Source organism: Conger conger, chromosome 2 (genome assembly GCF_963514075.1).
Source record: "Conger conger chromosome 2, fConCon1.1, whole genome shotgun sequence".
Classification (NCBI taxonomy): Eukaryota; Metazoa; Chordata; class Actinopteri; order Anguilliformes; family Congridae; genus Conger; species Conger conger.
The window spans coordinates 46407432-46529851 of NC_083761.1; the positions used below are offsets into that span (position 1 = coordinate 46407432).

The 122420-nt window shown below is 42.8% G+C and overlaps 3 protein-coding genes across 3 annotated transcripts; 1 reads left to right on the forward strand and 2 right to left on the reverse strand.

Moving 5' to 3' along the window:
* Positions 1 to 26452: 26452 nt before the first annotated feature.
* On the reverse strand, positions 26453 to 60279 carry LOC133121235 (uncharacterized). Its single transcript, XM_061230440.1, has 22 exons — positions 60194 to 60279; positions 59611 to 59697; positions 58927 to 59062; positions 58308 to 58361; positions 55849 to 55923; positions 54931 to 55019; positions 54743 to 54779; positions 53841 to 53980; positions 50621 to 53617; positions 50452 to 50525; positions 44795 to 44945; positions 44577 to 44634; positions 43786 to 43940; positions 41232 to 41446; positions 40930 to 41017; positions 38661 to 38738; positions 36474 to 36514; positions 36152 to 36235; positions 33531 to 33588; positions 28833 to 28906; positions 27746 to 27806; positions 26453 to 26811 (listed from the first exon to the last, which is right to left on the reverse strand). Exons 3-22 carry the CDS (start codon positions 58998 to 59000, stop codon positions 26684 to 26686), a joined length of 4731 nt encoding a protein of 1576 aa, XP_061086424.1. The 5' UTR covers positions 59001 to 59062; positions 59611 to 59697; positions 60194 to 60279; the 3' UTR covers positions 26453 to 26683.
* Positions 60280 to 61695: 1416 nt separating this feature from the next.
* On the forward strand, positions 61696 to 69280 carry becn1 (beclin 1, autophagy related). The gene is made up of 12 exons (XM_061231093.1): positions 61696 to 61866; positions 62303 to 62436; positions 62840 to 62904; positions 63198 to 63256; positions 63874 to 63964; positions 64052 to 64188; positions 64448 to 64642; positions 64953 to 65099; positions 65774 to 65923; positions 66298 to 66358; positions 66868 to 67010; positions 67943 to 69280. The coding sequence occupies exons 2-12, from the start codon at positions 62310 to 62312 to the stop codon at positions 68109 to 68111; spliced, it is 1344 nt and encodes a 447-aa protein (XP_061087077.1). The 5' UTR covers positions 61696 to 61866; positions 62303 to 62309; the 3' UTR covers positions 68112 to 69280.
* A 5165-nt stretch (positions 69281 to 74445) lies between these two features.
* LOC133122501 (C-type mannose receptor 2-like) lies at positions 74446 to 110064 on the reverse strand. Its single transcript, XM_061232495.1, has 29 exons — positions 109817 to 110064; positions 100447 to 100848; positions 99112 to 99285; positions 98429 to 98593; positions 97989 to 98102; positions 96726 to 96869; positions 96192 to 96383; positions 94621 to 94775; positions 93152 to 93253; positions 89377 to 89492; positions 88758 to 88906; positions 88409 to 88623; positions 87818 to 87960; positions 87261 to 87357; positions 86239 to 86374; positions 86110 to 86142; positions 85823 to 85989; positions 84849 to 85017; positions 84339 to 84481; positions 81226 to 81340; positions 79610 to 79770; positions 78770 to 78878; positions 78035 to 78270; positions 77625 to 77790; positions 77391 to 77528; positions 76906 to 77019; positions 76331 to 76507; positions 76055 to 76081; positions 74446 to 75746 (listed from the first exon to the last, which is right to left on the reverse strand). Exons 1-29 carry the CDS (start codon positions 109929 to 109931, stop codon positions 75526 to 75528), a joined length of 4395 nt encoding a protein of 1464 aa, XP_061088479.1. The 5' UTR covers positions 109932 to 110064; the 3' UTR covers positions 74446 to 75525.
* Positions 110065 to 122420: the final 12356 nt, after the last annotated feature.

Consider the following 122420-nt stretch of genomic DNA (forward strand, 5'->3'; position numbering starts at 1 on the left):
GGACAAAAAGTCCAGCTGATGAAACCTTTGAAACCTTCTCTCTCTGAGCAGTGCCATGGTTCACACATCATAGAGTGGGTTACAGTGCTCCACACAGGTGCTTCAAATAGATATTGCAATTCGCAGGTCCAGTATATTGTGTCAACAGGCTACCACAGCCGTGTGTCAAACTTATTGAGAAGAACAGTGTGACTAGACACCTGACATCGCACCGTATAACCTGAGGAAGAACAGAGGATCCTAGGATTTTGCAAAACGCCTGTAGGAACAATATGACACGCCGCCGTCTGCGTTCAGGTGACAAATTAACATCTTTACCGCGGTGCGGCGTAAGATGGAATGCTTGCGCGGGGAATTGTGATTTTTTATCGCTCTCCGCAGCACTGTCTGCGAGAATGAATCCTGACAACTTTCCCGGAATACAGAGATCTAATCACGTCGCCACAGGAACGCAGACCAAGGTGTGTTGCCGGGCTGCATAGTTACACAAGGCTGGGTTACTTATGCTAGGTGCAGTCTGTCACTCCTAAAGTTACCGTATGCACAAAAAACATATTACGAAATGTATTTAGAGTGAAAGTTTTAGACAATATAACTGAAACAACTAGGCCTACAGCCAGAATACAGCACATATAAAATATACACATTGATAAATAATTAACCGCTAATCTGTTAGAAGGACTTTAAACAGTGAAAGTCCTCAGTTGTCCATAGATAAAGTAGAATTATCTCACGTGTAGCTCCTGTAAACTCATCTTCCAGATGCTCCTGTTTAGCATTCCTGTTGCTCGTCCTCCTCATTTCTTTTTTTCGCTTCGCTGCCCCCAATAGCATTGTATCATTGTTGTTGTGCATCTATAATGTTGGGACAAGCATGGCATTAATGAGACTAGCATGGCACGGTATTACGATAGGTCATACAATGCGCTCCAGAATTATCGGTACCCTTAATAAAAATGGAGAAAAAATATATAGCTATATATAATAAACAACATTTATAATGATCTATATTTTATGTTCAAGCAAATAGGAAAACTATATGCTTTTTAATTTAGTAATCTCACAGGTGTCAAAATTATTGTTTCACCAAAGGGGTTTCAATAATTGTGAAACCAGTTTATTTGAAAAATGTAAAACTTTGGTTGATTTTATTGAATCATTAAAGTGCACTAAATAAAGGTTATGTCAATAATTGCATTATATTTTTTGTGCATATTTATCAAGTGTGCCAATAATTCTTGAGCCAACCGTATGTTTTAGATTGGATGAAACCATTACCATGAAAGTAATATTATCAAACTATGTAGTATCTGTGCCATTGTTTTATTAGTCAAATGTTCTGTTTTCTATTTGGATGTAATCATATGCATTTCATTGTAGACAATATTTTTTATTTTTCTCCACACATGCTCACTCTTGGTGTCCCCACTGTTTGGGCCTAAGGCCTATTTCTGCCATAATCTAGAGGCACTTGCTGACTGAGTTCACTCAAGGGATCCAAATTGTGGAAATTCACGCCTGTGTGCAGTTCCCTTTTTTTCTGGAGAAACCTTAACCACAAGCACGCTTCAGTTGCTCCACCTCGACCGACGTAATGAGAGAAAGAGACCATGAAGACCTGAAAACGAAGTTGTGTGCTCACTGAAACCACGCGTGCCCCCGCCCATTGAAACCGCTAAATATTTTAACATTGTTCCCCGCTTTTATTTTTACGCTGCATAGCAAAAGTAAGAATCATCTTGACAGGCTGCTCTTTTCTGCCATTATTCTCTTTTCCGTGCAAACTCCTGTCACTCAGACAGGCGGGACTGCTTCTCACAGGTGCTCCTCGCTAGAAACAGAGGTCAAAGGGCAGCGGGAAGCTTTACTCTCAGTGCCACATGGGTCAATGGCTTTCCAAGATGTACCATTCCACCCCCCGACCAGGGGGTCATTCCGGGTCACCATGATAACAACCGATGGAAGAGGTGCTGGCACTCGAGTCTAAGAAGGGAAGGGAGGTCAAAGTTCAATGCGTCGTTCGTACATCCGATTCTCCTCCAAGGTGTAATGGGGTTGAAACCGTGACAGTCTTGCATACTAACCACTGAGGTGATGAAGGATTCATAAAAGAATGGTTCGGCTCACATTCGTACCTGAACAGAGACCTGGGTAGTTAAATATTTGCATTTGAAAATGCAATGATATGTTCAATTTACCTGAATTAATTTCAAATACACCGACCCAAACAAATACATTATGTGGTTGTAAAATAATTGCAAAATATTTTCTTTGATACATCAAAAACTTTAATGTGATGTATGATTACATATTCTCAACAGAGCAACATGTACTTCCACATACAATTTCAAATATGAAGTCTAACAATGTAAGCCAGTGGAAACCCATCTAAAAGATCACAGATGAATAATAAATAATTGATCAGACTTAAGATGCAAACTATCTTGCTTTAATATACAAGATACAATAAACGGAACAAATGTTCACTTATTTCCAAATGACCTAACTTCATTATTAATTGGGGTGGGACCTGTAGTGGTTTTATTGTGATTTTTAACCTCCTGGTACAATTTTAACATACACAAACAGCTATTGTTCTTAAAAAACAAACTAACGTATTCATTTATAATTAAGGACATTTGCTTATACAACTTTTAATGGAATATGAAAAATAAGGAAAGTACTGAATTTTAATTTGAGACAAATGCATGCAGCAGAACTACTGAGAATCAGGTTCCACGGTTTTGTGCTCAAGTTATGGCGAGGTGTACAAATGGGACAGCCTGTTGACCTGCAGTAAACACTCATCCAGGGGTCCAGCCATCAAAGAAAAAAAGTACAACACATCCCTGATATTCTTTATGAGCTTCAGACCATCAATGGAGCAAAACTGATTGATCCCACAAGGATAAAGTCAGGAGAAACAGCACATTTATCAGCATTAGCAATTCAAATTACTCTCCGGGAAGACTCACTTGTAAAAAATGAGGGTAATTTAAACATCGCTCCAAACAAATGAATAGCAGAAAATCACCAAGATATACAGTACATGTAGATGTTTGAGATTGTCATAATAAATGTGCATACTTGCTAAAGGCAGGGCGGCTAATAATCTATGGGAAGATATTTGATTTATAAATGTTCTTTGGGTGCTGAGGCAGGAATATAATTTTAGAAATGAACGAAGAGCCAGTTCCAAGATGGTTTTAGATGCAAGGAAAAATGTAGAAGCAACTCTTGAGTTAGTTAACAACAAATATGAATCTAGCTGGTATCAGCTGGGCATATCATCAAGCACTGACCAATTAAATAATATGGTAGGCATTTCCTTTATGTTTGCAGTTATGATGATTTTAAAGACTATACATGGATTACCTTTTTCATCTTATGTATTTTTGAATCATGAAACCCATTTTTGATTGAATTATGAAACATGTATTATTTAAATAGCCAAGTGCATCTCATGTGACCGGTCAGTTTATATTGAGTGATATTTGCAAACTCCCAACAAAATGTCAACCCAGACTTATGTTGCATCACAGATTCAACTGGGGGCAGTTATGTTCAATTACTCAACAGGTAGTTCCTCTCACATTGTGATCGGCAGAGAAACATTATCTCACAATAAGTCACACCAACTTAGCAAAAGCTAACCACTATGTTTACGTCATTGTATCAAAGATATCATAAACTCGTAAGTTTTTATTTATAAATGTGTTCGTAAAACTGTTGTTTATTGCAAAAATATACTCAAAGTCATGACATACCCTGAGATACTGTCACTGCTGTGCCATCTACAGCACAGCAGTGACAATATCTCATCGTAAGTCACTCCGTCTGGTGTATTATTGCATAAATAACTTTACAACTCTTTACTGCAGGGGTAAACAACCCTGTTCCTGGAGATCTACCATCATGTAGGTTTTCATTCCCACTCTAACAAAGCACACCTCATTCAACAGCCAGAGATCCTGGTGAGCTGCTAATTAGTAGAATCAGGTGAGCAAAATTGTCAAAAACTGGGACAGAGGATCCACAAGCAGAGTCAGAATAAGGTAAAAACAAATGGCAGGCTTTAATAAAGAATGAACAAAGGGCAGGCAGAGGTCAATACATAACACATAAGCCAGGCAGAGACAGGACAGACAGGGAATCCAAAACAGAGCAAAAACCAAACAGAATATCACACAGGTAAAGGAACGGGGAAGCGGAGGCCAGAACCGGGGGGAAGGAAACAGGTACAGATACGGGATATGACAAACTAGCAACAAGAACAGAAAAGGACGTGCTTGATTGCAAAACTAACAAGCACACAACGAGCAACAGGTGAAACGAATGCCAAGAGACAACAAGGAGTGGAGGGTGGAGACACAGGTGAAAAGAATGAAGCGGCAGAACAGAATAGACTACGGAAGGAGAACAGGGACATAAGACACAAAATGTAAAGGAAACAGAAAAATACACAGATAACACAATGTCAAAAGGGCACGAACGTGACAAATTAAGGTTTCAATGAAAACCTACAGAATAGTAGATGTCCAGAGACAGGCTCGGTGACCACTGCTTTCTTTACTTCTCGGTTGTTTGCAGATGAATGTGTCCTTTTGGCGACATTGTACCGTGACCTCCGATGCGCATTAGGATGGTTTGCAGCAGAATGAGATGCAGTTAAAATAAGGATCAGCACCTCCAAGCCTGAGGCCATGGTCCTCTCCTGGGAAAATATAGCTTGAGGGGTGAATAACTCCCCCATGTGGGGGAGCTTGAGTATCTTGTGGTCTCATTCACAAGCAAGGGTAAAAGGGACTGGGAGATTGATCGCCGTTTAGGTGCAGCTAGTTTATTCTTACTCTCACCTATGGGTAATAACCAAACGAGTGAGATCACGAATACAAGCACCCAAAATGGGGTTTCTCTGTAGGGTGGTGGGGCTAAAGCCTAATTCATGCTCGATCCGGCAGCCTCAATACGTAGGGGCCGAACGGTACTGCCCAGAGACTCTGTACGGTGGTTGCATTCATAGTTCCAGCTGTTTCCGTCAGTCTCTGGAATGACCGTATTGCCCCTCCGTACGGAGGCTGCTGGATGAAGCGTGAATGCCGTTCCCTCTTTTACTCTCCTCGACAGGGTGAGGAGCGCAGCCATCCGGGAAGACCTCAGTTTAGAGTCACTGCTCCTCTGCATTGAGGAGCCAGTTGAAGTGGTCTGGTCATCTGAGGAGGCCCCCTGGGCCGCTCCCTTTGGCGGTGTACCAGACAGGTCAAGCAGGGAGGACAACCAGGGGCAGACCCAGGATATGGTGGAGGGACTACATCTCCCAGCTGGCTTGGGAATTGCCTTGGGATCCCCTGGGAAGAATTGGAGGACTGGGGAGAGGGATGTCTGGGCTGTTCTGATTGCCCTGTTGCCAACAAAATATGATATATTTCACTATTAGAGGGTTTTGTTTAATGTCAAAAATATGAACAAAGGCAGAACGTGTGAGGGAGAATTTTTGTTGGTCTGGGTTGGGGGAGTGGTACTTTACTAGAATCCTTTTCTGGATGCTTCCATTATTCATTACTGCGAATAGATTGTACGGTTACTTCCCTGATGCACACCCACTTAAAAAAACACACATGAATAATACATTTACAAACATGCCATAAACAAATAGCACAAATGCATATGAAGTATGGGACAACATCAGTGCAGTTCAATGCCAGCACTGTGCCGTTTATGATATCCAGCAAATCATTTTAACAGAGAGTAGATGTATTCCCCTGTCGGATGTCCATGCACTAAAAGAGGTCCCTCCTGGGTTATGTTTCCAGCTAATGGGTCAGTCCTTGGGGAAGTGACCTGCCTCATTATATAGAGTTTACTCTTGACCATGCCATTGCCGACTGTGACCAGGAGTCCCGTGGGGCCCAATTGACCTTGAGGGGCCCGTCCCTATACCCGGAAGTATGGGGGGGACGAGGATTGGAGGAAAGGAGGATACAATTTTGTTTATATTGGGACGCACCCCAAGTCTACTGAAGGAAGGAGAGCTTCACGGTTTCCCCATTGTGCAAAATCACAATCAATAGCTTGCAGCCTGCCTGTGCCAACTCCAAAATAAGGTTTTGAGAACAATGGCAGTGTATCCCAGTTGACTGATTATGAACCAGAGTGAAAGGTTCAGGCTGGAGGGCAGGGGGGTCAAATATGTAATTGTTTTTTTATTCAAATACTTTTCTGTGCTCAATTGATCTTACATTTTACATTTTAGTCATTTGGCAGACGCTTTTAATCCAAAGCGACTTACAAGTGCATAGGTTCTACCACAAGTCAAAGCATCACATCCCGAACTAGAAAAATACACCTGGACTGCTGTTCTAAACATATAGTCGTCATCATAAGTGCAATTTTTTTTTTTTTTTGGGGGCGGGGGGGGGGGGGGGGGGGTTAGGCAGGGATAGGGGTATCAGAAGGGGGGGGCGGGGTAAATCAGGAGGGGGGACTAAGGTAGAGTTTGAAGAGGTGTGTTTTGAGTCTGCGTTGAAATAGGGGGAGGGATTCTGCTGTCCTGACAGTGGTAGGCAAGTCATTCCACCACTGAGGAACCAGAACGGAAAACAGGCGTGAACGTGCAGCTCGACCGCCAGGTGCCCGTAGAGAGGGAATCGTAAGGCGACCAGAGCTGGCAGACCGGAGTGGTCTAGCTGGGGAGTAGGGAGTGATCAGGGATTGTATGTAATGTGGGGCAGTCCCCTTAGCAGCAGATCTTGCCTGGTGCAATTGAGCCAAGGTTATAGGTTACTAGGTTATAATACACCAGACAAGCTCAGTAAAGCTCAGAAAAATATTTGAATCCAAAACAATTACATATTTATTTGACCTACGTTAGTCTGCACTCTCCAAAAAGAAAAATATTCTGTGGTGATGGGGCAGGCTTCCAGATACAAACCTGAACTAAAAATTCATTATGAGAGAAATACGTTACACTGTAAGATTCATTTACTGTCTGTTAATTGAAAAAATAGCTTCCTTATTCAAATGTTAATCAATGTTCTTTTACTTTTCTTTTAAAAGTATGTGCATTAAAACTTTTATATTATTTTAATGAAAAGGAGAGAAAATGTAGGCTATATAAAGACACGATTACCATTCTCTCTCCCTGCTGTGCTTTGCCATTACCCATTCCCAATCATTAATACAGCTTTTGAAGAACTCAAAATAAATCACAAAGACTGACGGCTTATCCAGAAACATTTCCCCTGTGACGTTTGAAAATCAGCATCATCCTCTCTGCGATGCCCTAACAAACCACACATTTACACATTCGCTACCTTCACAGGCCTGTTGTATCTGCGGAAACACGACACCCCGCCGCCTATAGCCCCAGCCCTCCGTGAAGGAGAGTAACCTGCCCTTCAATCCTCCAGCTGCACCCCTCCCGCCCTGCTGAGACTCGGCTCCTCCGGGACCTTCCAGCGAGCTCCACACCTTCTTAAATATTAATCAGGAGTGAGCGAAGCCATTACCCTTCTTTTATGGGAGGTAATAAAACAATTCGCTGTGGATTAGCCTTTCAGCGGGGCAGAGTGCGCTGATGTATTCTCCTCGGCCACAGACTCAATTAAAAGGAGACAGAGCCGGTTGGCGTGGCGTTGGCGAGCCCGGTTCACGAGGAGCATTCAGATGCCGTTGCTCTAATGGCGCGGCGGAATTACCGCCCAACCGTCAGCGTGGAGGAAATAAAGGCGCTTTATAGCCACGAAGCCGGATATAAGACGGGTAACAAACCGGAATGGTCCCTCTGCTGCGGCTTTGCCATCTTGCCCCTGAATGCCCCTGCTGTGGAGCCAGGGCAGGGGGGCAGAAGAAGTCTGAGTAAGGTTATCACATTGAGCAGGGGAGTGCATTGTTTTTCTGCTGCTGTCATTGCTCTTGGTCAGCAACACTCAACTCCGGTGGGCCGCAGCGTCTGCAGGTATTTGCTCCCACCTGCTTTCATCAATTGGCTCATTATCCGAACCAAGAAAGTAAAATAATAAGCAAAATCAGATGGAGGAGCGCACAGTTGAAGCAAATGGTGCAGTGATCAGACCTGGGTCAAATTCACAATTGTGGATTGAAATACATTTCTGTGCTCGATTGATCTTGCCTGGTGCAATTGAACCAACCGAGAGGACCAGAATTTGCCATTTTTGAGAGTATGTCCTAGGTTCCAACATACCTGACAAGCCATATAAAATGTAGAAGAGTATTTGAATGCAAAACAATTACATAGCCTATTTGACCCAGGACTGGCAGTGATTACTTATCAATATCAGATAAAGTGATCCCAGCAAATCCAGTTTCAGTCGTTCCTCAGATGCACAGGATTAAGTCTGTCATCCTAATGCAGTGAAAGGACTCCTCAGGCCAGGACGGTTTGGGTTCTCCCACCTATGACCTTGATTTCCCTGTTGAAATTGAGACAACCAATGACCCGGTAGGGGCGACGTTAGCTCAGGAAGCGGTCGTCTGGCAGTCGGAGGGTTGCCGGTTTGATCCACCGCCCTGGGCATGTCGAATTGTCTCTGAACCTGACACCTAACCCCTAATTGCTCCTGACAAGCAGATTAGTACCTTGCATTGCAGTTTATCGTTGATGCTGTGTGTGTGTGTGTGTGTGTGTGTGTGTGTGTGTGTGTGTGTGTGTGTGTGCATGGACGAATGAGAAGCATCAACTGTCAAGCGTTAATGCCCATTTACAATTCACCATGACTCAAGACCAGGATATCCAAAGCTGTGCACAAATATAATATCAAGCAGCATCAGATGTTTTTATACACGGTCAAACTCAACCCGTATTACCCGATAGTGCTGCATTTAGCAGCAGCCTTCAGCCATCGATTTTCTGAGGAAAAGGTGCGATTCTGATAAACGAGTGAAGTCAAGGTCCTGCGGGGCAAAAGAGGCAGCGAGCAGAGGGAGTGAGTGAGAGATAAAGCACCCGCCTTGATTCATGCCGTTCCTTCTTTTAATTAAGATAACATCGCTCTCGCTGGTGCCATTCGCTGAACAGACAACAGGCAGGACGGGATGGGGCCAGACCTCAAAGACAAACGAAGCTCCCACTAGCCAAAGCGGTCGGTGTTTTCTCTAAAACACTAACTCATTATACGATGTTACCTGATGCATCTGACACCATGGGACATTACTCCGGAAAGTTCTCACTCAAATCCTATTGAGACAAAACATTTCCATCCAACCTCCCGTGTACTGTACCTAATGCACTGAAAAGCTTTTCTACATTAGCGTAGTGGTTAAGGTGCGTGACTGGGACCCGCAAGGTTGGTGGTTCGATCCCCGGTGCATCACGATAAGATCCGCACAGCCGTTGGGCCCTTGAGCAAGGCCGTTAACCCCACATTGCTCCAGGGGAGGATTGTCTCCTGCTGTGTCTAATCAACTGTAAGTCGCTTTGGATAAAAGCATCATAACGTAACGTAATATGATAATGTAAAGCATGAAAAAGAAACCCACTGCCAAACACATCAAGAAGGCATTGGCACCATTCACAGGTTTTTATATTTTGATTTAGAGTATACCTCAGAGTATTCTTTTATAAGGTTACAATAACATGCAATAACTTTTTTGAGTCGGATATAAGCTTCACCGAGCACTCGGGGAAGCAGGCTCTATGGCCAAGCACACGGAACACTCATGGGAACACAGTCGGGAAAACGTAGTACCAACTGGGCACCAGCACTTGCCAGCATCTCTTTTCATTTCCAATATTGCAGAAAAATATTATGATGTGTGACTCATAATGCAACCAACCTGTAGTGAGGATTAATTACCAAGTGTTCCAACAATAGATGTACCAAAGAAGACAGGAATGCCTGGCTTTACTACACTGCACTGAAATATGTCTGGGAGGAACAAAATAAATACTTTGGAAGGCAGTGACAAACAAATGAAAATAAAAAGCATTTTCATTTTGCAAAAAAAAAAAGTTTTGTTCTTACTCACCCTCATATAAACAGCAGATGTAGTGGTAACGGCAGGGAACACAATGAGTAGAATAGACTGAGACTTATTATAATTTTAAAACCCTTATGCAACAATGGTTGGTTCATAGTTGACTGCCTAACCATAAGCCTTGCAAGTTTACAGTTGCTTCAAAGGAGTCAGACAGTTCACAGCTACATCCCTTTATCTTTGGAGAGTGAATGTTCTACCTTTTCCACCATGATGTTTATTCAGACAGCCTTCAAGCTGTGCCCTACTGTTTGCTAATTGGCTCAGTGGTGAGAGGCTTTCTTAGGTGGCAGAAATGGGGAAAATGTCCATGGTTGACCGCCTACTCCTATAACAATAACGAAAACAAAAAAACTATGACCCTTAGCTGAGAAGCTTTACTGCGCTACGTCATGGGGCATACAACTGTTGATGGCGTCGTTTTAATGCCAGCACATCAGCAGGGTGGACATTTATAAAAGTAACAGAAAAACAGCCCAACTACAGAGTGCAACCACCGTGAAGCTCTCACACGAAGAGAAAGCACTGAAGCATCTTTCAAGCCACTGAGGTCAAGTGGAGGACTCCAGGCAATATGTTTGTCGGAACCTGAGCTAGTCAATGTAGCAAGGGCAGCAGGAAGTAAACATGGTGCACCCCACCTGCAACAAGTCTAGATGTTGGTTTTGTGAATACTATGATAAATGAAAGACGTGATCAAAATCTGGGGTCCAATGAGGTTTATACTGGGGTTTCATTGCAATTTCCAGTCAGAAAAATGAATGGAAACAACTAGAACATGCAACAGTGCTGTAGTTTCACACTTTGTCCTTCAAATCATCAGTTCGACATTCATTTTCTTGTTTAAGAAAGAACGAATTGGATCATATGGAAACTGAGTTTTATTCAACACAAAGCATAATAATTACAGCAGTAGCAACAGAGCTCTGTAATTATGTTGCAATTTTGAGATACTACTTAAACAGGGATTTACTGCATTGGATAATAAGTCATTTTCCAGAAAGGTTAATTTGGATTTGAATGTAGGCTCTCTTACCCTGCCATACACACAGTCTCTGGGCAAAACTAGGCTGTAGCTAGTTTAAATACAGGACCATTCTTCTTTTTTGACAGAAGTAAATGGTTTAGTGTATACTGGATGAGTTGTATGGCAGCTTTGGAATATGATTAGAGCAGGATGCTCGTTTCCTGAAAAATGCATCCAAATACAAATTTTCTAATGCAATTTCACAAAATGGATGACATAACATTAAGTGAATTGGTCATTTTTAAATTATTTAGCTTATATTTGGATTGTGACATTTTGCTTATTTTTTATATCTGCTTGCATACAATGTGCAAGTAATCCAATTTAATGAGCTGGATATAAATAAACCAGCTGTAGAAAGTAGAGAGAATACAAATGTTTTCTTTTGAAGCAGAGTTTCTGTATTTCAAAAATACTCATTCTAGGTGAATGTGCAGGTAGAAAAAAAGACACAGCTATCAGGGAATGTCAACTGACACTTATGAAGAATTGATACTGACAATGAAATTAGCATATGCAGTTCTGCTCATTCCTAAAATCAGGTAGGAGCCATATTTTCAGGGCTACTGACGTGCGTAATATGTGAACCAGTCAGAGATACAAAGTCCAAGGTTCAGAAAGTAAAAGTCATGCCATGTATTTTATTCTGCCCATGAATTCACTAATTACTTCTACCTCCTGGCTGAAGAACTGTAATAATTTGTAAATCCAGGTGACTGGAACAAAATACTTTTTTTCTGAAGCCAATAGACAAGACTGCCCTGGTAACAGGAGTACAGATAACAGCATGCATTTCTGAAGGGCTTCTTTGCGATACTGTATTACTTATCAGCAGTGAGGCGAGAAAGGCAGAACACCGACCCGCATGCGAAAATGCAAATCGTCACCACCAAAAGAAGCAGGCGATTTGAAACCAAACAAACCCATTTGCGCGCACCGCCAGCCAAGCCTATATCCAGCCTCCGGGGGCGGTCGCCTCCTCGCGGTTCAGCCTCCCTGCGCTTGCGGCAAAACAAACAAGCGCCCGCGATTCGGAACGAGGGCTGTTCCCCCACGGCGGCTAACACCGAGCTGGCCTACCGGGGGGACGCCGTCGGCCTGAGCTCCGGTCACGCGACGGAACAGCAGGTGCGTGGCGACAGCGACGCTGGCCCGATTCCCTGGCTCTGGCCCCTCTGCTTAACGCAGCTCAGCCAATCGGAGGCCCGGTCTCTGCACCCGACACGCTGGGAGAGCAGCGGCAGGCCTGATTCGCTGAGCGCCTGTTGAGCCGCAATATGCCCGCCGGTCGTGGGCCCCGCGTTCAGAGCCACCCCGCGTTCGTCGACTCTGCGCTCACTCAGACGGCTTGCACGCTGTGCCGCTCACGCTAAGAACAGCACGACTAACGATTCCTTCTGAAAAGCTTTGTGCGACCAACCACAATATTCCACAATAATTTTACACAAAGGCTTGGCATGACACGATACAACAAACAAATCACCACTGCATCTGCAAAAACCACAACTCTATATAAAGCCAGAGGTATTATTGTCGCACAATCATTGCCAAAGACTAACCGTCAGACAGCAGACAGAAAGAGAAAACAAAATGATCTCATAAACAGTGCTGCAATCGGCAGATGCCGAAACATCAATAGTAGCTCTCTTTTAGAAAGTCATAAGTGAGAAAGTGAAGGCATTTTAAAACTTGTTATTTGGGTTACAGTTAAACGGTCAAAGAGCCACAGAATTAAGTCTTAATTAAATCTCCAAGCAGCCCATTCTGCCAGGGTCGCCATGGCAACTTGATCAGATCATGTTAAAAGTGGCTGTAAGTACTCATAGCAAGTTTTATGTAAATTGACTAAAAATTGGGTCTAACTGAAGATTGGACTAAATATATTGGTGTTGAAATGTTTTAAACATTTTGATCAAGTCCAATATGGAAGCTACATCAATTAAGTTGAGATAACAGGTTGTCATGTCCCTTTTGATAACATATGCCAGATAACTTGTGCCAGAGTCGGTGACATTTTTTTAAACCTTTCAATAAAATCCAATTTGGCCACATCAATTAGGTTGACATCAAAAGTTGCCTTGGGACCTCTCACAGGATCACCAGACATGAGAATTATTTTTTTTATTAGCCAAAACACATTTTTGCTTATGGCCAAATTATGGAAAATGCTTTGGGTTTCCTCAAAATGGGGTCCCGAGTCCATGTACCAAGTTTGGTGTTCATACATCAAAGCGCTGCTGAGGTATGACCTGACTTCCTGTTTCATGACTTCACCTCTGATTTTGATTGGCTGCGACGGACGAATCCATCAGATGACTAAAGGAGCTTAGTTTGAACATCATCCGTGCCAAATTTGGTGAACATTGGACAAAGTCCTGGCGAAAAGAATCATGGGACTGTCACCAATCAGTGTGGCAAATTTCTAAACTTTTTTACAATACTGTTCTCAGGGCTGCCATAGACACTCTAGCCAGAAGAAAAAGATGATGATGAATAATAATAATAAGAAGAAAAGGTAGAAACACAGTGTGCCTACGCAGATTTGATGCTTGGCACCCAATTATGGGCACACTTCAAATGATTGCTGACAATTCCCTTCTATTTTATTCAATTATATTCAAATGTCAAACCAAATGGAACAGGACTGAAGGTGTTACTTGATTGCAGTTATTTGTTTTTAAACAACTTTTTGGATACAAATACATTTCTGTGCTCAATTGATCATGCCTGGTGCTAATGAGCCAACTAAAGGACCAGAAGGCGATGTCAGTACTTTTTAAAATTTTTTTAAATAGGTACACCAGATGAGCTCAGTAAAGCATAGAAAATTATTTGAACCGAAACAATTACGTATTTGACCCAGGTCTGGTGTCAACACAGTACTTCCGGTGTACTTCATTTTTTACTATTCAACTATTCAGTAAGATGAGTACAATTGGGCCACCAACAATCGACTCAATTGCAATATCACTGGTTTGGTTCACATATAACATGGGATCATTCCAACTACATCAAAGAACACGAAAGTTGGTCAGGAATGTCCAGGCTCTTTCCTCACCATGCATGATTATTATATCCATAAAATTCCAACCAAGTGTCAAAGCGCTAAGCAAATGTGCCGGTAATGCATCTCGATTGTACTTCAGCCACAGTCCGCTGCAAAGCACATAACGTACAGTAATAAAATAATAAAGTCATTCTAACTGTGCGCATTCTGAAATGCTCGTTGCACTGTGATCCAGGTCATGTCAGTCACAACATTTAAATATTTACTCTTCTGCCTGGACTGCCTTGCACCTCTCCATCATCGTTCATCAATATTTGGCTAAAATTCTCATGTTACACTTCAGCAACCTAAATATGAATCTACCGCAGCATACGTCGTCTAACTGAAGGAACAGATCTACAATGTAACGGATGGAGCAATACTCCAGAGTGATCAGTATAATTAACAAACATTATGGATTGGCTTTTAATACAAAAAAAATAAAAAATTCTGAAAGAAATTAGGGAAACATATCCAAGCAAATAGCAGTTTAATAACCAATTAATGTGCAAGTCATGATAATGAATGCATTTATTATGATCTATGTCCATATTGTGATCTAAAATAGTTCACTACTACAAGGCAAGATTTATGGCACTATACAGTATACTTGATATCTTAGTTATCCTGTCAAAAAAAAATTTAGTTGAAAACCAAAAATGGAAGAAACCGTGTAAATGACAGCACTATAAAAATGAATTCCACTTATCCTTTAATTAAATGTAATGTTGGATATATTATACTGTAAAATACATATTGTGAAATTATACCTATATTTCATACCATACATAACGAAGTACAGTATATACACTCACTGAGCACTTTATTAGGTACACCTACTTATTCATGCGATTATCTAATCAGCCAATTGTGTGGCAGCAGTGCAATGAATACAATCATGCAGATACGGGTCAGGAGCTTCAGTATCTTCATCAACCATCAGAATGGGGAACAAATGTCATCTAAGTGACTTTGACCATGGAATGACTGTGGGTGCCAGACAGGGTGGTTTGAGTATCTCAGAAACTGCTGATTTCCTGGGATTTTCACGCACAACAGTCTCTCGAGTGTGCAAAACCAAACCTCTAAGCAAATATTCTTCAGCAGCAGAAGACTTAATAAGTCTAATAAATACCTAATAAAGTGCTCAGAGTGTAATTGTCGGCGATTGTCATAATAAACATGCATACTTGCTCAAGGCAGGGAGGCTGATAATCTATTGGACAGTATTTGATTTGTAAATGTTCCTTGGGCGCTGAAGCAGGATAATAATAGTTTTCCAATTATCAAAAAATTATGAATTATTATGTTTTGTGAAGTCAAAAAATAATTAAAAGGGAATAAATAGTACATTTAGTCTGAATGAGACAATCTAATCGAAAGGAGGTTCCTTCTATTTCATTGAAACTGAAAAAGAAAAAAACGCAAATGCTTCAAATTCACATCAAGGTACGTGTTGAAAATTATTCACATTTTAATTTGATTCGTGCCAATGTCCTTGGAGTTTGTAGTTTCTAAATTAAATAGTCTATTATAGTTACAATAAAAAATAATAAGTAAATCAAAACAGCCACAAAATGCTAATTTGCCAGCACTAATCTGAAATAACACGGAAAACCCTGGTGTAAGAATCACTTCAAAATGTAACAAAACTCAAGGATACCATCATCTTGGAACCTATTCAGCCTCATCTGAAGTCAAGCATCTCCACAGCTGTTTACGTTCTAATCTGCAGGTGTTGCCTTTTTTAATTTGCTAGAGTATCACCTTATGGGAAGAGTAGCAGATAAAAATAAAGCAATGTTCATTTATCTAGGATGCTAAAATGCCCATCTGTTGTTTGGAAAGCCCTTGGAGCCAATGTGATGACGTTAATGTTTTGTGTAGTCATTTTTCTCTTTTTTCCCCCCCCTCCCAGGCTGACTCATCGCTTCATTTTCTTACCAAAGAGAAATGGCAACATGAGTAACAAGCTGCTGCTACATGGATTCGGCCAGCAGACTGCCGCTCCTATTCTCGTTTATATGCACACATAAAATAATACAAAACAAATTGATACACGCGAATGATTTTACATTTCCTATTAAGCATATTTAAGCAATTATGCTGAAGAAAGGGGATGTGTGTAGATTGATTAATAGAGGAGGGAGGCAATATGGCAGGGTTAACAGGTGAAAGAAACGATAGGTATTATCAGTGCTGGTTTGTAGCATACTTTAAAGACTATAAGAATTAAGGGGCTTATGAGGTCATTTGTTCTGTGTAGGACATGGAAAATAAGGAACAGGTCATTAAAGTGATTTTGTGTGATTTACAAGGCAAAATGCTACCTAATCCAAGTAAGTGTTACATTTCTGGAGTTTAATTTATTTTAGTGTATATTTTTTGATTGACCTAGACAATTTTCAAATGCAATTTTTTGTACGTGTGAGTTTCTAACAAGCTGTGGGCTTTAGAATGGCTGGCATAGGGGCAATCATGAGTTTGTGCTTTAAAGCAAGTAAGGCAAGGTTTTTTTACATTGAAGGTGCTGGGGCATTGGTGTGGCCAGGTGAGGGTGGTAAAAAATTCTGAACTGACGGGGTGCGGTAGAATTGCTAAAAGAGAGGGGGTGGCTGGGTTAGCTCTTTCCAATCTACTTTCACATATTTCCACAGAGAATAGGCTACACACTGTGTAGGAACCCATCCCAAAACAATATGCTATTCACTGAAATCATTGCACAAGCAAGCATAAAAATAAACAGTTTGGCAACGTCAAGGCAGGCGCATCAAAGGTGCGAAAACGAAATGGCTATTCTCCACCACATCACACGTTTGTTTCTTCTATGAATCGACAAAATACAGTCCATGTAAAACTGCAGTAGAGGTTGCCATTGAGACAAGAAGCAATGAATTGCAAATTATAGTTAGACTGGTAGTATTTTCTTGTTCAGGAAAGTCATTACTTTCTCTGTTCTCCAGTTTCCCCAAGCACTGTTTTTTTCAGATAGGGGTGCTGCCTTTAGGTTCAGGGTTCTCCACAAAATAATGTAAACAGTAAATTGTCTGCATTTATAAAGTGCCTTTATCCAAAGTGCTGTACAAGTGATGCTTCTCATTCACCCATTCACATACACATTCACACAACAACAGCGATTGGCTGCCATGCAAGGCACCAACCGGTTGGTCAGGAGCAATTGGGGGTTAGGTGTACAATATAACAGTGGCGGTGCGCCACTCTGTTTCCTCACACACAACTGTGTAAACAGAAATAGCCTGTCTCACCTGCATACAGTTGCTGCTGTGCCTGAACCTCTCAATAAGAGAAGACCCCTGGCTTCTGTGAAATCAGGTATGAGTAATGCGTGTCTAATCACAAGAATATCATAGCTTACTGAATTATCTTTCTTTCAATACCTGACCTTCGGTTCAGCATGCACTGCAAAGTGAACAATTAGTTTTGCTTTAATGCAGTCAGATTCAGTGTAGAACTTCAATTCAAAACTCCAAGTTCACCCTGAATATTTAGTGATAATGTGGCTAATTTTGTTCAGAACGAATTATGGGCAGTTAATCTAATTTACATTTTCATAATGAACCAAAAACATATATTATATTTAACTTTTTTTTCTGCCATACCAAAAATTTTACAGAACCGAGATGTCAAAATGGACGTATGCACCGAAACAAGATTATTGTGTAGGCTACCATTACAGCCCAACTGGTTTTCACATATTTCATAATACCTGTATGTCTTCAAATCGTTTTTTTAAAGTTCAGGAATTAAGTAAAAGAATTTGAAGGGAACAATTAATCTTTCACTTTCACTTTTAATATTTATTTTCTTTTGGAGTTCTTTCATGAATATTCTCTTTTGTAGTCCTCTTATTTGGCTAACTGTTCAGAGCAAATACAATTTACAATCCCTCTTATTACAGGCCTAAATCATTTCTGGTTCTTATGGTCTAAAGGCGTTTTTGTGGGTGGTTTTAATGCCTCAAAATGCAGGAAATGAAGTTTGAGGTGCAAAAGCTCCTTCGCCCTCCACCCCCCACCCGCGTCAAAGACACAAGGACCACCCCAGAACCACACTGTTAAAAATTTCAGGGGGGAGAGCCCTGAGGTTACTCTAATTCAGAGGCTTTACATATAAAACATGAGCACATAATTAATTTTAAAGCATATGCTCAGAATTAAAAACATACTTGTTATATTGTGCCTCTAATTATTTTGAGCGCAGCCTGAGGATGGAAATGAAAAATTTAGGAAATTAAAAATTTCATCCAAATTAAAATAAGGTTACATTTTTTTCCCTAATAATAATAATAATAATAATAATAATAATAATAATAATAACAACAATAATATACAGAAACAACCTCTGGATATAAAGTTACAGTAAAAGCTGCTTTGGAGATACCTGAAATCTAATTTCTTGCTTTAAACCACAAGCTTACAAGCACCCCAATACCAGCAATTACAAAGCCTGCAGGTCATCAGACATTTCTGCAGAACATGCTAGAAGGTGAAGTTGAAGCAGTGAACTGTCTCTTTAAAGTAAGCAGTCAGTGGATGAGCCAGGCTATTACTGTCTTTCCAATTAATGTTGGTAAAATGCGAATGAATATTATATTCTCATTTTGATTATTTGTAAGGTTCATGTACACCTATTAAATTATAGCAGTGACATCGTCAAGGAGACTGAAGAAAGGGAAGCCAGGTCAACCATTTTGAATATTAACAGATTTCTAAAACTGTTTTTCAAGTGAGAAGGGCTGAGGGATCTTTGTTGTTATCAGATTTACAGAGTACAATTATTTGTGAATTCTAATTCCAATTGTTCAATCACACCTTTTTTGAGAGTGCTTAGCATAAAATTCAAATCACAACTTTTGTATTGCAGGTCATAGAGAATTCATAATTTACTCCCTTCCAGCAGAAGAGACCTACACTAAACACTATTTTGTTCTCCCATTTCTCTACGGATAATGAGAGTGTCTAATCATGAAAGGATAACAGATTGCACAGTTTGGAGCTTTTTTTGAAGTGTGAAAACCAGAGGGTAATTCATCAAGGAGAGGCAAGGGATTAGGTATGATCGTTTCAACTGATGTTGTTTTAAAGCACTGCATTCCACTGGAAGTCCGGGAAGAGGGAGGGGTTTTGGATATAAAATTTGACTTTCATAAAGTCAAAACTTTGCATTATATTGATATAAAGATGCAGTGCAGATGAGTGATGCCTTTAATTTGCCCAGGATGTGGATGTAAATGTTTTAGTATTCATAAAAATGTCAGGGTTAGCCACCGGGCAGCTATGTTTTAGGGCCTTGGAAAAGATTTGGCAGACCTGTACCCACTAATGTAATGATCCAAGCTATACTGTAACTCTTGGTTAGAGTTCAGTAGCACATTACATATTACATCACAATCGCTTATTGCAGCAGGCACTCTGATACAGAGTGACGTACAGAAGTGGAGAACATCGGTGTGCCTCTCAGGAATACAAAGATGGGGCAGAAGGACCACGAAGGCAGAGGGGCAACAAGTTTGAATCGTAACTGGAGACAGTCCCATGCGATAAGTACGGTGACTATAACCTTATTCAAAGGGAAATCCAAAGAAATGTACCTAAAGGGGGTCAGGAGGAGCCATGGTTAAATCTGAAGCGGTGTCTGAGTTTCTGTGGTCCTGACTGCAGTGGGCAGCTCATTCCACTACTACTAGGATTTGTTGTATTGGGGGGGCAGATGGTAAATAGTAAATGGTTGGCATTTATATAGCGCTTCTATCCAAAGTACCATAGAATTGATGCTTCTCCTTCACCCATTCATACACACACTCACACACCAATGTTTGGCTGCCATGCAAGGCATCAAACAGCTCGCCAGGAGCATTTGGGGGTTAGGTGTCTTGCTTGGGGACACTTCAACACACCCAGGGCGGGATCGAACCAGCAATCCGCCGACTGCCAGACAACTGCTCTTATTGCCTGAACCAATGTCGCCCCCAATTGCAGATGTTTAAAGGTAGCAGAATGGAGGGTGTGCAGGATCTTCTGAAGGTGCAATAGAGCCGTCTCTCCCTTAGCTGTCCGATAGGCGAGCACGAGGGTTTGAATCTGACACTGATATAGGAGGCCAGCGAGAGGGGGACTGACATGAAGCCCTGGGGAGGCTGTAGATCAGACGAGCAGCAGCATTCTGGATGAGCTGCAGAGGTCACTCCCAAGGAGAGACTCTCAGTTTCCACTAGGAAGGAAATGAGGAAACGTTCGGCGCCTGAACCGAGAGCTAAGAGTGCAATAGATTCTGCACGCCCGACAAACTGCCATAGTGTTCTCGGTTAGGGACAATTTGTTGTGGAGCACCACTCTGAGATTTCCGGGCAGATGAAGAGGACGACACTGTGGTGCCATCTAGGGTGAAGGATAGGTCCAGCAGGAGGGGGCTTCGCTGAGAAGTAGAGAAAACAGATGAGTCCTACTGCCTCCACAGGCGTGGGCGCTCTACTGCCACCTATCAGATTGAGTACGGAATTTCGCTGGATCCAAAGCACAACATTAGCGTGACATAATGCTAGCTTGCTGGCATTTGTCAGATTACATAAACAGATGGAAAAAAAAAAAAGTCAACTGAATGGAGTTTACTACATAGAATTGTGTAGTACTAAGAAAAGTAATGCTTATTAGTCAGCTGTCAAACTCCAGGCAAAGGGGGGGAAATGGTTTTTGTTTTTGGATTGTATATTCAATGCATGTTTTCGGGTTGTATACCATTCATGAGCCCAATATTAATAGCATCCGATCGTGTTCTCCTCGCTTACAGTTTTAATATCCGCACAGAGAAAACATAAAGGCTTACGAGTGGGATAGAGGGAGCGGTCTTTGTTTGAGAGTGAGTGTTGTAAGCGGTTTTCATATGCGAAGGCATTGGGTTGTGGAGATACTGTCAATCATTTATATGCATAATAGCAATACATGGGACTGAAAAAGATAAAACGCAGCCGGATACCAAACTCAAACATCCTCTGTTCATATACAAACCCAATTATGCTTTTTGCCCTCTTCTTACAAATTTGTATGCATGGACACTGTGTGTGCTTATGCGAGTATGGATGCATCTCCGTGTGTGTGTGTGTGTCCGTAGCTTAGACTGTGTGTCTTTAGCTTAGGCCAGCATGCAGTTGCTTAATGGGGAAAAACCTCCAATTTGGCCTCCGCTGGAGATAAGAGATCAGAGGCTCTTAGCGTTGCCAATCAATACAACTGCAAGGTATTTCCACTTGAAGGAACGCACTTGTGCTTTCAATTACCTTTAATCCAAGCAGTGCTTCGGGTAGGACAGCTTCTGTCCAACTTGAATGCCAGAGAGGACAGAGCGAGTGGTATTAGGCCCATCCTCCATGGTGGGACAGCCAGGGAAAAAGCAAAAACGACGGCTGTCGTCTTTGAGCACCTCTTCAATCTGCGTGCCTGCTCCCACCGACGGCAGTCGGTGTAAAAACGACAGTTCACAGACACCATTTCAAACATCCATTTTGATTTTTAAAGCCTGAAAGTGCTTTCTTGCGCTTGAGGAACATGTCCCTGGAAGACCCTGAACAACTGGAGCTGTTGAATGCACCACTGATCTCAGAGCGGATCAAGGTGTGTTCTCTAGTTTTTATTCCCGGTCCTAGAGGTATCCACAGCATGTTTTCGGAGTGCTATTAAATCTCACTCATGTTGCCCACTGTGGTTTCTGCTGACTGTGCCAAGACTGCCTGCGTAAGCACATCCTTCTGCTCACTTTTAGACGGGAACCTGCCATAAATTCCAAGTTACACTATAACAAAGCCAGCACACACGTAATACATTGCCCGTGCTCTCAGGGAAGAGTGCCCTTCAAAATTTGAGGAGAAAGCAGCGAGCTGGCAAGGCTGGGTTCATGTCGTCGTCCTGCTTGCTATAGGCGGACAATTAAAATACATTATTTACCTTTAGTTCCACATTTTCCGTTGGCTTTTTGGTAATGACTGCCGGCTCCTGCACTACGTTCTTCAATCTTCTGAGGAATTCATCCTCGGTGATACACGTTTCAAACATCACGCCTGTGTGACAAGTGACACTTTCAGATGCCAGAATATTTAAATTTGCCTCTCGCTACCACAGTTCTGTGTTTGCTACTGATTGGATACTGAGCCAGTGTTGGGCGGGGCTTCTGTCCTTTCTAGGGTGGCCTTCTAGTGACGACCCGGTTTTGGCCGCTTGGTGTGGACTCACAGCAGGGCTTTAATATGGACGGCTCTCGATTACCACACCAATCCCAGCATGCACCCTCTACGGGCCAGCGGCAGCAGGGCTGCCGTTAGCTCCCGCCTCAGGCGTGGGAGTGAGCGGGTGCACAAATATCGCACACCTGTTTCGTTTTGCCCCAGTGTTTCATAAGGTGTTGTGGGTGAAGGAACTTCTGCTCATGGACCGATTTCACAGCCAGGTCATAGTCGCCCCATTTCAGGTTCCTTGTTGAACTTCATCGCTTGAGGGGAAAAAGCCATTGGCGAATCTGAACTCCACCTGCTGTCTTTGCGGACCTTCTCCGTCATGCTCTGAGGTCCTGCTGCGTGTCATGACACTGTAGAGCTACGAACACACTTAACTGCCCCACAGGAAAGAAGGACATACTAAAAACCAAGACCACAAAATCAGGACTGAAGATTCAAGGCCACAAGTAAAGTGGTAGATCACTCAAAATATAAATTATGGCGTGTTTGTACTTACTCAGAGTAGTATCTGTCCATCCACAGTTTCGCGGAAATGTTTTTTGCACTTTCTAAATATTTGCTGTAGTTCACTCAGGTAAAGCAGTTCATCCTGTGGCTTCGAAGTGGCTAAATAAAAATATATATAGAACTACTTTATTTCAATCAAAGTACACCAACTGTGTAGTAGGTAATGCACGTCCTGAAATGTGATGTTCTGTAGTTTCAATATAAAAACTTGTTTGCAGCTTACCTTATTAAAGGTACGATAGGTAAGATTTTTGTTACATTGTTACAAGGCCATTGTAAATCCCTTCTTATCATTGAAAAAGGCTCACTGACATGATGACTCACCCTCTGCCAATGTTTATAGTCCATAAATTTGGGTTTCACAATATAGTTGACGGCCCGACACTGTACCAAAACATTGTATAACTGTACAATAAGTCAAGCTCATTGGTTGAAAATTTGTTCCAATGGCGTTTCAACGTCAGCACGCTTACAGGGTGGGGGGAGGGATAAACATTGTTATGGTATGAAGGTGTTTGATGCTGCTATTCCTCTCTTGACCGTTAGAAGTCAGAAATGACCTATTGCACATTTAAAGCACATAGAAGCTTAAAAATGTATGGTTGGGATATTAACGGGTGTAATTAGTAGAATTTCTTTTGAAAATGCAACACATTTTTGTAAAACTATCTGGATGGACAGATACTACTCTGGGTAAGAGGAAATGTACATTAATCTCATTTTTATGTGAGCTGCCCCTTTAAGGTAATTCTGAAGTGGCTGGACAGATTAGGTGGCCAAAAATTCCAAGAATTTCATAGAAAAAAAAACATTTAAAAATGTAATTTTAATAGACCTATTTTTGGGGATCAGTCTAGAGTGAAAGTTGATACAGAAAGTCTATAAAAATATCTTAATTGTGACTCTGGGAACAAAGTATCTAAGTCTGAAAGAAGACAGCACACAACTCCATTCGTTTGGATCTCCCAGATGATATTCCATTCATTTCTCTAAAATTGTCCCCACGGGACTAAAATAAACGGATAACTGGTATTAGGCGATTTGACAGACAACTTTTCAAACTACAGTACTTTCAAGACTTTTCCAGCTCGACGTCTGAACTGCACAAAGGGCAAAGCTGCCAGCGTGAAGACGCCCCCATGTCGGAGTTCTGGAACTTTCTGACAGTGATCTGTGGTGACAAGGCAGCGCTCAAAAAGCTTGCGTCTGAAGCCGGCCGGCGCTGAAAGGGCTTCGCGGACAGCCTGGGCCTCAGGACGCTCCGCTCTGCTGAAATACGGCTCTTTACCCGGTCTCTCAGCCACCGCACGCACAGCCTCTTCAATAATGCATCGGAGCGCTTGCTCTTAACAGCAAACACTTCTGCGTTCCCCGCTGTTTTTCCGTCCGCCTGTCATGAGCGCCGCTGTCTACCAAATAAAAGATGAAAGCCTTGTTGGTGGATCGGGCAGCGAGCGCGAACGGGGGGGGGCGATCCGGAACGACCGTCGGTGAGCCGGTCGGCGGTGAGGCTCGACCGCAAACCTCCGAGGTCGCGCCCTTACGTGTCCGCACACCGTTGAAGCGGATGCTTCTGATGGCGGCCAGTCCGGTCAGCATTAGATCTGGGAGAAACTATGGCAGATTAACCTTCGTTTTATTCAAGTTTCTCCGCAGAGAAAGGCACTTGGCTCTTGACTGAGCGGGAAGTCAGCAATGTCTCCGTATGACAGCACTAGCCCCCCCCTCCTATAGTTTTACTTACAAAGTCTCAGCGTCTCGCTCCCAACAGCTGCACAATTAAGGCTTAAGCATTCAATGAAGCGGCCGAGATTGACGGCCTGTGACAGTCAAAACAAATCAATGCGTCACATAAGCCAAGCCGGCGAGCAATCTTTCCGAGCAGGCCCGGCTTATTTGAATCACTTACCAATAACGAGGTGCGAAATATATAGCTGAAAATCATTTCCGGATTGTCAGCGGCAGAGTTAATTGGATATCCATTTCAAACGGACTCGGCTCATATCTGGCACAAAGAATGAAAACATTTACCCCCCCCCCCCAAAGTCTGCATTGTCAATTGGAAGAGTCTGCTCCCGGTAACAAAGGTTGAGCCATTTTGGCATTCTGAGGGGCCGCCGTTCCCAAGCAGACCTTTTAACCGCGCCGAGGGACCGGTTCATAAAGGAGGGGAACGTTCGCGGAAAGACACATTTTGCAGAGCGGCATCATAAAGAGCCAGAAAACAAAGGCTTCACATTTAACTGCGGGTTATGAGGCCATTTATACTCTGAATCCAAATCAAAATCGCCTTTCGAAAGCAAAAATCTTGAGTGAATTTTATCACTCGTTACAGTACAGATTCCATGCTTTTTGTTTTTTAAATGTGCCAATATTTTCATGCCCTGTCTAGTACAGCTCCAAAATGCAGAAATGGGATGTAAGGTTGAATAATAAAAAATTAATCAATAAATAAAATAAAAAAAACTTTCCATGCATTTTTCTCTTGAATACAGCCAATTTACCACACGATATGACCCAAGCAATCTTTTAGTTTGATTAGTTTGCTGAATGGACACTGTACAGGTGGAATCAAAGCCCTTTCATATTGGCCAGGTTCAACATGTGGGGAGGGGAGAAAAAAAAAACCAAAAAAAAAAAACCTTATTCAGCAGTTTTTGGAAAAACTTGTGTGCAGCAGGAGAAAAGGAGAGGGAACGATCACAGGCAGGGAAAGGATCGGCTGAGGCAAAGGGCCCTGCAACAAATGGCTCCCAAAAGAATTCGGCAACAATTCATTTTTCATGCGCACAAGCCAGAAGCTGGCTCTACAATCTGCCAGGTTACCAACTTACTGTACACTCGACATCCAGAATTCATTCAATGTAAACTGGGCTAGGGCCACAGAACGGCATTCGTTCCATCTCACATTTCCGGCACGGGGAAGAGAGAGCGAGAGCAGGAGGAAGCAGGAAGAAGGGAGGAATGAAGGGAGAGGCAGATGTGAAAGAGAGCGGCTGCAGATGAAGAGACCTCAGAACACCATCCCTGAAGGGCAGAGGGAAAACAAGCCTTTCATTATTGATGGAGGTGTCAGCTTCACAAACCTGTGGCAGGCTGGCAGGCACATGCAAATGGGCGGTAGGGAGAGCCAAGGCCATCTCTCCTCTGGCCAGTGCTGATATCGGTGTTTTCTGTTGATGGGGAGGGGGTGGGGGGCGGTCGGTTAAAATATTATTTTCTTCCGTTTTTTTTTGTCACCGCCCACTCTAGGCACTTTTTCGTACCCACGTGTCGCACGTTTTCAGAGGCTTGCAAACAGAGCGCATTATTATCGATATGAAAATAAATTGTTGCGTGTGCAAAATATGCCATAACCGAGACAAAAAAAGGCAAGCTGCGGTTTCCATGGAAACATCCAATGAAGTGGAAGAAACAACACTTTGGGATATTATTCATTTTCTTGCATTCTGAACATTCGGAGATGCGCTTTGAAAGGCTGAATGGTTTGTCTGGGAAATATAGACCGCAGACTATATTTACTAGATATTCGAAAGTTCTCTGACACTGCGTACCTGCAGTTATTGACTGATAAAAGTGACTTTGTATGGACAAAAGGATTTGATTGATGACAGAATTTTTTTTTGTAATGTTTAATGTGCTGTTTGAGAAAGAGAAGGAAGGGAGTATGTACACTTGGCCAAAGCTTACATGACTATAAAGAAAGAAGATAAAATTTCTTTACAGAGATAAAATACAAGCCATTTGACATATAAAAGGGCTCACACAACAACACAAAACTGGGGACGGAGAAGAAGGGTAGGAGTAAAGTGTAGAGGATCCGGTTTTAGGAATGAAATGATCACAGAATGTTTCCAAACTTTCAGGAGTGAGGAAAGGTGGGGACGGGGGCGCAGCCCAGCCTGTACTCGTTGGCGTTCTGGAGGGTGTAGGTCGCGACCGAATCCAGCAGCCAGCCCCGCGAAACCACCGCTGCCCTCTTCTGGAGAGCTGGAGAAACAATGAAACCGTACGGACAAATGAGCAGAGCAGAACAGCGCTCCACGTGTGACGAGACACGTTCCGTTCACTTTTATTGGCTGCTGAAGAGATTGGTTGAGGTTGGCTCCTGTTGAGGTTGACAATGTGAAAATACACTTTGAGACTAGCGGGTCAAACATTTGGACGACCTGCCTGTATACAAGTAAAGGTAACAAAAGCTTTCCACGGGATTGTACAGCACAGGCTTCTACAAAGGACCCCAGAACTCATATAACAGCTAGCTTTATTGAGTGCTTACGAGGGCTGTTGGCTTGAGCAGAGTTGCATACTAATGCAATAATGTGATCTCAAAAGTTAGCGTTAAAGTTACATTTAACGCTAAAGTAACATCTAAAGCTTCAGGAGGACCACGGACAAAAATAATTCAGAAATCTGGCATCAACCCGCATCAGAGAGCTAAACTGAAAGAATGTGAAACATCTCACAAACAAGAAAGCTGGCGGGCCCTGAAAGCGACGTGCTGGAGCTCAGATGTGAGGCTGAATGAGTCTGAATGATCAGAACGATCGGAACGGATTCATCCCCGAGAGATAAACACCGCGGGAGCGTCTCCGCCTCATTGCCTTAGCGGTGCGGACGGGGCTGGGAAGGAAAGGGCGCATTAAATATGCAGCAGGGGAAATGGAGGCCTGCATCTGAGCAGGGAAGCGTTTGGATTCGCCTGCTTTCCTCACCCTGAGACGCAACAGGTCCAGAGCCCTGTCTTTGGGAGATTGTGCTTGCATGAATAATGCTGCCCCGGCCCCACACCCCCCCCCAACCTGCTAATGATGGAAACTCAGTAAACTGAGTGGGGCGCCACCCGCATTACCCACCCTCTCCCCCGGGGGGCACTGTGACCACTCCCTACAGAAGGCCCCCGCCCACCCACCCCGCTTCTCACCTCTGTAACCGGCCTGGGACTCTTCAGAATCAGGCTGCACCACTACCAGCTGAGTCGATTTCTGTGGACAGGAAGCACGAGTGAGCCCCCATTCAAAATCAACAATATCCAGCAAGTATTAAGGCACAATGTGAGCTGAATGCAGCAGAGAACATTATGAGCTTTGTTAAGAATTTCCTTTCACGGCTGAAGGTACAAAAGCTTTCAATGCGAGCCTTGTTATGGACGCAAGTAAGAGTACTATCACCAGCTTGGACTAAAGACAATTTTCCCGTGCAGTTCAGCAGCGGAAACATGTTGTGATGTCTTGCAGATCTTTGGCCTTTACAAAAGACGTCTTATCAACCAAGGCAGTGAGGTTATCTTTGCCATTAGGCGCATTATCCCCTATTCTCTCTGGAGAGAATCCAGCACAACTTGAAGTCAGTTCTTGTGACTTGTCCAATTTCAACATTAAGAAACCCCAGTAAGATAGAAATGACCACCCACCCACATACGTATTACTTGGAAAAATTTGAATGTACAAAAAAACAAAAAAAAATAAACAACCATTCATTTCTTGACTTGTTTTAATTTAAATCTATTTGAACATCTAAATGCAAATGTGTCCGGTCACTGATGAATGCCAGGCAAATTTGTTTCAGTGTAATGAATTAAAATAGTAATGTAAACAAACAAACAAACCCGCCAGGGAACAAAAAAACAACAGCGAAAATAAAAATTGTTTCCTCAGCGATCAACTGGGCTGCCGGTTTTGCCGGAACGCGGATGATGATTGCGGAGTGGAGGTTCGCGGTGGGTAGTTCCAGAAAATTTCGCCCAAACGGAACCAGGCGGGTCAGGGCAGAACAGTGTCTGACGGAAAAACGAGCGGCCGACGAGCACTCGGCAGCGTTTATCTTCCACTCTGACAAACATACATTAGCTCAAAGAGCACCGTTCCTGAGTGAAAGAGGCCAGACGGAGACATGCGGCGTAAAGGGGCAGGAGGGGTCAGGAGGAGGCGGGTAGAGGCGCGGGGGTCAGGAGGGATGTGAGGCAGGCAGGGGGATGAAACAGGGAGTTGGCGGAGAAGTGTTCATCTCACCTGCTTGCCGCTGAACAGGAGCGGGTCCTTCACCACCCTCCCCCCGCACAGCTCCACCATCCACTCCATCTGACCTGCGAGGAAGCAAAGACCAACAACCGACACTCAGACGCTCAGACGCTCAAACTTTAAACAGCCTGTGCGCTGCCCAAAGCCTCAGGCATCCCTGGCGGGGACCTAACACCCACTCTCACACGTGTGTGACTACTGCATAACCCTCCCCCGATTCTGGACACGGATGCACAGGCGCTAGGTCGGTGCTGTCAGAGCGCTGCCAAGGGAACCGACTCTGTGGCGGATCCGAGCTTAGCGATGACGAGCTGGAAGGTTCTTCATAAAATGGATCCCTCTCATGCCTGTAATCTTCCAGTAAGCCCCGGATTCTCCACGGTGAGATAATTGGCAGGCCCTCATCTTCGTCTTAGCCACAGGCCGGTCGGCCACAGACGGGTGATCTCGGCACCTGTGCATGTGCTCGGCTCAAAGCTAGCGGAGGGATGGCTAGCGTCACCGAGGGCATTGGCGGTGTTTTTCTTAGAGTATTGCTGGTGGACCAGAATTGCAATCCCAGAATTTTAGCAAGGTGTTCATTTTTCATAATTAGATGCTATACGTGGTTTGAGGAAGTATTAACGCTTGTAAGCTGCATTGTCAGAAATATCCATGAAGAGTAAAAGTCATGTTTACATTGTGCATTACTGTGCCATGTTGCAAATTAATATAAGAGGAAAATTTTTTTAGCTTATCAACTGATGTGAATCAATAGGCTCATGATTTGAGGAAGTCTAGACACCAGGCCACCAGAACTAACCATTAGATAACAGGAAAATTCAAAGACAAAGTACACAATGACAAGCCAAACCAGCAATATGTTTAATGAAAAAAATATGAAAGAACAAATGTGTTCAGCAAACTTAGCTGAGCAGCACTAAGTAAAAAGGCCTAACAAAAACCAGCATACACAAAGGAGTCCTCAGGACCAAGCTTGAGAACCGCTGCTCAATGGTATTAGGCAGGAAAGCACTGCACTCCATTAAGGGCACAGGAAATCTCCAAACCAAGAGCTTTTCTTGTCATGTAGATCAAAGTATATTTTTAAACTTAAAGTGCCCTTCACCACTAAAATGATCCACCTGGTACAAAACGCTAGGAAACAGACTGGTCATGCTTGTCGTCTGGAAAAGGCACTCGATCCACGATACGCGCACTGCCCACATCCTTTTTACGATATCCTTGCCCATGACACACAGCAGGATGAACAGGCGGATGAATAATGAATGAGCTTCCTGTGGAGAAGGCCGTTGCGGAAGAGGATAGCTCCTGACCGCATCCGCTCTCCGAGACGAGCCGTGTTCCATTAAGATGTCCTCATCGATCCCCGGGACTAAAGTTCACAAGACGAGTATCGGAGCGTCTCCAAAATAACTTGGAACTGCATATTAGACGAGGCCTCCCCAAAGAATCGCAGTGTGTCGAGAAGCCCGATAAATTAATTATTAACCCCTAAAATGTACACACTTGGTACATTAGCGAATGCGCCCAGCTCAAGTGCCCTGAAGGCCCATCCACACCAAGACAGATAACTGTAACAATAACGATGTGAGCACCCACACCCGTGAACGATAACGTTCGGTAAATGGTCTCCACCATCGATTTAGAACGATTTTTAAAACAACACATTCAATTGCTATATTTATCGTTTGTGGTGCGGATGGGCCTTTACTCTGGAAGGAAGTGTACTCTGATGCAAGGTCCTAGGACCAGATACTGTGCGGGAGATGCCCACCAGCAGCTGCACACGCATCTACATCAGGCCTCTGGTGGTAGGAGATCGGGGCTACAGGAACGACAACGGACCAAAAAATGGGCATCAGCAAGGCGCCTCCATTACATCCTTGGTAACGAGATCACAGATGACCTCTGCTCCGTTCACACGGAGAGCCTCAGAGCCGTCCAGGTGATGAAACGGAAACACAAGGTCAATATTAATATCATTAAAGTCCATAAAAGCGTGGTTGAGCCCAAATTTATGGGCTTTGCAGACTCCAGTATACTTAGCCTCAAGGGCGATCGCCGCTTCGGGAGGGAGATTTATTTGATCTCGCCAAGTCGGCTCGAGGAGCCTCATTTGCCTTTCGCCGGGCTACGCTCTCCCGTTGTTGCCCTGGATACCGTTTAAAAAAAAAGGGATGGCGGTAAAGAGACTGACAACAGGTTAATGTACTGTGTCACAAGGTTTCTCCCCTCCGCTGCCCCGGCTCTCCATTCTTCTCCTCCCCGCCGTTTTTCCAGGAGAATTTTTCACATCGACAAATCAATATCGGCAGCCCGCGGGACACGCTCTCCAGGAGAATGGCGGGCGGGAGGGATTTTAAATTATTTTTCCGAGGGATATTCATTCGAAGCACCTTGCCAAACGGAGGACCAGAGTAGCTTTCCATAAATTAACATCACCTTTGTTCCCCGCCCAAGCCCGACGGCGCACTCTTAGAAAACTATGCTAATTAAAATGCATAATCTCTCCACAGGCGTGGACATTTGTATAGTTCATTATACAGGTGTTAACATCCAGTCCCGTTCAGATGCTATACCCGCTGCATGCAAATAGCCAAAGGGCTAATCGTGCAGGAGCTATGAACGACGAGTAACCGTGAAAGAGCGCCTAACAAAACCAGTGAGCTGCTGAACCAAAATGGCATCCTCTGCTGCTCTGTCCAGGCAGCGGCCCATCAGCAGTCAATATCACTTTCTGAAACGGGTTCCTGGGGAACGCTGACTACGCTGTGCAACTGCTGATGTGAGGAAACGGAGAGGAAGGCTACATTTTACAGGAGTGCTCCATCAAAAAGGAAAAAAGGGATTTATATTGGGAATTTAAAACCCCACTTTTTCATCCTTGTAAGTTGCCTACCACCACAAAGTGTATTAAATTAGGGTAAATACCGGCTATTGTTTGATCCTAAAACAACCTTCAAACAACAGTACCTAGGGTGATTAATTTAGTCGCGTACGCACCACGTCTTAAATCGCCCATTAAGAACTTCTAATCCTGACACTGCACGCTTCTGAAACTTCTGTTTGAGTTTGAGGCATGGTGATCAATACACACTGAGAGCCAGAACACCCAGGGAAGAGAGGAAATGGTGTTTCAGTGGGTAGGAACATGTAGCTTTGTTAGCTCAGCATGTACGTGATGGCTTTGTAAACTCTATCCAGCTTTCATTTTCTTATTTATTTTTCATCTGCAGTTCCTTAAGAGGCGATTCCCAGCTCCCGGGACGGGTTCCAGAACGGCGTTTCCCTCGGCCCTTAACCTCAAGGATCCCACTCCAGTTTAAGTAGCTCCATCAAAAGCTTAGAGAGCAATCTTCACAGCTGTACCGAACAGCCTGTTCACATGGCTGCGTTTGCTTGAGCCAAAGCGCCGAAATATAAATTACGCCCCAACTGGAAAACAAACAAAAACTCCCACGCCTCCTTTCGGCGCTGTCTCGCGTCTTTTCGGTTCTGAGGGACACGGCCTACACGTTCTTCATTCTTCCTTCCATCTCCGTCCAAGGAGGGGGGGGGGGGGGGGGGGTTCCGTCAATTCTCAAATTAAGAGTGCTCTAATCTCAGAGCGTTCCCTTTTATCATGTGTTCTGCCGAGGCCATTTGTTTATTTTGTTTTATTAGCTTAGCCACCGGCGGTAAGAGAAGAGCCTAATTAAAGTATTCATTTTCCCCGAGCCTCCAACGCAGCAGTCTACCTGCGGCCTGCCCCGTCCTCCAGCAGGAAGCCCTGAGGTCACTTTCCGGTACTTTCCATTCAGCGCTCCCTCAGCGTCTCCGGGCTGGACAGCCAGGCCGGGGAGAGGCTCCTGAAGGCCCACCCACTCTGCTGCGCAGACAAGATAACGCTGGCCTCCCCTCTGCCGGAGAATTCCCCTCCATGAAAAGAGATCAGAGGTCCGGTTCCTTGTGTGTGCACGCGCCTGCGTGCTCGTATGCGTCGGTGTACGTGTCCGTCTGTGTGTTTGCATTTGTGTGTGTGCGCGCCTGCGTGCTCGTATGCGTCTGTATGCCTGTGTGTAAGTCTGTCTGTGTGCGTGTGTGTATGTGTTTGCATGTGTGTGTGCGGGTGAGTGAAAGACAACACTCTGTGTTCGCTGTGAGAAACATCTGATCGCATTCCTCCCAGCTCAGGTTAAGCTCAATTAGGTCCAGGTACAGCAGTCCTCGCAGAATTACAAAAAGCAAATCGCAACCTCATCCCACCGCTTTGAGAAGGAAACTAATCAAGTCTTTTATTACGAAACCTGGTTTTTAAAAGTTCTAATCTGCGGCTTGTTGGGCTAACTTTACTCTGATTGATCATAAATGAGCCTTCCTTGCCTTCCTGGTGATATGGTAATTCTGTATTCCTGAGAGTAACGCTCATGTTCTCCTCCTGGGTAAATTGCTGTGGATAAGAGCATCTGCTAAGTGATCTACAGGATAACAGATGAATTATGTTTCTAAATATACAATTCAAGGAAACGAACGTCATTACTCATAAATGAGGGAACCTGGAATCGCCTAATTTATAAATGAATGGGGAAAACAATGGCAACGGGGAAACTAAATGATTCGCACTGCTCTTTAATGGCTTCTCATCTTGAAAAGTTGTGGCGAGTTTATAACTGTGTGAGTGTGAGAGGTATAATGTGTGGGCAGTACCTGTGGTCATATCTGTGAAGGAGCCCTGCAGGCAGACCTCATAGCCACTCATCAGCAGCTGCAGGGGGGTGAGGGGGAGGGAGAGAGAGAGAGAGAGAGAGAGAGAGAGAGGGGGGGGGTGGGGTAGAGGGAGAGATAGAAAGAGGGTAAGAAAGAGAGAGAAAGGGAGAAAGACTGTTATCATTAAGACTGTTCATTTAACTGAAGTACAACCCGTGCAGCACTGCCAATGCCCAGCGCCACTCCTCAGACCAATGGGAAACAGTTGTGGTCTGGATGCTTTTATTCCGCCCCTTTTCTCAAACACACTGCGGGTGTGCTCTCTGAAGCCTCCTATTAAGACTGCTTTTGATCTGCACACTCCTTCCTTTGGTTTATGTCCAAATGGAGATTTGGCCAAACAAATAAAGCCACAGAGATGATCCACAGCTGCTCCACTGCCTCGGGAGCCCGAGGAAGGCCTGGTACATGATGCTGCACACTTATCGATGCAGCTGTAGCCTCGTGGCTAAGGGCAGCCTGTAGCCTCATGGCTAAGGGCAGCCTGTAGCCTCATGGCTAAGGGCAGCCTGTAGCCTCATGGCTAAGGGCAGCTGTAGCCTTGTGGCTAAGGTAAGGACTGGGACCCAGAAGATCCGCATAGCTCATGGGCCCTTGAGCGAGGCCCTTAACTCTGCATTGCTCCAGGGGAGATTGTCCCCTGCTTAGTCTAATCAACTGTAAGTCGCTTTGGATAAAAGTGTCAGCTAAATTAATTAAACGGCTACTTTCAGCAGCTGGCGAAGCAGACTGTTCAACTGTAGAGGAACCAGAAACTCCCCTCCCTCCAACCAGCGCTGTCCTCCATCGACCTCATCGACCCCCGATTTGAGCAACACCCAATAGCTCAGACGGGTGTCTTCCTCCTAGTGACGAATATTAGCTCGAGGTCTCCGTCTGAATGGAAAAAAATAAAAAATCTCAATAACAGATTTCCAATTTAGATACTTCCTTGTGTCTTCAGGTAATATTAAAAGGAGGTCATTAGAAACCTTTGCTGCAGCTCACTCCAATTATCGCTCTCTTTGTGCAAAACGCAGGCAACACCAATTGATTAAAACGTCCTAACGTTTCTCAGCCTTTCTCCCAACGTGGGGAAATTGACAAGGAGATACACCAGGCAGTCTGAATGCTACCAGGTGGAAAAACACTGATTAAGCTCCTAATAGGCCTGAAATTACAGGATAATTCAATTAGCGCTTCAAAGGAAGCAATTACACAAACATTTCAAAGGGCCGGTGGAACATCCATACTTTACGTGCCCTTCGATACTTTGAGCCGGCGCCTTCCTCGGGCAAACCTCCAAAAGGGCGGCGCGAAGAAGAGGCTAAACAGGTTTTAATTTTATACATTACTCGTGCTTTCATCCCGTAATCCTCCCCTCCCACCCCGCCCCGGTTGTACAGGGATACAGGGACAGGCACCGTAGCAGAGACGGGATGAAGAAATTATCGCACCTTATGTCTTTTCACGAGACTAACCGACCCTGCTCCGGAACGTTCCGGCTGCGCTGCAATTTCGCTCAGCAGCTGGTGTTGTCCTCATGGCTACGGTGGCAAGGGCATTTTTGGTGGGGGGGCGTGAAGGGACGTGTAAAGGCTCGGTTAAGGACGTTCCTCTTACTCGTTGTTAATTAATCACGGGCTGGCCCTCATTACAAAGCTTTTTTGTGAGGAGTGGAAGATCTCTCTGCCACCATTTTATCTCCCCACCTGCTTCCTCTCAAAGATGCGCGTGTCTGCCGGGTGGAATTGAAGGCGGAAATTCGAAAGTCCAATACGGCGTATCAAGCCCAAGCCACGCCGGCACTGACTGTTCTTTTCTGGCTCACCTCAGTCACGTGACCTGCCCTGGTGCCCGAAGACTATCTGCTCGTCACAACAATCTACCCAGGGGGCCTTGTATATCTCTGTTGAGTGGTGACGTATCATGCCATGTTGCATTTTGATTGCTGTAGAACCTCTAAAGCACACACACGCTTTCCTAAAAGAGTTTGTGAAAATATAATGTCATTGGTTTGCTCGTCTGAGGTAAGGTCTTTGCAGTATACCCACCGCGTATAGGCAACGATTTCGCCATAACGGAACATGAACTGAATACTTCAGGTGGTTATGTAGTCATCCTCCACAGGAAGGCACTTTCTACAGCAAGCAAGATGCGACAAGTCACGATACGTCACCACAAGAGAGATGTGCAAGGACCTCTGAGCAGATCATTGACGCCAGCAGATGAAAGGGTGCCCACCCCCTTCCATCCCAAATTTAGCAGAAAGAGGACAAATCTGATAGAGAGGGGTTATAGAGGGCCATCTATAATTTCCTCTATATCTGCCCTCGTATTGCTATTCTTGGAACTCAGATGGCAGGTTTTGAGAGATTTGATTATCTGACCCGGGACACGCACTACTTCCACTTCCCTGCGTCTCTCAGGTTACGCCCAAAACACCGCCTTCACCACATACATGCGACTGGGCTACAACCCAGAGCGGGCGGGTTTATCATCCTGAATCGCACAGCTTTTGGCTGGCTTGTAGAGGGGAGGTGTTAGCTGGGAAGAGGAGGCTAAGCGTACTCCCCACTCACCTCCTGATCCCCAGTGGTGCGGGCCTTCATGGGTCCCTGGTGACGCTGCCCGTTCACCACGTCTCCACGCACCTCAAACGCAGCCTGAAGCACCAAAAAACACAGCGTGTCAGGCAGCACCAGGTCCCGCCCAAGTCAGGCTGACTGAGGCTCGTAGCGTTTCAAATGTACGCGTGTCATAACAAAATCGACCCAGTTGAGACCAAAATAGTGACTTAAAAAATAAGAAATCAATAAATAACATTCACTTCGTGTTTTTAGAGGAGTTTATGTGACCAAGGATGGCCTGGAAATGGGAGAAGGGGAGAAGGGGACAACTCACTTCATTCAGGACCTTGCCGTGATTGAAGCACTCCACAATCCCTGCAGACACAAAGCCCAACGTCAACACAAATGACACATGCATGAAATAGTGGGCACTGAGTGCATTTTAGTTGAATGTCACAAAAAAAAATGTTGGGATGGTGAAACAACCAGAGGTCGGTAAAGTACTCAAAAACTATACTCAAGTATAAGTGCTATTACTTAAATGAGAACACACTCAAAATGACATGAGTAAGAGGGAGAAAAGCCCTGGGTCAAATAAACTGAAATACTAGTCTCACCATTAATCGCACAAGCACCAAACCCTTACGTCTCCGCAGCAAGCTATCGATAGAGAGTAACGTGCAATAGAACTGCAGCTCATGAAGTTGGCAATTTATACCAGTGTTTCTCAACTCCAGTCCTCAGGACCCACTTGCCAGAAGGTTTCTGTTGTAATCAGGAACTCACACACCCGATTTAACAAATCAAAGGTTGTTTGATTGGTTCAAATTCAATACAGGCTTGGACATTGGACATTCAGTTCCCAGTTACAACAAAAACCTTCTGGCAAGTGGATCCTGACGACTAGAGCTGAGAAACACTGATTTTTACCATAGATAATTTTATTGGCACCAATCTCTGCGGAAATGTAGTGGGGGGGGGGACCCCCAACAGATTAAAAAAATGATTTCCTTCAATTTTCTTAATTGTTGTTTATTAAAATAGGAAATCTCATTTCCTTAAATTTTCTTAATTGTTGTTTATCATAATTGTGCAAGAAAAATGCAGAACTGGCAGCATTTAAAAAACAAAGACACACCATTTAATAGTAAGTCTGAAATGAAGGCCATTGTGAGTTTCTCTCTAAATGAGTTACTTTTATTCATCAAGGCCTCTTGCTTTGACACTGCATTTCAAACACGAACGCAGGACTGAACGAGATGTTCACAGGCGGCACTTTTACGTCCCTGCCTCTTCATTTATTAGTTACTAAAAGCACTGCAGTCACATGCAAAATGCTGCAATTACAGGCCACTACACTCTTTGAAACCTGAGGCGATTTCGATGTTTTTCACTACCCTCAGGTTTTTACAGATTAAACATGATTATGTAATAGATGCAGCCCCTAATTTTGTTCACAAGCCTCATCTCCATCAGGAAATAGGTTTAGGTCTGGATATATTTCTCGGTTGATGGGCCAAAGTATGAGGGAAGAAATATTTCCGCTTACTTAAAAAATGTGTTCACTTGAATATATCAGCAAAACGAAAAGTGTCTGCTCAGGTTTTTCATCTTACATTACAGCAATATGTTTTATGGAGTAATCATTTCATAAAGCAATGTCAATAGGACATACAATTGCTTTATAATGTATAAAAGTATTGGAGGAGTCCCCAGTGCAAATATGAGAACTGAAATGGTAAAATTATTTATTTTATTTTGATGACACTGCAGCCAATTCAAACAATAGCAAACTGTTCATAAATTATACAATAAAAATATTGATACATGTGAAATGATGAAACAAATATGATAAAACAAAAAAACCTTTCTAAATAACAATTCGCTTAGCTACAAATTTGTTATTTACCAAAAAACTGAATGAATAGACAAGAATGGTAGAATATATTAATAAAAAGTAACATTTGTAATTTATTACACAAACAGTAAAAACAACACATAGCCTATTTGCATCTAGTACATGGAAATACAATTCTTTAATACTTCAGTTTTCAGCAAGTACCATGGGTGAAATTCAGCTAAATATATGACTGGTTTCGAATGCAACTCCGGTTTTACTGTCGGTCAGTTCGATTTATTTGAGAGTCACAAGTCTCTGCTGCATAACAAAAATGCAGAAAATGACCCTACATTCAGAAATAAGAGTAATTCAATGGAGATTAAAGGGAGTGCTTTATGGTGCCAATGGCATGACTGCTCTATGGAGGACCGGAGGTAGTCACTGTAAATCCAATCTCTTAAAAAATGTACTTGAGTGTGTAAAAAAAAAAAAAAAAAAGCATTGTCTGTAGAAAATGCTCCCAAAAATACAAATCCCTCCAAAATCTATTTAAGCATGTGTAATGGAGTACTTTTAACATTACTACCCTACCACTAGAAACAAAGGATGAAAAAAGATTAAAGACGATTCAAAGACTTGAAGCGATCCCAACCCAGCTGTCAGGGGCTGTGGTATACTCACACTGGAAACTCACCACCCACTTCCGCGCTGCAATTCCCATGAAGTACTTCAGAGTCCGCTCACACACCAGGTTCTCATCTACGGTATGCAGAAACACACACACACACACACACACACACACACACACACACACACAAAGACACACAGACAGAAACACACACAGACGCACACACAGACGCACACACAGACGCACACACAGATGTACACACGCACAGACAGACAGACAGACAGACACACACACGCACACACACACACACACACACACATCAATGCAAACCGCATGAAAGCCACCTAACAAAGCAGCTCAATACATGGCCACAGGGTGTCTGTCTGTATGCCAATGACATTTTCCAACTGTGGGAATGATAAATAATGCATTGCAATGATAAAGCAAACATACGTGTGCACATTCACACACAGGCACACACACACACACACTGCGAGGGAGACCCAGGTATGAGCACTGAAAAATACTGTTTGCACCAAGGGACTGCTGGTGACCAATTGGTCTTTTTCCCCTTCTAATTGATTACATACAGGTACCATTCCAATTCTCGACGCGGCCCGAGGTCGCCAATTTTCTTTTACCTTACCTGGACCCAATAAACTTATTTTGCCTCCCCCCCGCCACATCTGTCTAGACGCTATAAAACTCCCACCACGTCTGAGCAATTAAAACTCAGCCCGGATTCCCAGCAGTCTCTTTAAACGTTCCCCAATCCCGGCCCCTTCGGGTACTTTGCATTTTCGCCTGATCGGTGCCATGCCGGCGGGTCCTGGGGCGGGTGGGGGGGGGAGGTGATGTCGCTCTGTGACGGCTCGGTGGCACGGAACAGCCGTCCTGTACCGCCTGCTTCTATTCATAGACCCAGCCGGCTGCGTGCAGGGCAACACGACCTGAGCCAGCCGCCGATTCAGGCAGGGCTGAGTCAGAGACGACGCGGATGCGCGCCCGATTCCGGAAGAATCCGCTAATTGCACTCTGAACTCGCGAACAACACTTGTGGCGGTGCCGCCTGCACAGATACGCGCCTCTCTCGCTCAGACGCACGGGCGATTACGCTCGCATTAAAAAGTCATTAGCGCTGCGGCACCGGCGATCGCTCGTGATGTTGAGCCCAGCCCACGCTCTCTCACAAACGGGAAAACATCTCAATATACCTTCCAAAGCTAGATGGGAGGACGGCTAATCCATCTCATCGATTGTGAGTTACGAGCCTGGCGTAAGGCTACACCAGCACCTCCCTTGTTAGTAAAAAATTTGGGCTGCAGAGCGAATTCCCGAGTTTAAACACGGCTACGAGAGGTTTCCTGTCATCCCCCTGACCCTTCTTCACCTCACCCCACCTCCTGAACGAACCTGGAATTCCATTTTCTAGTTGCCAGGGAAACGGTGGCATTAAGAGTCTTAGCTAATGTGATGCTTTGAAGGAATTAAAAATGAGGAGAAAAGAAAGAGAAGCGTGGGCTGGTTAAGTCAGTAGGTCTGTCTTTGGTGCGTTGAAAAACAAGGATTCTGGCCCACTGGAAAGTACCCCTGGGCTGTCGTTAGCCTTGAATGAGGACATCCTTTCTTCAACTCAAACTACTCCACTCAGACTCCACACCTGCCCTTAACTAGAAGCGTACAGTTCTTACTGGCTAAGAAGATCAGACAACCTTCCAGGATTTATTCCATATGATATACAGTACTGTGCAGAAGTCTTAGGCACCCTAGACTTTATTATATATATGTTTATTTTTTGTGTGTGTTAGTATAAAAGAACACATTTGAGATTTCCAAATATTTATTGTCCAGATTTAATTTCACAGAGACATTTTTGTATTTAATTTTTAAAAAGTAACATATTACTGTAAGCAAGTGACTACATTTACATAAAAACTTGATCAAGGCTGTCTGAGATCAGAAGCAAGGAGCCACCAAAAGTCTGCAGAACTGTGGCTAGTTCTCCAGCATGCACCCTGCTGATTGTCTTATAGAACTGCAGGGCAGCGTTGGCTATCTCAGAGAAGTGATGCTGATTTAACGACGAATGCTGGCCACAAAAAATACTGATTTGATTAAACTATTCTGCCAAATTACTAAAATGTAATGTAAAATGTATAGCATGTTTATTTAGGACCTTATCTGTACAGAATGTTATACAGGTGCCGAAGACTTTTGCAGAGTACTGTACTTTCAGACTGATTGGGGGCCTATCCAGGTTGTATTCATGGATGACGGATGCTTCCGGACCAGGGTGCACCACAGAGGACATGGCAGACTCACCCGTCCTGATGACCACGTGGGTGGTCTCCAGGGTCACCTGGGCAGACAGGCTGCAGCCCGTCTGCTTTGAAAACTTCTTCACCACAGACTAGACAGGGAAATAAACATCAGCGCCAGTCACTTTATTTATACATTCCATGCAATAAAGCTGCCTTTCGGGAACATTGCCCAACACAAAAGTCAGAGCTAAAGCAAAGTACGTTTCTGTAAATGTCACTCAATAAAATAAGCGATGGTTTGAGAAGGTACCGGAAACAGGATGAGACGGGGGAGAGGGGGGAGAGAGGAATGAGATCGCTCACCAGCTCAGGCCCACTCAGTCCTGACGCCACCAGCACCGTTTTGCCCCGGGTGGTTGTCCTGGGAGATTGTCTGGCGGCCATGACGGAAGACTGGACAGGACCTGGTGGAGGGAGTCCCCTGTCCTCGCACGTTTGAACCGCGTCACGCTGCATGGCCGCGTTTCCTCCAGTCACTCCACTGCTCCTCAGACTCCTGCTCCTCCTGCTACGCAGCTCTGCTGGACCACAGGTACATACATGAAGGACTGACAGGGTACGTCTGAGGCTAATAACAGCAAGTCTGCTAAGCCTCTAAATAACAGCCCGCAGGCATTCTCTTAGGAATCAGTTAGTCTAGCCAGCGGCGTACTCCACTGTTAATGCCAAGTTCGGGTTTAGGGCAGGGATCATCAAATCACGGTCTTCAAGGGCTGAGAATTGCTGGTTTTCCACCCTCCCTTTACCTGGAAGTACATTGTCGTGAAGATAGTGTGGCCAATTAGTGGCATTAATTGTTCAGTTAATTACCTAACAGGGCCATATTTGATGATGATGATTGATGCATAGGGTGAGTGGTCGATGCAATATTGAATACGTTTTAGCAGGCTAGCATCCCACTAGACATTGTTGTTTCCAAGCAAAATATTTTCAAAAGCAATCATACCGCTACCTCTTACAGCTTGAGAATCTAATACCTTATCAGATGAAGTCCTGAGGCAAACTGAATTTCCTAGACTGGGGCGGCTGGGGTAAATGTGGTTTCAGGCTGATTAAGACTCGACACACATGACTTTCTAATTGGTCTTGTGTGCCTCACATAGGCGACAACTGCGCATAACAGAGAATTCAGACTCTCTTAATTGTGGGGAACAGTCTTGCTTATTGACCCCCTACCGTCATTTGCTCAACCAATACAGGTGAACGAGGCTTCACTTAATTGTGAGAAACTGCTAACACGTCCGTCATAGCAGTAACACCAGATTTTTGTAGGGACACCGGCAGCATCAAATATGACTTTATATTCTGTTTCAAGTACATATAGGAGTACATCTGACATGCAAAATAAGGTTCTCTGCCATATTCATAAGCATTACCAGTGCATCATGAACATTTGTTTGGAGCCATTTTGAATCGAATATGGACAGACGCAAACAGTCGGGTGATAAAATATGCACAAAAGCAGAGGTGGCTGTTTCAAATAGCCACAAGGTACATGTGCTCACGCAACGAATCACCTGCTGCCTTTCAGATGCTATCCCCTTCGATTTATAAAGCCTGATAGTACGTGGCCCAGATTGTCAGTCTTTACCTTCAAATATAATGCAGTCACCTCAAGCTTATAAAAAATCTATAGTATGGGCAATTCATTATGGTCCATCAGAGGCCTCCTACAGCAACCACCTTGAGAAGAACCTTCTAGAAATACTGCCATAATGCCATATTTCTCCGCACTTCACAACAAAAAAGTTCTAGATTGATACACCACCACACAACTTAAAAATCATCTGCATCTTCAAATAATCCTTCTGTGGAAAGGTATGGAACGGTCTGGAAATGTATGATGTACAACATGGCTTTGACATGGAGTGAGAAACGGTCATCTTTTCCTGCCAGCAGCAGTGTGCGCTCGGCTTTTTTTACTGTTGCCTCAAAGAAAAAAGAAAAGGTAGGTGTAAATAAATCTGTACGTCTTTTTTAATAAATGTTGTTAGGATTTTGTCGTGAAGCGTGGCGGGAGAGAGGTACGGAGGCATGTCGGGTGTCGAAGCGCGGCGATAAATCAAGGGCTGCCGCAAAGAGCGGGGTGCCCTTCGCTCTCCCCCGTGAAATGTTCAAATCCACCTCCTGTTCGGCCCTTCGCCGCCCCGCGTTAAAGGGGAGCAGAAGTAAATTGAATTAAGATAAGCCGTCGCCTTGCCGTCCTGAGAAATGAGTCCACTTCCACGCTGATGTGATACGCTTATTTTAACACCGCCGCCCTGAATAATTCCCCAGGGGCCACTGAAGCGCTGAGTCAGCAGCCTCCTTGTGTGCCGGCGGCTCGAAGCTCCGATTACGGCTGCCGAGCGCCCGGTGACAGGGAGGTGGTGGCCGCGGGCGTCGGGAAGGTGCCCATCAAAGGCAGGGATACACAGAGGGACATGCGAGACAGCTTTACAAACCTCGCCTTCAGTCGCAAAACGCTGAGCAGGGGGCAAGAGAACAACACCCCCCCCCCCCCCCCCCAGTTAAAAACAACGGTAAACCCTGAATAAATGCTTTCCATTACGCTGTCGCTGGCTTTTCTGCCTGCATCCAATTTTGGTGTCTCCAACTCGTCTTTGCCCCTTCTCCAAGCGGTCCTTTCCTTTTCTTGGTCTCCAACCCTGGTCCTGCAGAGCTCCAGGGCCTGCTGGTTTTCGTTGTTACTCTGCACTTCATTAATCAATTAGAGCAGTAGATTAACACAGCTAACTCATCTCACCTGGTTACCTGGGTCTCAACAGGGCGCTAATTTTAAGGTGAAAAGTATAACCATCACACCCAGTAGCTCTCCAGCACCAGGGTTGGAGGCCATTGATATAGCCAGCCTCACCTGTCTCGATGCTCCCTTCTTCCTGGTTGGGGGTTGCGGGGGCGGGTGTCGCTCTGGGGGCAGGCAGCGGTGAGATGAAGCCCCTCCCGCTCCGGAGGGTCCTTCCCCCGGGACAGGAGACCTGAGACAGCGTGGACGGGGGCAAGGACTCCCGCCTGCGGCAGTGGTGGGGGAAGGGGGGTAGGGAAGAGGAACAGAAAAATACCCATGACCACTAATCCCACCTTGACCCATCTGGATTTCAAAAGCAGCTTTTGGTAGAAAGAGAAGCAAAAGAGAGCGGAAAGAGAGGGAGACGGCTCAAAGACGGAGTTCTGCTACCGGTCAGGGGCGCGCAGCATGTCTGACCACTGAGCTCGTACTTCTCACTCAGAAGAAGACACAGAAAGGCTGTAAAAGCTGTATCTCGCCGCTACGCTGGATCTTTCTGCCTCTGCTCCTTTCCCAGCGGGCCACACTTACAGCGAGAGGAGCAGCCAAGCAGGAGAGATAAATTACGGTGGCACGAAACTTTCCCTTTAAGTGCCCTAAATGACAAATACGATGCAGCCGCTAATGACTTTTTTATTCTCCCCAGCATGAGCGGGCTCCACCTTCATTAGGAAGATTATCCGCCTGTCTTCAAAGATGCATGGCGTACCGAACGCGCGGAACTTTGCCCGCCGCTCCTAGAAAGACCAGCCAGAAATCGGCCTTGCCGATTGGCCAGCAACCGCCTGCCCGGAGGCCACCTCTTTTCTTATTGGCCTGTGTAAAGCCGTGCCGGTCAGGGCTTTAACGGGTGCGCCTACCTTGTGGGTGCCTCTCCAGTTCGGTCACACCACGGGGGGCTCTGGGGGTGGTCTTGAGCTAGCAAAAAAGCAGAAGGACGTGATTAACGGAGGGCAGAAAAACTGGGCTGGGAGCAAAAAAAGGGGTAACCTCTCCCTGTAAACCCTGAAGGCCCATCAAACTGCAGCTGACAGACAGGGCGAGTTCTGCTGTTGTCGTCTCCGCCCTCTGGTCCTACCTCTCTGCGCCGCTGAGCCGGGGTTCTGCAGGGACCCCTGGGACGTCTTGACTTGGAGCTGGGAGCCGTCCGCCTTCTTGTGCAGGGCCTCGGACACGAGCGCCATCATCTCCTCCAGCCGGCGCAGCTCTGCCTGCATGGCCACCTTCTGCTGTTTGGGGCGAAGAGACGGGGAGCGATGTTTACTCCGCCTGCTCCCCTGCACGCCGCCGGGGGCTGGACGTAGCAGTGAGGGCGACGGAGCGACACGGCAACTGCCAGGTTTACTTGGCATGTGCGTGCAGTTTGTCTAGGCTCCCCTTTGATCACCACAAATTTGGACCAGGGAGTGCTTCTACTCTGACACTCCTTTAGACCAGCCTGGTGTGTCTGAATCTCCAAACACACCAGGAGAAGCCAATCAAAACGGGAAAAGTGCGTTTCACTGGCAGTCCCCGTCCCCTGCAGCCCCACGCCTGGCCACCCAACCATGGCACTCCTGGAGGCCGCGGCCGATATGGATCGACACCAACCCAGGGCTTCGGCCAGACTTCATTACCGCAGCTCACAGCACATTCACTGAGAAATTCACTGCCCAAGAAAACTTCAAAAGAACCAGGAAAAGATGTACACAGCTGTCTATTCTCTTTATAGATACAATCTTGACTCTGCTTCCAAGGAAACCAAAGTATGCTCATTTCTGCAGAGGAAAACAAGTCCTCACCCACTGCCAGCCAAAGTCATGAATAGAAACGCAAACACACATAAGAGATGCACAAAGATAGATGGCGTTGTGAGCAAATATCATCTCCCCAGCTGCATTTCCTTGCCTGTAATGAAATGCAATTTACAAAGTTGCTGAGGGGTACATCTTTAACCAGCAGGGTAGTCCGTCTTCAAGCGCATGACAACTCCGGAGAAGAGGGTGAAGAGCCTGCCACCTGGTGGACATAGCTAGCATATCACATATCTTGTGAATGAATAATATGAAGCTGTACCTGGTCTCAGTGGAATTTCCGTGGCTGATGTACGGCAAAGCCCATGTGTGCACGGGCATCACGGTGGCAACAGAGACAGTAATGTGGTTGCTACGGCAACAACCAAAAAAATCCCAATTTTTGCTTTTAGGTTATGTCAATTGCTTCCGTAGAAATGCCAGCCATTACTTTGCAGCCAAACTAGCCTTAGACAGAAAGATTTGACCAGATCAATATCCCGCAGATGTCTTGTTGGATGATCCCTAAAATCTTGGTCACACAAGAAGTGTGGTAGTGCTTACTGCTATTAGTTTCATCATTAGTTCCATTAGTCGCTTAATACATCACACATTCATGGTGTAGAATTTGAATTGAAACAGAAAATGAGAGAACAATCAACAGAAAATGGCTACTCTTAGTCAACTAACCTATATGTCATTAAAATGGACAGAACATCAATTTAGTTCTGACTAATTGAATTGATACTGAGCCAGCTATCAGAGCCATCAGAGCTTCATTCCTTCCCACCAAGAGAGATTTTTCATGCCACTGTTAGAGTGCAGCTTCTTCCCACTGGGATTTTGTTGGCTGTTTTTTAGAGGTTCAGACACCATATTTCCTAGTTTTCTTATTCCCAGTTTTTCTATAAAGTGTCTTTGAGACAGTTTCTCTGTAAAAATCACTATACAAGCACAATTAAATTCCACAAGCAAGCGTACAGAAATGACTGCCTACTTTCAAAATATAAAATGCTTGTTTCACAGCACTGCAAAAAAGCATATATTATGTCCAAATAGCTATTGAGTGCAGTCAAAATACACACACAAAACTGAAAAATATCCAATATTCTAAATATTTTAGCAAAACAGTCACAAGGCATTCCGTTCCCAATTTTTCCACAGCAAGACTACACACCAAAATGTGGACTGGATTGCGGTCATTAAATGACCTATTTCTGATTGACTTGCAAATTAAAACATTAACAAGAAAGATTTTCTTAAATGGTCTCTGATTTCCATGCGACTTGGGATGACTGCAGTTGAAATAATCCCATGTACTTTTCATACAACACAAACCACACAGACCTAGAAAAAAAGAAATGTTTTTCCACTTCCATAGTTGTGCAGTGTGGCAGCGCAACTGCTAGAATTTTACATATTTTTTTTAAAGCTATACTTAGAGGCAAATGGGCCCATTAGCTCAGAAACAAACAAGCAAAGCTGTCTTATATTATCCTGCAAAACATTTTCTCCTCAACATTACTATCAGCAGAACATTAATCTAATTTTGCCATAATTCTTCATATTCAGGAATGCAACTTGCATAAGTGGTTGCGCGCATTTACATTTAAGTCCAGTTGTAATACGTAGCACAGGGTCGGGCTAGGCGGGCTGTATTGGTTTCTGGACTTCTGCCCTTAATTATGAATGGAAGAAAACCAACACCTGAGACTTAAGCAGTATCCCTTTAAGTATCACCCCTTTTCTTGACAAAAGTTTGAAAATAACATAAGGAAAATTTATACTATTCTTGAACCCTTGACTACAGGAATAATCCTGGTCTCTTTGGTAAGGTAACCCCTTGGGGTTTGTTGAGAATTACTCCAAATATTACTAAAGCAAAGTTAAAGCCCAAACACAGTGAAAGAGGAAGTGTTTATTCTCACTGAAAAGATTTTGTTTTTGAATGGACAGCTTATTGTGGCTATGGCTGATGCTATTAGAAACACAATGGAGCCACAGCCACAACACTGACCAAGCCCCCATTTGATGACAATATCACCATTCTGCATTGTTTTTTTCATAATTTTTTCTCAGGTATGCCTAGGCAGTTATCCAAAAAGGATATTTGGAGACTCCAAAAGGAAACATGGAGGTTTTTTTAATTTGCTTAATAAATAAAGTTTTTATCCTTCCCCCTGCCTGTCACCCTCGCCCTACATCTCGGTCTCAACCTCCCTCTCCATGCGCTCTCCTTAGACAGCAACAGGTCTAGAAGTACAAAAATGACAATAATAACATTTTAATACATTCATTGAGGTCCACTGATTAAAGTTGTGAAATACCCAACCCCCATCAACAAGCAAAACACATTCCACAATTTCAAATGCATAATTTAAAAGCAGGCTGGCTCCTTATTTATAAGATGACTGAATAATTAAATATTTTGAGAATGTATTTAGATGCTCACCCTATATAAAATGGGGTCATGTCACTGAAAATCCCCTCTATTGTGGAGTCAAAGTACACCTGAGAAATATTCTCTGAAGAAATATTCACACAGACGAGAGATTCCCTGGCCGTCTGAGAGAAGCTGTCTATTTAGACACAGGCATCACAAAATATATTTTTTGTTGTAAAACGTCAACCGTTTATCACATAGAATTTCAAGAACCGTTTCTGCCACGGTGCAACAGTCTCTGTGTGCGTATTGGTTATGCAGGCCAAAATTGTGTTGTTTTATGCAAGCCTAAACTATACACCGTTGGAAACTAAATGTCATTAACTAAAATTCTTCATTTCAATAACATGCACGTAGTCGGTTCTTTGCTGTACAGACGTTATACTGTAGTCGACTGCACGGATGGGGAGAACGCCTATTCTTAGCAACTCCATTACGGTTACAAGTTCCAGAGCACCTATACAAAATGAAGATAATAGCATTACTATGTACAAGTACTCTTGTAGAAGTAGGCAACAGCAAAATAGACAACAATGATGATTTCTCCAGATAAATTCTCAGTGAACAATGGACATTCTATCAATGTATCTCCGAGTTAGTACGTTCTGATAAGAAACTATTATACATTTGGTTTACTGGACCCTTGCCATGAAAAGGACACTGACATTACCATATTTCTTGTAGTATGTGGATTTCCATAGGCAAGGACCCCCCCCACGCTTGTTTTGCTACCCACATGTTACAAAGTAAGGTACTGTTGTCAGTAAAGCAATGGCATCTAAAAATAGGTTACACAGATGGAACACTTTCAAAAGGTACATCCTGTTACCATAGCGATTCAAATTGCACTGTGAAAAAAGGAATGAATGCAAGAAAACCCACACCTGAGACTTAAGCAGTTAACCCAATCATTTACAAGATGTGTCATTTATAGCTAGATTCCATGATATAAACAGCAGCTGATCAATGTGCTTGTTGTGTTGCATTTTTCTTGTGGTCTAATTTACGAGTGAATCGGTCATGGTGCACCTGGCTAATTAGCTGATTGAGCCAGGGTAGCTTGTGGCAGCAAAATCCTGCATACACACCGGCCCTCCAGGCCTGGAGTTGCCCATAACTGACATAGCGTCTTCCAGGGGACCTTATGGGAGTCTCTTCCGGTGTTGTTCGCTAACCCAAGTCATCTTCAGTAAACACATACCAGTGATGGATGACTGGCTTACAGACCTATTTCATGTTTGCAAACAGAGGATACACGCAACCCTGGGGCAAGAAGTGGCAAATGTGGGGGGAATTGGAGAACGCTGGGGATGTTAGGAGGTGTGAAAAATCTGTTCCAAGAATCAGCTGTATGCACATGCGTATGCAGAATTGCACTGTAAACCAGAGAACCGTTGCAAAAAATCTGAAGGGAAAAACTGAATGATTCATTACTTTTTGCTAATCTATTATTCTGTTATTATTCTATTATTGCGGTCTCAAGATTTGAATTTGCAAAGCAACACTTAAGTATGATATACTACATTATATTCATTATAATATGTTCTATAAAAAGACAAGAAAATGCCAAGACTTTATGATTCATAAATAGCATTCAGCATCCCAGGACAAAACTACAGTGGTAGATATGTTTTGTGTTCAATTCTTTCAGAAATGTGAAAATGGTTTTGTAGACTTCAGTGATGGATTTGTACCTTTAATATGAAATTGCCTTTAAAAGCTTCAAGTGGCAGGTCCTGAAATGACAGCAATCCCAGAATGAAGGGAGTGACAGGACTGTAATGAGAATTCTGAACTGAGGAATTTGAATTGACTGGAATGCAATGACACAATTGAAGATAATAACCAGATGCATACCCAAGAGGCCAATATAATAGTCAAACTTTCTGTGACACATCACAGACATACCTGTATTACTCTACGGCTGACAGATATGGCTATTGCAAATCAGCAACTTTGTGGTCAAATAAATATTTCTTTTATTGAGGTATGCTTGGGATGACTATCTTGCAGAATATATTGTGTATGCATATACACTTAATGAGCAATTTATTAGGCAGACCTGTATACCACCTCGTAAATGCAAATATTTAATCAGCCAATTATGGGGCAGCCACTAAATGCATAAAAGCATGCAAAGTGAATAAAAAAAATAAAAGTGATTTAGGTGACTTTGACCATGGAATGATTGTTGGTGCCAGACAGAGTGGTTTGAGTATCTCAGAAACTGTTGATCGGCTGTGATTATCACGCACAACAGTCTCTACAGTTTGCAGACAATGGTGCGAAAAAAAAAATATATCCAGTAGCAGTTCTGCAGGCAAAAACACGCTGTTAATGAGAGGTCAGAGGAGAATGGCCAGACTGGTCGAAGCTGACAGGAAGGTGACAGTAACGCAAATAACCACACATTACAACAGTGGCATGCAGAAGAGCAGTTCTGAACACACAACACATGAAACCACTAAGTGGATAGGCTACACTAGCAGACAACCATTCTGTGAAGAGAAAACATCTCACCTGAGTGCCAATGATTTCATTCGAAAACTGTGTGGATTCAACGGAGTGACCTCTATCATCTGGCAATCCCTCACCTGAAAATGACACAGATGGGGTAGGTGGAGTAAAATCTGAGATTTGAACACCTGAAAACACCTAAAACTGTATATATTAGTTAAATTACACTTACATTGCTCTGGTGTGTCAAAAAGGTCCACAGATCCTTGACTGGCTTGGACCCACTCTGGACTCGGGGCACGTTTGAGAGAGTGTTCTGTACTGGTCTGACCATTACAAGGAGGGAGGTCTCCAATCACTGGGATTGTTTTTTCTTCAACTGGTTGTTTGGACTTGTCTTGTCCGAACAGCTGAGCCAAGGAGGGAAGCTGAACTTCCTCATCACTGCCCTCAGACCCAGAGGACTCCAGCCTCTGGGGTCTCTTCCTCTTCCTCAGTCTGGGGTCACCTTCACTGCTCCACTGGGCGGTGTCTTCCACATTCCCAGCCCTCTGACTTGGGCCTGCACTGACCGTGCATTCAGTTGTGGTGCTGAGCACAACAATCGGGGGTAAGAGGTCATCTGGGGTCATTGATGACTGCAGAACTTTGTCAGTCTCCGAGTTTTGCAGCATTATTGCCTGATGCCTGTCATGGAATCCATGCGGGTCGGCTGTGGAGTCTATGAAGACAACTCCTTCATGGCACGCAGACCCTATCATCCTTTTTTTGAAGACTCCACTGTTCTCAGAGTCCTCAGAGGTGCTATTCAAAGGTTTCTGACTTTCCACTTCCCCCAAAGGCATATTATCGATGGCACTGGCAGATTCTTTAGGCACCTCCTCAGAGGCAACGAGGGCTGGGAAAAGTAGCTCAGAGTCCATGATTTGAGAACTGACAGAAAGTCTGGAGCTTGTCTCAGAGTTTTTTCTTTTCCTACCTGTAGGTGGGGCTCCATTACCAGAGTTCCCTGTGGGTCTGGCCTCAGGACCCTTCCCAGTGTTTGAGCTCTCCTCAAATAACTCATTGGAATTCTCTCCTGTCAGAATATAGCTTTTCTTCAGAAGTAGAGAATTATGCAAGCTATGGTTTGATCCATTTGTGGGTGGTACGAGGTCACTGCACAATGAGTTCTCAACTTCATTTTTTTTGGAAATGGATGGACTGGGCATTCCAACAGACTCCTGGTTCTGCTGCACCTCCGCTTCTTTCACAGTCTCCATCAGGCAACATGGCTCCAGATCCCTGTTGGGATTAAGTTCCTCGTTTATGAAGACAACCTCTGGTGCTGCTTCTTCATTTTCCTTGTCACAGAATGTTGAAGCCCTGTCTGATGAAATAGGTTTAGGAACACCCAGCTGAAATGATCTTCTCTTAGTGGCCTTGAAGGTTTTTAGCAGTTGTTCTGTGTCCTGCTCACTGTCATTCTTCTCATCTTCTTCCCCGTGAACTTGAATGACCTTGCACACAGAGTTCTCCACAGAACTATGAATTTCCAGCACGTCCTCTTGCGAGTGGTCCTGAGAAGCTTGGGAGGCAGGCTGGACACCTTTGAGAGCAGAGTACTGAATGTTAACATCAGAAGAACTTTCTGCATTTGTAATTGCAGACAGTGAACCACTTTTTTTAGTAGGGCTTTCTTTCCATTCATTCTGAACATCTACAGCTTTGCTGATGCTTGACTCAATTTTTTCAATGTTTGCCAAATCCCCGTCGACAATGCAACCAATTCTCATCATGCTGTTTTCCATCATCTTTGTTTTGGGGCTTTGAACTCTTACAACAATCTCCTCAAAGGCTGCTTTTTCCCCGGCATATGCTTTGTCGAAGTGAGGGACAGCACTCTTTGTGGATCCCACAGATCTGGTATTCCTCTTGGTCCCCTGAACCTCCTTGGTGAACACCTGCAGCCTCTTGCTCTGTCTAGTTATCCTGGCAGCCGGGCTCCCTAGGCCTTCACTACTTGGATAACTCTCAATCTGAACCTCCGTCTTCACAATCAACTGCCCATTTTGAAGCCTAACCGTAGGGTCATATGTGTCCACACCATTGCTGACGAGATCCAAGGGCTTTGCGACTTTAGCTGACCGCATCTGGGTCAACCAGTTTTCCTTCTTCCTACATTCACTCTTCCGTTTACCTTGCTTGACATTCCCCGTTTCTCCGTTCCCATCCTGACGCAAGTTGTCCACTTCTTTCCACGTACTCCCCACATTAGATCTCGCTCTCTTTGAGGTTCTTCGGAGAGACACCTCAAAAACAGGACTGTCCTCCGCTACATCTTCCCCCTCTGGCAATTGCACTTGCTCAATATTCTTTTTGTATGAGTCAGAACAGAGTTCAAGCAGGTCAACTTCCTCGTTTGGTCTGTCCTCAGATGTCTGGCCCTTGATGGGCTCTACATTTGATTCATTGCACACTGACTGGCTCACAACATGCACTTCCCCCTCTTCCTCCTCAGTATGGGGCATTTTGTCTGCAGGTGCCAATCCACTCGATGTCCCCCTGTTAGAAGCTATTTTCTGGATCTGGATTCCATCTGAAGGATGACAAGCTGACAGAGCAGTGACTCCTCTGCTTTCTGACAGCAAGGTTCTGTTGAGCCGGTTTCCCATGGATTTCCGGTCACGCCTGTAGACGACTCCAAACACTTGCTCCTCTAAGCTCTTATTATGGTCATCTTTTCTGATGGTCAAGGGTGGCTCCTTGTCTTTCTCTTCTTTGATAGTGGAGGATGAACTTCCACCATCCGACAAACAGCTATCACCGTCTTCCTCCACATCCGTTGGCGAGATCTTTAATAGCCACTCTGAAACCTTCTGAAGACTTCTTCTGCACCTTCTATCAACTATTTTTTCAGGGTCTGCATCTACCATTTTTGTTGTTGCCCTATGAGGTCGTCTACCGGTTTTCTTAGGAACCTCTTCAGGACTCTCTCTTTGTTCATGTGAAACATTATGAGATTTATCTTTCTTTGTTCTCAGCTTAATCATTTCAGCTCCTAAGGGAATAGTTACTTCCACACTGGAACCTGGAAGCTCTAAGTTGGTGGTGCTGGCCGTGCATTTATCATCCGTCAGCATTTCTGAGGCCTGGGGCATATCAGAAAGACCACTATCAAATCCTTCCTTATCCAAAGTGATCGCGCAAGAATCTTCAAGATCCATCAGTTTTGCATAGCCTTGCTGGGCTAAATGGAAAGAACGGTAAAAATAAAACTAAAATCAATACATCAATTTTAAAAAGAAACATTAGATTCATTACAAGCATCTGGATCTTGACTGCTGCATATGGCACACAGTCGGTCTTGCTGCATTTTCTTGTATCTATCCACTGCAGCTTTTTGACAGACTGACAGAAAAAGATTTGCTCACCCACTCCCTGTCATATACCCCAGGGAAAGAATCTCTCACCTTCCGCGGATGAGAAGGAAATTCTTGCTTCCTCAGGGCCTGGGGATCGGCTGCTGTCAGCCGAGTCAACACCTTGACTGTCACAAGACAAGGTTTTACCCCCATCGTACTGCATTTCCCTGGGGCCCCCCTCCTGACACCTGGATGACAAAAGAGATAACATGCTTTAAGGACAATGTGGCATGACCAGACTCAATTCCCGGGGGATGCAAGACAAATGCAACGCTTGAATGAAGGATAACAGTATTTCACACAAAACAATAGAAATAAATCCTTCTTAATATATTTTGTGCCTTTATCTGAGCTCCTTCAAGGGCATATTGTTTTAGGAATGAAACCAAGGGAAATATCAATCCCACAGAGTTGACAGCACAGGCAGTCAACTATTAATAAATGCTTTGCAAAGTACACCAACATGTCAGAAAGAGGAAGAGCACATTACCAAACTAAACTTAAAAAATAGCTACTTCTCAACTCTAAAAACTGCACATAAGGTTAAATTCATCAGCAAAAACTGATTGCTTGCACTGACACCGATGCTAGGCTTCTGTAGCTGAGAAAAATCAAACCATAAAATCGCACTGAATAGAGGCAACACCCCGAGGCTAATCAAGCCATGAGGACACACAGGAACAATCAAGAAAATTCGGATTTTGCCTGGCGGTGATCGATTGGCGTAAAACAATTTTACTGGAAATTGTGCCCTGAAAGGACATGAAATCAAAGAAGGAATAGCTTCAGGAATGACAGCTGCTTTCATGTGGACAAAGAATTACAGCAGAACATTCTACGATCTTCATTTATTCCCCATCTGACAGGATCGTATGGCGTTTTTTTTATACATCATACAATTTGTGCAGAACCATTAAATCTTTTTTTTTGGTACAATCTACACTCCTTACCGCAGGTGTTCCAGCCCTTGGGACGCTCCAGTGAAATCTAAAAAATAAAAAAGATTTTTTATTTATTTTTAAAAGAAGAAAGAAAGAAGAGAGAAGTGCGAACATAAGTGTTCATGAAATGGCAGAGTAGCTGAATTATAGACCATCTCCTGAGTGACGGAATGGTGTAGCCGTCAGAGTAGACTCACAGTCTGTGCTTGTGTCCTCCTCGTAAGCCTGGACCATGTGCTGCAATCCCTCCACAAGCCTCTGGAACCCAGGGCTCTCTTGCAGGCTTCTGCGGATCGAGGACGAGAGGGGGAGAGAGACTCAAACACTTTGGGGTGTTCAAGTCCCGCATGCAACTGAGGCCCTTTTTCATACTGCTGTGTTGTATCCTCACAGAATTAATTGATCCTGTGCCAAGTCTGAATGGAAGTCCAGCAGGGCACCATTGACCATGGGGTCACCCAGGAAGGGTGGGTTTCACTGAGCAAGCCATCACATGCCTTACTCCTCATTAATATCTCCCTCGTTTAATCAGACTCTTGCAATCTGTTGGCAGCGCTGGCACCAGATGACCTATGAAGGTCAACTGGTGGTGACTGGCAGAGTAAAAGGAAGATTGGGGTTTTTTCTTTATTGTATTTAATTTTTTAATTTTTAATTTTTTAAAGATGATGTCAGAATTAATATGGTGGACTGCATCAGTCCCTGGCAACAGTACTTGAATTGTATAAATAATGATTAAATCCACATTCCATTTCATTTCGGCCAATGTGTGCATCTTGAATTAAAAGTGAATCAAGGAGAATTTTAAGGTGAACAGATAACAATGATGCAGATTAAAACCTTCAACAAGGCACCCTTATCTAAATGAGCACACAAGAAATGCAAAGAGAACACACTCAGTCTTGTACTGAGATTTTAATAACTCAAAAAGTGGAGTAGCAAACAGAAATGAATGATGTATTGCTGTCACATGAAGCTAACAGATCATAAAAAATAGCAAGCACTATACACAGAAATACCTGGAATCTCCCTCAGGCTGAGGATGAGTGCTCCACTAAAGGTATTTGCTGAACTGTTCGTTTCATGAATTAAAATCACAGAGCATTAGGTCTCACCTTTTTGTGACCTTGGATTTGCAGACCGGACAGTTGGCCTCCTTCTTCCTGTCCAGAAGCTTCATCATACAGAATCTTACAAACAAAAGGAGAAAAGCACAAAGGCAAATGAAAGCCAATGAGGCAGGCATTCAATTAATATCTATCATATTATAACCTTTATTCAGTAAATGAATGCCATTTTTCACAATAAAATAACTGCATGAAATGTTTACTCAGACAATTAATGCAATTAATTTGACTTTAAAGGTTTACGCTATCATAACAAGCAATGTTTCATGCAATTACTTATGTTCTTTAAGCCCTTATGAGGATTTTTTTGCATTCATTACAATTTTCAATCACTATGGCAACAGGATATACCGTTTGAAAGCGTAAAAATTGATGGTTCTACCGGTAGAACCTATTTTAAGATGCCATTGCTTTAGTGAAACCAGTTCCTTATTTTGTAACATGTAGGTGGTAAAACAAGTGTGTGGGGGACCTCACATTATCTGCATTTTGGAAATCAACATCCTACAAGAAATAAGGTAATGTCAGTGTCCTTTTCACAGCAAGGGTCCAGTGAAACAAATACATAATAGTTTCCCATTCTAAAAATGTGCCAACTCGGTGAAACTTTGACAGAATTTCCATTGCTTACTTAAAATTTCTCTGGAAGAATTGTCATTGCCTGTTTTGCTGTTGCATGCTTCTACAAGAGTACTTGGTCATCTTGCCATTATCTACCTTTTGTATAGGCTTTCTTGAACACGGTGAGCCCAAGTATGAGCGTCTCAGACAGGTATTGGTAATATCGTTGCAGAGAAAATGCTTTACCCCCATCCGTGTGCAGGAAAATTCAGTTTAACTTCAGCTCATCAGAGAACTGACAAAGAGCATGTTATAAAAGTGATGACTAAAAACTCTTTTAGCTAATGACATTACATTTCCAATAGTGTATATCGCCGGCAAAACAAAACTGTAGCATTTTCAATACACATGCTGAGACTGTTGCACTTCCTCTGGCGGGGTTCCAAGGAATCTCTCTCTGAGTCAATATTTCTGAGGAACAGTGAAAACACCTTTGACTCAACAATAGAGGGCTTTTTCAGTGATGTGACCTAATTTTATATCGGTGAGCTAAATGCATTCTCAAAATATTGTATTATTATTCAGTATGCTTATGAATACGGAGCCAGCCTGCTTTTGAATAACAATTAGCATGAAAAATTGTGGAATGTGTCTGACAAAAACCTCAATCAATGAGCCTCAATTAATATATTATACAAGATGTTATTATTGTCATTTTTGTACTTATTTTTTTATGATCTTCTCGATCTGTTGCTGTCTGAGGATGGCTGCAAGAAGGTTAAGACAGATAAGTAGGGAAAGGATGACAGGCAGGGGGTAAGGGAAAACACTTTTTTTCAGGATAAAGTGTTGTATAGTTTAGTTATCAAAATACAGTATTTTACACCTCATAAGACCCCCAATATCATTTAGATTTGGAGTCTCCAAATGTCCTTTTTGGAAAACTGCCTAGACATACAGTCGTATGCAAAAATTTGAGCACCCTAGTCAAAAAGCCTTTAACAATTAATATCTTGGTGAACAGAAGCAAACATGAACAGAGTTACCTTTATATAAATTTGAAAGCAAGACGCTTTTCAATTTTACGGTTTACAAATGATGAAAAGGGCCCTGGGCAAAAGACTGGGAACCCTTTTGGATTATTCTTTGTTGCTTTTTAAAAAGATGATTACTAAGGCCCAGACCCAGGTGATTTACTCGTTAGGGCTTCAATGAGTCAGGTGAGTATAATTCCAGGGCTGAACTTTTTATTCTGAAGTAACTCCATGCCTTCTAAAGTATCCAAGTATTGTCTGGTGTTAACAACCATGGGTTCCTCTGAACAGTTCCTTTAACATTCCTTACTTATCTGCATCCACAGCCACATTCATGCAAACCGTACAGCCAACTCAAGAGAGTAGAGAAGAATCTGTGGCTCACCTCCACCAAAACATGGTGTCACTACTACTTCTGGTCACACCGCAGACTACAGCTAAGCCGGCACACAGTGGAGTAGGAGGAAGACCTGTCATTTGTGGCTTTGACATGCAGTCTACGCCAGACCAGTGGGGGCCGCATAATACATTGAGGAGAGAAACAAAGGACCCCAAGCCAACTGAACTCACTCATATCCTAGGCAAGCACCAATTGCACATCGCCTTATGAAGCTCCCAGAGTCCTGGTAGGCACCGGATTTGACCCGAAGTTAAGACTCAGCCATGCACCCCAGCATAGCCCCTTCACCCGAAACTTGTGAATGATGTTGTGCATGGACGTGAATGTTATTTTTACTTTCCCGTTCCTGAAGTAACCAAACACCAACAAAAATGAAACAATAGAACACTGCCTAAAGCAAACAGGCTTTAAATCTGTAAAACTGCATGGAGTACAACACAACAGCAACTGACCTGCAGAACTGGTGGTCACACTTGGTGGAGATGGGCATGCTCAACAAATCCAAACTGCAAAAATGAACAAAAACAAATTCTTACCGTATGAAAGTGAAAGACATGATCAGATAAAGCACAAAGGCGGTGACAGACCTCTTGGACCTTGGGGGGCGCTGTTAAAGTCTGTGGCTCATTTTTAATAATGGGTTAAACATTGCCATGTTTAGGGTGAAATTCGTCTGGATACATGGTCCATTGGTTCATTCTACTGTTGTTATCATATCTAAAGACATGCAGGTTAGTTACTACAGATGAAAATGAGCTCATTAGCTAACTCTGGCACATTTACATTGATGTGGAAACTGAAAATGTTGATTAATGTGCACTGTTCCTGGTGTATATATATATATATATAATTTTTAAATGTACATTAATAAACACCAATGTTTCCTTGGATTACAACCAGGGATTTAGCCTTGGCTCATAAACAGATTTGTTCATTTATTACAAATATGTTTCCGACGTCAAAGAGCAAAATTTATTACTGACGTTTGAGGATAAAGTAATCAAAGTAAATTAGCTAGCTCCCATACATTTCAACAAAAGGTGATGAGTTACAGATAAAATAATCGCTTACCATATTGGACACTGCAGGTTCTCCCGAATTACGGAGATGCCCCGTTTAACATCTGTTGCCTTTGGCGCTTTCATTATCTTCTTTCACAGCATACAGTGCAAACAGCAAGGGTGCTGTCACATACGATTGACCATCGCTGCAAGTTGAGAAAATGTTCAAGTATAAAAAATAATAATAATGAAAAAAAACAAAAAAACATCTACGTGTGGGGTCAGTGATTTTAGCATGACAAGTAACATCACAAATAATACCGGTCAGACAGCTAACCGGGCACCGTTCTGAAGGGTCAATGACGCCGGGTGACAAGCAAGGCTGGATAACACAAGTTTTTAAATAAATGGACAATTGATTAAGTTGAGAACACAACAACAGTGTGGTGTCATGTACTACGAGCATTTTCAGACATTTACCAGGATCACTTCTCAGCATCAGACGAACAACACATCGAACTGTAATCTACAGCAAGTGCATTTTTATACAATACATAGTAATAAATGTTTTATTTCCTGAGCAGTTCATACTTGAATATTTACTCAACTTGAAGATTTACTGGTTACAAGGTGGTAATTAAAATTAATTTTGAAAATGAATCTCCCCTGTGACATTAGAGACTGATGTCATAATTCTAAATTAAAGTAGATACATTTGCTGAAAATACAGTTTTTAGAATCCCTTCCCACTTACCCATAAATAGTCAACTAACAGAGACAGGGAGTTATAGCCAAAGTCTGGTGCACTCTCTTAAACGAGTCATTCAGCGAGGCCCAGCACCTAGTTAGGAAATTGACGTAAATTATCAGATAGCTAGGGCTTATATTTCATTTTTAACGTTAGCCAGTTAGTTAGACTACCTACCAGGAACACGATTATATGTTCGCAAATTAGCCAACGTTAGTATTATGCGGCTACAAACCCGCAACATACAGATGAGTTTTGTTTACACTACCGTTACGTCAACGTTATATGTGCTAGGCAGGGCTAGCTATGTTTTGTAAACCAGAGCGCTGCTTAAATCAACGTTGACTCAAAGTTAATTAGAAAAAAGTCTATTTTTCCATCAACACTCGTTTGGGCTATTGTTTACAGTAGATTGCTAATACAGAAAACTAACTCAACTGATGTAGCTAACACCGTTAGCTACGGAACCGGATGACTGGCTAAGATTTGCAATTCGTAAAACTGACAAATTGTTTTGTCAGTAGATTAAGTAAGGCAATACAATGTGCGTATTCCACTACACACCAAACACGATTGACCGAATACTTACGCTTTTTTTTTTCTTTCTTTTTTTTTTTACTTCGCAAACTATCTTAGCTAGCTTTATTAGCCGCTTTACGTTGCTTTAAGTTTTCCCGCATCTGGGGTGTCACGTGAACAAGAGACCGCCTATCCAGCATCGCTTCCTGCTTTGCTCAGCTTCCAAATCCAATCCCCTAGGACACCTGCCAGAATATCACCTTCCCCCTTTCTAATGCGTCACTAGTGCAGTGTTTCTGCACTTGAACTGTCTTTGTGAAGCAGTACATACGGTAGTCACCAGAAATGGGATTTGTCCATAACACTGGACAGATTTGATGGCAATATCACCAAAAATGAGCATTCTGCATTGTTTTTTTTCTTTCTATGCTGTCTAGGCAGTTTTCCAAAAAGGACATTTGGAGACTGCAAAAGGATTCATTTTTCTTACTAGTGCTTTTGCAACACTTTTTATCCTGTAAAAAAGTGTTTTCACTTCCCCGGCCTGTCACCCTCTCTCTACCTCTTTGCCTCAACCTCCCTCTCCTTCCAATCTCCTCAGACAGCAACAGGTCGAGATGATCATAAAAAATAAGTACAAAAATAACAATAATAACATTTTGTATACTAATATATTCATTGAGGTCGAATGATTGAAGTTTTTGGCTAATACCCAACCCCCATCAACAAGTCAAACACATTCCATAATTTCACATGCTATTTATTATTCAAAAGCAGGCTTGCTCCTTATTTATAAGCTTACTGAATAATAATCAAATGCTTTGAGAATGTATTTAGATGTTCACCCTATATAAAATGGGGTCACGTCACTGAAAATGCGCTCTATTGTGGAGGGCAAAGGTGCTTTCACTGTTCATTCACTGTTGAAAAATTCACTCACAAAACAGTACAGTTTCATTACACAGGTTAAAAAATGCTGTGTTGTTTTATGCAAGCTTAACAAATTATAGACAGTTGGAAATGTATTGTCATTAGCCAAAATGCTTTTCAGTCATTACTTCAATAACATGCGCATAGTCAGTTCTTTGCTGGACAGAATATGTGATATACCCAACAACCAAAATAACCATTTGTACCCAGAGTTTAGATCACAATTTTTTTGACCAAACTGGGGGGATTAAAACTCAATGCATTTAAAAGTGATTCAACAACTGTTTTCAAGTTTCTCTGATCAAGTGATATTTTTTTAAAACAATGTAAAAAGTTATAAAGAAAAAAAGAAGAATCATAAATAATTGTAGTGATTTTTACATTACGTTGACTTTGTTTTTCACAAAATTAAATGCATTTAAAATGTACTTAATCTGAAGATTTTTGTAAACATATAATTCATGTGCAATACGATATTCAGGTCCAACGTTATATTTCATTCGCTAAAAAGTAACTTGGATCTTTTCATCACAGCGTCCATCTATTCTAGCCCAGCGAGATGATCTTGCCTCTGATCAAGCCCCAGCCTGAACTTGCACGTGCTCCGTTTAATGTCGTCATTTCCTTGAAAAACACGGCAAAACCGGAAGTTTTCATTTAGGGAAAGTTCTGAGATGTCTGTTGTATTTCAGATTGCATAATTTTATAATATTCCGACAACATATTCTAAGGTTTATTGCTGATGCTGAATGAGTCGTATCAACAGATACTGAAGATTCATACCCCATACGGAGAACACTCGGATCGAGAGTGGTAAGATTATTCCCAAAAGAAACACTTCGGCTACGATGATAGCTAGCGAACTATTGTTTCCTTTGTAGCTAGCTCCAATGTTAGCCAGGGTTGCGTTTTAAAAACTGTATACAAATAACGTTAGCTAGCTACGTTAATCGGTGCACTGCAATATATCCAACATAGCTGGGTAAAACACTTTTTATGCGTTTTTCTGTCGTTATATGATAAACTATTTTCTGAACGCTTTGTCATAATATTATCAGGTATATCGTTTATGTCATTCGTCACTTAGTTAGCTAACAGAATGTTACCATCAGTTATAACTATCGTTGCTGTTTCTCATTTAGTTAAGGTGCGGTTCTTTAGACTGCATTTAGTTCGATCAGTTATTTTGTTTTCCACCTGCGTACTTCCATGTACACGTAAAATAATCTTGTTATAATAATCTTCACAGATACATAATGGAGGGTTCAAAATCCTCCAGCACCACCATGCAGGTGAGCTTCGTCTGTCAACGCTGCAGCCAGCCCCTCAAACTGGACACCTCCTTTAACGTGCTGGACCGCGTCACAATCCAGGAACTCATTGGTAAAGAATCGGCGCCGTGCTTGGCTCTCTCAAACACTGGACACTGTAAAGAATCGGCGCCGTGCTTGGCTCTGTCTAACACTGGACACTCTAACCTAAAATCCTTACCTAGAATTCGATGCAGGGGGAAATGTATTATGACTAAGTGAAAAAATACAATAATTGTTGAATAATGTTGATTATTGTCATAATCATTGTTTTTAGATAAATGTAATTATTATAATACTTGCTGCCTGGCAGTGCACTTGTAGAATATGTGAATACTTACTTTAGAGCCAAATTATCGTAATGTTGTGGGCAGTTTTCTGATAGCACACAGTCTAATGCATGCTACCATGGTGGCAGACTTTAGCAGGCTTGTGAAATGACCCTTGTTGAGTGACTGTTCCTCTCCTTCCATCAGCTCCACTAGTGACGGTGACACCAAGCAAACAGACAGAGAGCAACGAGGGCGAGAACGCTCCTGAGGTAACTGTGGGGGCGGCACGCAGAGAATGGAAGTCCTCGTGTTTCGTTTCTTATCAAACCCTGACATTCTACCGTCACACATTGAAATCCACACACCAACACCACCTATCAACCTCTCACATTCTGTTGTCGCTTATCGCGGTTATAGAATGAAGGATCTCTGCCCAGCGCTCTCTGTCTGAGAAGAGCAGAGTCAGACAGGCTGGAGCCTCTCGGCGCAGGGAGGAGAATCTGATAAGATGCATCATGAAGGCAGTATCTGACTTATATGACACACTTTTCTGTTCTTCAAGGAAACCTTTGTGGAAAACAAGCAAGATGGCGTGGCAAGAAAGTACATCCCACCAGCGCGGTGAGTTAGGTCTTAGTTTCCATCCGCACACCTTCTTGGTCTCCAATGCAGAGACAGATATTAATTTTGGTTCAATGATAAATGGATTGCAAATTCTTCTGGACAGTTTTTTCTATTCACTGAGCGCATTATATCTGCTGAATTAATGAAATACAGCAAAGCTGTACTAATCCCTTTTTTGAATTAACTGATCATCAAAACAAAATGGTATACATTACATAAAATTTTATAATTTTAGAAAATCTGACCTTGTGTCTTATGATGAGCTGCATTTTTGATGAATCGCAAGGTCATTTGGACTGTATTGTTTCAAATAACTGAATGGGGTGTGATGGGGCAGAAGTCCTGATTGAACCACTCCTGAAAAGAAAGTGGCTCTGCTAACTGTGTTGGCTGTAGTATAGTACATGACTAGGACCCGGAAGGTTGGTTGTTCAAGCCCTGATGCGATCTGCACAGCTGTTGGGCCCTTGAGTTAACCCCACGTCCCCTGCTTAGTCTTAATCCACTGTACGTCGCTCTGGATAAGAGCGTCAGTTAAATGACTGTAATGTAATGCCTGCACCCTCCCGCACGCCCGACATCCGTTCGAACCGGCCTCGTTCTCCGCCCTGCAGAATGATGTCCACAGAGAGCGCCAACAGCTTCACTCTAATTGGGGAGGCGTCGGACGGGGGCACCATGGAGAACCTCAGCCGCAGGCTGAAGGTGAGGGCACCTCCCGTTGTTTTTTGGGTTAATTTCACCCAGTCTGGAAACCCATCAGCCGTGCTCATCTCCTTCCTCCCGCCCCAGGTGACCAGCGACCTGTTCGACATTATGTCGGGGCAGACGGACGTGGACCACCCCCTGTGTGAGGAGTGCACAGACACCCTCCTGGACCACCTGGACACGCAGCTCAACATCACAGAGAATGAGTGCCTCAACTACAAGTGAGTGTCTCCATCAGCATGCCTCTTAACACTTTCAGTCCCAAGCCTGATATGTGTGGCTCCACCCAAATCCCGAGGGGTTTCGGCTTTGGTTGAGAAAACATGTCAATCTCTGCGTAGCCATGATAAGATCCGTGTAGCTGGATCTTGTGCAAGGCCCTTAACCCGACATTGCTCCAGGGGTGGATTGGCCCCTGCTTAGCCTAATCAGCCATTGTTTTGGATGAAGGCTACAGTCTAATAGCTGTAATGTCTGCAGGAACTGCCTGGAGCTGCTGTCCCACCTGCAGGAGGAGGAGGAGGACACCCTGCTGGCGGAGCTGCAGCAGCTGAAAGAGGAGGAGGAGTCGCTCATCCAGGAGCTGGAGGCCATTGAGGGCCAGCGGGAAGCCGTCGCCAACGACTTGGCGCAGGGCCGCAGCCACACCCAGCAGCTGGACACCGAGGAGCTACAGTGAGTGGGGAGTGGAGAGTGGGGAATCAGTGAAGGTGCAGTGAGTGGGGAGTGGGGTGTTTGGGGAGCTTCAGTGAGTGTACACTCGCTGAACACTTTATTAGGTAGACCTGTACACCGTTAATGCAAATATTTAATCAGCCAATCATGTGGCAGCAACTAAATGCACAAAAGCATGCAGCTGAAAAAAAAAAAGCATGCAGGTTCAGCTGAAAGACGTGTTATTGTTGGGGCTACATCGCCCAGTGTGTCATGTAACACACAACGGCCGATGTGGCTCAGTGTACCCATCTTAAGCCTTGTTGCCCAGGTACCAGAAGGAGTACAGCGAGTTCAAGAGGCAGCAGCTGGAGCTGGATGACGAGCTGAAGAGCGTGGACAACCAGATGCGCTACTGCCAGATCCAGCTGGACCGGCTGAAGAAGACCAACGTCTTCAACGCCACCTTCCACATCTGGTATGCACACAGCCCTTTGAGAGAAAAGGGCGGTTTATTGTCCAGCGGCATTTCCTTTATACTCTGGCCGACTCAAATGTGTTTGTACACTCGGTGACCCCTTTATTAGGTAGACCTGTATACCAGCATTCAAATATTTAATCAGCCAATCCTGTGGCAGCAACTAAATGCATAAAAGCATGCAGATGTGGTCAAGATTTTCAGCTGTTTATCAGACCAATTATCAGAATGGGGAAGAAATGTGATCTAAGTGATTTGACCGTGGAATGATTGTTGGTGGCAGACAGGGTGGTTTGAGTATCTCAGACACTGCCGATCTCCTGTGATTTTCACGCACAACAGTCTCTAGAGTTTGCAGAGAATCGTGTGAAAAACAAAAAATATCCAGTGAGCAGCAGTTCTGCGGGCAGAAAAGCATTGTTAATGAAAGAGGTCAGAGGAGAAGGGCCAGACTGGTCAAAGCTGACAGGAAGGTGACAGTAACTCAAATAACCACACACCAACAGTGGTATGCAGAAGAGCATCTCTGAACACACAACGCTTCAAAACCTCTATAAGTGGATAATACCTAATAAAGTGCTCACTGAGTGTGTGTATATGTTATAGTCGCTGGACGATAAACTGGCCTAAGCTGTAGTGGAGCTTTTTCCTGAGCCCCTCTGTCTGGGCCGCAGGCACAGCGGCCAGTTCGGGACCATAAACAACTTCCGCCTGGGGCGGCTTCCCAGCGTGCCGGTGGAGTGGAACGAGATCAACGCCGCCTGGGGCCAGACTGTGCTGCTGCTGCACGCCCTGGCTAACAAGATGGGCCTGCGCTTCCAGAGGTCAGGAGGGCGAACAGCCACAGTGTATTCACAAACAACACATCATATTATTATTATTATTATTATTATTATTAATAATCATTTGCTATTATGCTGACGCTTTAGCTAAGGTGACTTACAGTTGATTAGACTAAGCTGGGGACAATCCCTCCTGGAGCAATGCGGGGGCCTTGCTCAAGGGCCCAACTGCTGTGGGGTTTTATCGTGGCTACACAGGGGATTGAACCACCAAGCTCGATTCTTCCGGGTTCCAGTCATGTATCCTTAGCCACTAGGCTACAGGCTGCCCCATCTTAGCGAAGTGATGTCTTCAACTGTATGGGATGCTAGGAAACACTTAAGTGTGTCTTCTCCTGGTTATAACCTCTCTGCAGGTACCGGCTGGTCCCCTACGGAAACCACTCCTACCTGGAGTCTCTGTCAGACAAGTCCAAGGTAAGATGCGAACGGACATTCTAACGGGGGTTTTGTAGAGTAGCGGCATGCTAAGGCTAAAAAGAGAAGCCTAAAGCCATACTTCATACTTCATCACATACCCTTACGACAAGTATCCTATGATGAAAAAGAAAAGTGTTGCACTACAGATTTTCTCAGTGTCACGCACCTGTAGAATGTTTGATCGCGGAACTTTGTTGCGCAGTGTTTATTGGACAGCCAGACGGAACACGGATGGACTACGCCAGGCTATGCTGTGTTTTCAGAAATGTAAACCTCAGCTGTTTGGGATCTTGTTAGCATAAAGACAACAGAACCCTCATCGCAGACCTTCGCTGAAGTATAAATGCAAAACGCTACACAGTATAAATCAGGCTTTGTAATGTCAGTGGTGGAACCTAGTGTATATGCAGCCTGACGGGGGTAGAAGCTAACTGAGGTGACTGAAACTGAGGCCAGCTAAAGCAGGTCACTTCCTGTCTCACTCCTCTTCTTATCTGGATGTGAAGGAGCTGCCCTTGTATTGCTCTGGAGGCCTGCGTTTCTTCTGGGACAATAAGTTTGACCACGCCATGGTGGCCTTCCTGGACTGCGTGCAGCAGTTCAAGGAGGAGGTGGAGAAAGGCGACACCGGCTTCTGCTTGCCCTACAGGTCAGTGGGGGAGGAGGGGGAGGCACATTACTGCAGAGCTGGGGTTTTAATGTATTTTTAACCAAGGACTAGCTTTTCTGATTTTAGTATTACTTTTGCAATTCAAATTTAATTTGTGCCAGTGCAATGTTGGAATTTTGGAGTCGGTTGACTTTGATGGCAAAAAGTCTTAAGGTAATAAAATCTGCATATGGCTGTATGTTACTATTATTTAACATGATTTCCAATTCCAATTAAACTATTATACCTTTCAATTAAAAAATATGTTCTTTAAATGATTTTCTGAATTATCTCTAATCTGAAATGAGATCAAATTTCCCCACACACAAATTCAGTCAGTCACCTGTGTTCAATTCCATTTCAATTCAGTGAATTTCAAATCTGAGGTATCCTCATTTCCATGCTTTGATTTATTTAGCAAAAAAAAAAATCAGTCATCTAAGTGTCTTGGTAAGTTGTTTGTATAGTTTGTATTAAGAGTATTATCTTCACATACAGAAATCATCAAACTAAGAAATGTTGCATTGTCCAAACTGGAAAACACTTGACCTGGAAAATATAAATTCCAAGTATGGCAGTTCCAGTTTAAAATGTTTAAATGCCAAATCAGTTCCTATTCCAAAGTCTGAGACATTCAGATTCACTTCTGATTCAAATTCAAATCTGGATTCCAGTTCATGAATTGGCACTACAAAAAATTTGAATTGGAACTTCCAATTTCCAGCCTTCTTAAGATTTGAAATTGAATTCTCCCTATTAATCCCAATTTGACTTGAACTCACCCCAACCCCACAATTTATATTATCTTCTTGGCTGTTAGTCAGATGCAGGATGGAGCTTGTATAACTGGTGATCTGAGGTAGAGTATTGGAGGAAAACCCTGTACACTGTGATTACCTGTATTGTAAGCTCTTTTGAACGTGGCCCTGCAGGATGGACGTGGAGAAGGGGAAGATCGAGGACACGGGGGGCAGTGGCGGGTCCTACTCCATCAAAACCCAGTTCAACTCGGAGGAGCAGTGGACCAAGGCTCTCAAGTTCATGCTCACCAACCTCAAGTGGGGCCTGGCCTGGGTCTCCTCCCAGTTCTACAACAAATGAAGGCCAAAGAAGGCCCATCTTGATGAAAGCCCCCTCATTACAGTTATTTTACAGTTATAAAAACTATTCAAATAAAAATATGCTTCATACTTCACCGTCCCTTTGAGAAGGGTCGTCTGATGAAACCAAGATGGAGGCGCATCCTGTTAGTCCTCGGGAGTGCTGCCATGTGCCTCTGTCATTCATTCAAATATTTTGTGAGCTTTTTGATCAGTTGTTACAGATACTATATGCATAATAATATATTTTATGCCCCCCCCCCCCCCCCTTAATTTTCTTTAATGTTATTGTCATGCACTGCAAAAACCAAGAAATAAGTAAATCTCCAAAACACCACACCACAACAAGTATTTTAGTCTTGCATTTAGACTTATCTTATTATTTATTTTTTTGCTAAATTAGAAGACTGTCTCATTTCAAGATTTGTCAGTGGGGTAAGAAAATTCCACTTGTCAAGCAAACAACTTCAACAAGTTAATATTTTCTACTTGAGAATAAAATAACATCTCGTGTTATTATAAGATTAAAACACTTAGTCAAACTGCACTGATAATATGACTTGACACCATCTGAACGGCAGAAAAGGTTTGTGGTTGAGACGAATGTTTAAAATTATGGCGTAATAAAATTATACTGATAATACACTAATATTATAAATTATGTATGTGTTAAGAAGACTGTTTTCACAGTTAACCCGGTGAGCTGAGTGTGAGATGCGGGTACCATTTTATCGAGAGAAAGGACTTGTTTAAACAAGCTGTTCTTCCAGCAGCAGTTTTTTTGCCAAGTTATTTCACTGTATTCCTTCCCTTTGTCTACAGTCGGTGGACTGACTGGCTTGCAGACGTCTGTAGCTGGCTGAAGTTGGTTGGGTTTTGAGTTGGGAAAATGAAATTATTCTGAACGGATGCAAAGGATTTAAGTCTCAATTTCAGCCAGCTAATGAACAAGCAAACTTGTGTGCAATGTTGCATTTTGCAGCAGTGTAAATTAAACAATAGCATTTAAGATCTTATGGTTATTTATGCACATTTTACATTGTTGTTTGTATTATTGTATTGGGTTTGCAACAAGCTAGCTAGTTGCAGAACATAGTTTTCATCATACAAAATTTTACAAAATAAAATGTACTATCTGTGCAGGATTGCAATAAAATGTGTGAAAGGTAATTTCCGGGTAGTTTTCATTGTTCACAGAATGCTTTACTGTATGTGGATGTTATTTAGCGTACTGTTTGTGCTTATCCCCTTGAGTATCACCCCTTTTCTGAACACAAGCTTGGAAATGACATACCAAAAATGAAATGCTTTCTATTCTTGAACCCTTTTAACTACAGGCATAATCCTGGACTCTTCTGAAAAGTAACCCTTTATGGCTAGTTTTCCAAGAGTCAGACTTACTTTTAAGTATTGCTAAAACAAAATTGCGGAAGAAGATTTTTTTCTCACTGAAAAGATTTTCGGTTTTTGAGTGAATACAGATTATAGATTAACACATTGGAGCCACAGCCACAATACTGGACAAATCACCAAAAATGTGCATTTTTTCTTAGATTTCTAAGCAGTTTTACAAAAAGGACATTGGAGACTCCACAAGGACATGTGGAAAATACATGAGCAAAAAGTATTCGCACCCCCACCTCTCCCTCTCAACCTCCCTTTCCTTTTGCTCGCCTCAGACAGCAACAGGTTGAGAAGATCGTAAAAAGTGAAAACAATAATGACATTTTGAATACAAATATATTCATTGAGGCCATTTGATTGAAGTTTTTGTCAAATGCCCAACCTCCGTCAACAAAGTCAAGCACATTCCACAATTACACATGCTATTATTCAAAAGCAGGCTGCTTCTGTATGCATACTGAATAATAATGAAATATTTTGAGAATGTATTTACATGCTCACCAATATAAAATTTGGTCACGTGACTGAAAATACCCTCTATTGTGGAGTCAAGGGTGTTTTCATTGTCTTCTTCAGAAATATTCACCCACCCCAAGGAAGTCCTCTATTTAGACATAGCATCGCAAAATAATTTTTTGTTGTCAAACTTTTTTGGCATAAAATCTCAAATGTTTTGCCAAATCGTAGCATTCCGTTACGGAGGTGAAAGACTTCTGTTGTTTTATGCAAGTGGAACAAACTATACACTGTTGGAAATGTAATGTCATTAGCTAAAATGTTTCTTAGTCGGCACTTCAACACCATACCAGTAGCTTGCTGTATGATGAGCACAAATCATACAATTGTTGTTTGCTCACGAATGGGGGGGGGGGGGGGGGGGCATCTATACTTAGCAACTGCATAACAGTTACTGGTCTGAGAACCTTGTACATGAGCTCGCTGTGTTTCAGAGAGCCTATACAAAATGACAAAAAGCTCAGTAAAGCATTGAAAAGTATTTGAATCTAAAACGATTCACTATTTCACGTATTTGTCGTTTTGTATAGGCTCTCTGAAACACAGCGAGCTCATGTACAAGGTTCTCAGACCAGTAACTGGGAAAAAAAACTTCTTTCACTACAGAAATAAACAGTGCAACAACACGTTCAATTCCGTAGTGAAAGCAGTTTTTTTTCCTTGTGATTGGCTTGAGGACGTGAGAAGGAATCTCACAACAAGATCTAAAGCTGAAATGGTTGAGCCCCCGAACAGCTCGTCGGGTTTGGGGTTAGCTGTGCTTGTACTATGAGCGAGAGGGGCCAGAACACTAGGTTAAAGCATGTCTACACCATAAATAATTCTGCTCTTTTTGTCTACATGTGTATGTAATTGCTTTGCCCCTTCCTCTATGTGACCCCCGTAGAACTGAGATGAAGAAAGTGTGAGTGAAGAATGCAGGATGGGCTCCTGCCATTTGTCTTCTAGCGGTGGCAGTTGTAGAGGGAAAGGTAAGGCTATATGTGTGGGCAAGGTATCAAGAGGGTTTTTATTGTATTAAGTATTGTTTCCTTGAACACAATATCAGATTTTCTCCAGTAAACAAAAATGAACAAAAACATTTTTGAAGTAAAAGTGGATACTTGTTTTTTATAAAGCCAACATTCTTTATTCATTTTGTATGAAAATAACAAAATTGTTCGGAACACAATTACAGGTGCATGTTTGAAATCGACTTCACAGAGATTCAAATGTACAAATGACCCCTGTAGCTGCTATTATTTCTTCCCTCCTCTACCTTCTGCTTGACAGTACCTTGAGGAAGCTCCCTGCACACAAGAGAAGTGCACTTAATGGATTTGGTCACATAGTCTGCTTTGATTTCCTCAGCCTTGTTAATGTCCTACTCTTGTCCGACTATAAGTCTTGTAGCAGTGCACAAAAGCATCCCTGTACTTACCCACCATGATTCTGGCTTTTACAACTGCTCTCTTGAGTAATAAACATGACCTCCACCAGGGGGCAGGCCTGAGATTCACAACTTGTTTTTCTCCTCAGCGCTGGCTTCTCTCAGCCTCTCCCCTCTCACTTCCCCTTATTCATTTCTTTTTCTCTATTTCTCAACTTGCCCTCATTTTATCCCTCTCTCCCTCCCCCCTTTCCTGCCTCTCCTCCTCCTGCTTATTGGTTGCAGACCTGACGGTGAACTCTTCTCAAAACATTACGCTGCTGGTCGTCCCCCTCCAAAATTCCACACTCCTCGTCAAGCCGCCAGAAAAAGCATCAGTAAAAATGTCATACTCAACCGTGAAAAACCACCAAATCTCCGAAAATTCCATAGCACTGGAACTGCAATTCATTCCCAAAATGGAATTGAATAGAAAAAGAATGGGTTGTTGGCATTTGCGCATTACCTACAGTACTTCAGACCAGATGACCTAAATGAGTCACAAGAGATTTTCAGCATAAATTGTGACTGCTTACGGCAAATGACGCATTCAGTCAAATATCCTATCCTTTTTCTATGATAAGCAAGAAAGACACTTGAAGATGAACTGGTTAACAATTTGGAGGTTTTATAGTTTTTAAATTTAGAAAGTAATTACTTTCATTTTGTGCCTGTCTGGCTATCCAAACTGAGATTATCAAACCAGACCTTATTATTTCCCGAGAGCAGCAAAAACATATTCCTCCTGTTTCCCCAGCCTATAGTGTCAAACAGTCTGTCAATAAACAGAATTCAATCTAGTCTCCAAAAACTTCTTGTCACAAGAGCAACTACTGTTGACATTTATGATGTAATATACTTATTATAATGTAGCAATGTAATATTCTTCTTCAGAATGCTATTTTCACTCTGAATTCATACTACATGTATGCTTAATTTAAACTCAGGTCTTCCTTATCTCCAGCAAGGTGACTATGAGAAATATGAGAATCAGGTTCAGGCTTATTAAGTACTGCACCGGAATCAGAGAAGACCATTTAACTGAACCTTTCACTCTGACAAACTGCACCAGATTATGACACTGTTGACCAGTTGTACAAAACCGCACATATAGGCCAAATACAATAAATGATGCTCCATGGGGAGAAACAAAAATGTACCATAGTTTTCATGATTATTCACAGTGGAGAGCTAAAATGTACATTAAAAGTAATGCAAAACACTGTTCATTCAGCGTCAAAAGACCCAAGAAGAAATACAAATCTAAAAGACATTAAAGAAGAAAAAAACTGGGTCCATCAGTTTCCACAACCTCTTCCGAGCTGGACAGCAAAGCATGAACCTCTGGTTCTCTGATTCTGCGTTGATATTGATGAGATGTACCTACAGTGCATAAATATTTGGACAGAGGTACAATTTCTTGTTCTTTTGGGTCTGTACTCTAGCACATTGCATTTGAAATGAAACAATGGATATGAGGATAAAGACTGTCACCTTTACATCCATATCAGGTGAGCCATGTAGGATTTGCTTCCCTTTTTATACATAGTCCCTCCATTTTAGGTGAACAAAAGTAATCGGGACAGTTGGCTTCTCAGCTGTTTCTGATTCCTCAGGTGTATTCAATCACATCCTTATTGGAGGTTTAAGAAAGCTTTCAGCATCTAATCTTGATTCTTGGTGTTTGATTGCCTTTGGAGTCTGTTTTTGCCGTTTGTCAACATGAGGACCAGAGTTATGCAAATGACAGTCAAGAAAGCCATTATGAGGTTGAGAAATGAAAGAAAAAAAAACCAGCTAGAAACATAGGCCATAGATTAGGCTAACCAAAACAAACTAGTTGGAACATCATTAAGAATAAAGAGAGCACTAGTGTATGTTTGGGACTGTTGTCTTGATGTGGGATGAAGCACCGTCTAATGGGGTTTGAGGCATTTGATTGAACTCGAGCAGATAAAATGCTTCACTACACTTCAGAATTAATTCTACACCACCATGTTTCTCTGATAAGAGGTTTGGTTTGGTTCTTGGGCAATTCCTTATAGCCCCCACACTTTGCTCTTGTATCTCTCTGATACATGTCAATCTTGATCTCATCTGTCCACAAGACCTTTTTTCTGAACTCCACAGGCTCTTTTAGGTACTACTTAGCAAACTGCATCTTGGTCATCCTGTTTTTGTAGCGAACTAGTTGTTTGCATCTGGCAGTGTAGCCTTTATAGATCTGTTTGTGAAGTCTTCTGTGGAGAGTAGTCACTGCCACACTGGCTCCTGACGAGTGTTTCTGATCTGTCAGACAGGTGTTTGGGGGGTTTTTCTTCGATTCTTTGATCATCAACTGGCTTCCAAAAGGCCTTCCATGGCCTACCAGCCCCTCTGTAAATACTGAGCTCACCAGTGCTCTCTTTCTTCTTAAAGATGTTCCGAACAGTTTATAACAGTATTTTTCTTACGGATCAGTCTAATAATGGCTTCTTGACTGTAATTAGCACAACTATGGTCTACATGTTAACAAACACCAGTCCAAAGGCAATAAAAAGCCTAGAACCAAGAATAGATACTCTCAACGCTTTCTTATACCCACACTAAGGAAATGACTGAATAATCAAATAATAATATAGGTGAGTGTTTGCACTTCAACCTCATATTCATCAGTAGTTGATAGTAATAATCCAATCCAATGTGCTGGAGTAAATTTTGTTGTAGGTCGCTCTAGATAAGAGTGTCTGCCAAATGCCTGTGATGTAATGTAATATGGAGCCAAAAGGACAGAAATTACGCCATTGTCCAAATACTTACAAACTGCACTGTCGGTATATTACATGCATACATTCAGTCATTCCAAACACATTAATTCTGTCCAAATGTAGTTCTCGTTTAGTGTAAACACATTCACACTTTGTCTATACTAGTACTTTCTCTCACTCGGGGTAGACATATTCTCAACCGCTACAGACTCTCTCGGAGTACACACACTCAATACAGACATCCTCTCACTCCGTACAAATTTGTCTAAAATTGCCCAATGACCATCAGCATTTGGCATTTTAATACAATCCTGTCTCATGAAGCATTTTACTTATTTGACTCAGACATAACAGGAAATTACTATGCAAGGGACTATTGAAGTTCGAGGTGAGGTCAGCATGGAAATGGTGTAATTTCTTATTTCAACTAACTTGTTAACCTCAATGCCCTCTTTCAATATAAAGTTTAAAAAACTGTATTGACACTTTATCAACTGACAAGGAATGTTCCCACACACTTAGGGATGATTTCAAGTAGGCAAGTGCATGAATGTCAATTCACCTATACTTACTAAATAAACAGTTCTGCTCACTTACTCATGTCTTTGGGAGTAATTTCTCTAAATCTTTACAGTGGTTGCTTTTACGCAGGATTCTGGGGTTCTTTTACACAGAAAAAAAGAGCCAAAATGCAGGAAAAAAACATAATGCATTCTATAAATGCAGATATTCCAATGTATTCGTTATTTTGATCAGAACGCATAGTGAATGAGATTAAAACACAGATTTTTTTTTAAACACAGAATGTCCTGCGTTCCAAATACACAATATTCTATGGGCTTGGACGACCACTGACCACTGAGGAACTCTAGGATATTACACATATCCTACTTTGCGTCTTGCCACTATCCCAATTTTTTTGTGTAGGGGTGAATTCTTCCTTCATGTACTGAATAAATGTATCTTCAGATACATTATTCTCTCCTTGGGAATACACTTACCCCTTTAGGAATTTACTGCACTTTAACCCCTGCATTAAAGTGCTCTGGATAGCAGTGTCTGCTAAATGGCAGTAAAGAAGGGAAACGTGTGACCCATCTACTGAACTGAGCTGACGATCTGATTGGGTGTAGCAGGGTGGGAGCATCCGAATGCGCATTTCACTTGCAGCCAGGGGCACAACGCTCGGCGAGGGGGTTTTGGTGTCCATTCAAGACCGCTGTCAGCCGTGCTCTGCACGGCCTCACAGTCTTCCCAAAGGAAAATAAAAAAGTAAAAATAACAGTCAGTCGGTCCATCCAGTCCTCCGTGTCTCTACCTCCACGGGTCCTTCGGCCCTGCTACTCCGCCTGCTCGTTCATCTCCATGTCGGACACCAGGATGTTCTTCTCCATCTGCTCCGAGGGGTTGGAGTTGGTCCGGCTGTAGCGCGCCCCCTCGAAGGACCCTTGGGTGGCCGCGGCGCGCCGGCGGTAAAGGTAAATCACTCCCGCCACGAGGAGGACCAGAAGCAGCGCGGTCACCACCACCACCAGCACGGTCGGCTGGTAATCGGGTTTCCCTGCGGTCGCGGCGCGAGACGTCGAAGGAGAAAGAGAGAAGGAGGGCAGCGCCACGGAGGAGTGGCAGCGGGAGATTCAGAGCCAGAGAGTAAGGATAAATGAGGAAAGAGGTGAAAGGGATCAGTAATGGAGACCACTCGGGAATTGAACTGTTACAATTCAGAACTACTCAACATAGCAGGTCATAAAAACTGAAACAAACTTTTGTTATCCAATGACAGCTGGAGTGATACATTACTGGCATTACAGCTTGTCAGGAATCTGTACAGTATAGTGACAACGAAAAGAAAAGAAAAGTAGTTCTCACAGGAAGACGCAGAACTATGAGTCGGACCTGCAATGGAAACCAGGACAGATCAGTATCAGGTATTTCTACTGTTTGACAGGAGGTTTTTGTAAAGAAACTGTCAAAGGAAAACACACTTTAAAAGAAAAGCAGTGGGTGGTACCACTGGTGCTAAAGCACCACCTATAAAAAATGATGGTGGTGTTTACCTTGCACCAGCAGACAACTAAAATTTTGCTTAGTTAACCTGAATTTGTATTTCATCATTTGAAATTGTATATAGAATGTAGTTCTTACTTTGGCCCATCCGGCAGATGACACCATAGGTGGCGTTGCAGAGGTCTGTTGTCCACAGGCCTGTGCTGCTCTGGATCCAGAAGCATGTTTTGGCCGGCAGTGTGCTCAGGTTAGTGCCCTGCACCTTCCAGTTTGTGTATGCCACCTTGTTGCTCTCAGACCCTGTCACACTGCCCCCTATGGTTCAGAAAGAGAACTGCATTTTGTACAAAACATTCACACCAAGTGTGCACTTGGACCTGTAGATGTAATTTAATATTAACAAAGCTTTTTTGACCATATTTATTGTGCATTTAGCAAGTATTTAGCCTTATTATGCCTACAGTATTTAATAGTTTTATGTTCAACTTACAAACACTTACAGTTTTATGTTCAACCACTTACTTATAAATAAACACTGATAAGAACTTGCTAGAACAAATCAGATTGCACTAAAGCAATTGATACACCCCTTTCTAAAAATAGTTATTTTTATAATTAGTTATAATTGAGTTATTTTATATGATTAATAGTGTGGTCTCAATAGCTTGACCAAATTACAGCAAATACTGGCACTCTCTGCTCCTCTTCTTTACCTTTAGAGACCATCTCCAGCCAGGCTCCTTGGGCTTGTTCCTGGTAGCTCTCAATATGCTCCCACACAAAGCCACTTTCTGTCTCATCATTGATGTGCAGAAGTTCAGCACCAGCTAAAAGAGGAAGAGTCAAAGAGAGAAGGCAGATAGAGAAAGAGAGAGACCTTCGGTTTTTAATTGCCCTTTATTATAACAACTATAAAAGGAGTCATATAATTCTTGTAACCCAAAGAAATCAAACATAAAAAATTGAAAAGACAGACAAAAAAACAGACCTAGAAACCCCCAGAGATAAAAAAAACTAGAGAGAGAGAGAACGAGAGTGTGGCAGAGATAGAGACAAAAAGTGAAAGAAGGAAAATGGGAGAGGGGGAGTGAGAAAGAGAGCGAAAGAGAGATAGAATGATAAAGCGAATGGCAGAGAAGTTAGTGCTTTTTGCGATTCCGTAACCAGGCGAATCCGAGTCCCGTGTCCGTGTGCTCACCTCCCTGGCAGTAGTCGGCTGCCTCGTGTTGAAGCATGACCTTGTGCAGGTTGAAGGAGTAACACTCGTTGCGGAAATGCACCCAGTTCATGTTGCCCAGGAGATGAGGGCAGTCCCCAGAGACGAGCGTCTGGTTATCTTGAGGAGACAGGGAGAGCCGAGAAAAGGTTCACTCACTCACGAACACGGACATACACCACTGTAAAGGCCACAGTGAATGAAGCTGCACGGTACCTGAGCTGATCTGACAGATGGCCGTATTCACTTTTTCCTCACACGAGACCGTAGCCCACAGGCCCTCTTGGGTCATGTAACCACAGCCCGTCGTGTGCCTGGGGTCCCCCTCCCGCCAATCGCTGTAGGCCAACTGATTCTCACCCATCCAGGTATAGCTCCGAACCTAAGGATGACATCGAGACCAGTTCACAAGAACTCACACACAAATGCACACACACACACACACACACGCTTACACACATTCACACATACACACATACATATGCACACGCAGGCACGCTGGCACACTCATGCACACACGCAGAAACGCGCACACACGCACACACACGCACAGACATGCACACCCATACACACCCATACACACACATACACACATACACACACACATACCCAGGACCCAGGCTCACCCCATCGCTGAAGAGGCCGATCCAGGCGTGAGTCCTCTGGGTGCTGAGCAGCAGGGTGAGGTAGGCCTGCTGGAAAGGATTCTGCACTGTGGCCAGCGTGGCGCCGAGGGATCTGCACACGTGCAGTGCCCCCGCCCAATCCAGACGCTTCTTCAGCAGGCGGTACTGCACTCCGCCGAACTGAAGGTCCTGCACAGAGGGGGGCAGGGTGTCCTGTCCTGCAGGCAGCGCTGGGTCTATAGCAGCACACAAACCAATGATTACACATAACATTCAATGTGATTTACAGTGCACTGCTAATATCCTGACTACTGTGCTAGGAGGCACAGCAATCCAAATAGGGACATCGGTTCCATTTGTCACCTGGTGGAAAACTACAGCTTAGTCTGGGGAGCCTGCAGCATAGTGGCTAAGGTACGTGACTGAGATTTGGAAGGTCGGTGGTTCAAGCCCTGCTGTAGCCACGATAAGATCTGTTGAACCCTTTGAGTAAGGCCCTTAACCCCACATTGCTCCAGGGGGATCCTGGTATTTTGCCACTTAAGTCTAATCAAGTGTAAGTTGCTTTACATAGAAGTGTCAGCTAGATAACTGTAATGTCATGTAGTCTCTTCCAAAAATATTTGTACTATGATTTGATATTATTATGCTGCAATAATCAATAAAATTTTATATTGCCATCATACACTGTACATCTCTGACGGTCGCAGGGGTGACTGTAGACCTGCGGCCTACCTTTGCTCTTCTGGCAGATGAAGCCTTGCTTCTCCACCTCACACCTGCGAGTGGCCCACATGCCCGTGTTCTTCTCCGGGTTCCCATGAAGCATGACACCGCAGTTCACCTGTGGAGCAAGACCACGGACCTCACCATTCACCATCTTCAATTTCAATTCTTTTTCCTGGGGCAGCTGCCCCCTCTGAGCTAACGGACCACTCAAACCAGCCCCCCGCTCTGAGGTTGTGAACCGCTGCAGCTCTGCTCCTCCCCTGGGTCATGCCCATGCTTCAACACATCCTGGAGCTACAGATTCAGCCCTCTAACTCTGAACTGCATACTTCACATCCCTCCATGTGGACTTTCTTTAACTGCTAGTTTAATACCCGTACTGTTACCATCTCAACCTACAGGCCAGTGGACGATGGGCATCCCCCTATAGCCGGGTTCCTCTTGAGTTTTTTCTCACCACTGTTAGATGGTTTTTCTCCCCAGGAGGGAGTTGTTTACCTCATATGTTATTTGTGAGCTTAGGACCAGTATTTCCCATTTTTTCTTTCCCTCAGTTACTCCGTAAAGTGTCTACAGGAAGCGTCTTCTGTGAAAAGTGCTATACAAATAAACTTGAATCGAATTGAATAGGAGGAGGAAGTCTGAACCATGACACAGTTGAGTGCGGTATACAGGGAAAACCTCTGAATGCTCACAATAATTTCTTTCATGAACAACATTTAAATATTATTATAATATATAACATTATTAATAAACAAGCATGCAGCGAGGCTCCTCAGGGGCTAAAGAAAGGAGTGACCTGAGAGGTGAAAGCAGAATAAAAAGCGCTAGCCATGCGAGGCATACCACAATCTTTGAGAGCAGGTTTTTCCTTCCTTGAGGCTCCCCCGGGGCCCAGTTTGTGTATGTGAGGGGCCCGCGCTCCACCCACTGGAAGAGGCTCTCTGTGTCCGACAGCCCGATCCATAGGTTGAAGCTCACGTTGGACAGCTGTGTGGTGATGAAGGCTGTGGAGGGAAAGGTAAACACTCATTTTTACACCTCATAATTATATTAAAGATGTGTCACATACCCCACAACAAAAGTATGCGCAATGATACAGTTGCAATTGTGCCTTGCAATGTAAAGCACTTGCATAATGTAAAAGAAAAAATAACAGATTTATTTTCATTTTCCATCTTGTCAGGATTGGACAGGGCAGGCAGAGTGTTATCGGGAAAACGGCAGAGTTCAAAAACCAAGAAGACAGACAAGCAAAGGTACAAAAATGAAATCCAAAACAGAGCAGATAATCAAAAACCAGAAAATCCAAAAACAGAGCAGAACCAGACAGAATAACAGGGCCCTGGGACAGGGGACAGTAGAACCGGGGTAGGGAACAGAATAACAGAAAGACGAACTAGCAACGAGAAACTGAAAAGGACAGGCATAAATACACAACTAACAAACACACAATGAGAAACAGGTGAACTGAATGACAAGAGACAGGAAGGAAGCACATATAAGGAGTGGGGAGGTAGAGACACGATATGACACAGGTGAAACGAATGAATGAGGGAATGAAACTGAAAACAGACTCTGGTAAGCAAAGAGGGTACAAATACACGGAAACGCTGAAGACTTAAACAAAAAAAAGCTAGAGAAAAACACAGAACCTGACACATCTGGGATTTAGAGCAGTAGTGCAATGACCAGTAAAAAGGACAGTTATGCTGTTGTAAAAGCGTACCTTCCTAAAATATTTGAAACTGGATTGACTGCCTCCAAAGTTCTTACAAGCAAGAAAATGGGATATTTAGTCAGGTCTTTTATCTGCAAGTTATACAGTTACAGGGCCAGGTGTGCTGCTGAGCTTGTGTATTTTATTTGCAAACCAGAAATATCCAAATGAGACATGACACTAGAATAACTTCCATCCTGCTAAACAACATACATTTCTGGCCTTCTGGTCTAAACTACAGTAGGTCCCCTACACAATAAGCTGGGATAGCAAACTAATTGTTGGACCAGAAAAAACGTTGTGGGTTGTCTATAAACATCAATCACAGGTTCTCGCTCAAGGTGTATACCCAGCCAATTAATGTTTGCACATACAAGCTTCGAGGCAGTTTGGTGCGGGAGCAGAACCTTTCTAAATCGTTAACTGTGCGGTCAGTACTTACGAAAGACCCACTCTAAGATGTCCTCAGTGCCTCATTGAACATGTTGAACCATTTTGTCTGGACACGTGAGGACACTGAACATAAAGTAAAGAATATTTAGGTTTGGGACTCGGTTCCGGTACAGCATGGAACTCTTCCGTGTGGGACCAACCCCTGGAAAGCCTACAGAGTAAAACCAGATTTTCTTTGAGACAGAGATTTTCCCTCTATTTAACATCACCTGGGTTCAAGCTGCTCTGAGCCTGTGTGCTCTATGGAGTGAGGACAGAGTTCGCATGCAATGCATGCCAGTTGGATTACCTTGCTCCAAGTAACTGGACACCACTGCGAGGCTGGCTCCCTGAGACTTGCATGTTGCCTTGGCAACTTCCCAGGTGACCCGGTTGGACTCCTCGTACCCGTGGATCTTGTAACACTGCAGGAATACAGGAACAAAGCCCATGGGGATTCTTCACGTCTAGACAGGCTACAGTCAATAAATCATATCTTCACGTAAAGCAAAACATTTACCCATTTTCATTCAAAGCATACGCTGTTATTAATGCTAATTGTGATAGTGATATATAGCAGATATAGCAATACATATTTGGCATTTCATCAAACATTTAATCAACATCAGACAATGACTTTACAACTATGTGAGCTTAAGTCATGAGTGAGATACCTGGAAATGGCTGTACACACCCACTTTCAAGATAATTTTAAAAGATCATGGATGCCAATATACATATTATATACATTATACATTCATCTCAGTCTCAGTCAGTCTCAATGCAAAATGATGACCTTCAGACAGTAGTTAGCCATCCAGCTTGTGCATTTTGTGAGATGCATGATGTGAGCTGATGTCATTATCAGAGGGAGCGGAGGAGAAAAAAGGTTGTACATCAGAATGACAGTAATGACTATAGGAGCAGAGCCAAGTGACTTTACAGAGAAAACCCTGTGGGACATTTGCATATAAGGTTATAAGAGACCAGCATTTCTTCATGCAACCTGGAAGGAGCGACTATCAAAGTGGGTAGCAAACCAGTTGAGCGCTGTGCTGCAGATGCCCGAGGTGGTCAGGGAAGACAACAGCAGGTGGCGGACATGTGTGTAAAGAGTTGCAGAGTTTAAGGAGGATTAGAACGGAGGAGAGAGAAGCTGCCTTTGAAGAGTGAAGCCTTTCGCTGAATGCAATGATTGACTAACCCTGAATCCAGCCTGGTGAGGGTCTAGGAGGCCATTTTGAATAAGAAAAGTTGTTGAGTTGAATGAAGAAGAGAGAAAGGACAGTAGTTATGCATGATAGAGGTTCAATTGTGGGGTTTTTTCTGTTGGTAGGAGTGAATAAACCTGCTTACACATGACAAGAATCAAACGCTGCATTCAGCGCCAAGTAAGGCAGTGACTACCCATGAGAAGAAGTTGTTGATATTTGTCGTCATCCATCCAGGAAGCCGTTGGTTCATTACCGGTAACAAGCAACAACCATATGTGATAGTAATAGGTTGCATGTGGTTATAAAATTGTCTACTCGCTTTGTAAAACCACAAAGTTTCTGGACATTTTGGGATAAAGGAACCAGGCTTGGGAGCCGTGGTGGTGCAACAGGCTAAGATGCAGCGGACTTGCAGTTGCAGTTGCACACCGAGGACCGGGGCTCGATTCCCTGCCAAAAGCCAAGTTTGGCCGGCTCTCGTGGAGCAGCATAATTGACAAGACGGTTTGAAGAAAGCATGTTGTTCTCAGATTGCCAGACCCCTTTCGGGCCGCCTAGGGACAGGGTGTAGGCCGTGTATCCCCCAGCTAACACTAATTGGATTAGATAGGGTACAAATGACTACCAAACTGGGAGAAAAAGGGAAAAAAAATCTGAATTATAACTGTGTTGCTATTAGTAGTAGGCTACATCTGTCCAATCACATCACTCATACAAAGCAGTGATGTGATTGGACATGCTAGGTCAGCATCAAACAAGGTCAACGATTTGAACCCTGATGGCTCTCAACTTGGCTTTATTTGGAGCTATGCACTACACAAGGCTTAGTGTTGCTATCCCTCCATAGGAATTTAATGGCTTCACACCATTTAGAATGTTTTGAAGCAGATCACGTGAAAGCCGCGTAAGAGTACAGTAAGAAGAGAAGAACAGAGTGTATAGTTAATGAGTGAAGGAGAGGGGGGAGGAGCAAGAGGATTAAATTAGATGTGTCAAAGGAGTCTTCACATCAAAGAAGGCAAATTAACTGAAGGTTGAGGGAGGTAAAATTGGAAGGAGGTTGAAGAATAAGGAGAAAAACTGAGTACAGCTTGTGTAGATTCAAGTATGGATTATCAGTTCCAGCCTGATATAAATTTGCATTGAGACAGGGGATTACAATACAAAGAGCTGTAGCTGGACAGGTCAGCAGGATTTCTGGATTAGATCCATGTTCTCCCTGTTGCCCAAAATGAGGTGCTTGTGGGAAAGAGGATGTCAGACAGCCTTGGGCGAAGAGAAGCCTGCAGGTGTGCTAACAAGGGGACCTAGGACCCATTCATACTACAGTGAAATACGGCTGTCGCACCTCATTTTAGTGCTTAATACGGTGAAGTTCACACTTAGTATATTCTGAATGAGAGCAACAACTTGTAGCAACAGGTCCTGCTTGAAACAGGAAACGATTATAATGTTGAGTCTTGTTTCTATGCAAATGAAATTGGTTGAGCAAGTACGGATGGGATAGGGTTTCCCAACTGGAATTGGATGTGCAACACTCCCATCCTTTCACTCTCTAAAACCACAAGAAGAAGTTCTATAGAACATAGAGCATGCTGTTGAGGACTGTTAAAAGAAGCAACATTGAGTACTGTTAAAAATACTGCTCAGGGCTAACATCACACCATTACAAACTGACTATAAAATACAGGAGGAGGAAACAAGCAGACAGTTCCACTTCCCTGCCAGACGGCCAGGGAATGTGGGAGAAGGAGAAAGCAGAAGAGGGGGGTTGCAGGATAAGATGATGGGCCGATTCAGGTTTCATGCAAGGGCAAGAGACTGGGGAGGTAATAGGGAGTTGCAGGATAAGAAAAAGTCAGCCATGCAAACGGTCGACTGGCAGCTCCACACACCCCCAGCTACTGTAATGCTGGCACAGCTTTGGAGCGGGTTCTGAGCCGCATAGAGCGGGAAGGGCAGATCGGAATAACCAGGAAGCAGATGGCGAGGAATTCTGTAAGCAGCACACAGCCCTACAGTAGCAATGTAGCAGCAACCTCATAGCACTCCCAGAACACCTACATTACAGCTAAGAGCATTCACAAACTTTTTATTGAGCAACTGGGCCATGATGTAGCATAAACATTAGCAGCAAAAGCTTCAACAGTGACATCAGTAATGGAAACAATGCTAGCAGTGACTAGAGTAATAAAGGATGGAGCATCACCTTGTTGAGGAAGGGTGTCCAGCCACCAGGACAGCCCCCAGGTGGCACAGGGGAGGCAGGGGTAGGTGGAGGGGTAGCTGTGTCATTAACTCGTTTGCAGACATAGGGCAGATCTGTGTGGCACTTCTGGTCGCTCCATTCCCCTGTGCAAAAGCAATAAAACTGTTTAGGGTAAGCCAACACATTTTGAAAGGATCACTCTTGATACCTTGACTTTTGCACCTATACCTTTGTAGTTGTCTGTATGCTTAACAGAAGATTAAAGCACTGTCATATATGAATAGGACTGATTTCAGTCCATCATGTCCAAACATCTTCTCCCCCAGGTAAACTGTCTGAGAATATTCCTAAGATCACATGCAATGAAAGAGTTTGGTTTGTTTGGCAATGTTACAGATGCTTGCAGCTGCAGTGTGGCAGTAGGTAAGCAGGAATCATGTCAAGACAAGTAGAAGATTCACTCACTGAACCCTTAGATCTTCCACAGATCCCATTATTCCCACATCTCACCTGTGTTCGCGATCATGGAGACACATTTGCGGTCCCTACTGACTGGGCCTGGTCTGCCTGGGGCCCATGACACGTAGTTGAGCACAGAGTGATCGGACCATCGGAAACGCCCATCGATTTCAATGGCGTTCAGCCCCACCCACCTTTGCTGATCTGCCACTTTGGACACCTATGAAGAAACATACAGACTCAGGCATGGTAAACAAACTGAATACACAGACAAAACAACTCAGGCAAAGCCCTTTCATCAGAGTTCACAGAAAGCAAAACAAGAACTTTTTCACACAACTAAAAATAAAATAATCAATCTCAAAAAGTGTGGGGGCAGGCTAATGGAATTATCTCATTCTTATTCAATCCTATCCTTATTCTTGGTTATACACACAATTATTATTCCAAATAATTATGCAAAAATCAAACCAGTTCATACTACATACTAATGCAGTGAAATTAGTATCAGAAATAAGAAATAAACATATGACTCATGTCATTGTTGCACCATAGGTCACACACGACAACAGAGCCTGAATTGGCAATGCAAGTCAACACAATTTAAAAAAAGATGTATTTAAACAGGGAGCCTGTCTGAGACTCCTTTTCAACAGAGTTAATACAAAATACAAACACACAATGTTACAGTACAAGAAGAGCTTAAAAAACAAACACTACAGAAGCAAAATAACACCTCCAGTTTGAGGTCATGCTGGAGCTGCATCCAGGTACTTGGAACATTATAATGAAAGGCTACAATGACATGCCTAATGGGCCTAATGGTTGACCTGCTACCAGCTCAGACAAGCTACCTGCACTAGCTGGTTGACCATCTTATACCCAGCTAGACCAGCCTTATGACCAGCTTGGCCATGCTGATCGACCAGCTCATGCTCAGCTAGACCAGTTTATGACCAGCTAGACCTGCTCAAGCCGGCATAGCTGGATCTTACAGCAGGGAGGCTGTGAGCAGGAACACACACCTTACGCATGAGCTCAGTGAGGAAGGTCTGCTCTTCAGGGGAGTGCACAGAGGCCAGAGAGGCATGGAACCAGGAGCAGATACGCTGGGCCTGGTACCAGGTGGAGCTGTGATCAAAGAACTTATAATCCGCCTGCTGGAACGTCACCCACTCCTTACTGCTCGAGCCTAACCAAAGGAAATTAAAAAACAGGTAAACAGACGGCGTGGATTATGAATGAAAAAAAGTGAAGTGGTATATTTCTTTTATTTGAAGGGGAACAGTTCTTAATAAAAACGGCGACTGACCTTCTTCCTCCTCTCGCTCCTTTTCCTCAGTTCCTTAAAAACACAAACAAATCATATGATTATGCATTTGAATTTTTTTGGTTTTATAACAAGCAGGGAGATATTCTATACTGTGTGGTAATGCGTTACCTTTGGGGATTTTGCAGATCCAGTCCAGCTCGGTCTCACACTGCATTGCTGACCACTGTGTGGTTCCAAGGTCAGCCACCGCGCATTGGCCGATATCCTGCTCATAGCTGGAACGGCCAAAGTTGTGGTAGGAGAACTGTGGGAAATGAGTTGAAGGAGAACATAATCATGATGGAGGTACAAGATGCAGAGAATGAAGGGATTTTACAAATGTGTTGAATTAACAAATTAACAGGTTGTCATTCAAACAATGTGAACGCGCTTCCGATAAACCATTGGGAGAAGTGAAAATTAACGAATGGAATGCATTTTAAAACAAGTAGCGTTTGGCCATACTGTTTTCACACTATTTTTGTTATTCTTTATTTTGGCACGTACTGCTAATGTCATCTAGTGGCAGGAGGCAGTCTCTACAGGAAAGATGGAAGGGGAAGTGAGCAGTTTTGACAATTGTGAAGGAGGACTGTTTTTCATGTGCGGTGCCATTTTCTTTGATATGGTTTATCATTGTGTATCAGATTGATTTGGTGGGCGAAAGACTAAAGCAATGGTGTGTGACCTCTCACCTGGCTGTCTTATCAACCATTGCCTTTCACTTTACATTATTTCCCTCACAATCCATACTGCACTATTTGTGTTGACACAATCACCAGGGGGAATGTGATTTACCCTGATTGTTGTTTCTTATGAAAAAAATTACAAATGAAATATAAAAGAAGACCCGAATAAAAAGTGAGGAAAGCACTGATCCAAGGGCATGAGACATGAGATGCTGATGAGTTATCCGCCCGCAAAGAATGCCAATTTTGGTTAGATAGTTTGCAAAGACTGTGTTCACTCTTTACAATGCTGAACTAATGATTTATATTCACATTCATCTCAGCAAAGCAGGGACATTTAAAAGTAGCAAATCAAACAAAACAAAAGCATACAAGTCTGCCTTATTGGGTACAGTATTTTTGTGGTTGTCCATTGCATTAACCAATGAGATCATACATGTACAGTGGAAGTGTATGACTCACTCCAAGCCCATCGCTCCACTCCCAGCTGTCCTTGTTCATTGGGTTCCTGCGGTTCAGCCCAATCCATAACCAGTGCTGCTCCAAGTCTTCTGACACTCTGTGGGGAAGTCAGGTTTCACATTTAATACTGAACCCAGTAACACCAACCAAGGCAACAGTCCAATTACTTTTGGTCCCCTAAAATGGAGGATTAGAGTAGGTATAAAAAGGGATATCATTCTTATGTGGCACTGATATGGCTATATATACACCATCAAATGAAAGGTCTGCACTTTACCCTGATAAGCATTGTTTCGTTTCAAATCTCAAATGTGCTTGAGTACAGAACAAAAGGAACATGAACTGAATCACTGTCCAAATACTTTTGGACTGTACTGTATCTATTGGAGTTTGTCATACAGATATCATTTAGCTCATTCAAGGAATTAAAAAATTAAATAAGATTAAATAAATAAAAGTAAAAACAGCAATTCAGCCACATCTGTATTAATTTAAAGGAAGCAGCTATGGTAACAACAAGAGCAAGCCAGTTGCCAGGAGGAAAATCTGACACCAACCCAAAGACCTCATGAAGGATCTTTAACACAAACTGGTCCTCCTCATGGTTGGCGATACTCAGCAGATGGGCACCGTGTTTCTTGCAGTAAAGGTTAGCCTGTAGCCAGCTGAGCTTTTCTTCCACCTGGGAAGAGTGGTAGACCTGGGAAAGAAAGAAAGGGAAGGTGTGATAAGGGACAGAAATATGAGAGCGCCCACAGCTGTGGTGTAAAACAGACAGGGCTGCTTCCCCTTCACAGCAGCTGGCTTTCTCAGACAATACACAGAAGATAGAGTGCAGTCCGTAAGTATTTGGACAGTAACCATGGGTGGAATATGTATACAATCATCTGCAATTCCTACATGGTTCATGCAATATGGGTGTCACCCAAATGAAAGGCAAAAGTCTGCACTTTCACTCCATAGTCATTGGTTTATTTTAAATTCAATATACTGGAGTACAGAGCCAAAAAAAAAAAAAAAAAATGTGCCACTGTCCAAATACTTACGGACTTCACTGTATGGTCGATACCAGCTCTTACACATTATGGTGGGAATCTGAGGGAGGGAGGGAGGAGGCAGATACTGTGTGAAAGCAGTGTGTGTAAGACCTTGTAGCAATGGCGCAGGGTGTTGCTGCTTTTCCATCCCCGGGCGCAGACTCCAGTTAGACTCGGTGTTGGGAGCGGGGCTGGTGGCTCGGGGGTCAGGGACGTATCCAGGTTTGAGCGACAAATTAATTTAGCCCGGGTGGAACAGTCTTTGATTTCCCACAGTCCTGTGGCAAAGCCTGTTGCCAGGGCAACACAGCCGCCTTTGTCCAGTCCTGAGAGTTGACAGAGGGAGAAACATAAGTAAGTTTGAGACTGGGAGACATTTGACCTCCTGAAAATAATCAGAATTTACCAAAGAACCACTCACGGTGGTCGACAGGAAAAGACTCAGGGGTTAGAGGCCCACCTGGTTGGTCTCGGTTCCAGTGGCTGAAGGTGACCTCATCTCCACTGAGCCAGTGGAAGGCACCAGTGTTGTTTAGGTCATGCAGAGCTGTCCAGAAGTAATCACCGGACCGCCCGTACACCAGGCTACTCACAAAGGCTTGCTCAAACCTGAGATCAGACCCAGCTCGAGTGATTAACAAAGCTGATTAATAAATGCATGGTACATGTTTGCGTTTAAAGGACAGGGAGTGAAATTCTTCATGGGAAAGAGTAAACAAAATGTGCACATGGGTCATTGGCAGGGGTGCCATTTTGGTTGCCTGACTGTCAGTGGCCCGCAAAAGATTGTGAGGTGGGGAGCCCAATGTGAGATATTTTCATAAGGCCCGAAATTCCTGACGGCCCCCCAGCTCACTGTTGTCAGTACAGATGTGGCACAGATAATGCTTCAGTCAGGGTGTTGCACACCCAAATACTTATAGTAGGGGGTAATAGGAATTTCCAATGACTGCCTGGTAATGGCACAAAGTCAACGGTAAGGACAGCGTTACAATCACTTCCAGACTTTAAACCTAGAGTATTGTTTGTTTGAAGTCCCAAGATTACCTAATACAATACACTGCACTATGAAGCCTCACCTGTTAGTGATAGTTACAAGGGCGGCATCATCAGCAGCGCATGCTTTTCTTGCTTCCTCAAATGTCATGGACTCCTCACCAACAAAATAGCAGGAAGGACTATGCCATTTCCAGCCCTAATGGAGATTGATAGGTTGGAGAGGGTGAAGAGAGAGTAACATTAAAACCTGAAATATTCACATTGCTTCTATTATTAGAACAGAATAGGAAGCAGTAATTTCAGATACAGGAAGTCATGAATATTTGCAGCAGACATGCATAAAAAACAGACAACTTCAATCATAAGGTCAGACGAGTGCTTTTATCCAATTGCAAACTTTTATGCAAGTGTTCCTGGCAGCAGGCCATGTACAAGGTATTCCAGCTGTCTGCGCTTTCAGAGTTGGGGAGAGACAGAGGGAGAGCTTGTGAGGTCACATGATCTCCCCATTTCCTCAGAATGAACTCAGGATGACCCTACTCTTGGGTAGCCATTACATGTTCATTCATTACACAGAAAGCACCAGATGTAATACAGAAAGACGGTTTGTTTGGCAATTCTTAGGAAAACATTTTTAAACTAAGCAGTAAAAAAAAAGTTATTGGTACATTGCCACTAGGGATGGGCAAAACTCTGAAAATCGTTAAATGTTTACACAGTGCAAAAAAAAAAGAAAAAAAAAAGAAGTACATGTTTAATCAACAAGGTTTGTGTGTTTGTTTGTCTAAATTTGCTGCGTTTAAGCTGCATTTGAAATTGCTGACAATTTCAACTGACAAGCTACCTCAGCTATAGCCAAGATAAGGAAAAATAGGCGTTTCTCTAATTGCCTCTTCGTGGTCAGTTAACTCTTGTGGCCCGGATAAAGAATCACTTGGGGGCACGCGGTGGAGTACGGCCAAAGTAACGGACCTTGATGCAAGCATCAGTTCGTTACAGTTGCACACCGAGGACCGGGGTTCGATTCCCAGTCCTGCCAAAAGCCGAGTTTAGCCAGCTCTCATGGAGCGGCATAATTGGCTCACTGCTCTGAGGGAGGGACTCGGCAGGGGCTAGTAGGATCGCTGCGGGCAACAGCGCCCTGGACGCCTCGGAATCACGGTCACGGGCTATGAGACGAGATGGCTTGAAGAAGGCGTGTTGTTCTCAGGATCGCCAGATCCATACGGGCCACCGAGGGACGGGGTGTAGGCGGTGTATCCCCAGCTAACACTAATTGGATTAGATAGGGTACAATTGGCAACCAAATTGGGAGAAAAAAAGAAAAAGAAAAAAAAAGAATGCTCACTTAACTGCCTCATACCGGGATATTGATTGATCCTGCTAATTGGTTGTAGCCTAAAACACCAGCCACTGTAAATATGTTGTGTCATACCCTGATGAAGTAAGCCAAAATGCGTAGGTAGTTACAACATGTTTTTTTATATAATTTCCTTTGGGGATATGCCACATCAATGAAGACATTTTTAATATTTATACCAGAGAAGCGCCTTGAGTCTTATTTCATTATATAGCCAAGATTAAATACAAAGTTGCAAAAACAGCCGCGGAGTGGACTTCAAAAGCGAATACTAAGGCATAGCTCTCATTGATGTTAGCTTACAGTTAGATTACATCAGGCTTAAGCGGATAGCACGGCTGCTACATGGCTTGTCACAGTCACTGTCAAGCGTTTATATGCATGCTTTTGCATCATTCCAGTGCTGTCGGAGTATGTTATTTCAATGTCGCAAAGTTTACATTTGACTTCAACAGTATTTAAGGCTCTGAAGATGTAGAGATGGAAGAGAGAGGGCAGACATAAGTTCACCATTCCACCACAGTATGGTGGAGAAGGTAAGCAAAAACAGCAAGACTGAAAGAGAGAGAAGTGTGGAAAGGGGACAGAGAGAACAGAGGGTAAACGCAAGAGAGTAAATAGAAAAGACAGGAAAGAGGATGGTATGAGATGGGTTCACCAGATGTTTTTTTTGGGTGAAGAGGGGGTTGTTGGCTGACCTCCGGGGCCATGCAGGGTGATTCATGCAACAGTTGTTCTAAATTATTTATAATTTAGTTGGAGGGCCAGTGCTGACTCCACACAGCTGGAACAGCAACAGTGGCAGGGTGACTCTGCAAAAAGCTCTACAGACTGTGAGCTGTAAATCTTAACAATTTAAGATTTGTAATTAAACAAATCTCATGTTGTTATTGCGTACATTGTCAGATTTTAATATAAGGCATTTTTATACATTTCACCAGGTAGAAATTACAGCACTGTTTATACATAGTCTCCCCATTTCAGGGCACCATAATATGTGGGACACAGGATTGTTATGTGAATGAAAGGGTCCAAGGTATCAAATGAAAATCAACCCACTGTGCTGCTGCCAGATATGCATTTACGAAAATAACAGTTTCTCCTGAATATATTTCCATTGAGTTCAACAGGAAAATTTGTCAGGAGAAACTATTATTTTCATATCCCAAACATTATGGTGCCTATGTTATGGGGACTATGTATAAACACTGCTGTAATTCCTACATGGTGAAACCAAACTGTATAAAAATTCCCTTTATTAAAATCTGACAATGTGCACTTTAACCACATGTGATTTCTTAAATTATAAATCTCAAATTGAGTAGAGGCAAATAAATAAATGATGGGTCTTTGTCCCAAATATTATGGAGGGCACTGCCTTTCCAGTTTGGTAGAAATATAAATTTGTTTTGCACATTATTAAATGTTTATGGAACCAAATATCCTAACTGGTTATGAAGCTACGACTGTTTTCTGACTAATGTTGAAGAAAACATTTACGTGAAAACTATCTATTTGCTGGGACTATACCTAAGTGAATGTAATCTTGAACTACTACTTGAATGCATTGATGTAAATGCATTGCCAGGTCATTTCAGTAAGCTTCTTGTATGGGGTTTTCTACCATTTCCAACGAGGTGTAATGTGTCATATTCAGGTGACAGATAGTTTAGGAATATTGCTGCGTTCGCATTGTAGAATGAATATACAGACATGCGTAATTGCAGGATTTTGACTTGCTATAAATAAACCTGTAATTGTGCTGGCTAACGGGGCTCTGGTTAACCTAATTTTTAAATAAAGTTCCATTTTAAAAGTGATGCAGGTTGGTTCCAAAGCATTAGGGTGAGTAATCCTTTTTGGAGAGGTTTTTGGACACTTTCATACTTTCAAAAGCATACTTTCATATATGTGAATAAAACACATGTGACGGTTAATTTTCTTTACATTTTGTATGATAAAATCTGTTTTAATAGAGAAATAAACTTTTCTGAGCATTCATGTGCCTGGACAAAAAGATGTTTGACGAGATTTGGGGACCCTTGAGGACATCTGGGTGAAGTTTTGGGAAACCCCGTGTGGAATTTGAATGCCTGTCGATATCTCTACCAGATTTTGTACACATTACATTACAAGCTGACATCAAGTTTGGGCACAAATATGAAATAGTTCTGGCTTGGTCCTTGACTTAGAAATTGAGATATTCAGTGCTACACTATAAAAACATAAGTTGTTCTGTAATTCTTTCGTATTTTAGTGTATCTTTAGTGTACAATATATCTACATACTCTGGTGTAAATATGTCTTGCCTAAAATTTCTGAAAGGTACAAGCCTCTTCTTTAATTTAAGTCTTCAACCTTGTGTGCAGTAAATTGTTTTGAGATATTGACATTTTCACAGAACTAGTGCAAAATAGGTGGACATTGCCTGAAGGCATAGGAAAAATTGCATAGACCCCAATCTGAGATTATGATTGAGCAGTTTAAATGTGTACCGGTTTGCAGCCGTGGTCCTGTGTGCCGTCATTCTTCTGCGCCTGCTTCTTACAGATGGAAGGCAGGGACAGATTACAGGGACTGTCATTCCAGCGCCCCTCCTAGACACAGAGAGATTTAACAACATAAGTCTCTTTGACGACCAAAACAGGCCATTCATGCCCTCAAAGTGAATGCACAATAGCTCAATAGTCGATTCAAATGCAAAAAGGTGTGATAATCTCAACATACAGAAAAGCAGAGCTCTTTGATGTTTGCTGCCAAAAAAATACCCCAAATGCACCATAGAACATACGGAAAAGATCAAAGATCTTGCTTGCATTTGTCAGGGTTTGAATGTTTTTGGGAATGGGAACTTATCCGTGTGGTATCAACCCACCTTTTGCTCTATCCCTGCCAGTCTTTTTAAAGAAACAGCAGAGAGAAAAAGTCCTGTGTTAATGCTAAAACAATGATTAAATTATGACAATTGATTGACAATTATTTAGGTTTGAATTTTTATTTAATCCTTTATTTAACCAGGGGAGATCCACTGAGCATGTGTCTTTTGAAAGGATGCCAGACAGAGCAGTTAGAAGTGGGGCGAGAGAGAATGAAATTATGGACATAATTCATTCATACACAAAATATATACATTTTTTACATTGTTGACAAGCCATAATCTTAGTGACTTCCTTTACATATTGCATATCTTTGAGAGATTTACAGTCCCTGTTGATTTACAAGGCTGTTCTGAGAATGAATACGTAGTTCTGGTAACAAGCATGTTTCTGGTAATACATGTTACAGTTTCAAATGCCTTTATACAGTACATTATTTCAGTTTGTTAAAATCTTCAAAAGAAATAATATTTAAAACTGGGTTGTTGGTTACGTTCAGGAACTGTTAAGATCTGTATCCTTCTTTTGCTGATATACAGTAAAACCTAATGTCTAATAAAATCTTATTTGTTTGGATACAATGAAAAAACATTGACCTATTTCAGAAGAATGGGAAAAACATTCCCTGATACTGAAAAAACACTGCCAATCCAAAAATGCAACATGATACAAATATCAAATGTGTAAGATAAATCTCAAGTAATATATCATGATCTTGTTAAGGACTGCCAAGACTTCATATAAAATAATGAATAATACTTACCATAAATAATTTAAATTAAGGAGAGTATGATTGTCTTATTGGACACATCACACACACACAGCCATTTCCTAAGATAGCGTGCCATGAAGCCAAAGCTTTGACTCATGCACACGAAGAAGCTGGGACATGCCATTCTATCCCAACATTCCTACTTTACACCAACATAACTTTTCAATTTGCCTAGCAACTGTGGAATCTTGCCAAACATTCTGTCTGAATCGGAAGTTTCATACTGGCAGATTTTACATTCATGGAATATCCATGCTTGGAAAAAGTGAGAAGAAATGTGTGGAACTACAACAGATGGGTAACAGGCCCCACTTACCGGTCCCCAGAGAGTAACGCAGTCCTCCTGGGTATTGCGGAAGTTATTAGGCTCAAAGGGGTGCCAGAAGGTGAAGATGACGGGGGTGTGGTCTGACCACTCGAAGTTCATCTGCATCTTGGAGTCATGGAGCCCAATCCACAGCTCATCCACATCTGAGGGAAGGAAAAATGGCACACAATCCCATGGAATGTTCTGAGTATATTGTGGAGGTCTGGCAGGACGGTTATTAAAGGGGCCGTTCACCCAAAAATGAAATGGAATTATGTTTTCACTTACTCAGAGTACTATCTATCCATCCAGATAGTTTGGCTAAGATGTGACACATTTTCTAGATTTCACAACTTTTTTAGTTATGCAGTTTACGGTGATATAATGGACCTTTTCTCCTTTTCTGGCACCGACAATTTACATTGGAAATTTCCAAATATAACAGTTACTTGCGAACATCAACAGAGCTCAAAAATGCACATTTTAATCAAGAACTATTTCTTCTACTGTCGGAACTCCCCAACTGTGTTTCCGCTGAAGCCGTAAAACTAGAAAATTTGTGTCAGTGGAACCATCTGACGGACAGATATCTCAGGCTAAGTGGAAGCATACTGTTACATTCTCAATAAAACTGGTAGTCTTCACCATTGTTTATCTGAGAAACTGGGACATACATTCACTACTTCTAGAAATGTAAATGGATCCCATGGCCCTGGAATAACATCTCCCTGTCAGTTTTTGTTGTAAAAAAAACCCAGCAATAATCAATTTAAATGATGTGTCCCATTGTTAAAACTAGCTAGAATAATCCATAATCTTTTCCCCCCAAATAACCAAGTACATAGGTATCCCACAATAAACTTGTCTAACCTCCATACTGCTTATTTCAGGACAACTCAAGGTCAATTCACTGTTCATTACCAAGGGCCATTTCTGGAATAATCTACCTAACCATCTCAAAAATTGTAACTCAACCTCATTGTTTAAAACAAAATGGAAAAAAACATCTCATTGTAACCTGTAATGTAGCCACTCTCCTTACATGTATTTGTCTTTCCTGTCTCCTTGTCCTTGTTATGCTTCTGCAGGTTGTATTTATTTTTCATGATTTTAATTTAAAGTTATTCTGATTACTAATATTTTTTTTGCATTTCTTCTTAGGGGGAGGTCTTCTAGAAGCTCCTTTGGGTTTTCCACCTCTCCTGCACACTTTTCTTTGTTCTGTATGTTTAACTTGAATAAATAAATAAATAAATAAATAAATAAATGCAGTTTCAAATGGTGAGGAAGGTGTTTCTGAAGTGAACACCAGCACTGGACTTCTGCCAGAGGGCGTTTTTCATGAAGAGATTTGTTGAAATACTAGGGGTGTGTATGTCGATTTTGTGTGTTCACATTACAGCACCTTGAACTATGGAACTATTGAAGGAGGGATGAGGGATGAAGACCAAGCCTGCCTTTTCAACAGCCAACTGTGCACTGTTGCTTTTGGTGATGTGTATAGCTGCACTGTCTTGTCAATAGCATTCTTGAAAAGCGATAAAATGTGAAGTAGACCAGGGCCCCTGTCCCCTGCACACCTTTCTTCAGGTTGCGGATGATGAACTCCAGCTCTGGCACCGTGTGGATGCTGATCAGGTTGGCCTCCATCTTGTGACAGGTCTTCTGGGCCTCCTGCCAGTCCTTCTTCTCGGGCGTCAGCCTGTAGCAGCCCATCTGGAAGGCCTGCCACCCCGGGTCACACTCCCCACGGACGTTGTCCGACCACGAGTCTGTCACAGGAAGGGTGCATGACTGGGACCCGGAAGATTGGTGGAGCACGATAAGATCTGCACAGCTATTGGGCCCTTGAGCAAGGCCTTTAACCACACATTGCTCCATGGGAACTGCACTGTGGCTGCCCACTCCTTCTAAGTAACTAGTATGGGTCAAATGCAGAGGACAAATTACCCCACAGGGTTCAATAAAATACTATATAAATACTATAAGAACGAGAGAGGTAAGTTTAAGGGAGGAAAAGGTAGAGCAGAGGTGGAGAGGTGTACGATCAGTTGAGGTTGCACCTCTAAACGTGCCCTCTCACTGCCAGTCTCTGGACATAGGTTTAGGCCTACCAGTGCTAAAGGGGTCCAGGGTGGAATTGGGTCTCTTCTTGCAGACGTAGGGCATGGCCACGCCACAGTCACGGTTCTGCCAGCGGCCGGACGACTCGGTGCGGATCACCGCGCAGTTCTCCTCTTCGCTGTGGTTCGGTTGATCTGCAGCACAGACAAGGGTCAGAAACGAACACCTCCTTTATTGAGCCAATCCTATAGGAAATCTATGGGAAAAGGATAACTCACTCTCAGAGTAATATTACTGACAAAATGTGGCAAACATTTTACGCCAGCATTTACATCTCTCTTGACTTGCTGCAGTCCTACCATTAATTTCACTGCTTTAAAGTTATCATTATATTTGTCTGGACAAAAATAAACATTCAGGCTTATAAACTGGCCCTAACTCATCACAACAAATAGTCCCGTTTTATACGACTTTACTTATCTGTTCTGGTGGGAATGGTTGTTCAAGCTAAAATGAGAATTTAGATGTGGAAAATGTTTATATTATTTCAATGTCTCTACATTCAAGCTTTCTGGAATATGAAAAGAAGGAAAATGTAGGAAGCCCTGCACATTTCTGGTATCATTTATTAATAATGTATTTTCCCTAATTAAATACTGCTGCCATACAAAACTAATAGTGACTCATAGTGACTTGCTGCCTGTTGAGCAAGATATCAGCACAGTCATGTGCTTCATATTGCCTCACTGAAAAAAATAAAATAAAAGAATGCATACCATAATTTAGCAAGGGCACATTAATGAATGTATGAATGCCAGAGCTTTGGTTTTGAGCTATATGTTTTCATAGTCTTTCTATGGACACCATAGGTCCTCCTTATGGTTCAGTTTTTACAGCTACTAGTCACTGATAACTATGTGATGCAAAACTGTCCATAGACCTGATTGCCCTAATTGCACAAGAACACCTCCTCTGGTTAGTCATGGTCCTGCCGTCCATCACCAACCAGAGCAAGCTAAACAATTATGCAGCACTCAGATGCAGGAACTGCAAATAATACTGCACATATTTTGAGGAAAATGGGTGCTAGTCTGTGCTCTAACATACTGATAGAGGATGCATTCATGATAGGTCAGGGCTAGAAAAAATCCATGGCTAAAAACTGCCATCATAACAAAGCCATAAAAATACAGCTATTTTTAAGAAGCCCTTCCACACTACGGCTGCGAAATTCTTCCAGGAGCTGTGTGAAGGGGCTAATGGTGTGTGAAAGCCCGTATTTACAGGCCAGATAGGAAGAGCGTAGCACTTACCTGACTCCCAGTGTAGGAACTTCAGTGGCGAGTTATCTGCCCACTGCCAGCCCCCATTCATGTCCAAGTCATTCAAGCCCATCCACAGAGAGGCACTGTACCCAGTTAGCAGACCTGTACACACAGAAAGCCAACTTACCAAGCCGTTCAGGTTTTACCAAGTTATCTTGACAGCCTAATCAGCAATGAGCAGGTACTATTTATACATGTTTATCTTCAGTCATATTGGTCACAGATAAAATGAAAGTAGAGAAATGATTTCATTAACAATTACCCTCGAAGAAAACACCGGTTTCTGTGTTCAAACGTGTTCTTGCTCATAATTGTCTTTGCCTGCACACGTCTTTGCGTATTTGCATACAGTATGCCGAAGTGTAGCTGTTAATATCGGGGCACACCCTTACATATCTGTGCATGACTGCTCCCCTCTGCCCACTCACCGTTTATGTAGGTCTGTTCATGCACCTCTGTGATGCTGAGCAGGTCTGCCCCCTGCTGTTGGCAGCTGACACGTGCCTCATTCCACGACAATGTGGACTGGAAATTGAACTGGTAGCAGCTCTTGGTGAGTCGGTCAATGTCCCAAAAGGTCTCACAGTCATCATCTGTGAGGAAGAATGAGAATGAGACAGACATAGAGAAGGAAGAAAAAATGTTAGAAGCATGTGAAGCGTGAACACAGATGAGATGCACATTACATTACATTACATTACAGGCATTTGGTGGATGCTCTTTTCCAATACATGACATTACATTACATTATTACATTATAGGCATTTGGCATCCAGCGCAACGTACAAAAAAATGCATAACCATAACAAGGGACAAGTGCGCTGAAGGACCCTAGAGGGAAGTACAGTTCCAAAGTGCTTAGAATGACCACAAAGATAAGAACTTTGTACATTAGATATTAACCTTGTAGATTAATCAGATGAGACAAACAAACAAAAGTACCAATAAAACAGTCTTAGCAAACATAATGCTAGGAATAATAAAACAAGTATACACAACTACAATATTTGAACAACATTTTAACCTGTCCTTGTCATATGGAGGAACATATTTAAGAGACACTAAATGTGAAAGGATAGCCCAGGGGCGGTGGTAGCACAAGTACACTCACTCTTGACAGGACAGAAGCCCCAGCGCTCGTCCTCTCCGTAATCATAGGTGGTGGCACACCACAGGTGTCCATCCTCACGCCCAATGCCCGTGCAGGTGTGGAACCACTCGCCATCATACAGGAAGGGGAAGTTGCAGGGGCGGCCGTGCGAGTTACCCTGGATGGTGTAGATGTCTGGAGGCGGCAGAAAAAAAATCTAATCCAGTTATGTGGCATAGACTGAAGCTAAATGTTTTTGTTGAATTTCAGAACCTGTATTTCACAAAGAGGCAAATATAATCCCTCTCCAAACTCACTTTTTAATCACTTGCCTGTCCGAGGTTGATGTTAACTTTTCCTCGGAACAATTTCCTTTTTTCCCACTCCAACTTATAGCAAAAATGGTAACACAAAAGCTGTAGTTTTTTTTTTTAATCTGGGCACAGTCGCATCCAAAACAAACATTTTAACCTCTTTAACTTTCACAAAGATTTCAAGGTCTTATTTTTGAGGGAAGTAGCTTTGGGGTATTTTTCTTGAAAGAATCTTTACTTTATAATAATAACCCTAGCACATATAACCCTGAGCCTAATCTCCACACCTGGGCACTATGCCCACGGGATTGCCAGAGCTGCAGCTGCATTTCATGAGACTGGGGAAAGTTGACTAGAGGGGACATACACATTGAGTGCACTGTGCAATGGATGCACAGCAGACAGACAGGGGAAAGTGAAGTCCACTAAAGCGAGTGAAAGATTAGTATTATCCAGACAGATCTCACAGATTCTGCGGAAAAAGGAAGGGTGGGGAACCAGAAAAAAAGGCCAATCGTACATGAGACATTTTCACACTGCGGTGTAGTCTGCTCTGGGTTATCCATGGCCCCAGACTAGTGATAAGCCAGAGCTAGCTTATCCTGTGTTCACACAAGCATTTCTTAACTCATGGCAAAGCGTTCACACTGGTTATTTTGGCACCGTGCTCAGTGATATTTCAATGAAATTTGGTGCTCGCCCTGCTTGGGAGCAGGGTCAGCTGGGCTAAGGCTGGTGCTAGCCGACTTTAGAATGTGCAAGTGTGACTACGTATATAGCCCTGGGCTGAAGTCGGCTAACGGTTCATAAAAATATACTGTCAGAATTCCTGCCTCGACCTAGACAGAAACCATGAAATTACAGCTAAATGGCTAAAAGATGTACAAACAGAAAGAAAGAGAGTCATCTCTAACCATGAAAACCGTCCCTCTCCACCAGACTAACACACATCTATGAAGGCAGCTTCATACCCTCCGTCTGCCACATTCCTCCTCATTGAAAGCCCAGTCTTGTCAACATCACGGCGTGCCCTCCGTCTTACCGCGGTGCGACTTGGCGCACAGGTTCTGCTCGTCTCCCAGCAGCCTCCAGCCCTGTTTCTCGGTGGGCGCGGCCCTGGGCGGCTCCTGGGTGGCGGCGTAGGCGGAGGGAGCCGGGGGGGAGGGCATATAGTGGTCGAGGATCTCCAGCACCTGCTTGCAGTTCCAGCTCCAGCGCTCGGTGTGACAGCGGTACGTGTCCAGCACCAGCTCGCTGCTGTTCCCGGAGACCAGGCCCAGGCACAGCGAGGCGCCCACGTTATAGAGCCGCCGGCGCGACACCCACTTCCACTGCTGGTCGATCCCCGCGCAGTCCGACGTCACGTCCAGCGCAGAGTCCAGCAGCCCCAGGCAGCCCTGTGACCCCTTGTGGTAGAACACGAAGACGTCCGAGTCAAGGGGCTCTGGGCGGAGGAGGGAAAAAGAACAGAGTAAATACATGCTGCTTGGAAAAGCGGTCTCTGGTGTATATTTAGCAGGGTACCCTGGTGTAAAATCCAACTCTGACCAGCCTGAAAATACCGGCTACCAGCTGTTTTAAAACATAGCTCGGGCTGGTCAAACCGTGTTGAGTATGGAGCTGGTCTTAACTGGTGAACCAGCAACCAGCTTGAGGTGTTTATTGTTTATTTTTTCAGCCGGGAAACATGCTGCCTGGTAAGGCAGTCCCTAGGGTATATTTAGCAGGGTAGATGGTGAACTCAGTCCGTACGGTTGCAGGGTCAATTCCCAGGTGGGACACTGCCATCTGGCTTTTAAGGTTACACACAACATGCGCTTATGGTGAGTTGGTAGTGCAATACAAAATGTATAAACACAGGCTCATGAGCACTAAAGGTAAGGTGAAGGAATAAAGCAAGCCAAAACTCAACCCAAGTTACTTTTCTTTTGGGTCCTAGATCTGGGTCTGCAACTATTGAAGAAGTGCTGATCCAAAAAGGACTGCTCTCATTATATACAAGCATACAGCAGGTCATCTGTTACATATGAAAGCTTGTACTTTTTTGAGCAGGTCTGAGAGTATACAGGAAGCAATCTCACAGTAGAAAACCACAGTCATGGACTGGCAAACAGCCACAGAAGCTGGAGCACTATAAACCAAACCCAACTGACTTTTTGAAAATCAAGATGGTTTCCCCACCCCAACCCCTCTTTTTATTTTATTTTTCATATCAGGGTGATGGGAGGTTACAGCCAGGGACATCTGTGAGGGCATGTAAGTGTGTGTAGAAGAATTCTTATACGAAGAGAGAACTTGGGGTCCAAAAAAGAACAACAAAAATAAAGTTCTATTCTTGCTCTCAGGCTTTGTAGAGGCAGGAAGTTGGAAGAAAGGAATAACTGGGAGTTGGGATTCAGACAGATCTTCAAGAGAGGTCCTTTAATTGAACAGAGGTACTACGAATCACAGACAACTCACTGTCAAATTTACACTAAGAAAAGTTCTACCAGCTTGTCTGCGGTGTTACTAGGCTACCAAGTCTCGAGAAATGCAGAACACTCAAATGGGCAGTATTTTAAAGCAGGCACACAGACATGAAAATTGTGCCGATGAAGAGCAACAGAACTTGGGTTGCTTACATGTACAAGCTGCGTTGGCAGTATTTTGAGCAGTATAATTATGTTTAAGTACCATTTCGTCGAAATCTGTGAACTGTTTGTCACTACCCTATTGTTAAGATGGAATTATAAGATTAATGGTCCACAAAAAAAAAACGATGGCTTGTTTATGTCTTGCCAGTGATGCATTACTGGAGCATCACTTACATAAGCAAGTCTAGGAGAACACATTTAGACCACAAATGTTTTTATTAGAAAAAAGATTCCTTGAAACAGTGTTTAAAGCATAGCCCTGGAAAATATGGATAATAAGGAGAATCAGTTGCAAAAGCTCCCAATAGTTCCTTAAACAAATATCAGGCTACAATCAATATGGCTACAGCTCTTTTGACTTACTCCTCAATTTCTTGCTCTGAATTACTTTAAATGTGTAACCTGGCTTGTTTGTACTTTTGCACTGGCCGATCAGCTGATGTGATCAAACTAAAATAATTCATAATAAGTCATACTGTATTTACAGTTTTGAGAGTCTCTGTCACTGACTGAAGAAGTATGGGTGTGTATCTTCTGTGAGAGGCCCAAACTGTCTGAACTCTGGCTTCAGTCAACAGAGGTCATAAACCCAACGTCACAACAAGCACAATAATGGCAATGGAAGCACAACAGAAACAGTGTAAGTATAAATGCTAATCATTCTCCAACCAAAATCGGAATAAGAACTACAGAAAGAGATGCTTGAACCATGGTAGTCAATTAGGAAAGACAAACACCAGATGTTACACACATTATTTAAACAGCACTACTGAAAAAACACAAAACAATTTGCTGAGAAATATTTGTAAGGACATCTGTGTAGACATTCCTGACATAGTATATTTTATTTACCATTCAAGTACAATCGGAGAAGAATCACTGAATCACTGTAAAACTTCAAACTCAACATTCAGCTTAAGCCCTCTAATGGATTTTCTAAAATCAAAAGTTGATGGATCTACACTAGCTAGAGAACAACTCCAAGATTACACGGACAGAGTCATCATTCACACTGGTTATTCCCTCAAAGAAGTAGAGAGGCTTTTTGATCTAATTTTTACAGCCTGGTAAAAAATAATAGTTCAGGTCATACCTTGTCCTGAACTATCATTTTTTTGACCTACACTACCCAATGTCATAGCAATAATGGGAAAGGTAGTTCAAGATTACGAGAGCCATTTTTAAGGAAAAGGCACTGTACTTTTTAATCTCCTGTTTGTTTTACGTACAGTGGGCTCCAGAATTATTGGTGATAAATATGCACACAAATGCTGTAAACTAAAATATAATACTGTTACTGACATAAACTTTACTTTCCAACATGTGTGAGATAATGTGTTTTATTAATTATTCAATGGAATCAGCCAAAGTCTATTTTTCAATTTTAAAATGTATTTCCCAACTGGTTTAAAATGGTTTCTCAATTATGGGCAACCCAGTTTAATACTTTGCGCAACAACCCCTGGCAAAAAAAAGGCTGAGTCTTCTACTATAATTTGTGAGAATACATTGGGAGCGGGTTTTTATTTTATTTTATTTTTTACCATTGCTCCATGCAGAACTTTTCAAGATCATTAATATCCTTGGGCTTGCCCTTATGAACTGCACTCTTCAGTTCAGACCACATATTTTTGATGGGATTGAAGTATAGAGAGTGAGATGGTCTTGCTGGACAATCAACATACGACCAAGTCTCAGCTTCCTAGCAGGGAGAACCAGAATTTTGGTCACAATTTCCGGGTACCTTGTTGAATTCATTATGCCATTTATCTTAAACATGTTGATTGTACGTATATGGCCAAAAGGTTCAATTTGGTTCTCAGTGACCATAGCACTCTCTTCCTGTCATCATTCCAAGGGCAAACTTCAGATGCTTAGTTTTGTTTATTGTGCTCAATAAGTCTTTGTGCCACCCTTTTATAGGTAATTTTGGACTTCTAACAGTCAAGAGAAGAATAGCAGCAACAAACACCCTCAAACCACAACACTGTTTATCCCTCCCCCTGCTACGTTGAAAAGCCATTGGCTATGGCAATTCAAACCAATTTTCAAACAATGAGCTTTAATTATTGTACAGTTATACAATGTTTTGGTACAGAGCGTCGGGCCATCAACTGTATATTTTGAAACCTGAATTTAAGGACTATAAACACAGGCAGAGGGTGAGTCAACATGTTTGTGAGCCTTTTTCAATGATAGGAAGGGATTTACAATTACAAAAATCTTACCTATTGCACCTTTCATTTTTTGGAATTGAATTAATCTGTCACTAGCTCTAGCTATTTTCATCTGTCTGGGACAAAAATACACCAAACAATAATAAATAATAAAAACCCCAGAAAGTGAACTATGCCTTTAATAAAACTTGACAGTAATTAATGTTTGCTTCCTTTCGTCTTTTGGATAAGTGACAGCACTGCCTGCACTACGTCTACCACAGTATTTAACTTAGACAAAGCTCAAATGATCCCCCTCTTGTCCTTTGATTGGTTCAGCTGTAAAATAGCAAGATTTTATACACCAAATTAGGGAATCAGCTCCAGGCATCTCTTTGCCTACAGGCAAGGCTTTTAGACACTTTTAGACACTTAACACAAAATAACACACAACTGTTACAATGTAATAAAAGGTGTTTTTCAGAAAACTATTCCATGGACTACAACCAAACATACATTTTCATTACATTACATTACATTATTGGCATTCGGCAGACGCTCTGATCCAGAGCGACGTACAGTTGATTAGACTAAGCAGGAGACAATCCTCCCCTGGAGCAATGTAGGGTTAAGGGCCTTGCCCAAGGGCCCAACGGCTGTGCGGATCTTATTGTGGCTACACCGGGATGAGAACCACCAACCTTGCGTGTCCCAGTCATTTACCTTAACCACTACGCTACAGGCCGCCCGTGACATGAAAACAAATGACATGAAAACAAATGTTGCAATTACCAAACATCAAATTAAGTTATCATGCAAACAAAAGCGATTTCCTTGTAGCTTGCTGCTTGACTGTCTTCTGATACTCACTTTATGGAAACATGACCATTGACTGTGCAAGCCAAACTTAGATACACTCACAAATCCAGGCTGAAGCAGCGCCTTTTTCTTGGAATCTGCCAACTCCACCCCAACCTGAGCCTGTGATAAGCACTGGGTTTGTAACTTGTAATTAGTGGGTCACTAAAGGTGTCCTTTAATTTGGCTTCCAACATTACCTCACATCTTTTGTTCTAAAAAGTATAACCTTAGTTACATGTGGAAATTGCACCTCATCTATGGCTATTTAAATGCTGGTCTTCCTAACCCTGCCCCCAAAGCCTAATCCCCCTCCGCCCAGCTATTCGTACTAACATTTAGGAATGTCATCTGATCAGAATTATGCAAAAACATACGTCATGTGGGAAATAGTTTTGCAAACAGCTTAAAAACATAGCAGTTTATTCCCAAACAATTCTGCTGAATTACAGATAAGTGCATCTTTCATGAGGTCACAGGAACTATTTTACAGAAGTGAAAGAAGAAGTTAAAAATCGCAACCATCTTTTTTCTGTAGGTTCAAATTTGGCCCATTAACTGTTCTTAAGCGGATTCCATTTTGAGACTTGTAAAGAAATGTATTTTTGCAGATAAATCTGCAGTAAAGACCTAAACACATGCACTAACTCACAGTATGAACATTAAGTCTTCCTAGAACACTATATGAGCCCCAGAAAGCACATGACTTTGTAATGAAAGTATTGTTTTTACTTGTATAGAGTTGTTGGCTCAACCTAAACCTGAACTCGCTCAAAGAATTAAAAGTGAATATTTTGATGAGTGGGTGTGCTGAAATCTCTATTTTGATCTAGCCCTGGGGGTTTGTGTGCAATCCCAAATCCCAGCTCGCTTTGGGAAAATACAGCTGGCCTTCAGCAGCTTGGACCTAGTTTCCTGCTGGGTTGCTTCAACCTGTAGCCAAGTACATCACGTGAAAAGGGCTAGGATGCTGCTTGACTGGACCAGTCCAAGGCCTCCTCCTTCATCCAGACAGAGGCCTGCACCTCTGTAGCGAACGGAATCCCTTTGATTGTCCTGGAAGTAAGTAGGGGGCATGGGGTGGGCAGCAATGGTGATGGTTCTACAAGCTGACTTACAGACTGAAAGTGTTCACTACCAGGGTTTAACAGGGGATCCCTTTGTCCAGTAAAACAACAACCAACAAATACACAGGAAATTCCAAGCTGTTATTGTGTTTGTGTCTTGGTGGTTTACTGCTCCCTTAATGGCTGACGGTGGACTCTGGGGTTCACCTCAGAGGAATGTGGGGGGAAACTGTGTGTGGGATTTTCAGATTGTTTTTCTGTGACTACAGTGAGGGTTCTTCATGTAGCCACACTGTGCGCTATGGTCTGATATCTGATATCCACTTCAAAAGCAGTAACGCAGGGCAGGGGATTACAGTAGCAAACGCAGCAAATATTATTTGGTTCTCGTGCTCTTACAAGAAATGTTCCAAGACACTGCTTATGTGTCTTGAAACACTAGATTTAAAGCCCAGTGAGTAAAAAATATGTTAGGTGGGTTTTGAAGGGCCATTTTGGTGTTTTTTTTTTACATTTCTTTTTTGTCATTTGGCAGACGCTTTTAATCCAAAGCGACTTACAAGTGCATAGGTTCTACCACAAGTTTAGGTGGACTCTAAATAGCTTTTATAAAAGCTTCACTGGCGACAATACATTTAATTGTATAATGCCCAAGATATAATTGCCAACACTAAAATATGCCTAGGCCCAACAAGCACAGAGGAACAATTGAACGTTTGTTTGTTTTTTAAGTGATGAGTTAACTTTTCCTCCCCATTTAAATCAAGTGAGGTTCACCTTCTTTGCACATATATGTCATTTTCCAGGGTAAAAATATATATATATATTTTTTGGCAATTCAGCTTAATTTGCATATTTCATACAGTTTGGGTGGCCCTATACATGACTTCATGTGCATCCATCACTCTGAAACTGCCAGCTGATGCCCGAGACTGACATTATGTTGTCAAGTGAGCAGCTCATCCATTTTGTCTCGTGTGATGAGTATGCGCTTTCAGCCACAGTTGATGCCTTTCCCTCATACCACCATGCCAATATCACCTTAGCCACTGTTCCTTGTGAATCATCAGCAAGCATGGCAAGCTTAGTGAAGCTCCTGCCTGGCCCAACAACCATGCCTCTTTCAAAGTCACTGAGATTTCCCCATCTAGATATGGCCACAAAAATGAACATTTGCCCCACATTTTTATACACAACCATGAGCATGCTGGGATGCTAATTGCTCAATTAACTCAGGAATCTCACCTTTGTGAAAACACCTGGTTTCAATATGCATTGTTACCCTTACTTATTAAAGTCTTTACTTTAGCAGTTCCCTGTAAAACCTATACTTGTGCATACACACACATACATGTTAGCTCCGCAACTGCGCTCAGCATCTGATAGACCCAACCCTGTTTTATACCTGGATTTTTCATGAATGTATCATCACTGATCCTGCTACAGATAGGAAATCTTTATGGAGTAGATATACTTCAGAGAAACTTTGAGGCAATATGATATCAACTTTGACAGAATTTGTTTAGGTAGAATACATACATTCTTATGTTTTGGGAGCCTTAGCATGATGTCACAGACAAATGGGAATCCAAGTGGAAAGTTATTGAAACATTTTGTGTAACAAGGCAGGACAACCTCCTTCATTTATACATTACCTATATACTTTACTTTAGTTCATTTTCACTCCACTGCCTACCTTTGAATCGCTATATTACATCATAGAACATTAGTGCTGACAGTTGTCTGAATTAACTGGAAAACTGCAACACAATCTATTTGTCATTGCTACTACACAAAAGATTGAGACCACTGTATCAAAATATTCTGGTTAACATTACTTTTGCGGAATAGTTTACTTCCTGGGTATTTAAATATTTCAGTTTTAGTGTTGTTTTCTATTGCCCCAGACAGTGTTTGTGTGCTGTGTGAATTGTATTTTCTTGCTTTAGCCAGCCACCTTCTCTTTGGCAATATTATAGCAACCATTGTAGAATCGTTTCCTAGTATCTAAAATGTCATTCGTTGCTTTAAAAGCTGGTAAGGGCCACTTTGAAAATACACAAAAACCAAAGAAGGAAATCCCGGAACTACCCCTTTAAGGTGAAATCATTTAAGATCATATGAGCAACGTCATAAGCAGACAACAAAATAAAACTGGGAATCCTTCACTGGATTAGTTGTGCTATTGGATGTAAAAGCAATATGCACAACCTAATGGGCATTGTGATCAATATACCCCAGTAAATGGACTCATCCAGCAGCTAAAACCCAGTAGGCATTCCTAGGCTATTATTCAGTTATCAGTTTGTTGCATTAGTTTAGTGTAGACTGAATTATTTCAATTTATACCAAACATTATCTCCAAGAACAATAAAACACATCATTGTGTCATGCCTCCAGTGACCCACTCCCTCTCCTCCTCATATTTTCTTTTTCTATATCTTTCAGTGAGGTCTGAGGTTCACTGAGGCTAAGCATATTCTTATGAATAAGACAAAAAAAAACCTACACAGAGACAACTGAATAAATCCTTGGTACCATGGTACCATGTCCATGGTACCTTTTAGTCTCAAATACTCAAGTACTGATTGTAGGATGTGGAAATTATTGTGAAATAAGAAGACAGAGGTGGTTGTTCTTCGGAAATCAGACCACTTCTGAGACAAGCATATTCTACTTGTGTTTCAACCCAAACACAGCCCTGGTAATAGATAACCCTGATCGCTAGCCACTGATTTTAAAATAAAATGAGCGTTCCATATACGTCTGTGCTGCTGCTATTGGCGCTTCATGAAGGCCAATTGCAAAACTAAAACAACCTAACTCATGATGACCACTACCTCTACATCCATGATCCTAGCATAGGTCCTTCAATAACAACCTACAAAAGCCGTGTCCTACCGAAGCTAAGAGCAATGTTTTGCATGGAAGATTAATGTTTCAACATTTTAAAACGACTCATTAAAATGCGTTAGCCAAGGAGTTGGTAAAGTTAACGTTAGGCTAATCATTTTGCAGCTGTGACATAGCTAGACTGAAACGTACGGTGTTTAAACAAATTTGTATAGTTCATAAGGCCATTCAAAATGAACAGATACAGCAACTAAACAATGTTGCCGTATATCGTAGCTACAATGGTTACAGCGGAGGCGAAAACGAATAGAAAAACAGCACTGGCTCAGGCAGCACAGATGACACAAGTTAGCTGGGTACGTACAGTAACACAATAGCGAAACGCTGGCACATCTGCCTGCCAAATGGCGGCTCTTCGAATACGTATACAAAAACCTCAACACAAAGAAAGCAATATTTGTTAGACTTAAGCAATATATCTTGTTAAAATGATCCATTAATGTAGGAGAGATCATATCTGGACTTTTCGCAGAACAAACTTTGCAGCAACATGAAAGAACCCCCTCCCCCTTCTAAAAACTCCCCTCTATCTCCGGTCCCCACATCTGGTTTCGCTCAGAATTTGGATTTTCGTGGCATTCCACAGCATCAAGATAATCCAGATGCAAAATCTGCTCACATCATTCTTTTAACTTTACGCCATTTCGGCATTTCAAGCAGGCACAAAATACATTTCACTCAGCATTCCCTTGATATAATCCGTAGCTCTGCACCCAGAATGAGCGTGAGCTAACTTGTAAAAAGCCTTGAGTAACTCTTAATGAAACTGCAGCAATTGCTCCTACCTGAAACGGCCATCCTCAGTTCCAGACTGAGGATAAATACATATAAAGTGCATTTGAACAAGTGAAAGCAGTTTGTCCATGGAGAAGAAGGGCTGTGATGGTATCCACGTTGCATGCCCACAGTTGTTGTGAGGAGAAGCCGGCGAGAGTGACGAGGTAACTATTCTTCAGTGTGGATGGATGAAGTGCCGAGAGACTCGGGTAAGCAAGGCAGAATGGAGCTTCGTGGATGGTGTCTCCGTACGCGTCAGTTAATGAGCCCGAAAGTGAATGAGAGAAGCAGACATTGCGTCACTACCACTCTGCGGAACAGAGCAAAGAGGGGGCAGACTTATTTTTAAAAAAAGAGGGGGCAGACCTTTATGTTAGCATGCCCGTGTAACTCCAATTCACGGACACGAAAAACACTATTTTGATCTAGGCTACTTTTATGTATTGTAAGATGATTTGATATGATTTGAGAACTGACTGTACCTGATATAAGACTCAGTTTTTATAGCAACGTGCTCTTCCCGAATTATACAAGAGTTAAAAATGGACCAATTAAAGTACAGGCTATCAGTTGTGCGTGATGTGTTCGTCTGACCTACATTTATTCTAAAACCAAGTTTTAGATGAGGTCAAAACCATGACTGCAGACAGAGATTGCATTACTGTTGAAGTAAAAGCAAACAAACAAGAGTTATGTATTTTCTGTACCTCCTATATGTATGTCCTTTAAAGTTCAATTAAATACGAAATGATCATCACTGTGTCGTAGTCACACATGAAGCCCTTTAAACCCATGTTAATAAGAGTAATTAAGAGTAACTAATAATTTAATATGCATTGCATTTACAGTCAGATAACGTTAACCATATTACTTGTAAATGAGTGTTCGCTTTGTATTGAAATCCAGTTGCCTATGTTCAAAACCTTTTCAAATTTAACCCATTTAACTTCATTCATTTTGATTTTGTTCTGGTGCACCCTATGTACTCAAGTATTCATTCCCCTCACCAACACAATATATTCAACGTTTTTATACATGATGGTAGATGGTGTTACCTGGATGATAAGTCCAGAACATCCAACGATTTTTTGCATGGCTTTTGACTCTGAGCATTACTTAAGGCTGACTTAAGTAGTTCTAAGAAGTGGCTTCTGTCTCGCTGCTCTCCCGAAGAGGCCAAATTTCTGAAGTGCTGAAGAGAATCTTAATCTCTGGACAATTTATTTTATTTCAGCCAATGAGCATTGCAACTCCCCTGTAGCTGTTGGTCTCTTGGTCATTTGTCTGAAAATTGCCCTTCTAATTCAGTTGCTAAGTTTGGTAGCTTGGTAGGGTAGTATGATCTTGGTAGCATCCATGGTGTGCCATATTTTTTCCCAATTTGTTAAGAGGAAGATTTTAAGCTTTGCCAATCTTTTGCTTCCTAACGACTCAACCTCCAGTGTTCCACAGGCACTTCCTTGGCCATTATCTGACCTGACTGCTCTGATCTGCCATTTAATTTCTGAGACTTCAGAGAGTCTGTGATATTTTTTCATTTATTTTTACAGCTAGGCAGCCTTTATTTTTTAGTTTGTTAATACAAAGGGGGTGAATACACATCAATTAAGTAATTTCCAGGTTTTTATTTTTAACATAATTCAGAAGATATTGAATTTCATTTTCATATATATGAGGTTACTGGAGTAAAAAAAGTCCCATTTAATTTAATATATGTCAATTTTACTTTGTACCATAACAAAGTGAAAAATAATCAATGGCGGTGTAAATGTTTTGAAGCCACTGTGCATATTTGAATGACCTCATTTTCAAGAGAGTCCTGACCAACATGTAAAACTATGTTATTGGCAGCATGATATAATTGTCTGAAGTTCCCTGAAATAGCCCTATATAATTTACAGCTTAGTCCAGACCTGGGTCAAGGGTTCTGAGCTACTGAGCTTATCTGGTGTATTGGAACCTATAAAGTCCTCTCAAAAAGTGCAAACTGTGTATTGTTGTCCTCTCGGTCGACTCAATTGCACCAGACATGATCAATTGAGCACAGAGAAGTATTTGAATACAAAACAATTATGTATTTGACCCAGGTCCGCAGCTTACAAAACCACCAACTCCACCGTGCCAAGTCCATTGGGAAATAGATCCGAACAATTATTTTAACAAAGCTCTTTCTACATTGTGATTTGAGTATAATATTTTTAGCAGTGTATCACACCTTCCAGATGGTACTGATGAAATAATGTTATGAAATAATGTTAACCAAATTAGGTAATCTTTTACGATCAAAGAGTGGCAGCAGGGCGCCACTAGGTATGAGGCAAGACTAATATCATGTGATGTTGACGAACAAAACCTATGTCATCTGGTAAGAAAAAGATATTCCCTCACCGATAAGATGGACATGTGCATCAAGTCAAGGCCCCCAAAAGTATTTAAGCCAGGCCATACGACCAATGTGTTGAAGGTTACTGTACTGCATACTTGTTTGTGTTTCATGGTGTTTCATCTTGGTGGGCAGCGTGACATTCAATAAACATTTTTTTGCTCTAATAAAGTGTTTGTTGACTTTGGCGAGCTCCTGCATTGTACTGAAAATGCATGTAAAATGCAGGTTTTGGGGAATTCTCTGAACTGAAGATGATGAAAATGTAAATTTTTCATAATCTCTATGAGTTGTTACTAACAAATAATGTTGTTAAAGTGTAGGTGCAGTACATTTACTTTGATTAGTAATTAGTCTCATAAAATAATAATATTTTTGTCATTTTAAACAATTAGTAAAATTGCAAATATTAATGAAAAAAAGATTATTTAAGAGGGTTTGGAAGGAAGAATTTGAGTAATAGCGAATGTAGAGACAGACGCTATATATGAGAGAGGAGGAGCCAGGGATATACAGTGCCCTACATTAGATTTGGCACAAAGACTCATCATTTATGCATTTGCTTCTGTATTTGCAATACAATTTGAGATTTGTAAAAATCACATGGGGTTAAACTACTCAGATTTTAATAAGGGCATTTTTATACATGCAGAAATGACAGCAGTGTTTATACATAGCCCCCCCCCCCCCCATTTCAGGGCACCATAATGTTTGGGACACAGCAATGTTATATAAAGTAGTCATGTTTAGTATTTTGTTGCATATCCTTTGCATGTAATTTACAGATGAATCTAGTCCCACCCCCAAAGGCAAAGCTAGTATTGCTTGTAAATGTGTGTTTGCTTTGCATTGAAAGTGATGATGGGGAAACTCAACTCAACCACCACCAGTCTGTATTACCCACCTGGGTGATGCATGGCTGCCATTTTGCACCAGAATGCTCACCACACACCAGCTGAGGTGAAGAAGGAGAGTACAATGTTTTTAACAATTGAATCAGGAGATGACTTGATGGCAGATTGAAAGAGCCAGCTTTGGGAATTTATCCAGGGCACCGGGAAACCCCATAGTCTTTTCAAAGAGTGTTATGGAATCACTATGCTGGGGCATTGGGAATCATTTGGCCAGAGGGAAGATCACCCCCTACAGGCCCACCAACATTAATTTAGTTTTCCCAGGAGGTCTCCCATCCAAGTACTAACCAAGCCCACAACTGCTTTGCTTCAGCCATTTGGCTGGGTTTATGATGGTATGTCTGTTAGGAGTTTTAGTATCGCCTGTAGGACAACCTGAAAATAAGATATCCAGACTCTAATGATATTGATAGGTCACAGAAGCCATGGCATGCAAAGGATATGCTACAAACTACTAAACATAACTACTTTCATTTGCATAACATTGCTGCATTCCAGACATTATGGTGCCCCCAAATGGGGGGACTATGTATAAATGCTGTAATGTCTACATATGAAACCAAAATATATTCAAATCTGACAATGTGTACTTTAACCACATTTAAAAATTCTCTCAAATTGTGGAGTACAGAGGCAAATCAATATATGAACATCATTAAGAACAAATAACTTTCTTAACTGTTTTAGAGGGCTCAATTGAGCCTCCTCGTTTAGAGCTCTGATGAGGCCCCAGTTACTGAGGTCGTTATGGCTACATGGTGGTGAAGTGCCAGCCTCCCTCTCAAAGAGAGACGTGGTGAGGACAGTGAAGGAGTCATTTGGGCTACAAGGGCACTGGGCAAAAGAGGATGTGAAGGAAAATGAAATGTAAGAGAAAGAGAAGCAGCGCCAGTATGAGCTGGAGAAGTTGCAGCTGGAGCAGCACCGAATGCGTCAGTAAGAGGTCGACGAGTTAAAGCTGGAGAATGAGAGGGTGTCGGGAGAGTGTGGTGCATCTCCGAGCCCATCCCAGCCATCATTTAACATCGCCACAGCAGTGAAGTTCATATGTTTTCTTTGACCACTTTGGGTGTACCCTTGACAGCCGATCTGGGCTGGACTATAAGGCATTAAAAGATGCTGTGTTGGCTGCCTATGGTGGTGTACCTGCAACCAACCGTAAGTGTTTCCACTCCTATCGGCATAAGCCGGGTGAGTCCTACTTGGATGCCTGCCATTGGCAGGAAATTATTTTTGACAGCTGGGAGGCAGCCGGTCAGGTCAGCAGTCATGCTGAGTTTTAGGAGTTAGTGCTGGTAGAACAACCACAATAAATTTTGCCTTGTGAAGTGTTAACCTTTGCAAGGCTAGGGCCCTAGCTGAAGAATATGAGGTAATTCACCAACTCAGGTGGAGTAATCAGGACAAAGGGGGTCATGAAATAAAGAAACGGTTAGGGGCGCATAGGACAGAGGGTAAAAAAGCCTACTGATGACCAGATGGACCCCATTGAGAGGCCTAGTCCAGAGTTCCCCCATTACATGGCGCATGGTGGCGGGGGGAGTTTGCGCCATTAGAGAGACATTATATGGTACATGGTTGTCGTCAGCCAGTGGGGTTGGCAGGACGGGTTATCGGCTGGAGAGGTATTGGTTGTGCTAGCAGTAGCACCATTGTCTGGTGAAGAGCAGGTAAAGCTGGTGCAGGCATTGCCCAGTAGTTATGAGGCATTTGTTTCACAAGCAGTAAGGTGCTGACTGGGGGTAGTGAGGCGTGCCTATTAGAATCATGATGGGACACTGGGGCAGCCCAGACCCTGCTGAGTACCATTGGCTTTCCACCCCCTGCTTCTCCCAGCCGGTGGTCCTCCTGGCAGTTTTGGAAGGCAAGTTCGCTGCAGTCCCATTGAGGGAGGTACATGACTTGTCTGACCTGGCTATTGGGCCCTCTTACTGCAGGCGTAGCGTCATCCCTTCCAGTTGAAGGCATTTCCTGTTGTAAGGCAATGATCTAGCTGGAGCTTGAGTGAAGGTGAATCCAGTAGTTCCCAGTGAACCGTGTGATGTGGAGGGCCTGGGTGAGCTTTTCTGGCTTGCGTCTTGACCTCTCCCCGGGCACGTGCTGTGGCTGGGGTGCCTCCCCAGACAGCAGCAGAGCCGTCGGTGGGTCTGACAGATGCCTTCTTGGCATAATTTCAGTCAGTTGAGTCATGTAGCTTTGGTGGGGGCTCAGGCAGCTGATCTCAGTCAATACCTCCCCTTTTCAGCTGGCTGATGAGCAGGTTGATGAGGTCTCAGCAGCAAAGGGTGGAGGGGGTTCTGATGAGGCGGTGGTGATTGCCGAGAGAGCCTGCAGAGCAGTGGAACCTAGTGCAGCAGGTGGTGTCGCCCCACACTGGGCAGCTTGCTTGGGATGCCACAGGTCCTGTGGCAGGCTATATGGGTGTCTGTCATACTGTGGATAAAATCCAGCATCACAATTGGTGGCAAAGTTTGAGAGCAGATGTAACTGCGTACTGTCAGTTATGTGGTGCATGTCAGATCATCACCATTCCCCTCAAGTAATGGTGGACTGTGGGCTCTTTGCCCAATACCTAAAAGGGCCATATCTGGTGACCAATTTTAGATGTTAGCACCCTGCTTTCCTGAGGCTGTCCTGCTTTTAAAAATCCAGGCGCACACTGGGATTTGACATTCTTATGGTTCTTTACTGAGTATGGGTTGCCATTGGACCAAGGGAGGTCCAGTCCAACAGAGACTTCTATTTTACATCAACTATATTTCAGGCAGTTACAGTGGCTTCAGAAATTATTCAGACCCCTTTACTTTTTGCACACTTTGTGTTGTAGATTTGATTTTAAATGGCTAGATTGCAATTTTTGTCCATCAATCTATACTCAATAACCCATAATGACATTGAAAACCTGTTTTTAGACATTCTTTGCAAATGTATTCATCAAAAACTGAAATCTCATTTATATAAGTATTCAGACCCTTAACTCTGTACTTTGTAGAAGCCCCTTGGCAGCTTGGAGTCTTCTTGGGTAAGTCTCTACAAGCTTTGCACACCTGGATTTGGGCAGTTTATCCCATTCTACGTGGCAGATCCTCACAAGCTCCATCAGATTGTATGGGAAGTGTCTATGAACTGCCATCTTCAGGTCTCTCCACAGATGGGGTTTAAGTCCGAGACTTGTCCTGAAGCCACTCCAGAGTTGACTTGGTCTCTCTATATTCGGTTTTCCCTCAACATCTGACCGGTCTCCCTGTCCCTGCCACTGAGAAGCACCCCTATAGCATGGTGCTGCCACCACCATGCTTCACCGTAGGGTGATCACCTGGTGTTTGCCAGACATAGTGCTTGGAGTTCTGCCCAAAGAGTTCCATTTTGGTCTCATCAGAGCAGAAAAATATTTTTCCTCATGCTCTGAGTCTTTTAAATGCAGTTTTAATTTACCTTCAAAGTCTGATATTCCTCATTCACTTTAATGGGGGAGTCCAATATTTTTCACAGCAGATATGTGCAGTACAAGCTTACTTCCTGGCACATCACGCATATCTTTCTGTACAATCAAGATGGATACAGTATTTATTCAATTAATAGTCAGTATGCATCTTACTATAGGGATAACGTATCACAGCGAAATATTGTGATGCTAGTATAGAACTTATGTTCTGTACAGGACCAAACCTGGAAAACTGCAGCAAAGATCAGGATCCATCCAATTAGAAAAAATTTAACTGGCTGAAACCCTGGAGGACGGAATTATGGTCAATACAACAATGGGACAATACAGTGTGTGTACATCTGTAAATCTGTAAATCTGTCTAAATACACAGGACTGCATGTATGTGTGAATTTGGGGTCTGTCGTGCAGTTTCAGTATTTTAGGTCAAGCTGAACACAGTGGGAAGCGCTCTCCTGAGATAACAGTACATTAGTGTCTGAGATTAGCTGCTCCATGTTACCCTCTGACAGCTCTGACAGACATGTTTACATGTTTGCTGCTCCCTCGAGCCGTCTCTATGAATACAATGGAATGTTATTGATCTCTGTAGTGTGTGTCCCCATCACAACCCGGCATCGATCAACAAGATTAGCATCCATTCCAAAGGTCTCATGTTCAACATTGATCTTAATCAACTCATGAGTGAAGCCAGACAGTGACAACCGTATGATCAAAATTAAGTAACACTGACAATATGACATAATTTCAATGATAAGGTCTTTGTTCTGTCTCACACACACACACACACGCCTTTTTCGCTATCGGGGAGCAGCTCGGTTGACCTCACAGTAGTATTCCTTCTGATGCCAAAATTGTAAATGGTTGTATTTATATAGCACCCTTATCCAAAGTGCTGCACAATTGATGCTTCTCATTCACCCATTCATACCCACACTCACACACCAATTGCGATTAGCTGCCATGCAAGGCACCAACAAGCTCGTCAGGAGCATTTGGGGGTTAGGTGTCTTGCTCAGGCCCATTTCGACACACCCAGGGCGGGATCGAACCGGCAGTCAAGCCCCAAATCCTCCCACGATGCATTACTCAGCCATGCTGAATGTGCCACCAGCCTTCAAATAACCATCAATAACTAATAACAACAACAGGAACATTGCGAGACTATTATGTGAAAATGAGGAATGTTTCGACTGTAGCACACCCGAGGCTAATCCGTTCCACTTCTGCGGAAATGTACAAGCACCCCAAATAAACAGGCCAGTGCACTCGCATGCTTATTTTTTGACATTCCACAGAAATTGCATATTTCATTGAAGCTGCACTTCCTCCACGATTATTACCCTTGCATTAAGAAAGACAGGAAAATGGCGATGAGTATGGGGGGAAATGTGTTTACATGTGTCCATCTTAATCAGGATGTTTCCATAACCTACTGTCCCGATGAACAGACAAATACGGATGCACCCTTCTTTAATAGAAATTTGATTCTTCCGGATCTGTAAACTCCTTAATGGATGTGAATTATTGGACAAGGCTGCTGGCGAATCCAGGGGGTACATCACAAAGCAGAATTACCGAGTTATCTGGATACTGTAAATTCAGAGTAAAAACAAGAACCGCTGTTCTTACTTCAGTCCATGTTATAGTTGTGGAAGTGTTCTGAGTTCTGCGTTGTTATACAATCCTTTCAAAGAGCATTGGAACAGCAAGGTCAATTACTTTGTTTTTGCTATATACTGAAGTTATTGGAGTCAAAAGATGTACATGAGATGATAGATCCGTATTTCAGTTTTTTTTCTGGTTTGTGTCATGGTTTGGCCTTGCATGGCTGCTACTGGAGTGGGTTCACTAATCTTTAGTGATGATGCAACTCATGATGGTAGCAGCAGGATGAATTCAGAAGTCTACAAAAACATTATGTCAGCCAACTTATGGAGAAATGCATCCAAAATAATTTGGAGGAACTTCATCATGCAGCAAGACAATGACCCAAAACACACTTCCAACACAACAAGTGACTTCATTAGAGAGAAAAAGTCAAAAAAAGTCAATCACCTGACCTTAACCCAAATGAGGATGCATTTCACCTGCATTTCTTTTCTGGCCTCTATAGCCTACAATGATACAATTATGTTCCTTGTGACGGCTCTAGTGTATAGGCAAGTGACTACGGGATGTTGTCTACGTCTGTTAGGACTCTAAACTGCTATGTGTGCAGTGGTGCGAGCCAATGAGGATGCAGGTTAAAATTAAAACAAATTAATTTAACAATGTGCAATGCAGAAATAGAATGTCAATGTGGAAAGATGGATTACGAATGGCTATACGGAATGGCGCGCAGGAGGTCATATCAGTGAGTCTCCTCAACCCATTCCACATTTCCCTCTATATACCCAGGATTTACAGGAAAACAACAAATCATCAAATAAAGAGTCACAAGACAAAAATAGTCCTGCTGCATTACCTGTGTTTTTTTGGTATTTCAAGATCTTTATTCAGCAACCAGTGTACTACCCCGCCAATGACACCAGACTATTTCCTTAGCTATCTAAAAACACCAGACACTGTATGTGCAAAACCCATGATCTATACAGTACTATTTCAACTTAAAACAGTTCTGGGAGCATTCCAATGAGGTGGCAGAATTGCGCAGAGGCAGCACAATGATGGGAGCAATAGTCCTGTATTGACGAGCACTATCTTTTCATCAAACCTTGCTGACCCTGTGTAAACATGGTCAACACAGTCTGTTTCCTTTTGGGGGTCTGCAGTGAGTCACACTTATGTAAAACGCCCTACAGATGTGTCTTAAGATGGTAGGTGGGGAAACAGCTTACAAACACAGGTCATTGTCAGAATCACAGGGGACCTCACACTGTGGGGTCACGTAGAAGCATCAGATGAAAGGGTGTCATAAATACATAACAGATTAGATGTGGCTTTCTTGGGTCTGAGATTGTTCCAGCTTTTGTTTCTTTCTTGTCTAAAGACAAAGAACTCATAAAAGAGCTCATCCACAAGTGCAAAGGCAGTGAGCTCGATATTTTGTAGTGGTTATATTTTTTAATTTAATTACTTAATGCACTGAAATAACGTATTTAATGTTTTTAAGCCTCCGTGAGCTACAATGAAATAGCCAGCTAAATTGCTTGTAATTACGCATCACGTAATCACGTTACTTTCACTCTGACGTCTTTCTGCTTTCAAAGTGTGTCTCATTCGTGCTGCCAAGGCATCTCTGAAGTCACCTTTAAAGGACAGATGAGTAATCAGGCAGTGAGGCATCAAGGCATCGAACTGCCTTCGGTTTGGACACAGCCATTCTTCTAGTGAAGTGCTTAGTGATTGGTTAAGATAATGTTTCATCTATTACATAGCCCTATGTTCTAAAACAAACAGTCCTTAAGGTTATGTTCCACAAAAAACACAGGTGGTCTTCCAGATCAATCCAGAGGTACATACCTTCAATTATCATGAGGTATGGACTTGAAAAGATGAATTCTGACAAAATATGTAAGTTAGCTCATTTGCATACTTTATTCAAAATTTTTGGAGCAGTCTAGAACCTGAACAAAGTAAGTTATAATTGTCATTCAGATTCTAAATAAGACATGCTTGAAGATTGTTTTGAGCCATTTCTTTATAACCAGTACCCCATAGTATTTCTTTCTAAAAATTTCTGATTTTTCATGAACTAATTATTAAATTTCAGTATCTAACAATGAGATTTGTGATGCTGTACCCGCTCCTAAAGCTTATAACAAGAAGTGGCATAAAACACATTGCTGGGTATAGAGGAAAGGTTTGCAAAGTTTAATGATGATAGGATGACAATGCACTGAGAGAAAATGGTCCTGTAATATAGTCCAAAATCAAATTGAGAAAATTGACTCCAAAGACAGAAATGGTAAATAAGTATCCTAATTTCACCATACACACGGCATAATCATTAATTCTACTGAAAAGTAGAATAGTTAGTGATTTGCAACACTAAACAGAAAAAGGAACAGAACCTTAAATGAGACTGTTTTTGTAATTTCACAGTGGTCAGGTCAGCTTGACCATAGTTCCAGGAATTAGCAATTTGATACTTGCATTACCTAACAGATCTGCTCAGCTGTCACCATAAAAAGTGCTGGTAGCTGGTAAATCAGACCTGAATTGTGCTCTTTGCTCTCGCTTTACTGTACTTCACTGTAAAACACAAATGGTTTGAGGAAACCTGTTGTCTTGAACCATTAAGAGTGTTAAAGTATCATTGGTCTTTATAGGCGTCTTGATCTGAAAATGTATTGAAACTTTAAATGTGACTGGAAATACTGTGCTCCCCATATCTGAAGCTCTTTGATATTTTGCAGATTTTCTCCAGACAACCAATATAACAGGGGGCAAGCAATTAATAGGAACAATTTCATTGAAAATTTATATTTTGTTTCTTTTGAAAACTACGTCACTTGAATACAGAACTTGAAGCCATATGTGTATAGCCCAATATATAGGAACCCTAAGAGAGCCACAGCACTCTTGACTAGCAGCCCTTTCAGAGTTCGCCCTGAGACTATGTGAGCAAAACAAAATAAACAGTGGAAGCTAGTGCAGTATTTTCTTCTGCTCCATAAAAAGAATCTCAGGTCCATAAAACAATGTTTGGGTCATGTCCTCCATGGTTCAAGCTACAAACAGATATGCAGATACAGTATCTTCCTCACCCTACATTTAAAAACATGTGCACTTACGATGAAAATTGTTTTTTGGTTAGAACCGTTGTTAATGCGTATTTTGCCATTCATGGATTTGATGTTTTTCACTTGTTGAAGAACATATGCACTTGTACCTGGCTTTGGATTAAAAGCGTCAAATATGCCATGCATACAATACAGGCACTTACACTTCAGAAATACTTGCCTTTAGTTGCATGTGGATGCCTTACTGGGCCATGTAACTCTGGGTTTCATGTCTTCATTGGAGACTAAATCACTACTGGAGGCTCTAGGAGAGCAGCAGTGTCTTGCAGGAAGAGAAGCATCCTTGACACCTGTAAGGAAACCTCTTGCATACTATAAATGCCATTATAAATGAAACATCACAGGGTACAGTTGTTAATGGTTGCAATGGTGGTAATGCAGTAGTGCAGGACTGTCGCTCTGAATGAAATTACTGTTTTTATAAAGACAAATTGTACTTTGAATAGCCTTAGCTTTAGAGATGTCAAAGCAGTGCTGAAAATACATTAGTCAAAGAAATTATATTACTTTGCAGCGGCATTTTTCATCGTTTTGAAGTTACGAGACAAGTATTCCTCATAAAAAGCAAATAAAAAGGCTGTGGTAACAACATCCATTGAAATGGCTTCCAAACCAAAGGATTGGCCCAAACTGGCCTTCAAGGCGCAATGAATTTTACGCGTTAACAACTTGCCCCACAAGGCCGTTAAGTTGGCAGGGGTGCTTTGAGGCCGGCACCAAATCCCACGGAGCCATTGTGCCAGCTGGTCACGTCCGGCAAGCAGAGGGCCCGAACGGGACTCGGAGACAGTTGTTTGGTGTTTTGTGATATTCATGGCAGAGGATCAGCTGAAAATCCCCAGCAGTTTGTTAAAGTACGCTGTTCCTCAGCCCAGCAGGGAGCCAGATTGACATCGGTGGCGGAGGCTTTGAAAACCACAGCGGTCCAGCAGCAATCTGCGTGTGAGAGCCAGACAGACTGCAGGAAAGCAGTGGGCTACCACACGTAAACACAGCCCGCTGATTGACTGCAGATGTCCTAACCGTCTCAAACCTTACAAGACAAATATTTTCTCGAAGACTGCAAATGACTCGCTGCTGATTTTGGTAACAATGACCAGTTTGGTGTCCATCGACGCAAAA

Coding starts and splice junctions, on each gene's coding strand:
- LOC133121235 (XM_061230440.1), bottom strand. CDS start 59,000: ATGAAAGCGCCAAAGGCAACAGATGTTAAACGGGGCATCTCCGTAATT. Junction 54,780..54,930: donor GGAGGACACAAGCACAGACT/GTGAGTCTACTC, acceptor TTTATTTTTTAG/ATTTCACTGGAGCGTCCCAA. Junction 43,941..44,576: donor ACTGGAGAGGCACCCACAAG/GTAGGCGCACCC, acceptor CCACTGCCGCAG/GCGGGAGTCCTTGCCCCCGT.
- becn1 (XM_061231093.1), top strand. CDS start 62,310: ATGGAGGGTTCAAAATCCTCCAGCACCACCATGCAGGTGAGCTTCGTC. Junction 63,257..63,873: donor AAGTACATCCCACCAGCGCG/GTGAGTTAGGTC, acceptor TCCGCCCTGCAG/AATGATGTCCACAGAGAGCG. Junction 65,100..65,773: donor AACGCCACCTTCCACATCTG/GTATGCACACAG, acceptor TCTGGGCCGCAG/GCACAGCGGCCAGTTCGGGA.
- LOC133122501 (XM_061232495.1), bottom strand. CDS start 109,931: ATGCAACGTGGATACCATCACAGCCCTTCTTCTCCATGGACAAACTGC. Junction 94,776..96,191: donor CATCCGCAACCTGAAGAAAG/GTGTGCAGGGGA, acceptor TCCTTCCCTCAG/ATGTGGATGAGCTGTGGATT. Junction 86,375..87,260: donor AGTGGAGCGATGGGCTTGGA/GTGAGTCATACA, acceptor CATTTCCCACAG/TTCTCCTACCACAACTTTGG.